We start from the raw sequence: 144,179 nt of genomic DNA on the forward strand, positions 1-144,179 counted from the left end.
TTGCAAGATAGAAAAGATACACAAAAACAGAGATTTGCGTTTACCTTCACTTACAATTCACAGGAAAATGCCATTAGATCTGCAATCTTAAAAAATTGACATCTATTAGCTGCAGATCCACAACTACAGAATACGATGGAAACTAGACCATTAATCTCCTTTAGACGTAGCAAAACGCTGAGGAGTGAATTGGTACATAGCAGATTCCACGATAGAGAGAATACTTGACTCGATCGACATATCCCACATGGTAACTTTAAATGTGGGCAGTGCAATTATTGCAACTTTAATCTGGGCACAAAAAAGGTTACCATGGGAGATATAAACCATACAATAAAACATTTTATAAATTGTAAATCACAATATGTTGTGTATGTAATTACCTGTCCGTGTCGTAGATTCTATATAGGCAAAACAATCCGACACTTACACACTCGTTTTCGTGAACATCTTAGCTCCATAAGAACGGAACATGGCTCACCGAGATTAATTGAACACGTGAGAAGTGTTCACTCGGGTAGTCCTGAGATACTGAGGTTCCCAGGCATTGAAAAGGTTAATATCAACCCAGCAGGAGGAGACAGAAATAAAGAGCTCCTCAGATGCGAAGCCAAATGGATTATGCGCACAAAAGCCATGGGACCGATAGGGTTAAATGATCGCAATGAGTTAAACGTGTTCTTATAAACGATATTGTACTTAGGATAGAACCCCTTTATGTACTAAGTTAAACAACACAATTTGTATTAATGTGCATGCAGTTACTTGTTTTTAAAACATGTGGTGGTAGTTGTGTTCACAGTATCCATAGTTACCGAGCTGGAACCTGCTTATAAGCAGAGGTCCTGCCCACCATATGATGTCACAGACCTGAAAAAGCGCTCTTAGCGCGAAACGGTCCGTCGTTTGTGGCATGTCCGGCACCTCTCTACCTGCTCAAAATGGCTTAAATAAACCTTCACGTATCGGTGAGTGACCCGTCTTTTCTTCTTTATTTGGATTTGTTATAATAGTTATATTCTTGTACATAGGGGGCAGTGTTGTAGTAGTTATATTCTTGTACAAAGGGGGCAGTATTATTACAATTAGCCAATAGCTATCTACATTTATAAAGAGGCAAGAAGAGCTGTACACCTCTGTATGATACAAAGCAATACATTATGTTTATTAGGGTGTGAAGTTGTGCTGCCTCACAGACTCAAGGAAAAGGAAATTTCGGTAAGCAAATTTCCGCCTTCCTTATTGTCCGTTCGGCAGCACACAATGGGACTTATAAAGCCGTACTTAGAGGGTGGGATGCTGTGTCGCCTTGTTTAACACCGCTTTACCAAATGCCATACCCTCTGAGGCTTGGATGTCCAACCTGTAATGTTTTATGAAAGTTGAAGGTGATGCCCACATAGCCGCTTTGCAAATTTGCTGTAATGGGATTTTCCCAAATTCAATTCTGCCCAGGACACCGCGGTGGATCTGGTGGAATGTGCCTTAATCTGTGATGGGACTTATTTGCTTGTCAAGATATAACATTCTATGATGATATCTTTGAGCCATCTTGCCAGCATTGACTTACTGGCTTTGCAACCTTTTGATGGACCTTGAAATTGAAGGAATAGAGCATCATCTTTCCTGAAACCGCTAGTAGTAGAAATATAGTTAATAACCGCTCTCTTTACATCTAATGAATGTAGGGCCTTTTGATTTTCATCTTTTGAATCTGACATATGTCGGCTGATATATTTCTTGATGAATGTTGGTAACAGAGGTAACTTTGGGCACAATACTAGTGTTATAGTACGTAAAATAATACAGTCCGGTAAACACACATAGATAAGGGTCTTTAGAAGACAGTGCCTGAAGCTCGCCTATTCTTTTTGCTGAATCACTGAAACCAGGAATAGGGTTTTTAAGGAAATGCATTTCAAACTTGCTCTCTGCATGGGTTCAAAGGGCGAACCTCTCAACATTAGGAGGACTAGGGGTCAAGTCCCATCACTGGATGAGCTTCTCTAGGGATGGCTTAAGGATGCTGATCCCCTTGAAGAATCATCTCATCAGTGAATTGCTAGAGAACTTGGATTCTAAATGAGCATTGATAGCGTTAAAATGAACTTTCAGGATCTTCTAGGGCAGTGATGGCTAACCTATGGCACTGGTGCCAGAAGTGGCACTCAGAGCCCTTTCTGCGGGCACTCAGGCCTTCACCAGAGATGACTCCAGGTATCTTCCTGCAGTCCCAGACAGCCCAGGACTTGCTGTGGACAGAAGTATTTTAAAGTGACAGTGCTACCTGGGACTATTTTCTGCTTTATTGGTGTCCTCAGGGTGCTTGTATCAATGAAAACTGTGACAGAGAAGGGAGTATAGATCACAAATTAAATTTCTGTGTTGGCACTTTGCAATAAATAAGCGGGTCTTTGTTGTAGTTTGGGCACTCGGCCTCTAAAAGGTTTGCCATCACTGTTCTAGGACAACCCCTTGTTAAACCCTTCCTGTAGAAACTAAAGGATAGAGGGTAAAACATCTATTGGTAACTTAGATGAACAGCAACATTTTTTGTAAATTGTAAATTCTGTTGTATACAGATACAGTAGAAGGTTTTGTGGCTGATAACAGTTTTTACAACCGAGTCAGATAGTCCAGCTTGTGTAAGGTTGTTCCACTCAGCCTCCAGGCCGTAAGATGCAGGTGTTGAAGCTGAGGATGATGAAGACTCCTTTGACGGAGAAGATCTGGATGGATTCAGTAGCCGAATCTTCCTTTTGAAAGGAATAGAAGTAGGGAAAACCATGCCCAATGGGGGCTGTATGGGATAATTGTTATGGCTTCCGCCCTTTCCTCCAATATTTTGCAAAGCACTATCGGAATTATGGATAAGGGTGGAAATACGTAAATCAGACCCGAAGCCCAACTCATTGACAGACCGTCTATCGCCTTGGGATGTCCTAGGGGTGGGAGGGAACAGAATCTGGTTGTCTCTTTGTTGTCTGGAGAGGCTATGACATCCATGAAGGGTTGGCCCATCGTCTGTGTTATTTGACTGAAAACTTCAGGGTTTAACTCCCATTCTCCCGGAAGTATTTGAACATGACTCAATATATCTGCTTTGCAGTTGTCAATGCCACGTATATGGACCACCGATATGTGTAGTAGGTTCGCTTCCGTCCAGGTCATTAGCTTCCGGCACTCCTTGGCTAGCAAGAGGCAGTGGGTGCCACCCTGTTTGTTTAGATAATACACAGAGACTATGTTGTCTGACTGTACTAAAACACTCTGATGTTGTAAAAGCAAATGAAAATGAAGCAGTGCTAGTCTTATAACCCCTGGCACCCCAGTCCCAGGAGGAGGCATCCGTTGTGAAAACTACCTGTTGATGATGAATCAGTGTCCTGCCCATACTTAGCCTGCTGTTCTGGGTCCACCAAACTAGGTCTGCTTTGGAGCTGGGAGAAAGAGACATCAGGGAGTCTAGATGTTGAGGATTCCTGTTCCATGATGAGAGGATATCCCATTGAAGGAATCTAATATGAGCTCTCGCCCAGGGAACTGTTTGCAAAGCCTAGCACTTTCATTGCTTGACGATAGGACACCTTGCGAGCAGACATAAGGGACAAGATTCCTCATTGGGGCAGATTTATCAAGTGTCTGAAAGTCAGAATATTTCCAGTTGCCCATGGCAACCAATCACAGCTCCCCTTTAAAATATTGATGAGCACTAGAAAAATGAAAGCTGAGCTGTGATTGGTTTCCATGGGCAACTGGAAATATTCTGACTTTCAGACACTCGATAAATCTTCCCCATTGAGTATGAATTGATTATAAAGCACAAGAATTGTATCTCCTGTATTGGATATAATTCAGACTTCTTCAAATTCACCATGGATACATGTTCTTCTAGTGTCTCCTGCACCATTTGAAGATGATAACGAAGGATTGGGCTAGAATGAGCCAATCGTCTAGGTATGGCACTATTGTTATTCCTTGAAGAAGCAGGGCTGCTGTCAATATTACTATGACTTTGGTGAACACCCTTGAGGCTGAAGCTATCCCGAATGGAAGGGATTTGAACTGAAAGTGGCGGATTCCTGCATGGAATGCTATTCTGAGGAACTTACTGAGTGACGGCAGAAAGGGAATATGCAGATAAGCGTCCAACAGGTTTACTGACGCCATGAAATGATTCTTCTGTAACAGTGTCGGGAAAGACCGGATAGTTTCCATTTTGAAATGTTTCTTTATTAGAAAGCAATTTAAATATGTTAGATCTATCACTAGTTGTCTGGTTTTGGGACTGAAAAAACATTTGAATAAACTCCTATGTTGTGTTGGAAGGCTGGGACTTCTTCTATCACATTCTTCCTCAGGAAGTCTTGAATATGGGACCAGAGATTCTTGTCGCAATGGTTGCAATGTATCTGTTCCGGGGCAGGGACTTGAATTCCAGGGCGTAGCCCTTTTTAATTGAAGACCGAACCCACATGTCCCAGGAAGTCCTTAACCATGCTACAGAGAATAGACTTAGTCTTTCTCCCACAGGCTGTGACTGTGGTTTAAGATTGACTGGCTTCTTCTTATAGGAACTTTGCCAGCTTTGAAATTTTTAGAGGATTCTATTATAGCTTTCACTGCCTTTGAGAGCTGTTTAAGATCTTCTTTTTTGACGAGATACAGATCCTCAGAATCATCCAACTCTTCGTCTGAGGAAATATATTCTCCCTCAGATAGAGACTCATTGTTGAGACTTTTTCCTGATTTAAGGGGCCTCCAATCTCCTGATTGGCACTGGTTAATCCGACTCGGCCTTATAATTTGGCACCTCCCTTCCTGCCTTGCAGGCCATTGCCTTCAGCATCGTTTCCTGCTAAGTGAAAGCCCTCCTGTGTTTCCAGTGTTCCTCCGTGTTCCTGAGAATCCAGTATTGTGTTTCCTGTGTGTCCTGTGCCTGCTGTGTTTCTGTCATCCGTTCCTGCCTACCCTGTGCCAGTTCCATGTGCCAGTCTGTCCCTGCCTGCCTGTACCGTGTGCCAGCTCCTGTGTTCCTGATGTGAGTTCTAGCGTATCCTCCCAAGCTGTTCTCCAGTTGTCAACCCAGGCTCAGACTGTGTCCTGTATCTCCGTACTACCTTGGCTGCCACAGTGGGCCTAGTCGCTCCTGTGGAACGACCTGGTGGCACCCCGCCACAGCAAGACCATCCCGCTTTGCGGCGGGCTCTGGTGAAGACCAGGTGCCACTTAGACTCCGGTCCCATGTGTCGGCTAGTACCATCATCTCCTGCAGTGGTCTTCCCCAGGAGACTCTGACAGTTCGTTCCTATGAACTGTGACAGTAAGATCCGTCCATGGAACCAGCTGGTGAGTGGCCTCTGGAACGGATCGATCTCCGCAACGTTGTTTCTCGGCCTTCTCAGAAAATTGCTGCTCAAGGAGAACTACTAGGCAAAGTTGCCGCCACACTTCAATAGCTTCTGCATCTACTCCTGCTTCTCCTCCACCCGCCCCCGTGTTTCCTCCGGCAGCAGAGCCAAGACTCAGACATTCTATACCAGATAAATTTGCAGGGTTTCATTACCCAGTGCTCTTTGCACTTTGAACTTATGCCAACTCAGTTTGTCACCAAACACTCCAAGGTGGCATTTATCCACATCCTAATCTCCGGGAAGGCCCTGGCCTGGACTACTCCTTTGTAGGTCAGAAATGACCCAGTGACGGCTTCCCATACCACCTTTCTAGCTGAATTTAGCTCGGTATTTGAAGAACCTGCTCGTGTCTCCTCAGCTGAAACGGTGCTGCTGAACCTGCGCCAAGGAGACTCTTCTGTGGGCGAGTATGTTATCAAGTTCCGCACCCTAGCCTCTGAGCTATCTTGGAATGATGCAGCCTGTCAGCTACCTTCAAGCAAGGACTGTCTCCCCAGGTGAAAGACGCACTGGCTACCCGTGATCTGCGACTCTGAGTGGTCTTATCACCCTGGCCACCCGGATAGACGTGCGATTCATGGAACGTGATGGTGAGTTGTGTCACAAGCAACCTCAAGTCCGGCTTCTATGTCGGCCACACTTGGCTCCGGTTTTCCAAAAGCTGCCTCAGCCTCCAGCCGCACAGACTGAAGAGGAGCCCATGCAGGTCAACAGAGTCCATCTCTCCGTTGAGAAACCTTGCGGATTTCGTCTGGAGGGTCTTTGGCTGTACTGCACTATCCCCGAACACTTCATTGGGGCTTGTCCTGTCCGTTCCCCACGTCCAGCAGACCCCAACACTTTGGGCTTCTGGGAGGTACATTGCTGTGGTGGTGTTAATGCTGTGTCTCCATGTCTGTCGGTTCCTGTGCTCCTCAGTGTCGGTGCTCGCTCTCCTGTAGAAGTCTCAGCGTTCCTGGACTGTGGTTTAATGGGGAATTTTGTGGATGCCGCTCTGGTCTCCCGGGATCATATTCTGGTGGTTCCTCTCAGGAGTCCACTATCCCTGTCTTCCATGGATGGTCAGGTCCTGTCTGAACCTGTCTGCAATTTTTATAATATGTAACTGTGGAATGAAACAAGACCTTTCTAACTTAAATGGATATTAAATTATAAAATACTGTATATCACCTTCTACCATGCTTGTATATACTTACTTACAGTACACAATACAAGCAGTCGGCGGGTTATGTACTAGATAGGTTCTGTAGGTGTGTTCTTGGATTGTCATCCAAGAACCAGGATTAATAATAAAGCTTAATTCCAGACACCTTTACTGTTAGAGCTGTTTATAGCCTAGGCTAGCTTACAGTAAATTACCAATTACCAGAGGTCTGTTTGTAACTAGAGGTCGTCTGTAAGTCGGGTGTTCTTAAGTAGGGAACCTCCGGAACATATATTTAGTACAGTAGATAATTGCTAATAGAACCATTAACCTCTTAACGACACATGATGTACAAGAAAGGACACATGATCTTTAGATCGGAGTATTATACCTAGTACACAATGTACTTCCGGTCAGTACCGGAAGCCATTAGCCGCGAGCTAGCTGCTACACATAGTTGGGTGGCGATACGTGTGGTGTTTTGCAGGTAGTTATTTATGGGTTCTATTAGCCCTGATCGACTTAGATGGTATTCACACACCTTGTCTTATTGTTCTATTCTTTGGGCGACCAGCATTACCACATACAAGGTCCCCCAGGATGGTTATATCTGTCTGTTGTGTTCACAATTTTAGATGGTTTTAACATGTCTGTCTGTGTTGTGGAGTATTTTTTGATACAAATAAAATTCTGATACTTTTTGGTCATATAGCATATGTCTTTGTGACTTTTACATGATGTACAGGGACAACAAGGTGGGAGATGTATTAAGCTTTCTATGCCTGAATATTGGAGAAAGTCTCTTTTTTGCAGTTTTTAACAACACTAAATATAAATTTGACTTTTAAACCGTGATGCATTATCTCTAGCAGATTCTAGGCAAAGAATAGCATCGTGTACAATCAGAAACATAGGTTTTGTACGATAACCCCTGCCTGGAGAGAGTATTAAAACACTGAAAAGCCCTAATACAATCCATTGTTTTCTAGACTGGGATGTTTTAAAGGTAATGTAATCTAGCAGCACTGGTCACCTCAAGTGAACTCATTGTTGTACAGATTGAAGGGGAAAAGAGACTGTCATGAGAAAAATAGCATGCCTACCAGTAGATAAGGAAGGAATTTGCTCTAAAGGCATGAGGTTGAATGTAAAAAGAATAAGTCTGAATAAATTAAAACAATGTACAGTCAGTCCCCAGGTTACGTACATGATAGGTTCTGTAGGGTTGTTATTAAGTTGAATTTGTATGCAAGTCGGAACTGTATATTTTATAATTGAAACTCCAGAAAAAATGTTTTTCGCCTGTATGACAATTGGATTTTAAAACTTTTGGGTTGTCGTAAAAACCAGAAGTAATAATGAAGCTTAATTGCAGACACAGTTGATTACTCTTAATCATTGTTGCCCGAGGCTAAATTACAGTAAATTACCCACATCAAGAGGTTCATTTGTAACTAGGGGTCGTCTGTAAGTAGGGTGTCCTTAAGGTGGGGACTACCTGTACTATGTTACAAAAAATACCTAATTTTACCAAATGTATTGGATAAATTTCAAATGTAGCTATATGTTGTTTACCCTACATATGTGTACTACATTTTCCTGTACCAATTTTGTTTTAAAGAAGAGGCAAAACCCAAAGTGCTTGGTGCTGTACGGAACTATTGCTTTTAATTGATGCATGGTTTTTATGTATTTAAAGAGGACTGTTCACCACCTAATACATGTGTAGAATTTCTCTGTAGCCCCCACAGTTGTGGAGCAGGGGCATAACTAGGAGAAGCTGGACCTCATAGTAAACTTCTGAATGGGGTACTCTTCCCCTTAAAAAAAGTGTACATATATGTACACTCACATATGTTTATACAAACACATTTATACACTCCTATATTCACTCTTTGTTTCATTGTAGCCAATTGGTAATAATTTGTTTGCGTATTAATGTACACTTTGACCAGTTTGCCATGCTTTGTGCAGTGCTGCGTAATCTGTAGGTGCTATATAAAATAAAGAATTATTATTACTTTGCAACCTATCTTGACAGAAAAAAAAATTTCTGCAGCACTTTAGGTTCCTGAGAGCACAGTGGCCTCCATAATTGAAGGAAAGATGAATGCAGCCAAGTACAGAGATATCCTAGATGAAAACTTCTTTCAGAGTGCTCTTCACCTCACAATGGGTTGAAGGTTCACCTTCCATTAAGCCAATGACGCTAATCACACAGTTAAAATAACAAACCAGTGTCAGTGACCATTCCTGACTGGCTCAGCCAGAGCCCTGACCTTAACCAGCCAACCTGAGGGAACTGGAGAGAATCTGAAAGCAAGAATGGCAGAGGATCCCCAAATTCAGGTGTGAAAAACTGAAGAAATCTGACCACCTAATCAACCACAGGTTTTCCTTGTAGTGCAGTCTGGAGATCTTAATGTAGATTATGCTCTGGACCCATCACCACTGATTATACTCGGTTTTTCTTTTGTACTCATCCAAAAGCTTGCCATTAACACACTCTAATGTGAGCTCATCATCTGCATCTAGAGCAGTCACAAGTGTGTCATAGCCTTACTCTACTGTCTCCCAGAAAGCCAAGTTCACACTGCCGTTCAGATTTCCATTTCTAGCTTCCGTTAAAAAAAAAAAAAAAAAAAAAAAAAAGGATAAAAAACGGAAATTGAACAGATCCATTATAAATTCCATTAAAATAAATGCACTTTTTAATGTCATTCATTACTCTTCTGTTTTTGGACAACAAAAATGGCGGAGCTTGTAATAATAAAAGTCAATGGGGATGGATAGTGTCAGTTTTACAGTTTCTTTTTTTTTTTTTTAGATGAAGACAGATATAGGGAGAAATAGTTAATACATAGATATATTTATTTAAAGTTAGTGTTTGTTACTGTAGCAGACACTGTCATCAGTTATGTCCACTTTTATTTCCACTTATTTACCATGCATTATCATTTTGTAATGGAGGTAAATAAACGTAAATCCAGACGGTAGTGTGAGCTCATCCTAACAGTGCAGCACCTTGAAAATCTTTTATTCCTACACCGATCGCATAGTGGAGCATATGCAGGGTATTTCTGATGTAGTCCTGCATATTCTGGCCCTTGCTTACCTTAGAGCTTTTTTCTGAGACTTGTTCTTTCCTGTACTTTTCTCAGCTCCTCCCACATTTCTTTTGCATATACAATTTGCTCATCATGTACACTGAGGGAGATGGTGCCGTGTTCCATGGGATCTTTTTTTATCCAATCCGCTGAAAGTGGATCAGGCTTAGCCTACTGTGTACATTTCCACGTACTGTTCGTGTAAAGCATCTTCACCTTGAATTTCCAGGATTGGTAGTTCTGGTTTGTCAGACTTAGTATGGACAACTTCACAGGATTGTTGCTGGCATTCATCTCTTCTTTTTGTTGCTGTTCACACCTTACTGTTGTACTGGAACCATAACCTGTCAGCAGTAAATCACCATAAACAGTATACCGTATATACTGGGTTATAAGCCGAGGGTGAGAAATGCATTGGTCGCAGCCCCTGTAGTGAAAAGCCTGCGCAGCCCCTCTCCGATGCTGCCTCGGGTCCTTCGGTCCTCTTCGGATTCTTCCGCTCCTCTTCGGGTCTTCGCGCTTGGGCCGGCACATAGAATTTCGTCAGCTGCTTGCCGACGTCATTGTTTGTGAGCTGCCGGCATCGCGAGGGGACCCGAAGAGGAGCAGAAAAACCCGAAGAGGATCCGAAGGACCCACGGTGGCACCTGAGCATTGAAACAAGCACAGGACCTACGGGTGACGTCGGAAAGGTGAGTTTTGCCTATACCGTATTTTTCGGCCTATAAGGCGCACCGGACTATAAGGCACACCTGTAATAAATGCTTGCTAAGACATCTAGGTTCATATATAAGGCGCACTGGAGTATAAGGCGCAGGATCAAATGCAGTACCTAAAAATGACCAGCAGGTGGCACCTGTGCACAGTTCAAGCCAGCTACACTTCCCGGGAAACTTGTCTTCAATGTGTCACAGAGCTCCGATCTCAGAGGTATGGCTGCTGGGGGTTAATGCAGGGTGATGCATCAGGGGTTAAGCGGTCTCCCTCTGCCCCTTCTCCTTCCCTCCTCAGCCAGGGTGTTATTCCTGTGGGGTTCCCTGTGGCTCCTTCTCTTTCCCCTGTTACAGGGCTGTCAGGTATGGGGGATTGGTTACTGATGATGATTGCCTCGTGGTCGGCACTATGGTGGCTCCAGTCTCTCCGTGCCAGGGGAGGGCAGGATGGGCACAATGTTAGTTGTGGTGCCAGGGCACTTCAGGAGCCAGGGACCCGGTGTACTGTGTGGGAAGGTGCAGGACATTTCTGGGGATGGAGCTATTATTAACACTGGTAAATGTACAGTACATCTTGTCTGTAGTACATTTCTGTATAAGTTCATATATAAGGCGCACTGGCCTATAAGGCGCACCTTTGATTTCTGAGAAAATTAAAAGATTTTTGGTGCGCCTTATAGGCCGAAAAATACAGTATTTTTTTTTCTTGACTCGAGTATAAGACGAGTTAGGGGGTTTGAGAACAAATTTTCCTCAAAAAAAAATTGGGGTTGAAAAACTAGGGTTATACTCGAGTATATATGGTAGGTAGAGTTTATTCAGCAACAGAATCAGAATAATCTTTATTTATATAGCACCAAATTCTGTTGCGCTGTACAAATCATAGGGGACATATACAAATATAAAGTTACATTACAGAGTACAAACAAAAGAGCTTACATTCTATGAGGATGAAGGGGGTGACACAAGAGGTAAAAGATAAATGGCATAAATGGTCCAGCCATTCTTTATTAGGGAACAGTATAAAATAATTTAATAAATAAAAATTCTGCAGCTTGAACCAGCCATCTTATTTACAAGGTCCTAGGTGAAAATGACCGCAGAGAAGCCTGGAACTTGGTATATATCTAGTGTAGATAACAGAAGTGAGGAGGACATAGGATGGATTAGTAAAGGGAGAGTTGACATTTCATGCAGTTAGTGAGTGATAGGCTTGCCCAAAGAGATGGGTTTAAGAGCATGTTTGAACCTTTGGTGGTTGGGTGTTATTCTGCGAGTCCAGGGAAGGGAATTCCAGAGAATTGGTGCGACTCAAGTAGTTCTGGAGACGTGCATGAGAGGTTCGATTAAGGTAGAGATTAATCTAATATCACTGGCAGATTGAAAAGCAGGAGTTTTGTGGAGGAGGGTGGTTATTTTAAAGTGAATACGGAAAGAGACAGGCCGCCAGTGCAGCGATTGGCGCAAACTGGAGGCATCTGTGTAGCATTTGGTCTGAAAGAGGAGCATGGCTGCTGCATTAAGAATAGTTTGTAAAGGAGAACGTTTAGTGAGTGGAAGACCAATTAATAGGGAGTTACAGTCGTCTACTTGAGAGTAAATCAGCGCAACTATTAGCATTTTAAAAGTTTCAATTGTCAGAAATGGTTGGATTCTGGAGAGGTTTCTGAGATGCATGCGGCAAGAGTGAGCGAGTGAATATATAGTGAAAGGGAGAGGTCAGAGTCCAGCATAACCCAAAGACAGCGGGCCTGCTGCCTCGGTGCTCTATTGATCCCACAGACTGATATGAAGAAATCATGGTTGGGTCTGTTAGTCTGAGGGTGTGAACTTTAAAAGATGGGAAAGCAAGAGGGTACAGGAGAAATGACCTGCAAAAATGTATTGTGGAGAGTAGTATTCCTTCCCCCTTACCTGCCTATTCTCAGGTCTAGAGCAGTGAGAAAAGTAAGCGGCCATAACACAATGCCGCAACTGAAGCAGAGTCATCCTGTTGGATCCAAGTTTCAGTAATGGCCTGCAGGTAAAATGATTTAGAAAGAGGTCATGAATAGGTTCAAGGGTTACAGGTGGAGGAGGAGATTAGGGGATACACAATCTTTATAAGGTTAGCAGGGTTTCTGTGTGAAGTATTAAAATAAGCAGAAGTTGGGCCTGAGTTAGGAGAGATGTCCCCTGCAGGAAGCCGAAGGAGAAAGAAAAGAGACAAAAGATGCTTCAGAGATTTCTAAGAATGTGGTTACATTAAAGAGAACCCGTCATGCAAAATAACCCTCCTAAACTAAATATATTTTCATAAACTGCCATTAGAGAGCATTGCCTCTATCCCTTCATTGTCCCTCTACATGCCTGTAAACCTAAGCAATGAGGTCCTAAAGCTGTATGCAAATGACCTGTGAAATGTCCAATGAAGCATTAGCATATTCAAGCTGTCCACTCTATTCATGAGTGGGAGGCACAGCCACACCCCCAGTGCATGACTGACAGCCTGTATAATGATGTGAGGCTGTATAATGATGTGCTTCCTGGTGCTGGTGGCCACGCCCCCTGCAGCCTGTGTGTGCATGTGTGTATAGGAGAGATACAGCAGCTCCAGGCAGCCATGTTACAGCAGAACATGTCAGATTCATGTGTAGCTGATGCCTGTGTCTGTCACCTGTGTATTAGGAGGATGCAGCATGTCAGCAGATGCAGCACAGACACCAGCAATACTTTACTATACATTACACACAGACATGAGCAGGGGGGGAGAGGGGAGGGGTAACATCACTGCCTCTGACCATGTGACCAGCCTCATTTACATGATAAAGAATAGATGATTTTACAATGATTAATGTATGAAATAACTAGATAAAGGCTGGGATGGGATCCTTGTGAGCTGCTCCAACAGGTAGAGGTGACAGGACTAGTGACACAGACCTGATGACAGGTGTCCTTTAAGTATAGAGTGTGTGAGTGGTGTACAGATGTGAGAAGAAGTGAGGCATTCATGCAAATAGTTGGTACTGGTGGAATATATGAACAGTAGGCAAGTAAAACAACCATAGCAAACAGAAAATAAATATTTTTAGACAAACATAATTGTTCATTTTTTCTGCCATTTTACCGGTCTCCTGCCCTGAAACTGCAGCAGCATACTTGTCAGATTATATATACTTAGCAGAATATTAAGCTAAGCAAACAAAGAATGCAAGCATCCTATGTCTACATTTATACCCAGAGAAGACAAGAGACCAGGCCCTCATTTAGCTCATAAAACAATTAATCTAGGAGATTTAACACATGTGGATCAAGTTCTAAACAGAGAAAAACTTATTGGGGGACAAAGATGAACATTAAGGGTCAAAATGTTAGAAAGAAACAGACACATACAACACAAAAGGTAATAAACAGAATACCATTACAGAAGGCAAGACTGAAGATCTGGCCACCTATTTTAAAGAAAATTGATTGCGATCTCCAGGAAATAATTGCAAAATCCACTCACCCCACCAATCCCCTTCCCTCCGGTACCTTACCTTGTTCACTCTCTTCCTTCTGAGCCAGTCACATACAGGATATGGGCGAATTCACTCGAACCAAGAATGGCAGGCACAAGGGGGAGGAGAGGGTGAGCACTGCTCACCCCTGCCCCTTTTCATAGAGATATGGCGCACAGCACCGTATTACGGGAAAAGATAGGACATGACACCTACCGTATACGAGTTTTTCAGCACAAAAAAAATGTGCTGAAAAAACGTCCCCTCGGCTTATACACGAGTCTATTACAAAAAAAAAAAAAAAATTACCCACTTAAAAAAAAAAAAGAAACTTAAATACTCACCCTCCGATGTCAGCGCGGCTTACCGATGTCCCCGATGTCAGCGTGTTCCGTCTTCTTTCTTCCGGCATGGACGTGGCCATGTTTTCTTCGTGGCCGCACATACTATGACGTCAGTAGCGTCATAATATGTGCATGCTAGAAGAAAACATGGCCGCATCCATGCCGGAAGAAGAAGAAGAGCCGCGTAGAAGAAAGAAGACGGAACACGCTGACATCGGTAAGCCGCGCCAACATCGGAGGGTGAGTATTTAAGTTTATTTTTTTAAGGGCCGTGGGGGCAGGCTGCTGTATACTACTAGGGGCTTGCTGTATTCCCACCCTCGGCTTATACTCGAGTCAGTAGTTTTTCCCAGGTTTTGGTGGTAAAATTAGGGGGCTCGGCTTATACTCGGGTCGGCTTATACTCAAGTATATACAGTATATAAAATTTGGTATCCTTGTGATTGTACCGACTTGAAGAATAAAGTACATGTGCAATTTGGGGTGCACAGTTAAAGTCCTAAAATCCAAGCCCACGAGAAAATGGGTCAGTGATTATTTGTTACAACCTTTGACAGTGTAAAGGGGCACTTCGCAAATCTCACCCAATAAATCTATATGGTGATTTATGGAATACCTACAGAGCCCTTAGACAACCTGTAGGGAATCCAAAGGTTATTGCATAGCAACTGTGCACATGGTATGGACACCTACCAAGGCTGTGTAGAGAGAATGGTGCTGCCAATTCACATGATTGTTACCAACGTTTACAATAGGCCCAGGTTATTTTTAAATAAATAGACACTTCTGGCTGGGAAAAGGTACGTTTAGCATTGTTTGTCAACTCTGACTATGGCATAGATCACATAAAATACATAAAAACATGAGGTTTCTTTAAATGCTTCACCTTTATTACAATTCACTTTTAAAACCAGTTAAATTTCTAAAAATAGACAAAATCTCAATTTCACTCGTGATTATAAAGTGCATATGTCGTCCCCAATTGTGTACAAAGTAATCTTACTTCTTAAAACACAAGCATGCAGAAATATCTGAACAAGGCACAATGTGGTAAAGATAACAACTCTGCATACTTTCAAAAAAAAAAAAAAAAAAAATCTTGTATATCATTTTTTGGAGTTGGAGGTTTGGACGATTTGCATTGCCCAACAATACAAGTTTCTTTTTGCAAGTTCTTGGGGAACTCATGTTACACACTAATATTTAGACAATGTCCTGTATATGCCCAACTATAACTGTATAGCAAGTGAAACAGACCACCATCTCACAAAGAGGAAAGAAAAGTCTCTGAAAGTAGTGGTGGGTAAAGTTGGTCAGTCATTGGATCATTTTTGGGTTTTATTGATCAGAACAGAACATTAACCCTCAATCATCACAATCTTACCACAAGCTTGGCATCAGAACAGTATTCAGATCTTGTTCATAAAAGACTCGTTTGTTTTAAAGCACAAATTTAAAAACCTCCTCCATCTTTAAGGGGGAAGGGTTATGCACAGGAAGAAATCCTAGTATACTGGAACCCATTACCACATCTTGCATGCTATATATTCCTGCATTTTAGCTATATTGGCTCAAGGCAGAAATTAAGAGGCTCCCCATAAACAAAATTCAATGCCCATCTAATTCTTCATTCAGTTATATGGGATTGAAGCAGTGCTACATTCAGACATCACCAAAAGTCTCACAAAAGTTAATGGAGACTAATTTGCACAGAACCATCACTACGCCTTTAACACAGGAGATACAGGGACCATTGCTCATGTGATGAGGGTAAGGGAGGTTACTAGTCAGATCACAACTGATTAAACACTTACAACCACCCTACAGCCTGATCCTTTTAAACCAGTCCTACTAGTTTCATCTGCATATTGGTCTCAATTTAACAGGATAACACCACACAGAAAAGATGCAATTTTTTCCATATAAACTAAGCAAGTATTCAAGTAGTAATAAAAATAATGTGTCTACACTAGCTGACCTTTATATTAAGTGGACACCGGCATCCACGCAAGTAAAAAAAATAATTCATAAATACATAATGTGCAAGTGTGAACGGGGAAGTTTAAGATGTGAAAGTTGAACATTTAAAAAGGTACAGTGTGACCAGATAAAATATAATATTGATGTGAGAAGAGCTTTGCAGAATTGACAAGTACCCAAATTTTATAGACACACAAGTGGAGATCAAGAATTAAAACCAGGAACCCAAAATATGTATAGCTCTGTTATCCAACCACCACTGGAAGTGTCATAAGAACAGGTGCAGTCTATGCACACAGGGTGGGGTAGTGCAAACATTTGATAACCCAGGTCTAGCAGACTGTAAAATATTTCAACTTGGGAGATATTGGCAATGTTACATGCATATTTGCTCCACATTTAGGATCTACAATAAAGTAAAACCATATTTTAATGAGCACAGGCACTTGATCTACATTACAGGCATTCTAGTGGGAATGCCGCGACAAATGTGAAGAAGACAAAGTATCTTCAATAAGGAATAGCAGCTTCTCAAGGGGTGGGGGTTTTCTCAAGGGGGAAATGATTAGCAGCATTTTCTAGCTTTTACCCCATAACTTTACACAAAAGTTGTCAATTCAGACTTAAGAATGGTAGAGTCATCCTTTACATGAATCCAAAAAATTACATTATAACCTAGTATAGGTTCTGAGTCCTGGCCAGTGCCCTTTAACAGACATGTTCACATTGCATCCCAAATCCACAAAGTCAGGACTGGTTGCAGGACAGTTTTCATTGTGTGTTATATTAGTAGTAAGGTCCTTGTCTGTCAAACCCAGAGTAGCTAGACAACTCTGGAAATATTCCATACGAGCACCTGGGGCTTCCAAACTGATCTAAAGAAAGACTATAAGACTCACAGTGACGGCTCTGAAAGTCTGAACGAATTATTCTGTAATTTTGTCCTTTATTGCTGTCCCAGTAAGTATTCCCATTGCATTCAAAGCAAACTGCAAATTCTATCCTTTCTTGTGGACGGATGTCACCTGGCAGGACAACATCAAAGGAAAACGTGTCCCTATCAGACCCAGCGTATGTATCTTTAACATACTGGCATTCATGATCTGTGAAAGCTCGCCAAGAATTACAGGTCATTCGGATCTTGACACATTTCTGGAAGGCCAGATTTTTTACTTTCACAGTGCCAACAAGCGATCGCTCTTTGATCATACAATTTTCTAGACAAACATAATCAGTCTGCAGACGGTTCCTGAAATCCAAGTAGTCTGCTGCAGGTTGGGCAAAGTCCAAAGTTAGGTGCTCCTTCTCCAAGGTGGTCAGGTTGACTATGTTGTCTATCAACTCAGTTATGTTGAAAGGGATTTCCAAAGGATCATCAAGGTCAGAGTATACCTTTACCATTGTTAGAGCTAAACCTCTGCTATCGGCAAAGGAGACCTTTTTTTTAACTTTGCTTTCCTGGTTGTTTATTTCTGTGAGCAAGGATTTATCGTTTGGCTGGATGCACGGTCTCAGGGGCTTGTTTGGTTTCGGAGTTATCCTGCACTCTAAATGATCACGTTTCAGTGTTGGTGAGCGCAGATAAAACTTCATAGCAATGTCCAGTGCCATGGTTGGCTTGTGTGGAAAGAAGTCCAGAAGACTAAAAAACAAAAAAGGAAATAAAAAAACAACAACAAAAAAGCTGGTTATTTCCAATAGTTCTCAGCGATTTAAGACCAAAAATAATATAATAAATTGGCTGAAATTCAATGTTACCCTCTGTCCACATCAATAGATTAGGGAAGTGGTGACAAACCTATGACTCACGGGCAGCAGCTAAAGTATATAGTATATATGAAGTATTATATACTCAAGTTTGCTGTTAAACCCCTTCACCCCACTACACCCACTTAGCCCCACAAATGCACTGCTAAATAGGACTCACCGATTCCCTCATATTGCCCACGGTTTCTAGACTTTATTTAGCACATGCGAGTTAGTCCTTATTTAAACTGCAAAACAGGTGGTTCCCGACTCAATGATAACCGAGTTACAGACTGCCCGTAGTCATGAGTAAAGTTCTCTGGATGCTTTCCTTTAGTCCCAGGCAGCATTGATCAGGTGTAAGGCGTCTGTAATGAAGCTTTATTGATAATTCTTGTTCCAATTATAGCATTTTTGGTCTGGACTGATAATAATAAAACATACCTGTTCTGACTTGCATACAAATTTAACTTAATAACCAACCTACAGAACCTGGGGACTGCCTGTATGTGGTTCATAACATAAAGACAATGTTGGAGGTTTATCAGGACTTATGCTAGCAGCATAAGAAGTTTATCACAGCCACGGTGTCTGTATGTATGAGAAAGTATCCCCGGTTTATCATTCTTGATTTTGTAGTTTTCATTTATTGCTTCCACTGCTTAGCATAATACATCAGCATGCTGCACTGTATTATTAGTTTATATATTACTGAAAATCTAGAGTGGTTATATAAAATTCATTACCACAAAATTGGGAGCAGATTAACTGAACATTAACCAAAACACAAAACAAAGTGTGGAACCAACTCAGGCTTCCTACGGTCAACTACTACTGCATTAAGATCTGGCAAAGCAGTAAGTGCATAGTCCCCGCCCCTTACACTTTTCTCATCACCAGGGAAGTAAAGAAGGTCACACCTTTGCATCATAGTCATTGGTAGGATGGGGAGCAAATGACACCTTCCTTTCTTTTCCGACATAATTAAAATGAATAAATGCAATTTATTTACAACTCCAATATACTTATTACTTCTCTGGTTCAGTGAAAGGTTAAAATCACAAGGTATTCTAAAAACAAGCTACAAAAAAGTACAGTAATAGTCACTGTAACTAGGGGATAGATTTAGTTATATTTGGAGGACTAGGTACCATTCATTAAATGAGTCTGGTACTTTAATTTTCCAGGTTTTTAAAGATCCAGTTAATATAAATTAAATACATGTCCTACAAATAGTGGTGGGTGAGAGAACCAGTAACCAAGGAAGAGGTAATTTTTTTCTGTTCATTTCTTTGAGTATTTTGGACGACAACTCTAAACACACAGAAAAAAAAAAGTCCTCTATACAAAACCAGAAAGTAGAAGTAACAAAACAAAGTTAAGGATACACAAGTGATAGAAGGATGAAGCCTTATTTTTCATGTTTTACCTGGCTGAGTTCATCTGTGAAACAATCCTGGGCATTTAGCACACATGGAAATTGTTCACAATATACAGAAATTCAAGCCTGGAAGGAGAAGAGAGAAGTGCAGTGGTCCGTTGTCTGTAAAAAGAAAAAGCGGAAATTAAAACAAAACACGTATACAGGAACACACCCACTTATCTAATGCTGTGGGATGAGAGAGAGAGTTCCGTGTTCACATCTAGCCTTCTATGGACTGCCACTACCACCTAGTGGATGCCAGGCTCACCCCAGCCTACGAGGCCTGTTCAGAGAACAATACTACTAAGGCTTAGAGAGTGCTAACAGGAATGTGCATCACTGATCTGTTTTCCATTAGAGGCTTTTACCATATACATTTGGATTATAACTCTTAGTAGACAGCGCAAAAATGAGATAATGAGGTTTAGTGTACCTCTCTAAAAGGAGAAAATACTAAATAGACAACACGTTGTGAAAGCTATGAAAAGTCTTGCCAGATACAGATTATTTTGGTGGGATCTGAAGTAAATTCATTTATTTTACGTGCTAGGGGGAACAAAGTTGCCTTCCAATAACTGTAAAAAACAAAAAAACAAAACACCCTTTCAGATGGAAAGAAGAAGATGAAATTGGGATGGTTTTAATGAAATACCAATTGTAAACAAGAGAATCTCTGCACAATAAGAAACAGTTGTATAAACTGAATGATGAGTAGACCTCTACTATGGAACTATAAGACATTGTCTGGAATATTCAAGTATCAGATTCATTGATGGTAAACGATTAGTCCTCCATTGCTGAAATTAAAAAATGCTTTTCTTCTAAATATTCAAATTATGCCGAGGAGCTCTGCAGAGCATCTCTCGGCTTTGCCGATTAAGTTTGTGCACGTTCCCGGTCGAGTGTTCTTCCGTCTAAAGATCATGCATAACGTCACTGGCGTCAGCATCTCTTGGCAAATCATGTGCATGCGAGACAATAACATTCCTTGCGCAGTCGGCTGGATAGCAGCACGACAAGCTCTATAGGTGAGAAAACACTGAACCAGGGGTGTGCTCTGTCGATCTCAGCCTAATCTGAATATTTTTTAAAAATATACTGCTGTTCCGAGGCACAACAAGCTAAGATAACAAATCTCAAGGTAGATATCCTGGTCATGGTGCGGAAGAGTGTATGAAGAGGGCTCATAAGCTGAGCCCTCATCATACACACTGGGTGCTGGGACTAACCATGGGCGTTAACTATTTAATTTCCCCGGTCACTCACCACTATTTGTAGGACAAGTATTAATTTATATTAAATGGCCCAGATAGTCACCCCAGTGATGTCATCATAGGGCGTCAACATGTGGCTGTGACAGCCAGAAGGCTATGCGAGTAATAAATAGAATCTATCAAAAATCTATAAAAATAGTTATTCATGGTAGTGAACCCCATAAGGGAATATAGACCCAAATTTGAATAAAAAGTATCAAAAGGTCATATACTCCCCAAAATGGTTGTAATGAAAAAGTACACCTTAAAAGCTCCATACACTGATGCATGAAGAAGTTATTGGCCTGAGATTATGACAAAATTAAGATTTCATTTTTATTTTTTTTCAATCTACCAAAACAAAATCTTTATAAAATCTTGGCATCTCCATGATCGCACCAACCCAAAGAATGAATGGGAGGCGTCATTTGGAGCGCACAGTAAAACTTTATTACACACGTACACAGTAAAACTCTCATACCACCAGAAAAGGGGACAGGAAGAGTAGAATTTCCCAATGTGGAGACTACCTTTGCAGGTTTACAGAATCTCAAAGGCCACTGACATCCTTGGAGGAATTTTGGTTACACCTTGCAAATATCCATGATGGCCTCTATCACCACCTATTGGTCGGTAGCATCTATTGCCAAAATTCAGTAACAGTTCATCACAAGATAAACCAAAGAGGGTAGATAGAATTTATCCACAACCACCAGCTACATGGGTGAGATTTGTTCAACATAGGTGCATGACTAGAGAAGAGTGTTATGCCTTCCTTTTCATATACATGTGTATCTTAGTATATTATCATTCATGATGTAGCTCAGTCTAACAGTGTAAAAGACATTTATACATGCATTTATGTTGTATAAAAGAATTACCCGTTCTACAGATAATATTGGGGGGTGACATCTGTCTGTTTTATATCATCTGCTGTTTTATGGATTGAGGAAAAAAATAAATATAAAGATTGTGTATATATTTTCATTCTGGAATCATTGTTTTTTTTGGTTCCAAGTTTTCCTAGTCACAGGATACAATAGGTATCATTCAGGATTTATCCACACCCAAATCCAGTAACGTAAGTGAATGGGATACTTCATGTATACCTGACACATACTACAGCAACCAAAAACTAATAGCATTGAGTATCTCAAATGACTTACAACTAGGTCAATTCATCTACCATCAGATGAAATCCAGGGATCTACCATTGGTTCTCAGAATAATCCATAACCGACCTGCCAGAGGCATACTTGACCCTTCCCCCTTAAGAGCCCTAATCATTCCCATTACACAACATAAAGAGCCTCCAGGGTAAAACAAGGTACTACATCAATCCAGGCAGAGGAGGGTGCAATGGGGGTGAATCCATCCTGCCAAAATCCGACTTCTGGTAAGAAAATTCCAAAGCAAGCGTTCCATGGAAGGACACATAGTAACAGGGAGGATCAACTTCACACTAGTTACAATCTGTGTAATGATATAGGATGAAAGTACAGCTCTCAGTACCACTGCCGAATATCTGACCCCGACCCTATACCAGGCGTGACCTTTCTTTAGAGGTCTAAGGAATAGTCGTCACCTCAACTTTTATCAAACCTCTGGCGCCGTCTTCTGATGGTCCCCTGCCAGCAGGTCAAAGACCTGCACCCCCAGAAGACATGCGATGGACAGTAGGAAGGAGCCCATGCTGCATACCTTACGTGTCCTTCTCAATGCTGCAGCGTATAGTCCCGGGAAGGCATGGAAGGAACAGCGTGGACGGGGCAATATGCTCTAGTCTGAGGACTCCCCGCCCCGTGTAGCCGGCACTGCTCATCCGCTCACCTCCGGCCACTGAGCCGACTCGTCCAGTCCAGCATTGCGCCTTTAGGTTGTTAAAAAAAGCCGGCGTCCCGTCCCACTCCTCGCTTCACGTGAACTAGCGACCTCAGCCAATCATAGATAGGCAGTTAGAAGCCCCCAGCCAATAGGGAGACAGAAGCACAGCATTGGGCTCCACGTGATCGCCTGCTGGGCGCTAGCTGTGAGTACACTGGGTACAGAGGCGCTGCTATGAAAGAGGGGGCTGGGGGGAGGCTGACTGATATAGACATGTGCTGAGGGCACTCAGGTCAGGCTATTAATGCACTATTGCATGAGGTGACATCTCTCCAATGTGTCCGTGTTGTACTGCAGGAGAGGATATGGCAGCGTGGTCTCCTTATGACCAAAAAGGTTCCCAAAGACGCCAGTGCACTTCAGTAACTTTAAAGACTAATGTCAGTGTGTCAGCGAGAGTGTATGGAACCCTAATGCCAAGCAATATTCACAATAGATACATAGAAAATCTATTAGATAAAGCTCACAATAACCCATACCCCGCAGTACAGTTCCCCAATATACAGATCCTCAGCTATAGCATGCTACCACAACCATTGCCCTGCAGTACAGTGCACCCATATACCAGTGCTCTGCTATAGAATACCACCATAACCACTGCCCTGCAGTACAGTGCACCCATATACCAGTGCTCTGCTATAGAATGCTATCACAACCATTGCCCTGCAGTACAGTGCACCCATATACCAGTGCTCTGCTATAGAATGCTACCACAACCATTGCCCTGCAGTACAGTGCACCCATATACCAGTGCTCTGCTATAGAATGCTACCACAACCACTACCCCACAGTACAGTGCACCCATGTACCAGTGCTCTGCTATAGAATGCTACCACAACCATTGCCCTACAGTACAGTGCACCCATATACCAGTGCTCTGCTATAGAATGCTACCACAACCACTGCCCCGCAGTACAGTGCACCCATATAACAGTGCTCTGCTATAGAATGCCACCACAACCACTGCCCCGCAGTACAGTGCACCCATATACCAGTGCTCTGCTATAGAATGCTACCACAACCACTACCCCACAGTACAGTGCACCCATGTACCAGTGCTCTGCTATAGAATGCTACCACAACCATTGCCCTACAGTACAGTGCACCCATATAACAGTGCTCTGCTATAGAATGCCACCACAACCACTGCCCTACAGCACAGTGCACCCATATACCAGTGCTCTGCTATAGAATGCCACCACAACCATTGCCCTGCAGTACAGTGCACCCATATACCAGTGCTCTGCTATAGAATGCCACCACAACGATTGCCCTGCAGTACAGTGCACCCATATAACAGTGCTCTGCTATAGAATGCTACCACAACCATTGCCCTACAGTACAGTGCACCCATATACCAGTGCTCTGCTATAGAATGCTACCACAACCACTACCCCACTGTACAGTGCACCCATGTACCAGTGCTCTGCTATAGAATGCCACCACAACCATTGCCCTACAGTACAGTGCACCCATATACCAGTGCTCTGCTATAGAATGCCACCATAAGTTATAACCACTGCCCCACAGTACAGTGCACCCATATACCAGTGCTCTGCTATAGAATACCACCACAACCACTACCCCACAGTATAGTGCACCCATATACCAATGCTCTGCTATAGAATGCTACCACAACCACTGCCCCGCAGTACAGTGCACCCATATACCAGCGCTTTGCTATAGAATGCTACCACAACCACTGCCCCGGCAGCACAGTGCACCCATATACAGGTGCTTTGCTATAGAATGCCACCATAAGTTAGAACCACTACCCCACAGTACAGTGCACCCATATACCAATGCTCTGCTATAGAATGCCACCACAACCACTACCCCACAGTACACTGCACCCATATACCAGTGCTCTGCTATAGCATGCCACCACAACCACTACCCCACAGTACAGTGCACCCATATACCAGTGCTCTACTATAGAATACCACCACAACCACTGCCCCGCAATACAGTGCACCCATATACCAGTGCTCTGCTATAGCATGCCACCACAACCACTACCCCACAGTACAGTGCACCCATATACCAGTGCTCTACTATAGAATACCACCACAACCACTGCCCCGCAGTACACTGCACCCATATACCAGTGCTCTGCTATAGAATGCTACCACAACCACTGCCCTACAGTACAGTGCACCCATATACCAGTGCTCTGCTATAGAATGCTACCACAACCACTGCCCTACAGTACAGTGCACCCATATACCAGTGCTCTGCTATAGAATGCTACCACAACCACTGCCCTACAGTACAGTGCACCCATATACCAGTGCTCTGCTATAGAATTCTACCACAACCACTGCCCTACAGTACAGTGCACCCATATACCAGTGCTCTGCTATAGAATGCTACCACAACCACTGCCCCGCAGTACAGTGCACCCATGTACCAGTGCTCTGCTATAGAATGCTACCACAACCATTACCCTACAGTACAGTGCACCCATATAACAGTGCTCTGCTATAGAATGCCACCACAACCATTGCCCTGCAGTACAGTGCACCCATATAACAGTGCTCTGCTATAGAATGCTACCACAACCATTGCCCTACAGTACAGTGCACCCATATACCAGTGCTCTGCTATAGAATGCTACCACAACCACTACCCCACTGTACAGTGCACCCATGTACCAGTGCTCTGCTATAGAATGCCACCACAACCATTGCCCTACAGTACAGTGCACCCATATACCAATGCTCTGCTATAGAATGCTACCACAACCATTGCCCTGCAGTACAGTGCACCCATATACCAGTGCTCTGCTATAGAATGCCACCATAAGTTATAACCACTGCCCCACAGTACAGTGCACCCATATACCAGTGCTCTGCTATAGAATACCACCACAACCACTACCCCACAGTATAGTGCACCCATATACCAATGCTCTGCTATAGAATGCTACCACAACCACTGCCCCGCAGTACAGTGCACCCATATACCAGCGCTTTGCTATAGAATGCTACCACAACCACTGCCCCACAGTACAGTGCACCCATATACAGGTGCTTTGCTATAGAATGCCACCATAAGTTAGAACCACTACCCCACAGTACAGTGCACCCATATACCAATGCTCTGCTATAGAATGCCACCACAACCACTACCCCACAGTACACTGCACCCATATACCAGTGCTCTGCTATAGCATGCCACCACAACCACTACCCCACAGTACAGTGCACCCATATACCAGTGCTCTACTATAGAATACCACCACAACCACTGCCCCGCAGTACAGTGCACCCATATACCAGTGCTCTGCTATAGCATGCTACCACAACTACTGCCCCACAGTACAGTGCACCCATATACCAGTGCTCTGCTATAGAATGCTACCACAACCATTGCCCTACAGTACAGTGCACCCATATACCAGTGCTCTGCTATAGAATGCTACCACAATTACTGCCCTACAGTACAGTGCACCCATATACCAGTGCTCTGCTATAGCATGCTACCACAACCACTGCCCCGCAGTACAGTGCACCCATATACCAATGCTCTGCTATAGAATGCTATCACAACCACTGCCCTGCAGTACAGTGCACCCATATACCAGCGCTCTGCTATAGAATGCCACCATAAGTTATAACCACTACCCCACAGTACAGTGTACCCATATACCAGTGCTCTGCTATAGAATACCACCATAAGTTATAACCACTACCCTACAGTACAGTGTACCGATATACCAGTGCTCTGTTATAGAATGCTACCACAACCACTGCCCTACAGTACAGTGCACCCATATACCAGTGCTCTGCTATAGAATGCTACCACAACCACTGCCCTACAGTACAGTGCACCCATATACCAGTGTTCTGCTATAGAATGCCACCACAACCACTGCCCTACAGTACAGTGTACCCATATACCAGTGCTCTGCTATAGAATGCTACCACAACCACTACCCCACAGTACAGTGCACCCATATACCAGTGCTTTGCTGTAGAATGCCACCATAAGTTATAACCACTGCCCCACAGTACAGTGCACCCATATAACTTATGGTGGCATTCCATAGCAGAGCACTGGTATATGGGTGCACTGTACTGTGGGGCAGTGGTTATAACTTATGGTGGCATTCTACAGCAGAGCACTGGTATATGGGTGCACTATACTGTGGGGTAGTGGTTGTGGTAGCATTCTATAGCAGAGGACTGGTATATGGGTGCACTGTACTGCGGGGCAGTGGTTGTGGTAGCATTCTATAGCAGAGCGCTGGTATATGGGTGCACTGTACTGTGGGGTATTGGTTGTGGTGGTATTCTATAGCAGAGCACTGGTATATGGGTGCACTGCACTGCGGGACAGTGGTTGTGGTAGCATTCTATAGCAGAGCACTGGTATATGGGTACACTGTACTGTGGGGCAGTGGTTATAACTTATGGTGGCATTCCATAGCAGAGCACTGGTATAACCACTGCCCCACAGTACAGTGTACCCATATACCAGTGCTCTGCTATATATACCACCACAACCACTGTCCCGCAGTGCAGTGCACCCATATACCAGTGCTCTGCTATAGAATACCACCACAACCAATACCCCACAGTACAGTGCACCCATATACAAGCGCTCTGCTATAGAATGCTACCACAACCACTGCCCCGGCAGCACAGTGCACCCATATACCAGTGCTCTGCTATAGAATACCACCATAACCACTGCAGCGCAGTACAATGCACCCATATACCAGTGCTTTGCTATAGAATGCTATCACAACCACTGCCCCGGCAGCACAGTGTAGCCATATAGAAGTGCTTTGCTATAGAATGCTACCACAACCACTGCCCTACAGTACAGTGCACCCATATACCAGTGCTCTGCTATAGCATGCTACCACAACCACTTCCCCGCAGTATAGTGCACCCATATACCAGTGCTCTGCTATAGAATACCACCACAACCACTGCCCCACAGTACAGTGCACCCATATACCAGTGCTCTGCTATAGAATACCACCACAACCACTGCAGCGCAGTACAGTGCATCCATATACCAGTGCTCTGCTATAGCATGCTACCACAACCACTGCCCCGCAGTACAGTGCACCCATATACCAGTGCTCTGCTATAGAATACCACCACAACCACTGCCCCGCAGTACAGTGCACCCATATACCAGTGCTCTGCTATAGAATGCCACCACAACCACTACCCTTCAGTAAAGTGCACCCATATACAAGTGCTCTGCTATAGAATACCACCACAACCACTGCCCCGTAGTACAGTGCACCCATATACCAGTGCTCTGCTATAGCATGCTACCACAACCTCTGCCCTACAGTACAGTGCACCCATATACCAGTGCTCTGCTATAGCATGCTACCACAAGCACTGCCCCACAGTACAGTGCACCCATATACCAGTGCTCTGCTATAGAATGCTACCACAACCACTGCCCTACAGTACAGTGCACCCATATACCAGTGCTCTGCTATAGAATGCTACTACAACCATTGCCCTACAGTACAGTGCACCCATATACCAGTGTTCTGCTATAGAATGCCACCACAACCACTGCCCTACAGTGCAGTGTACCCATATACCAGTGCTCTGCTATAGAATGCTACCACAACCACTACCCCACAGTACAGTGCACCCATATACCAGTGCTCTGCTATAGAATGCCACCACAACCACTACCCCGCAGCACAGTGCACCCATATACCAGTGCTCTGCTATAGAAAGCGATCACAACCACTACCCCGCAGCACAGTTCACCCATATACCAGTGCTCTGCTATAGAATGCTACCACAACCACTGCCCCATAGTACAGTGCACCCATATACCAGCACTCTGCTATAGCATACCACCATAACCACTGCCCTACAGTACAGTTCACCCATATACCAATGCTCTGCTATAGAATACCACCACAACCACTACCCCATAGTACAGTGCACCCATATACCAGCGCTCTGCTATAGAATGCTACCACAACCACTGCCCCGCAGCACAGTTCACCCATATAGCAGTGCTCTGCTATAGAATACCACCACAACCACCCATATACCAGTGCTCTGCTATAGCGCTAGCGCCTGGGCAGAGCAGCAGGACAGTGGGGCCTGGCGAAGCAGCAGGAATGGGTGGCCTGGGGGAGCAGCAAAACAGGGGGGCCAGGGGTAGCTGCAGGACAGGGGGGCCTGGGCGGTGCAGCAGGACAGGGGGACTTGGCAGAGCAGCAGGACAGGGGGCCTGGGGGAGCAGCAGGACAGGTCGGCCTGGTGGAGCAGCAGGACAGGGGGGCCAGGGGGAGTAGGACAGAGGAGTCTCGGGAGGACAGAGGAGTCTCAGGAGGACAGGCGGCTTGAAGGAGGAGGACAGTGGAGAAAGAGGACAGAGAGGTCTAGAGGAGGACAGGGGGCCTGGAGGAGGAGAACAGAGGAGTCTGGAGGAGAAGGACAAATGGACCTGAAGGAGCAGGACAGAGGAGTCTGGAGGAGTTCAGGGGGTTTGGAGTAGAAGGACAGAGGGGCATGGAGGAGGACAAAGGGTATCTAAAGGAGGACAGATGAATCTGGAAAAGGAGAACAGAGGAATCTGGGTGAGGACAGGGGGCTTGAAGGAGGACCTGAAGGATAAGGACAGATGGAGTCTGAGGTCAGAGGAGTGTGGAGGGGGTCAGGGGAGTGTGGAGGGGGTCAGAGGAGTGTGGAGGGGGTCAGAGGAGTGTGGAGGGGGTCAGAGGAGTGTGGAGGGGGTCAGAGGAGTGTGGAGGGGGTCAGAGGAGTGTGGAGGGGGACAGAGGAGTGTGGAGGGGGACAGAGGAGTGTGGAGGGGGACAGAGGAGTGTGGAGGGGGACAGAGGAGTGTGGAGGGGGACAGAGGAGTGTGGAGGGGGACAGAGGAGTGTGGAGGGGGACAGAGGAATGTGGAGGGGGACAGAGGAGTGTGGAGGAGAAGGACATGGGAGTCTGGATGGAGAAGGTGGATGGAGAAGCCTGGAGGAGGACAGAGGAGTCTGGAGGGGGACAGGGAGATCTGAAGAATGACAGATGTGGCTTGAATAGGTCAGAGCAATCTGAAAGTAAACAAGGGGGGCTGTAGGGGAACCGGGAGTGTCAGTAGATTATAATAGGCCACTATGTATAAAAACAGGGATATTATATATGAAACTATTGATTAAAGGGGCTAAATAAATAACTGCTTCAAGGACACTGAATATAAATAAATAAGGAAAGCATTGTGTATAACAATTAATTAGAATAGAGCAACTTAAGAGCACAGTTTTGAACTATGGTCTTTTTAGTTCACAGTGTTGAGATATGCTGCTCGGTGCTGAAGATTGTGACAACAATACACAACAAGGAGAATAGTTCTGGACCAAAGAAGAAGACATGTCGGCTGTAAGGTACTTACAATTCTGCCTGTGTCTGATTACTACTGCAATCACTGACTAACCATTGAAATGATAGAGCTGTCAGTACAGGTAGGGGCACATTTAGTAAGGGTCACACGCTGCACTTTAGTCAGACTTTGCATATTCTTCATGGCTAAAACAGCTTGCACAGGTATTTAACCCCTTAGCGCTCTGTGGTGGATATATCCGCCACGGAACGCAGTGATTTAGCGCTCAGTTGCGGATATATCCGCCACGGAGCTGATGCCGGCTCGGCTCTGGATCAGAGCCGAACCGACATCGGTAAACACGGGGTGCCGGCTGTAACTGCTATGGAAATGCTGGGGTCCGATCTGGTCCCCAGCACTGCCTGCAGGCACTGCCAGTAAGATGGCGTCTGTGACGTCATCTTACTGGCACAGTGCCAGCCTATGCAAGTGCATAGGCTGATACTGATAATACCCTGCAATACTTGGGTATTGCAGAGTATTATCACGAACAAGCAATCAGATGATTGCTTGTTCATGTCCCATGGTGGAACATGTGAAAAAGTAAAAAAAAAAATGTTATTCAATAAAAAATAAAGTAATAAATCAATAAAAATGCCCATATGCCCCATAACATATAAAGATACATATATCCCCAAAAAAAGTCTAAATCATAACAAAAACCCCAAATATACAGTCCGACGCTGCATAGAATACCAACATTAACATTATGACTTCTATTTAGTACCTCACATAATGAGCTTTTAATAAATCTGACTTCTCAAAGTCCCAAAGCCGCAATTTAAGCAGTAACTTTTTACTTCCTGCTCTGTCACAGGTTTAAATTGTATAGGCACCTGAGGACACCAATAGAGTAGAAAGAATGAGAAGAATTTTGGATCATCATTGTAGCTTCGTTCTAAGGTCCTGGGCTGCCTGGGACAGCAAGATGCCATGAGCCCTGTCTGGGGAACCCTGTCCTGGGGTGACTGCAAGGGTGCCCTTATGGAGGGCTCTGAGTGCCACCACTGGCACCAGGGCCATAAGTTCGCCACCACTGTTATATTTATATTTATATAATTTATAGTTGGTAGTAAAGAAGTGAGAACAGTGGAGAGAAAACTCATCTAAATGAAATGAGTCTCCCTACTGCAGAAAGTGATATGTGAGCAACTAGCCTTCTCACTTTTCTTTCTGTACTCATCTGTGTAAGTAGAGATCATTGATGGGGAGGTATTTCATTGAGTGGAGCTGTCAGTGACTGACATTTCTCTATGGAGACACTTTCTTGTTCCAGTTTCCTGTGTTCTGTATTTTGTATACCAATATTTGGGATTTTTACCTATAAATACTGACCAAAATACTATGCCATATAAAACAGGCCTCATGGAGTTTTTAGTATGGATGAAGGGCTGTTGTTTCCAGGTCTATATGGAATGGTTATAAGTACACTCAGAGGATCTGGTCAGTGGCTTTGGTGGGACTCTGTCCTCTCCCATTTCAGTGAAATAAAATCCAGTCTTAGGGGGACATGTATATTTCTTTAGTTTATTCCTTTCTTTTTACACATTTTTTTGCACCTTCTTGGGAGTATTTGCACATTTTTTGCTCCCACACCAGGGTCTTAGAAAGTTCACCTGTGAGTTTGTTGCAGTGTTCCTAGAGCAGTGATTTTCAACCTTTTTTGAGCCGCGGCACACTTTTTATACTTAGAAAATCCTGGGGCACACCACCAACCAATAGCACAAAACCAATAGCACAAAATGACACTAAAACAGTCATAAAAGGCCTCCCTTTACTAATAAAAACCCCCTAGCGCCCTCCCTTTACTAATAAAAACCTCTAGCGGCCTCCCTTTACTAATTAAAAGACCCTAGCGGCCTTCCTTTACTAATTAAGAGACCCTAGCGGCCTCCCTTTACTAATTAAGAGACCCTAGCGGCCTCACTTTACTAATAAAATGCCCCTAGCAGCCTCCCTTTACTAATAAAAAGTCCCTAGCGGCCTCCCTTTACTAATAAAAAGTCCCTAGCGGCCTCCCTTTACTAATTAAAAGTCCCTAGCGGCCTCCCTTTACTAATAAAAAGTCCCTAGCTGCCTCCCTTTACTAATAAAAACCTCTAGCGGCCTCCCTTTACTAATAAAAAGGCCCTAGCGGCCTCCTTTTACTAATTAAAAGACCCTAGAGGCCTCCCTTTACAAATTAAGAGCCCCTAGAGGCCTCCCTTTACAAATTAAGAGCCCGTAGTGGCCTCCCTTTACTAGTTAAAAGGCCCTAGAGCCCCCCTTTACTAATTAAAAGGCCCTAGCGGCCTCCCTTTACTAATAAAAAGGCCCTAGCGGCCTCCCTTTACTAATTAAAAGGCCCTAGAGGCTCCCCTTTTCTAATTAAAAGGCCCTAAAGGCCCCCCTTAACTAATAAAAAGCCCCAGCCTACCTTTACTAATAAAAAAAAGACCCTATACAAATAATAACCTTATATACTTACCCTTGATGTCTTCTTCCGCGTACCGTCACTCCTAATGGCGATCCGCCCACCTTCTGTAGCTCCTGCACCGCGCGCCTCTGGTCACGTGACTTACGCGACCTGACGTCAGGTCGCGTCAGTCACGTGACATGGGCCGCGCGGTACAGGAGCTACAGAAGACGGGCCGATCGCCGACGCGGGGCTTGGAGGTAAGTATGGGCGCAGAAATACGGGGCAGCTCTACACAGGGGCAGCTCTACACAGGGGCAGCGTAGTTCGGGGAACTTTCCCCGCGGCACACTCAACCTTGTGCACACAGGTTGAAAATCACTGTCCTAGAGTATCTTTGCAAGACAGTTGTTGTCTTTGATTTGTGAGCAACTGTCCCATACATGTACCTAAAAAGTCACAAAATAATTAAAAAATCAGAGACAAAAAAAGAAAAGAGGCATCACAACGGCAAGTGTAAGAAGATAAATAACACTGCTAAAATAATGTGACTTCAGCCAACTGTAAAAAGAAGCAAAAAAAAACGAATGATACATGTGCCCCTAGTCTACCTAACACATGTGCACAAGACAGGCCAGAAACAACACTTCAGCTGAAATGGCAATACAAGCCGCAAACACTTGCAGGAATAAGACTTGTTCGGAGTTTTGTGGCTTGGATAGGTGGTTAGCAGACTGGTCTGTGGCAGCCACTGGCGTATGTGTGTGCTCATAGAAATTAATTTGTTTGTGCTATCTGCTGACAGTTAACAGTTATTTCACGGACCAGCCACATTGCGGAGGATAGGACCCCATGCATTGTATTTATATATGATGCATGGAGTTCCTGCGTTTCCACTGTATAGCTGAATCAAATTATAAAAATTAATTATTTATTATCTACAGTTTTCTTTTCATATTGCCTCACTTGTCTGGACTAGTATGGTTGCAATGCGCTACAACTAAACTTTGTGATTGCTAACAAAAAAAAACAAAGACGGCAGTAATATTTAGCCTCATTATTTGTAATACTAGGGAATACTGACTAAATAAAAGCAAAAATTATTCTAAAATGTAAATATTTGTTGAATCAAGTATAATAAAACACACTTACAATCAGGAGAACATACACACAGAACTAAAGGCATACTCTAAAGTTGACATTTTATTAATGAACATGTATCATAGTGGTAACCTCTTACCGACGTATCTGGACATCACACATCGGCTTCCTTAGTATGGAGTGGGCTCACAGGCTTTTTCTTGCATATTGCAGCAAACGCGCCCCCCCTCCAAATCAACAGGGGTAAGGGGGGTAGAGGTAAGCAAACGGTTACTTTGACAGCCTCGGATCTTACCTCTGTCTGATTTCAACTTGTTCATTACAATGGGGGACGTGTATCTTTAGTTATGCTAGTTAAATTGTCTCATTTTTGTGACTTTTGTAGTTTTTATGACTTTTCACTTCAACTTTTGTTGTTGTTTTTCAAGCACACTTGTCTTAACTTTATGTTACAGATGTTCAGTGTGATTTTTCACTTATGCAACTTGTTTGGCGCAAATCTGCATTTGGTCCAGGGATGGTGCAATGGAAGGATTTTTTTCATGGACCTTGTTTTAACATGTAAATTGGAATTATTTCACATGCTTTGAATGTTTAAATATTTTGCACAGTAACCTGGTTTTTAAAAATAATATTTTTTTTGTATTTACATTTTTTTCAATGTATTGATTACTTCTAAGGGTCTGGTCACATGTTTTGGTTGCGTTTTGAAATGCATTACAACAGCTGAGGAGAGGTGATTTGCCTAAATATATTACTGTTAACATTTGCATTTACAAAACGCAACGTAAATGTGACGCTGACACATGCATTAACATCACATTTACTGTGCATTGTAAATGCAAATGATAACAGTAATGTAATTAGACAAATCACCTCTCCTCAGCTGTTGTAATGTATTTCAAAATGCAATGAAAACGCAATGTGTGACTGCAGCCTCAAATGTCATCTCCCAGCCTGAAAACCAAAATGTACAGTAGTGTTCACTATTCGCCATATATAACAAGTAAAAGGACATGATTATACATAAGGTGCAGAAAATAGGATACATGTCCCCCAATGTGCGATTTCCACATTGTAATAAATGATGTGGTAAATCCCCATATACTGCCATACTGTAGCATGGTAGATGAATCAAACAACCAAGGGATAGAGTACCCTGAGGGTTTGTAAATAAAAATGTAAAAAATATACATAATTAAAAAAACCTAAAAATTTGAATCACCACCCCTTTCCCTAAAACTGCTACAAATAAACAGTAAAAATATAAACATGTTAGGTATCGCCACGTTCCAAAATATCTCATCTATCAAAATATAGTAACGGGTTTTCCCGGCGTTTAACCTCGTAACGCAAAATAGTGACTAAAGTCGATAATGCCACTTTTTTTGAGGAGTGTAAAATAAGAATGCAAAAACAGAAAAGGGCCTGTTTGTGAAGGGGTTAAAGAAATTATTCCATCAAAATCCATCATGATAAACCAAGGCATATACTCACAGATCCATGTACGGAAGGCAAAAAGACACTGGTCCGGCTACCAGGTGTAAATGATCATGAAGAGAAAGGTAATCCTGCAATACTTGGTTATTGTGCTTTTTAATTACATTTGAATAAAATGTAGCTTTTAACTGCTGTTTTTATACTGTTGGTTTCTCACCAATCTGGCAATATGTCTGTGTCGCGTGGGCCTAGGCTGAATGGCAACATCGGTTCAGCTCATCTCTAATGATGATGTAAAATACTTAACAGATATAGCTGGGATAACATACTCATTATTGCATCACATTTACCTTATGTGACATATGATCTCTAACAGGAGAGTGTTACATAAATATGTTATCATTGACATAGTTTTTGCATTTTTAATTCAAAGAGTCTGTTACTTGCACCTTATGTAATAGTTTGGTAGTTTGAGTAACTAAGTAAACTTTTGATTCTATGATGAATAGAATTGTCAAACATGGCTAGACTAGAATCAATTTGGTTTCTGATACTATTCTAGATTCTAGTATCTACTATTCAAACATTGCATATATGTTATGCAACTACCATCTAGCTTAATCATTAATTACACAAAGACTAGATCCCATCAGCCATTAATGTTGTTAGCTTATAGGTGTTAACGATTGGAAATATATGTGGCAGTAAAGAACATAAAACTTTTAGGGTGCATTCACGTGTGGTGTTAAACACATGCTTTTCAAAACACAATGCAACAGAAAGATCTGCCTAATTGAATTGCTGTTAACATTTGGGTTTACAAAATGTGTACGGCGCTCAGCAATCTCCATCAGCTCCATAGAGATGAACGGGGCAGCCTACACATTGGCGACCGGCTACTACAGTAAGTTTGGGGAGTGACGAGGGGTCTGACAGGGGTACATTGGACTCCATTGGAGCCCCATTCTCATGATATGAAGGGGTCCTATCACTCAGACCCCCATGATCCGCAAGTTAGGCCCTATCCTGTGGATAGTGCCTAACTTGTTTCAAGCGACTTATTAGAGAGCAGCAAGGTGTGAAAAATGTATTGAAGTATTGAACAGTTGGGAATGGCATGTAGGTTTGTAGTGGGATCTGCCATTTCCATTCCCTCTAGCCCACACCTTGTTTATGATCCTGACAAAATTCAGGTATCTAGGAATCTCCTCATTAGTGACAAATAAGAAGTCTTCTATCAAAGCACACAAGGACAGATCTTGGCTGGAAAGCCGCAAGAAAACTCAGTATTTCTGTGGACTATTTGCTCATCAATGTGATGGGTAAAGTAACCTTATGTGTAGGTACAGCCCAGACTGCTAGGTATTTTTTTGTACATATTTATGGTGTTGAATTGACTCACCATTAAAAGTTAATGTCATTGCATCTACAGATCCCAACAAGATGTATGTGTGTATATATATACACTCACTGGCCACTTTATTAGGTACACCTGTCCAACTGCTCGTTAACACTTAATTTCTAATCAGCCAATCACATGGCGGCAACTCAGTGCATTTAGGCATGTAGACATGGTCAAGACAATCTCCTGCAGTTCAAACCGAGCATCAGTATGGGGAAGAAAGGTGATTTGAGTGCTTTTGAACGTGGCATGGTTGTTGGTGCCAGAAGGGCTGGTCTGAGTATTTCAGAAACTGCTGATCTACTGGGATTTTCACGCACAACCATCTCTAGGGTTTACAGAGAATGGTCCGAAAAAGAAAAAACATCCAGTGAGCCGCAGTTCTGTGGGCGGAAATGCCTTGTTGATACCAGAGGTCAGAGGAGAATGGGCAGACTGGTTCGAGCTGATAGAAAGGCAACAGTGACTCAAATCGCCACCCGTTACAACCAAGGTAGGCAGAAGAGCATCTCTGAATGCACAGTACGTCGAACTTTGAGGCAGATGGGTTACAGCAGCAGAAGACCACACCAGGTGCCACTCCTTTCAGCTAAGAACAGGAAACTGAGGCTACAATTTGCACAAGCTCATCGAAATTGGACAGTAGAAGATTGGAAAAACGTTGCCTGGTCTGATGAGTCTCGATTTCTGCTGCAACATTGGATCGGATGGTAGGGTCAGAATTTGGCGTCAACAACATGAAAGCATGGATCCATCCTGCCTTGTATCAACGGTTCAGGCTGGTGGTTTCATGGTGTGGGGAATATTTTCTTGGCACTCTTTGGGCCCCTTGGTACCAATTGAGCATCGTTGCAACGCCACAGCCTACCTGAGTATTGTTGCTGACCATGTCCATCCCTTTATGACCACAATGTACCCAACATCTGATGGCTACTTTCAGCAGGATAATGCGCCATGTCATAAAGATGGAATCATCTCAGACTGGTTTCTTGAACATGACAATGAGTTCACTTTACTCAAATGGCCTCCACAGTCACCAGATCTCAATCCAATAGAGCATCTTTGGGATGTGGTGGAACGGGAGATTCGCATCATGGATGTGCAGCCGACAAATCTGCGGCAACTGTGTGATGCCATCATGTCAATATGGACCAAAATCTCTGAGGAATGCTTCCAGCACCTTGTTGAATCTATGCCACGAAGAATTGAGGCAGTTCTGAAGGCAAAAGGGGGTCCAACCCGTTACTAGCATGGTGTACCTAATAAAGTGACCGGTGAGTTGAGTGTATATATAATATATATATACACATTTATATATGATATTATGATGCTGTGAATGGCACGCTAAGACTAGCTGGACAATTAACTGGACAATTTTGTAGTCGCCTTTGTCTTTAGGGTGCTGTCATATGGTGCGTTTTTGGACCGCTCTTGGTGTGTTTTTAAATGCTTCAGTGTCAGCCACAACCAGGCAGCTCAGCGCATGTACTTGGCAAAAGTGGAGCTACGGGCAGTGTCTCTTCTGCCAAACCATACCAATGTTTGCATGCAACCAAAGATCTAGCACCATGAATGCTCATCTAAAAATATTTATGTATTTGTATCATTAGAACTGTCCCTAACTGTGGAACAATTGCCGGAACGCTATCTACAAAATAATTTTCTCCCAAGAATCAAAAAAGTTGTATTGTATTGTTTACCATGTACAACACTCCTGCCAATGTTGTGAATTAGGCCTTCTACCTGTCAGGATCCATCTAATGAGCTTGATCAACTCATCCATTGGATAATGCAGGGAGATCTCATGTAATCTGCAGCTGTAGCCTCTGCCTTGATAGGCAATAGTTAAATAGGTGTATGATGTTATCCAATGAGTTGGCTGTATTGTAAACTGGAGTGTGATTGGAGAGGTGCTACCACCTTACCAGGGGGAACATAAAACCCCTGGGCAGTGGGAGCACAAGCCTCTTTAGCACCAGCTCTCTTGAAGAGGGTCTTGTCGTTGAGCACATGCTCTTTACCACAAGCTCTAGACCTCATGTCTACAGAGCAGCAATCTAATCTGCAGAGACAGAATGAAGAGAGAGACCGTGTTCAGTACACCTTCAGTACCGAAACTTAGTCCAGAGTCAGGAGACTCTAACCAGAGCTGCAGCTTCCCCAGTTCGGACACAGCTCCATCCAAATTTTTGCAGCCTGCATCTAGTACCAGGCTGGTGTACTATTCCTGAGGACCACTCCAGTACCAGAATCTGCTGTTGATCGTTGCTGCCACATGCTGTAGAGCTATGCTCCTGCACCTACGAGGTTAATCCCTGTGTCAGCTCTGCTACAACTGCTGAAAGAGTGCCGCTGCATCATTGAAGGGGTTAACCGCTGCAAAACTCTGTGCTATGCAGCAAGTAATTCCAGCCTGGGAACTCCGTCTATATGGGCTAAGCTCCACCCCCAGCGCATATGGCGCGAATCCTGCCTCAGACCTCTATGGCGCAGGACAAAATTCAACCCGCCATAGCTCCTGCTGAGAAGGACTCAAGCCTCTTCCTCTGGTGCGAAACTCTCCCGCGCTGCAACGCCAGTGAGCCTGCCAACCCTGTGTGCATCAGCCGGAGTGTCCATTTAAGTGTCCTGCATTCGGTAGGGAGAACCGCTTACCTCCGGTCAGTGATGGAGTGTGACACTATACCCGCAATGCATTCCTACGCTGTTGACCTTCTCTGTGCTAGGTCCAACATGGCGACCCTCTCCAACAGCCATCCTCTCCGCCTGGGACTCAGGACCCTCTCCATTATTAGTGCCCTGATCCCAGACCTCCAGAGGACCGCCTCTGATGTGAGTATCATGGCCCCCAGGGCCTATATCACAGTGACTGTTACCATCTCTCCCTTAGACCCGGCTGGGCTGGAGAAAAATCTAAATCTCCTGCAGTCTTCCTCATGTGCTCTACAGCACCCCAGCTACTGAAGGTCAGCCAGAGAAGTGCCTGCCTCCCTTCTTCACTGAGATACCTACTGCTGCAGATGACCTTCCCGCTGTTCCAGCTTCTGGGTGTCAGCAGTTCCAAAGCCCACCAGTATTCCTGCGGTTCCTGCTAAGTCAATCCTGCTAGTCAACAATCTCCAGGTGGTGAGAGTTTCTGGTGCACAGGTTGATCCCCCAGCTGCATCTACTACCAGGCTGGTGCACTATTCCTGAGGACCCCTCTCCACAACCACTCCAATACCAGAATCTGCTGTTGATCGTTTAGACCAGTGGTCCCCAAACTACGGCCCGCGAGCCACATGTGGCCCGTGGACCGTATTTATCCGGCCCCCGCCGCATCCAGCGCTTGGAGCGCCAGCGGCTCCCGCTGAGGCCCCGGCAGTCGGGCAGGAGTCTCCGTCCGTCCGCACAGGAAGCTCCTGGCTGTCACTAAATAGTGCTCGACGCGGCTGATGCGGCCGCCCGAGCGCTATTATTACATGTGGAGCGATGTGGCCGGAAGACAACCCCGGCGCACATAGCTCCTTGAACCTGGATGCGCGGCCGCGTGATGACGTCATCACGCGGCCGCGCACCCCTTCCCGGCCGACAGCAGCCCGAAAAAAGAATACACGGGAGCCGCTGCCAAAGGTGAGTACAGGATTTTTTTTTTAACCAGCAGCAAATATATTTTGCCGGTTGGGGGGCCCATATATAAAAAAATAATTAATGGTGGAGGAGCAGTATAGGGAATAATTAATGATGGAGGGGCAGTACAGGGAATAATTAATAATGGAGGGGCAGTATAGGGAATAATTAATGATGGAGGGGCAGTATAGGGAATAATTAATGATGGAGGGGCAGTATAGGGAATAATTAATGATGGAGGGGCAGTATAGGGAATAATTAATGATGGAGGGGCAGTATAGGGAATAATTAATGATGGAGGGGCAGTATAGGGAATAATTAATGATGGAGGAGCAGTATAGGGAATAATTAATGGTGGAGGGGGCAGTATAGGGAACAATTAATGATGGAGGGGCAGTATAGGGAATAATTAATGATGGAGGAGCAGTATAGGGAATAATTAATGATGGAGGAGCAGTATAGGGAATAATTAATGATGGAGGAGCAGTATAGGGAATAATTAATGATGGAGGAGCAGTATAGGGAATAATTAATGATGAAGGGGCAGTATAGGGAATAATTAATGATGAAGGGGCAGTATAGGGAATAATTAATGATGGAGGAGCAGTGTAGGAAATAATTAATGATGGAGGTGCAGTATAGGAAATAATCAATGATGGAGGAGTAGTATAGGAAATAGGTAATGATGGAGGTGCAGTATAGGAAATAATTAATGACGGGGGTGCAGTATAGGAAATAATCAATGATGGAGGAGCAGTATAGGAAATAAGTAATGATGGAGGTGCAGTATAGGAAATAATTAATGACGGGGGTGCAGTATAGGAAATAATCAATGATGGAGGAGCAGTATAGGATATGTGCAGTGTACAGAGGAATTTCTTCTTATTTTTTTTTTTAACTTTAGTCCGGCCTTTCAACGGTCTGAGAGGGACCGTGAGCGGCCCCCTATGTAAAAAGTTTGGGGACCTGGTTTAGACACTCAGGGGTTGCCCCAGGAAGAACCAGTACATCAGCCTCTTCCTCCATATTTCTTGCACACACCACCTGCCACAATCGCCAGCCACTCCGTTATTCTGGGCCCCGGCTTCCTCCAGGACCCAAGTAAAGGCTAGACCCCTGTGGGGGATGTTGCACATGCCTTTGGCTGGTTTAAATCCATTTCACAGCTGCTTACACTTCCAGAAATGAAGAAAACGGATTAAAAACAGTTTGTTTAAAATCGCACCAAGAATGGTCTAAGAACTGTCAAGAATGCACCGTATGACAGCACCCTCAGGGTGCGTCCACATGTTTAGTTTTTCAGATTCAGCTTCAGTTGGAGCCAAAAGCAGATGTTTGGGCACCGTGCTCCATGCATCGCTATAGAGAGGGGAGGCGTCACCCTCCTCCTCTCCATCGCGGCGAATGTGGGCATATGTTCCTGTGAATGCGGCCTAAGTGTACTTCACACATTCAATTATTCAAATGCAGTTATTGAAGGTAATAGCAGGTGTGGATTATAATCAGTCAGCACATATAACTTAAAGGTGCTATTCCTCATCTTTTTATAAGGTAATCTACCCTCTGGAAACTACTATTTTCAGTAGTTCCAGAGGTAGATAGCCTCTGTGTGCATCATCCCTGGACATATTTTATAATTTCTTAGCAAGTTGCCGATAGTGTAATAAACTTTATTGAGCCTTTATGTGACTTACCTTCAGAGGCCACTCGGGGTATGGAGTAACCTCTGTGAACTCCGGAGGCGAAGGCTACTCTTCTCACTGAGTAGCCTCTGCTGTGGCTTCAGCTAGGGTTGTGGGCCAGAGGGCCAGAGCTTCGGCACATGCTTCGGTTCCCTGGCTGAAGCCACTGCACTTGCACAGTCTGTTCACAGTAAGCATGAACACGCATGGAGGCAGAATTATAGAGGCTATATGGGACCCCTGGAGTTCACAGAGAGTACTCCACGCCGAGTAATATACATAAAAACTCAATAAAGTTTATTACACTTTTATCAGCTGCTTTGTAAGAAAGTAAAAAATATGTTCAGGCATAATGCACATATGGGCTCTCTACCTCTGGAACTACCGTTTCCAGACGCTAGATTTCCTTTAACTCTACTCCTGATTTGAACATCAAAAACTGGATTAGAAAAACTGAACATGGGAACACAGTGTCATCTATCCAATTTTCATACAGAGAAACACAAATTATGACAGCGTGAGTGTTTCTAAATCAGTTATATATAATCTATAGTCCCTGAATATATTTTATATACTTTATCCTTTAATAATTATATGTTGAGCATCTCCCCCATTAATTATATAGTACATGGGGCCACTAGCATACATTTTTTATATAACACTCTCCAAGGAATTATTTTGATATTGTCACAGGTGGTCCCGCAACCCATATTGCGGGTCGCGGGCTCACCCGTGCCTCTCGCTCCCTGCAGGCGCAGCGCCAGCGCGTCATACCTCTCCCCGCTCCCGAGTCCCGGCCTCGCTCCGTGTGCGCGCGTCCCCATACCATAGGGTGCGCGCGGCACCTTTAGAAACTTTCAAGGGCCAGCGCTTCATTAATTGGCGCTGGCCATTTCCCATGAGGCTTTTTATACCTGCCTCTCTCATTCAGAGGTTCCTGGGCTTCGCAAACTACTACCGACAATTTATTCCACATTTTTCTACTCTAGTCGCTCCCATTGTGGCACTCACCAGGAAGGGCGATAATCCACGCCTTTGGCCTCCAGCAGCTGAAGAGGCCTTTGCAAAGTTAAAGTCTGCCTTTGCCAAAGTTCCGGTCCTCTCTAGACCCGATATGGAGAAGCCTTTTATCCTGGAGGTGGACACATCTTCTGTCGTTGCAGGGGCTGTGCTTACCCAGAAGTGGCCCAGGGGCCGAACGCTCATGTGCGGCTTCTTTTCTAAAACTTTTTTTCCTGCGGAGAAGAACTTCTCTATTGGTGATAAGGAACTTTTGGCTATCAAACTTGCCCTGGAAGAATGGCAATATCTTCTGGAGGGGGCTCGCTATCCAGTCTGTGTCTACACAGATCATAAGAACCTCTCGTACCTCCAGACAGCCCTACATCTTAACCCCAGGCAAACCCGTTGGTCACTATTCTTCTCCCGCTTCAACTTGATGATCCACTTCTGACCTGCAGAGAAGAATATCAAGGCTGATGCCCTTTCCTGTGCCTTAGATGTTGTTGGAGAAGAGCCAGTTCCTCAGCAGATCATCTCTCCAGGAACAGTTGGTTGCAGCCGCTCCTGTGGATCTTCGGCAGCTTCTCCCTGGCAAGACGTATATACAACCTTCTCTGCGGAAGAGGATTTTGTTTTGGGGACATTCTTCCCGCCTGGCTGGGCACCCTGGGGTGCAACGCTCCGTGGCCCTCATTTCCCGCTACTACTGGTGGCCTGACTTGGTCAAAGTTGTTTGGGACTTTGTGGGATCCTGCACCTCCTGTGCTCGTAATAAGCCTTCCCGTCTAAAACCGTCTGGTCTCTTGCTTCAGTTGCCGATACCCAGTCGCCCGTGGTCACACATAGCTATGGACTTTGTCACGGACCTTCCATCCTCCTTGGGCAATACCGTCATCTGGGTGGTGACAGACCGGTTTTCGAAGATGTCTCATTTCGTCTCTCTTCCAGGTCTACCCTCTGCTCCACGTCTTGCCAGCCTCTTCTTCCAACATACGTATATTCCGGCTACATGGTTTCCTACTGCACATCGTCTCTGATCGTGGAGTTCAGTTTGTTTCCCGCTTCTGGCACTCTCTCTGCAGCCAACTGCAGGTGAAGTCGGATTTCTCTTCAGCTTACCACCCTCAGTCCAATGGACAAATGGAGAGGGTCAACCAGACTCTGGGATGCTACCTTCGCCATTTTGTCTCTGCCCGTCAGGACGACTGGTCCACTTTGTTGCCCTGGGCAGAGTTCTCCTACAACTCTCTGGATTCAGAATCTGCTGGTGCAGCTCCATTCTTTATTGTCTATGGAAGAATTCCACGCCCACCACTCCCTCTCTCAGTTCACTCTGATGTTCCTGCGGTGGAAGAATTGGTGCAAGACCTCAGTTCTGTCTGGAAACAGACTCGTCTATCTCTACTTCGGGCGTCTGCTCGCACCAAAATCCAGGCTGACAAGAGACGCAGACCTCCTCCCCTCTTCTCTCCAGGTACATCCGGCTGAAGATACCCGGGTACAAGCTCGGTCCTCGATTCTTGGGTCCTTCAGAGGTCCTGGCCCGTATTAATCTAGTATCCTACATGTTGCGCCTTCCTTCCACCATGCACATCCCGAACTCCTTCCATGTCTCCCTGCTCAAGCCTGTCATCCTAAACTGCTTCTTCCGGCAAGTACCTCCTCCTACCCCTGTGGCTGACTCCACCGACACCTATGAGGTAAAGGACATCCTTGATATGAAGACGGTAAGGGGGAAGCTGTTCTTCTTAGTCGACTGGAAGGGGTTCGGTCCGGAAGAGAGGTCTTGGGAGCCGGAGGACAATATCCTGGACTGTGATCTTCTGTGGAGATTTCTCCAGCCCAAGAAGGGGGGGTACTGTCACGGGTGGTCCCGCGACCCATATTGCGGGTCACGGGCTCACCCGTGCCTCTCGCTCCCCGCAGGCGCAGCGCCAGTGCGTCATAGCTCTCCCCGCTCCTGAGTCCCGGCCTCGCTCCGTGTGTGCGCGCCCCTGTGTCTTAGGGCTCGCGCGGCAGCTTTAGAAAATTTAAAGGGCCAGCGCATCATTAATTGGCGCTGGCCATTTCCCATGAGGCTATTTATACCTGCCTCTCCCATCTAACCCTGCCGGATCTTTGTGCCTCACAGCCTTAGAGAAAGCTCTGTTGCGATTTGCCTGCGTTCCAGTGTCTCCTGCGTTCCAGTGTCTCCTGCGTTCCAGTGTCTCCTGCGTTCCTGACTCCCTCCGTGTTCCTGTGTTACCTGACCTCCTCCGTGTTCCCGTGTACCAGAGTTCCTCCGTGCTGCAGTCGTGTGTGCTGTGTTCCCGTACCCTTCTGCTTGGACTTCCTGTTGCTGACCCCGGATTGGACTCTGATGTTGCTTCTCTGCCGCCTGCCCTGACTCTGTGCCTGGACTGTAACCTCGAGTTTGACTGCTGTTTCTGTACCTCAACCTTGGCCGCCACTCCAGACAAGTCACGCCTGAGGAACGACTTGGTGGTAACAAGCTTGGTGAAAACCGGATAGCACTTAGACTCCGGTCCCAGGTAGTGGCTTGAGTCATCGTTTGCAGTGGTCCAGAGGATCCACATCCCATAAACCTGACAGATATACTGTCCTCTGTCCCCAGATTGCTTTAGTACGTTCCCGCCAAATACATTTACATACATAGTGCCACTAATGAGTAGAGACATATATATAGTGCAACTTTATTAGGTACACCTGTCCAACTGCTCGTTAACACTTAATTTCTAATCAGCCAATCACATGGCGGCAACTCAGTGCATTTAGGCATGTAGACATGGTCAAGACAATCTCCTGCAGTTCAAACCCAGCATCAGTATGGGGAAGAAAGGTGATTTGAGTGCTTTTGAATGTGGCATGGTTGTTGGTGCCAGAAGGGCTGGTCTGAGTATTTCAGAAACTGCTGATCTACTGGGATTTTCACGCACAACCATCTCTAGGGTTTACAGAGTATGGTCCGAAAAAGAAAAAACATCCAGTGAGCCGCAGTTCTGTGGGCGAAAATGCCTTGTTGATGCCAGAGGTCAGAGGAGAATGGGCAGACTGGTTCGAGCTGATAGAAAGGCAACAGTGACTCAAATCGCCACCCGTTACAACCAAGGTAGGCAGAAGAGCATCTCTGAACGCACAGTACGTCGAACTTTGAGGCAGATGGGCTACAGCAGCAGAAGACCACACCGGGTGCCACTCCTTTCAGCTAAGAACAGGAAACTGAGGCTACAATTTGTACAAGCTCATCGAAATTGGACAGTAGAAGATTGGAAAAACGTTGCCTGGTCTGATGAGTCTCGCTTTCTGCTGCGACATTCGGATGGTAGGGTCAGAATTTGGCGTCAACAACATGAAAGCATGGATCCATCCTACCTTGTATCAACGGTTCACGCTGGTGGTGGTGGTGTCATGGTGTGGGGAATATTTTCTTGGCACTCTTTGGGCCACCTGGTACCAATTGAGCATCGTTGCAACGCCACAGCCTACCTGAGTATTGTTGCTGACCATGTCCATCCCTTTATGACCACAATGTACCCAACATCTGATGGCTACTTTCAGCAGGATAATGCGCCATGTCATAAAGCTGGAATCATCTCAGACTGGTTTCTTGAACATGACAATGAGTTCACTGTACTCAAATGGCCTCCACAGTCACCAGATCTCAATCCAATAGAGCATCTTTGGGATGTGGTGGAACAGGAGATTCGCATCATGGATGTGCAGCCGACAAATCTGCGGCAACTGTGTGATGCCATCATGTCAATATGGACCAAAATCTCTGAGGAATGCTTCCAGCACCTTGTTGAATCTCGAATCCACGAAGAATTGAGGCAGTTCTGAAGGCAAAAGGGGGTCCAACCCGTTACTAGCATGGTGTACCTAATAAAGTGGCCGGTGAGTGTGTATGTGTTTATATAACAAAAAAATGTAGTAGCGAACCAACACTCTTTAAAAAAGTATTTCTTTATTCCAATATAATAAAGGCATTATCAAGCCGTGATAATGGGGATCATTCACTAAGGGGCATCGGAAAAACCCGAAACACGACCTTATTGAGTCGCCAGAAGACCCGAATCCTCGTCGGAGAAAGCGCCGCTGGATCGTGACAAGACCAGGTAAATAAATGACCCCCAATGTCTTCATAGAGAGGGCGAAACTTTGTTTTTTTGCTATGGTGGAATAAAGAAATACTTTTTTAAAGAGTGCTGGTTCGCTACTAAATTTTTCTGGTGAACTTCTGATGCTTCTGGATCAGCCGCTTTTGAAGACTTGCACCTGTGATTGACTTATACAAGTGCTGCTCCAATTTTATTGCTTTTTTCTATATAAATATATACTGTATTAACCCCTTGAGGAGGGTTTTTTCACTAATTTCTCGCTCTCCACCTTCAAAAATCCATAACTTTTTAATGTTTCCATGTACAGAGCTGTGTAAGGGAGTATGTTTTTCTTAACAAATTTTATTTCTCAGTGACATTATTTATAATTCCATTCCGTGTACTGAGAAGCTGGAAAAAAATTCCAAATTTAGTGAAATTGGCCAAAAAAATGCATTTGCACCACATTCTTGTGAGTTCAGTTTTTACGACTTTCACTGTGCGCTCCATATAACGCATCTGCTTTATTGTTTGGTTCACAGTGATACCAAATCTATTTACATTCTATTGCGTTTTTCATAAAGTAAACTAAAAGATTTCTCCATTGTCTGCGGCTAATGACTTTTTCATACAATGGTGTACGGTGCTGTGCGAGGGGTTTTCATTGCTACCATTTTGAGGACGTTGCAGCAGACGGTCCGATTGTTCGTATCATATACAGGCGGTCCCCTACTTAAGAACACCCGACTTACAGACGACCCCTAGTTACACACGGACCTCTGGATATTAGTCATTTACTGTAATTTAGCCCCAGGCTGCAATGATCAGCTGAAACAGTTATCAAAGGCATCTGCAATTAAACTTTATTGTTCATCCTGGTTTTTATGACAATCCAACATTTTAACATCCAATTGCCACAGAGACCAAAAAAATTCTGTCTGGGGTTACAATGATAAAATATACAGTTCCGACTTACATACAAACTCAACTTAAGAACAAACCTACAGAACCTATCTTGTACGTAACCCATACAGCAATACTACTGTATGGCTGATTGTAATGAATCTGCAGAAACCAGACAGCCTTGGGTCTGCCGAAGATCGCCCACACGCCACCATCTTTTAAATGCCGTTGGTGGTATTGACAGTGTTAATACCCACGATTGGTGCTACAACTATGCAGCAAACCCCACCACTATATGAAGAGGGCTCAGCCCGTGAGCCCTCTTCATACACCCCCCGCACCTCTGCGCCAGACATGTATGGAGCAGAACGTGAAGGGGTTAAGATCCATTACTAATTTTAGCTGCCAAATACTAAGCAGAATACTTGGCAGAATTGTGTCAAGTGAAACTGGCCACATGAAAACTTAAAGGGGTATTCCGTAAATATGAACTTTGAATACAAAAATCCATGATGCTATAAATAAATGAAAAGGTCAAAACTATTTTAAATCACAAAATTTGATGGGCTCTCTAAAATGGCAGAGTTATCTTTAAGATGGCAGACATATACAACTACAACTCCAATGATCCCTCAGTTGTTAGTAGCAGCTCCTTCCTCTCATGCTCTGCTCCCTGTGATGACCTAACAGACTGTGCTGCTCTGTTACCATAATAATGATGTGTGTAACTGCCATCACTGCACATTGCCTTACCGAGATGGCGATTCACCACAACACTGACCATGCTGGATTCACCGCAAGCAACCAACTGCAGCCAAACATAGTGATGATCACATGACCTGCCCAGGAAGGTGCAGGACATGTGATGTAAACATGTCACTAGCAGCCATCCTCTGTCCTGTGTCTTCTCCATCGGGACAAAACAAGTGGACTGATTAAAGGCAACATTTTTCTGCTAATGGGAGGAAAATTTTAAATTACCACTAATAACATACTAGCTTATATTTTGAATATGAATTATGCTTATTCCTGGAATTCCCCTTTGAGTACAAGTTTAAAATGTTTAATAACTATTGAATAAAGGATCCAATTCTTCAGAGCTCTTGATGTAACATTTTTTTTCAGTCAATTTCTTGCCTTCCATGGTTAAAAAAAGAAGTATTGTGCATTCCAGAGCAAAATCATCTAGGTGCATGACCATGCCCCATCTCATGCTGCAAAGATACCTCTGTATCATTTGCTGCTATAAGCATAAAACGAGAGAATCTCATGGTGTGGCCACTATCTTCCCCTGACCTCAACCCTGTAGAGAACCTTTGGAGTATCATCAAGCAAAAGATCTATGAGGGTGGTAGGTCGTTCACATCAAAACAGCAGCTCTGGGAGGTTATTCTGACATCATGCAAAAAACATGTTAACATGCAACTTGGCCTGTTAGGATGTTATGTATTGAAATAGCTTTTGATTTGAATGAATGTGACCTCCTTATGCTGCAAATTCAACAACTTACCTTTTTCAGTTCTTTACAACCTATAAAATGTTTTGAATTCGGTTGTAGTTTGTGCTAAAAATCTGCGTGCACAACATTAATAAAGGGGTTTAAACAGTTTTCACCACTAGCATGACAAAAGTGGTGTGGCCTGAGAAAAGGGGCGTGGCTTCACACCAAAAAGGTCTGTGCGCCAAAAAATCCTGCTGACCTGAAAGCATTTTGACTGATTTTCTCATGTAAAGTAAGCCAACTAATAGGAGGTGCAGAATACGACTAGACAGTCTTATACTAGAACAGATTTATCATCCAGCACCAGACACCTATGTGAATCTGGTGCAGAGTAAGACTTTCTAGTCTAAGTCTGCACTGTCTATCCTTAGGACAGTGTCAGGAGTCGGGGTCAGTGAACTCACTGGATCACCGTGGACGATGACGTAAGCCAACACCTGGGACTGGAATGTAAGTGGAACCCGGTCTTCACCAGAGCCCGCAGCAAAGAAGGATGGTCTTGCTGCGGCGTGGTGCCACCAGGTCGTTCCTCAGGTGCGACTAGTCTGCGGTGGCAGCCAAGGTCAAGGTACAAATTCAGGGCTGGCGGCAGAGGTGCAGAATCAAGGACAAGTCGGGGGTCACAATAGGAGATCAACGCAGAAATAGGAAAGGGAACAAGGACCGGAACAACCAACGCAAGAGAAGCTTTCTCCAAGGCTAAGAGCTCAAAGATCCGACGAGGATAGATGAGAGCGGTGCGCTGGCCTTTTAAATCTTCAAGAGCCGGTGTGCGAACTCCCTAGGGAGCAGGGAGGTAAGTGAGGACCAGGACAGGTGCCGCAAGGGAGAGGGGCACGGGTGTGCCTGCGATCCGAGATGTGGATTGCAGGAACACCCGTGACAGTACCCCCCCCTTCGGCCTCCCCCTCTTCTTGGTCAGAAGAAATCATTGGAGGAGACTTTGGTTCAAAATATTTTCTTCAGGTTCCAAGGATCTCTCCTCAGGCCCAACCACTTCCAGTCTAATAGGAAGAACTGCTTACCTCTCATGATCTTAATGTCCAGTATATATCAGTGGAGTCAGTCTCAGGAGCAGGAGGAGTGAGATTGCTGAGTGAAGCAGTTCAAGATAACAGGTTTCAACAGGGAGACATGGAAGGAGTTTGGGATGCACATAGTGGGAGAAAGGCGGAGTTTGTACGCCACAGGATTGATGCACTGAATTACCTCAAAAGGACCAAGAAAGTGAGGACCAAGCTGGTAACTAGGGATTTTCAGCCGGACGTATCTGGAGGACAAGCACACCTTGTCACCCGGAGATAAGACAGAAGGAGTCCTACGCTTCTTATCAGGCTGGGTCTTGGTGCGGTCTTGATATGGCCCGAAGGAGAGACTGACGGGTCTGTTCTCAGATGGATTTGAGGTCCCGCACGAGTTCCTCTACCGCAGGCACATCCGAAGGAGTGGACAGAGGAAGTGGAGGATGAGGGATACATACATAAACCACAAAGAAAGGAGCTGCCCCAGCAGACCCAGAGTCCAGGGAATTATAGGAGAACTCAGCCCATGGTAGCAGATCGGACCAGTTATCCTGATGGGCACAAATGAAGTGGCAGAGGTAACAGCCCAAAGTCTAATTCACCCTTTCTAATTGACCATTCGACTGAGGGTGGTAGGCAGAAGAAAAGTCCAGATTAACTTGCAGCTGGTTACACAAGGAACGCAAGAACTTGGACACAAACTGGACCCCTTGATCGGACATAATGGGGCTAATTTATCAAGCTGTCTGAAAGTCAGAATATATCTAGCTGCCCATTGCAACCAATCACAGCTCAGCTTTCATTTTACCATTGCTCATGGATATTTTAAAAGGGAGCTGTGATTGATTGCCACGGGCAACTAGAAATATTCTGACTTTCAGACAGCTTGATAAATCTGCCCCAAAGTGTTGCGGAAGTCCATGCAGCCGGAAGATATGGGGGAAGAACAAACAGACAGAAGACCTGGAAGGGGAAAATGGGACATCTTGAAAAACCGGTTAGTCACCACCCAGATGACGGTATTGCCAGAGGAGAGAGGAAGATCAGTGACAAAGTCTATAGCTACATGAGCCACAGGCGACTGGGTATCGGCAACGGAATTGACAGTCCAGCTAGTTTGAGGGGTGACGGCTTGTTGCGGGCACAGGAGGAGCAGGATCCCACAAACTCCCAAACGTCTTTGACCAGATCTGGCCACCAGTAGTAGCGGGAGATGAGGGCCATGGAACGTGGAACCCCTGGGTGCCCAGCCAATCACGAAGAATGTCCCCAAGACAAAATCATCCGGAGTTCAGGTCGAACATATGTCTTGCCGGGAGGTAGCTGCCGAAGATCCACTGGAGCGGCAATCACCAGTTGTCCAGGAGAGCATTTCTCCAATGACATCAGAGAAACGGGAAAGGGCATCAGCCTTGATATTCTTGTCCACAGGATGGAAAGTGGATCAACCGGTTGGAGCGTGAGAAGAACAGCGACCAATGGGCTTGCCTGGGATTAATGCGCTGAGCTGTCTGGAGATACAGAAGGTTCTTGTGGTCTGTATACACACAAATCAGATGGAGAGCTCCCTCCAGTAGATATTGCCACTCATCCAGAGCAAGGTTGATGGCCAATAGTTGTCGGTCTCCAAATTAAATAATAAGAATCATTTCTCTCTGTGGGAGAAAAAGACTTGGAAAAGAAACCGCATGTGAGAGTTCGGCTCTAAGGCCCTTTCTGGGTGAGCACTGCCCCAGCACCTACGGAGGATGAATCCACCTCAAGATGAAAGGGCTTCTCTGGGGCATGCCTAGAGAGAAATGGAGCGGAGGCAAATGCGGACTTAAATCTGGAGAAGGCCTTTTCAGCCGCTGAGGGCCAGGCACAGGAATTGGCACCCTTCTTGGGAAGTGCCATGGTGGGAGACACAAGAGTGGAAAAATGCGGAATAAACTGCCAATAATAGTTCGCAAAACGCAGGAACCTCCGTATAGCTGGTAGACCTTCTGGCCGTGGCCACCATAGAACTGCGGACAGATTAGCAGGATACATCTGGAGACCTCTGTCGGAGATTATATAGCCGAGGAAAGGAAGGCTGCATTGGTGAAACTGACATTTCTCCAGCTTGGCGTAGAGACGATTAGCCTGGAGGCGGCCAAGAACTAGCCGTACGTGGGACTGATGGGTCTCGAGGTATGGGAAGAACACCAAGATGTCGTCTGGGTAGACCATGACACACGTATACAACAGATATCTGAAGATGTCATTCACAAATTCCTGTAAGACAGCTGGAGCAGTCTGAATGGCATCACAAGGTACTCGAAATTTCCATCACAAGTGTTAAACGCTGTCTTTCATTCATCACCCTTGTGTATCCAGATGAGATTGTGTGCCCCAAGAAGATCCTGGTTGGAGAACACCTTGGAACCGACGATCAAAGAGCTCCGTGATCAATGGCAGGGGGTAGCAGTTCTTAACCATGACCTCATTAAGCGCACGATAGTCTATGCAGGGATAAAGGGTGCTGTTCTTCTTTGTCACAAAAAAGAAGCCTGAGCCAGCCAGAGAGGAGGATTTTCATATGAATAAATACCAATCAGATAACCCTATTCCTGCATAGAGCCTAACACCGAAATCACAATAGCAATACCAAAAGAGGCATATAGGACAACAATCTACCCCAACACAGACACAAAGCCATTTGTTGGGAATCAAATAACAACAGTCTTTATTATAGGTTATTTACAGTAATCAAGACACATAACATTAAAACCATGTAAAATATTCCACAAAACACAAAAGAGCGTGGTGGTGGTCCAAAAAGTCAACCAAAATGTAAACGCATCTCCACTAGTGCCCTAAGTACACATGTAAGAGTAACTGTATATTCAAATTACCCACCCGGGCGTGACATGTCGAAAAGTTACAGGAGAGAGGCTTTGACCACCACCACAGCACCCCGACGCACGTTTCGCCGTCGCTTCTTCCTGGGGGTGTGCTGTGGCGTGGTAGGGATCACATACATATACATCAAGTAACACAAACATGTGACCAGATCAAACCAATAAATTACCTGAGAACAAGCTGAATGGCAGGTGTGTACCGAGCGCATTGCCGCGGTCGTCATGTCGGCGTCACGGGGCGGAGTGCCGGAGTTCCGGAAGACGAAAGAGGCGCACGCATGCGCGTCATCGTGAGCCGGAAGTGCGGGACCGCGACCGAGACCCGCGCATGCGCCGAAGCAATGCGCAATCGCCTGGCCATATCAGGTAAGGGCAGTGATGTGGGCAACCTATAATGTAATGTAATTAAATGCTAAAGTGACCTGTGCATACTTCCATCAAATACTATTGAATACTAAAGTAACAAGTGCCACATGTAAAATGCATAATCAGAGTTGCGAACAAATGAATACATAGAAAATTCATTAAGAATTAATAAATAAATATTAATAATTATTAATAAAATGCATGATCAGACTTACAGACTAATAAATAAATGGAGAATTAATTACGTATGTGTATGAGTATATAAAGTGACATGTGCATACAAGGAATATGGTGTAAGCTGGTGGCAGGAAATCCACCAATCAAGGAAATGTGAAGAATGGTGTAAAACTGTGGTGACCTATAGTGATTGGACCTGTTGTGTTAATAAGTAGTATTGTGGACTCATGTGGGGTATCATGAGAACACAAATTGGTGTAAAGGCTGAATTGTGCTAAAAGTGTAGTGTGGTACCTGTGATAAAACAATAGTGCAAAAAACACACAACACAAAACACAAAACTTGACGTGACCAGTGCAATATCATGAATCGTGTCAATAGGCAGTACAATGCCTTACTAAATAGCATTAGTGTGTACTAATGTGCGTAGTAGGTATGTGAAGGTGGATGAATGCATTCATCCATCTTCACATACCTACTACGCACATTAGTACACACTAATGCTATTTAGTAAGGCATTGTACTGCCTATTGACACGATTCATGATATTGCACTGGTCACGTCAAGTTTTGTGTTTTGTGTTGTGTGTTTTTTGCACTATTGTTTTATCACAGGTACCACACTACACTTTTAGCACAATTCAGCCTTTACACCAATTTGTGTTCTCATGATACCCCACATGAGTCCACAATACTACTTATTAACACAACAGGTCCAATCACTATAGGTCACCACAGTTTTACACCATTCTTCACATTTCCTTGATTGGTGGATTTCCTGCCACCAGCTTACACCATATTCCTTGTATGCACATGTCACTTTATATACTCATACACATACGTAATTAATTCTCCATTTATTTATTAGTCTGTAAGTCTGATCATGCATTTTATTAATAATTATTAATATTTATTTATTAATTCTTAATGAATTTTCTATGTATTCATTTGTTCGCAACTCTGATTATGCATTTTACATGTGGCACTTGTTACTTTAGTATTCAATAGTATTTGATGGAAGTATGCACAGGTCACTTTAGCATTTAATTACATTACATTATAGGTTGCCCACATCACTGCCCTTACCTGATATGGCCAGGCGATTGCGCATTGCTTCGGCGCATGCGCGGGTCTCGGTCGCGGTCCCGCACTTCCGGCTCACGATGACGCGCATGCGTGCGCCTCTTTCGTCTTCCGGAACTCCGGCACTCCGCCCCGTGACGCCGACATGACGACCGCGGCAATGCGCTCGGTACACACCTGCCATTCAGCTTGTTCTCAGGTAATTTATTGGTTTGATCTGGTCACATGTTTGTGTTACTTGATGTATATGTATGTGATCCCTACCACGCCACAGCACACCCCCAGGAAGAAGCGACGGCGAAACGTGCGTCGGGGTGCTGTGGTGGTGGTCAAAGCCTCTCTCCTGTAACTTTTCGACATGTCACGCCCGGGTGGGTAATTTGAATATACAGTTACTCTTACATGTGTACTTAGGGCACTAGTGGAGATGCGTTTACATTTTGGTTGACTTTTTGGACCACCACCACGCTCTTTTGTGTTTTGTGGAATATTTTACATGGTTTTAATGTTATGTGTCTTGATTACTGTAAATAACCTATAATAAAGACTGTTGTTATTTGATTCCCAACAAATGGCTTTGTGTCTGTGTTGGGGTAGATTGTTGTCCTATATGCCTCTTTTGGTATTGCGATTTTCATATGAAGCCTCTCTGCAGGTTCTCTTAAATATACTCAGACATAGCAGCAGTCTCTGGAACTGAAAGAGGAGAAACACGAACTCTGGGAAGAGAGGCACCTGGAAGGAGATCCACAGGACAATCATAGGGATGGTGTGGTGTCAAAGTCTCTGCTTGTTTCTTAGAAAAAAACATTGTCAAAGCCCTAGTAACATGTAGGTAGGCCCTCCAAGGGCTTGGAAGTCACGGATGAAGCCAGGACAGGTAGAGCTACCATACACCGGGAATAAGGACAGACTTTCCTTATGAATAGCTCCAATTGCAGAGAGACCGGCACAGTGCTGTACCGGACCTGAACGGACAAGATTTGTCCACTGACTGAGGAGATGATGAGAGGCTTCTCGAGAGGAATCACCGGAATATGATGCTGGGCAGCATCCCGCCGAGTCCAAGAAAGCTGAAACTTGAATCAGAGACCAGGATTCAAGCACAGAGAAGCACAGGAATAGTCAAGCATGGAGAAGCTTGGTTTACACCTAGGAACGCTTCTCTCAAGAACCCTAGATGCTGGCATTTCCCGAAAACTGGGGACGGACCAAACAAGCCCCAATGAAGTTTTTAGGGCTGGCACAGTACAGGCAAAGATTCTCCTGATATCAACTGGAGCGTCCAGGGAGGAGAGTCTGGCTCTGTCCACCTGCATAAGCTCCTCTGCAGACGGTTCAGTAGGAGGCTGGAGCGGCTTTTGGAAAGCAGGAACCAGGCGAGGCAGACGTCAAGAACTTGGGAATGCTTGTGACGAAACTTCTCAGCATGCTCCAAAATCACACGTCAATCCATGTGGCTAAGGTGATGAGACCACTCAGGGTAGACGGCAGGTCACGAACGCCCAATGGGCCCTTAACTTGGGAGGAGAGTCCTTTTTTAATTGTGGTGGACAAGGCCGCTTTATCCCACGGACAAGTCCCCTTGGTGCAGGTTCAACAGTTCAGTTTCAGCTGAGGAAGCTCTTGCGGTTCTTCAAACACGGACCGGAATTCTAACCGACACCTGGGACGGGAATCTAAGTGGCACCCGGTCTTCGCCAGAGCCTGCTGAAAAGCAGGATGGTCTTGCTGCAGCGTGGTGCCACCAGGTTGTTCCGCAGCTGCGACTAGTCCATGGTGGCAGTTAAGGTCGAGGTACAAATTCAGGGTCCAGGCTTGTGGTCGGGGACAGGCAGATGGTCTGGACTGGCGGCAGAGGTGCAGAATCAAGGACAGGTCCGGGGTCACAACAGAAGATCAATACAAAAATTAGAATGTGAACAAGGACAGGAAAAACCAACGCAAAGGAAGCCTTCTCTAAGGCTAAGAGCTCAAAGATCAGGCGAGGATAGATGGGAGTTGCTGGTTTAAATAGCAAACCTGGAAGTGACCAGCGCCAATCAGTGGTGCGCTACCCTTTAAATCTTCGAGAGCCAGAGCACGCGCGCGCCCTGGGGAGCGGGTACACACGAGCGGACAAGCTGACACAAGCTGAATCTCAGGGACACCCGTGACAGTTTTTATAAATATGACCTTTTTATTTTTTTTCATTTTGAAGAATATACTGTTATCATTGGGAGGTTTGTTCAATAAAATTAGATTTATACTCATTCATATTTGTACGGGTGATGTATTTTATAATACTGACTTTCATTTGCATCGACCATTTAGGAAAATCAGAGATAAATATAATTTGGGTAATTCGTTGTGTTGTAAATATGGTGGCACTTATTGATTTCTGTTGAGCCGATTTCGGGTGCAACCACAGTAGGTCTTAACACCAAAAAGACCAGAAGAGAAGAATAGCAATTTTTGTGGATGTGGGCATGCTCAAAAAACGGTTTCAGAAGTGAATAATATATCATTTTAATTTCTGACGAAATGACAGACAATTAATTCTTTTAAAATATAACAAACAGTTAGTAAAAAATTATGGCAAACAATGTAGCATTTTCCACAAATGGATGTTATGTACACCTTAGTGTTTTAAACGTGGGGTACAGGGACTTGGTTGGTCCTTTTTTTCATATATAAAATACCCCTCCTTATAAAAACATATACTGTGTAAACTTATACAAGTCTGAACTTATACAATATAATGTCCCAAATAAGTTCTTAAGCAGAAGGGTGAGGAAGCTTGGTTGATCCTTATCTGTTTAGTTCCTCTGATGGGTATATACCAATATGAAAATGGAAAAATGCATGCATGAAAAATAAAAAATCTGTATCAAAAATACGTTGCTAAAAATGTATAATATTTAAAAGGTTATACTCAAAGTAGATTGGTATCCAGGAGGTTTTGCTATTTAACAGGATGTAGGGCCCTACACCTGTGAGGACTCTTACAGATCGCTTTCAATAATCTTGCTTATAAATATTGTTATATGGAAGTTTGAACACTCACGGTTGGTTGACAGCAACTCATATGGATGCCCCTATGGTTGTATTGCTGCTTTTGGTATGCAGGAATAATCAAACGCGAAATGCTGTGTGGATTGTTTGTTGTCCGTTTTCCACGTGTGATGGCGTCTGTGGGTGCCGTCCAGGAACGCTGTCAGGAGATGTCCACTCACACGTTGAGTACAACACCACCCGTGGCATATGACAGTCGCTCAGTCCGAACTGTGAAAGGAGAGACCACGCGGTGAAGTGGGAACGTGTGAGTGGACATCTCCTGACAGCGTTCCTAAAAACACTAAGGTGTACATAACATCCATTTGTGGAAAATGCTACATTGTTTGTTTGCCATAATTTTTTACTAACTGTTTGTTATATTTTAAAAGAATTAATTGTCTGTCATTTCGTCAGAAATTAAAATGATATATTATTCACTTCAGGATCTAACTGCCCGTCTCCAAATTCAGGAAACTATGCAGGTTCCACAGCAGACACCACTGCAGGATCCGCTGCCACCCCCGCCAGAACCTAAGGTTCCCCTCCCTGACTTGTTTTTTGGTGACCGTAAGAAATTTTTTTCAATTCGAGAGGGCTGTAAACTTTATTTTTCTTTACGCCCTCGTTCATCGGGCACAGAGACACAAAGGGTGGGCGTGGTCATTTCCCTGTTGCGCAGGGAACTGCAAAATTGGGTCTTTTCTCTCCCACCTGACTCTCCATCCCGTTCTTCTCTTGACGCTTTTTTCTGCTGTAGGCCAGAATTATGACGAATCTGACCGCCGAGCACTTGCAGTTTCCCACCTTTGATCTCTGCGTCAGGTCAGATGGACAGCAGAAGATTACTGTGCCCAGTTCAGACAGTATGTGACTGACTCGCAACGACTATGCCTTGAAAGACCAGTTCATGTCCGGACTATCAGACCGAGTACCGGACTTAGTCCTAGCTCATGCCGAGCCTCAGACATTAAATGACGCTATGACTCTGGTCGTCCCAGTTGATCGTTGCCTAAGATCCAGGCGATCACCTCGGGTGTCCCCTGACTGTCAGCCAGCGGCCAGTCTGTCTCCAGGTAGTCCAGAATTGGAATCCATGGAGCTGGATAGCATCTCTCCTGCACAGCGGAAGCAACATCGACTGAGACGTCATCTTTGTTTCTACTGTGGAAGTCCTGATCATCAGATCAACACCTGTTCCAAGAGGCAGCAGCAGGAAAACTTCCGCTCCTAAGCAGTAGTCGGGGGGACTGCTTAGGAGCTCAGGTACTCCCAATTGTGTCTAGAATGTATTTACCTTGTACAGTTAAGTTTCAGTCTGTTTCCTGTACTGGTCGCGCCTTCTTGGATTCAGGTGCTGCATCTAATTTCATTGATTATAATTTTGCCTCTCAGTTATCTGTGTCATTGATTCCTTTGTCCACTCCTATCTAGGTGTCAGGTGCGTATTTGACCCCTCTACAGGCAGGGTTGATAAGGTTCCGAACCCCGCAGATAAAGCTTATGGTAGGAGCTATGCATGAAGAATGGTGTTCTTTCCTAGTTATGGAAAATTTATCTGAAAATGTCATTCTTGGTTTACCTTGGCTCCGGATCCATAATCCGGTAATTAATTGGGAAACTCTGGAGCTGGTTCACTGGGGTCCTCACTGTAAGGATCACCTGACCAGAGTTTCATTATGTACAGTAGTGGCAGAAGGTCAGAGTCTTCCAGGTTTTCTCTCTGATGAGTTGCCCACTGGGGCCGGGTTCTTTTTTTGTTGAGAAAAAAGATGGTGGTTTACAGCCGTGCATGGATTATAGAGAATTAAATAAGATAACGGTAAAAAACTCAGGTCCTCTCCCCTTGATCCCGGATCTCTTAAATCAGGTTTCTAGGGCCCAAGTTTTATCTAAATTAGATCTCAGAGGGGCTTATAACCTGATTCGCATCCGGGAAGGGGATGAGTGGATGACCGCATTTAATACACCTTTGGGACACTTTGAATACCTGGTTATTCCCTTTGGTTTTAGTAATGCCCCAGCGGATTTTCAAGGGTTTATGAACTTCATTTTTCATGATTACATTGGTGTGTTTATGGTGGTGTATCTTGACGATATTTTGATTTTCTCTCCTGATATGGTTTCACACCAGCAACATTTCCGTCAAGTACCAGGTTACGCAAAAACCATCTCTTTGCTAACTGGAAAAGTGTGTTTTTTGTGTCCAGAAAGTTTCCTTCTTAGGTTATGTTGTTACTCCCTCTGATGTACAGATGGATCCAAGTAAGGTTCAGGCGCTCACGGACTGGGTTCGGCCTACCAATCTTAAGGCCTTACAACGTTTTTTGGGTTTCGCTAACTATTATCGGAACTTTATTAAGAACTTTTCCGTGATCGCCAAACCTCTCACGGATTTAACCCGTAAGGGTGCTGATCCGAGTAATTGGTCTCCTGCCACTTGCTCTGCATTTGAAACTCTAAAAACGGCTTTCTCGTCAGCCCCAGTTTTGGTTCAACCTGACCTCTCTCAGCCATTCGTTGTAGAGGTAGATGCCTCCGAGTTTGGAGTAGGTGCAGTGTTGTCTCAGGGGCCCTCCACTCTTACCAGACTCAGACCCTGTGCATATTTCTCTAGAAAGTTTTCTTCTTGTGAGAGGAATTATGATATTGGTAATCGAGAGCTCCTTGCCATTAAGTGGGCATTTGAAGTCTGGCGACACTTTTTGGAGGGAGCTCTTCATCCGATAACTGTGTTCACGGATCATAAGAACTTAGTATATTTGGATACTGCTAAGTATAGCTGACACCCGCCACTAACACCCGCGATCGGAGATTTTTCCAATCGCGGGTGTTAACCCCTAACATGCCGCGGTCGCGCTGACCGCGGCGTGTTAGAGGCATTTAAAGTTTATTTAAGCTGAATCGGACCCCCCCGCAGCGCTTACCGGGGGGGGGGTCCGCTGCTCCGATCGCAGCCCCGGGACTGCCGGTGCCCGGGGCTGCGCGATCCTCCTCCCGGTGCCGGGTCCCTGCCTTCTGACAGGACCCGGCTGTAAGACACTGGGCATGCGCAGCATGCTCAGTGTCTTACATTACACAGTGCAATACATCTGTATTGCACTGTGTAACCTGTAAAAAAGCTTGAACAAGTGATCAGAAGATCACTTGTTCAAGCTTAGATGACAGTAACTGTAAAAAAAGTAAAAATAAATAAATAAAGGTTTTTTACAATTTAAATAAATAATAAAAGAAAGTGAAAGTTCCCCCAAACACCACATTTCCCTTTGCACAAGTAATAAAGTATAAAAAACACTAAATCACGAAAAAGCCCCACTTATTTGGTATCGCTGCGTCCGTAACAATCTGTACAATAAATCCTAATCATAATTGGACCCGCTCGGTGAACGTGGTAAAAAAAAAACCCAAAAACTTGCCAAAAACTGAAACTTTTTATCAAATTGCTTTACAAAAAATGTTCTAAAAAGTGATCCGAAAAAGTTACAAGCACCAAAATGATACCAATAAAAAGAGCAACTTGTCACGCAAAAAATAAGCTTACAACCATCTCCGTAAACCAAAAAATACTATAGTTATGCCGCTATAAAAATTGCAATGATAAAACAAATGCAATTTTTTCTATTCTAGTTTTCCTTCAATAAAATTGGACAAATATAAATAAAACTATATAAATGAGGTATCACCGTAATCGTGGTGATCCGTAGAATAAAGATAATATATTATTGTTATGCTACAGTGAACACCCCCCCCAAAAAAATGCTAAAAATCCAAAACAACAATTGATGATTTTATTTTCCTCCACATGTAAAAAGTTAATAAAATTGCTTCAATAAGCTAAAACCCCACTAAAATAAAGTTTTTTTTACAGTGCATCTCGTCTCGCAAAAAATAAGCCCTTATTTGTCTAAATTGCTTAAAAAATAAATAAAGATTGTATAGCCTATTCCCAACGCACGTTGTTATAGAACGGTGCGGCTGGTAGTGACTTGCCCACACGGTTCAGACACAGTGATCGGGGCAAGATGGCGGCTATTCTTGACAGCTATCCATCCTGCCCCATGGACCAGAAGGGTTACGTCGCCCCCACACCCCCCCAGTTTATGATCGCTGCTATTGGCTCATCAATTCAGACGAGCCAATAGCAGCGAATTTACTTATGACGTCAGTAATACCGGTCACTATGTCTGTAGACACGGTGATCGGGGTAGGGTGGCGGCTGTTCCTGACAGCCACCAATTTTGCCTTGCGGTCCAGAGGGGTTTTGTTGCCCCCCTCTGTCCATGTTTGCTGCTATTGGCTGGTCGATTTGGTCCAGCCAAAGACAGCAATATTTGTCACAATGGGCATCGCTAGGGTGAATAAGAGCAACACTTGGCGATAATTTCCCTACTAAAACGAAGATATGGTACAAAAGTGCTGGCCGTGCACATTGTTCAGATTACGCTGTACAACTCTTACAAGCTGTTCCAATGTGCACGTCCTGCCGTATCATTTCTCCGTTTTTCAAGAGGAAGATATTAGGAAACTAATATTGGGACAAGGAGGACCGGGGCCCCAGTACCTCTGGTTTAGATGTTCTAGGACAGCATTTTCCCAGTGAATTCTGCTGCTTCTAAAGGTAGGACTCAATAAAGAGTCTGTTCCAAAAGAGGGTTTAGGATGGACACTACATACTACTAAGAAACCTGCGACAACTCCAGAGTGACAAAAGTTTAGTTGGTCCCTTGATATATTGTACCTCCTTATACGCAACACATTCACAATTCACGCCCAACCTGTTGTGAATTAATTTCGGTAAAATGAATAATTGTAACAACTGTTATGTCCCGTTGCTCCCTATACCCCTCCATTATTTCATAAGGGGCGCCACATAACGGGCACTGAACTTTCCAGAAATAATTGCAATTTCCATCTTGGACTCCATTGCATATCATATTTGGAAACCACCTGTATGTTCAAAATGCTCATTTCACCACGTGTATTACACTACACCACATATTACATCTTGCTATATTCCCCAAGGGGTGTACATTCAACAATTAGGGTCACTTTTCGGGTTTTCCTCTGTTTTGGTACCACTACGGCTCCCCAAATGTATCCTGACACATGTGAAGGATTTCTTGCAAATTTGGCCTCTAAAAGACAAACATCCCTCTTTTCCTCTACTGTGCGCCCATAAAGCATTTTATATGCACATGTGGGGGACTTCTACACTTGGGAGAAATAGTTTTACACCTTTTTTGAGGTTATTTAATATATTATCCCTTGTGGCTTACATAAATTAGGGGTAAAGTGACATTTATAGGAACATTTTCACCTTTTTAATGATTAGGGCCTAATTGGATCATTCACCTGTAGGGGCAAATACATATATTACACATTGCAAAATTCTCTAAGGGGTGTGCATTCAAAGATTAGGGTCACTTTTCGGATTCTTATCTGTTTTATACCACTAGGGTTCTCCAAATGCATGTCAAACATTTCTGTCAAATTTGGCTTCTAAAAGGCAAACATCCCCCTTTCCTTTTACTGTGCGCCCATACAACATTTTATATACACATGTGGGGTACTTCTACACTTGAGAGAAATAGGTTTACACATTTTGAGGGGGTATTACATTTTTTTATCCCTTGTGGCTATATAAAATTAGGAGTAAAATGACCTTTATAAGAAAATGTTCACCTTTTATCTATTTAAGTCCTAATTAAATCAAAAACCTTTACGGACAAATACTCATATTACACCTTGCTAAATTCTCTAAGGGGTGTGCTTTACAAAATGGTGATACTTGTTGGTGTTCCGCTCTGTTTTAGTACCGCTAGGGCTCTCTAAATACATCCTGACACATGTAAAGGATGTCTGTCAAATTTGGCTTCTAAAAGGCCAACGCTCTTTCCCTTCTGAGCTTCACTGCGTACCCATACAACATTTTATTTGCATGTGTGGGGCAATTTTATACTCGGGAGAAATGCTAGTACACATTTTTTGGGGTTGTTTCATCTTTAATGCCTTATGGGATACAAAAATTAGCCGTAAAAGTGACTTTTTTGGGAAAATGTTCATCTTTTTCCTTTTAGGGACCTAATTCAAGCAAACACCTGTGGGGGAAAATACACATATTACACCTTGCTAAATTCTCCAAAGGGTGCACTTTCCAAAATGGTGACACTTGTTGGGGTTCCCCTCTGTTTTGGTACCACTAGGGCTCTCCAAATGCATCCTGACACATGTAAAGGATGATTGTCAAATCTGGCTTCTAAAAGGTCAAAGCCCCTCTTTCCCTTCTGAGCCCTACTGTGTACCCATACAACACTTTATATGCAAAAGTGGTGCAGTTCTGTGCTTAGGAGATATAGTTTTACACATTTATGGGGTTGTTTCATCTTTTACCCCTTGTGGCTTACAAAAATTTGGGGTAAAAGTGACTTTTTTGAGAAAATTTTCACCTTTTATCCCTTTTGGGGCCTAATTGAATCAAACACCTGTTGGGGAAAATACACAAATTACACGTTGCTAAACTCTCCAAGGGGTGTACTTTCCAAAATGGTGTCTCATGTTCGGGCTTTCCTCTGTTTTGGTACCACTATGGCTCTCCAAATGCATCCTGACACATGTAAACTTTTTCAGCCATATTTGCCCTTCAAAAACGAAACAACGCTCTTTCCATTCCAAGTGCCCCCCCTGTGCCCGTACAGCAGGGTACAGTGACCAAATGGGTATTGGCATACTCAGGAGGAATTGCCCTCAACATTGTAAAATGTATTTTCCTTTTTAACCCATTGTGAAGGTGCAAATTTTAGTGTTCAATGAATCTATAGTAAGATAAAATTACATTTCTGTAATTTCACTTTCATTTATCTTTCACCCTCATGAAACGCTCATAGGGTTAACAAAATTCCCAAAGGTTGTTTTGAATATTTTGAGGGGTGTAGTTTCTAAAATAGTGTCATTTGTGGGGGTTTTCTGTCATGTGGGCCTTATAAAGTCACTTCTAACTAAATTGACCCTCCAAAAGTAGGTTTTGATGATTTTCGTGAAAATCTGAAAAATTGCACCTAAAGTTATAAGCCTCCTAACATCCTAAATAAAGGAAAGGATGTTTGAAAAATGATGCCAAGTTAAAGCAGACATATGGAAAATGTTAGTTATCAAGTTATTTTAGTGATATGACCAACTTTCCAAAAAGTAGAAAATTTTGAATTTGGAAAACATTGTTTTTTTCAAAATTTTTGCCAAATTTCCATTTATTTCATAAATAAATACTAAATAGATTGATTAAATTTCTCAACCAGCATGAAGTACAATGTGTCACGAAAAAACAATCTCAAAATCAACTGGATATGTTAAAGCGTTCCAAAGTTATAACCACTTAAATAGACACATGTCAGATTTTAAAAAATAGGCCGTGTCAGGAAGGTGAAAAGTGGCTTCAGCGTTAAGGGGTTAATAATCACTGTCATTCTTCCACTCAGGTTTCTCCCTTTTTCTGCAATTATGGTTTTCATCCTCGTTTCTCCTTTTCATCTGTGCCTGTCTCTAACATTCCTCGGGTGGAAGCTATTACGTCCAAGTTGCGCACGCTCTGGTCACAAGTTCAGCAAAATATTCAGAGGGCACAAAGTTCTATGGTCCAACAGGCTCAAAGAAGGCGCACTAACTCCGATACGTTTGTGGTGGGGGATAAAGTATGTCGATGGAGGGAGCCACAGCACGCCAAAGTTTCCAAAAGTATAAAGGCTTTATTTAAGGCATAGAATACGCGTATTCTAGGCGTATTCTATGCCTTAAATAAAGCCTTTATACTTTTGGAAACTTTGGCGTGCTGTGGCTCCCTCCATCGATGTTCTGAAGTAAAGATTCATGTACCAGGATCTTCTGCTGCGAGCACCAAACTATATGAACTATCGTGCAGGATTTGGATTGCTGTCCTTCCCTCCCTTCTTCGGGGGATAAAGTTTGGTTATCCACAAAAACCCTTAAATTGAAGGTCCCCTCTTTGAAGTTTGCACCCAGGTTCGTTAGTCCTTTTGTTGTTACTCAAATTGTTAACCTTCAAGGTTACTCTTCCAGCAGGGTGGCGGGTTCATAACACCTTCCATAAGAGTCTTCTGAAGCGCTATGTTGAGCCTGTTTTGCCTCTTCCTGACCCTCCTCCTCCATCTAGTGTGGAGGGGAATCTGGAGTTTTAGGTGGAAAAAGTCATGAATTCCAGCTGGGTAGGTTACTCCCTGCAGTACCTGGTCCACTGGAAAGGTTTTGGTCCTGAGGATAGGTCTTGGGTTCTGGCTAGAGATGTTCATTCTCCGCGGTTACTCAGGTTATTTCATCAGGCCTATCCTCAGAAGCCATCTTTATGATCTAGGGGTCCGAAGGCCCCCCTGTCAGGGGGGGGGGGTACTGTCAGGTTCGCTGGAGAATGCTGGTACTTCTGGTTCTTCTGGTGGTGCTAGCAGCGTTCTCCAACTACCGGCGCGTATCTGCGCAGACTCCTCCTCCCGTCCTGGGCAGCGGCTGCTAAGATCTCGCGCTGTCTAGGAGTTGTGTTCTGAACTGCTGAGACTTGTGGTACCTCTGCATGGTGCCTGCTATTGTGCTTGGTTATTCTGCACCATGCGGGGTTAATTCTCAGTAGTTGTCCAGCTCCTATCAGGTTCTGGAGGTGGGGTTCTGGCTGCATAAATTGCAGCCTCACTAGTCACCTATGCCAGTGTTTGAAATCTCTTCATCACTCGCTCGCTGCATTAGGTTGACTTGCTCTGTATCTGTATCGGAATTGTTGTGACCTCGGCTAGTTTTTGACATTGACTTTTTGCTTTCTGACTTTGTTCTTGACGTACCCTCTCGTTGTGACTCCGGCTAGTTTACCATTCTTTTGTGTTTTATGTTTGTCAGTCTGTTTGTGTTTCCCTTCCCACACTTATCCAGTGTATTTCGAGTCTTCAAGTAGTCGCCCCATGGTTTAGCGTGGGGGGGCTATAGGAAGAGACAGAGTTTGGGGCAAGCTCAGGGCACACTATCCCCTGCCCTCTGTGTTACCCAACCTTAACATTTGATTTACATGAAAGTCATGAAATCTACTGTATGCTCACATCCATTATTATTCTGACATTGGCAAACTTTGAATGAACTCTTTTTACTTTAATAGGGTGTTTTGTGATTCCATTATTTTGGAGAGAAAAAATAGCACTGCGGAATGCTTTTTATGCAGATAATCAAGAAAAGTGGTGGAAACAGAGCATTAAAAGACAAAATAAAAATGATTCTCAAAACATTTTTTAAAAGTAATTTTATTAATAAAGAATATTTTTTACAAAGTATTTAGAATACATTTCAATCAAGATTTTTTTTATTTATTTATATTATCCTACTGTCAAATCAAATCTTATTGAAGATCAATTCATAAGAAAATATCTCTAACTGTATCTATAGATTATTTGGTTATTATTCATTGGACTTGGAAGCTTGGGAAATAAATTACACATGACAAAATACTGCAGTAAAATTCCATAGCCTGAGAATTTCACAATCATGTATTTTCGCTCATACTGGTAAACAGATCGACTTGTAATGATTATAGGAACATTTCTGAGCCAAAAAAACTGTAGGTAAAAAGCCCTGAGGAACATTGAACTTGCCCTTGCTAGTCTTGTACACAGTGGCCCACATTTATTAAAACTAGTGCAGCCTGTACTATGTTCAGTTTGCCTGTAAAGTGTGGAGTGTGCATGACTAAGGGCGGTTATACCGTTTGTAACACGGTGGTGATAAGGAATTACTCTGTGGATGTAAAGATTGATCTGAATAAACTTTGAATACATTTTGAAATCTGGCTGGACCATCGGATTATTTTTTTAAGTTGCTTCGCCTTCTCAAATAAGGTGGGTTCCGTGCCGGTTCCATACATAAAAAAGGCTGGAGGTGGGCTGGAATCCTTTATTTTATTTTTTTTTACTTCTTCAATACCTGTGCAAGTGGTTTTTACCTAAAAAGAAAGTGCAAAGTCCACCAGAAAACTGGTGCACGTCCCTTAGTAAATGTGCCCCGTTGTCTGACCGAGGTGTACATTTTATGTCCAAATTCTGGAGGGAGTTCTTGTGGGTATCTCTCTGTCCTTCTCCTCCACTGTTCATCCGCAGACAAACTGAGAGAATAAAGCAGACTCCCTCTAAGTTTGACTGTTCTATTGTAATTATTGGTTTAAACCCAAAACGTCTAAACGAACCACTTACTACCCTTTGGATCTTAATTTTGCCATTGTTTGCTCCTGCAGTTGCTGACTCGGTTTGTCCACTCTGCTTTTATTGTATTTTTTGTTTTTTTGTCTTGTTCTGTGTGTGCGAGAACTAAGGAGGTATTGGGGGTCATTTACTAAGGGTCCGATTCGCGCATTTTCGTCGTGTTTCCTGTATTTTTCCGATTTCCGCCGTTTTTCCCTGGAACTATTGAGTTGTTTGTGCAGGCAATGTGACATTTGGCCTCCATGTGGGAGTCCTGCGAACCATTTGCAGGCACTGTGACTAGATTAGGTTTTGTGGGTGGCCACAATTAGTATTTTAATGACTGTGGGCACACTGGTACTATATTGGCTACTGTGTGGGGGTACCATTACTATAAGGGCTACTGTGTGGGGGTACCGTTACTTTATTGGCAACTGTGGGGGGAATGTCACTATATTGGTTACTGGGGACATCATAGTGATCTTCAGGGGAACAATAGAACAGTATTACGTTAGTAATAAGAAAATAGAAAAGATGATGATTATGAGAGAAACCTAAAATTTTTGAGTTGCAAAATCTGCAGAGAGGAGTTGTGGTTGGAAGAATCTGAAATGATGACCAGTTAGAAGTGGATTATGAAAGAGACTTTTTTTACAGATTTATTTTCAACATTGAGTTTGGTCCTGTTTTTATTTTTATGCTGTATTTTTTACCTTGTACCCTAAGTAGACAGCCTGTAGTTAAAATTTTGAATTCCGCCCCTGGAGGATATTCTATATCTCACGGGTGCCCCTGCTCAGGTCACAGGTGCACCCATGTGCCTCCGTGCGCATCATGCCAGCTGCAGCCTCCCTAATCTGTCCGCATTCTAGAGACGGCTCCTCTGGTGCGGCGCACGCTTCCCCACCCCCTAGGGGGTGCATGTGCCGGCTCAGTGAGATTTAAAGAGCCAGCGCCAATAAGTAGCCAGCCTCTTCCTGTAACTCCTGCTGGATCTTTGTGCCTCAAAGCCTGAGAGAAAGCTTGATTTTTTTTTTACTGCTGTGATTACCTGTTGTGACCTTTTGTTTGCGTTCCTGACCTTCCGCCTGACCACGACTCTGTTTATGCCTGCTAGTTCTGTACTTCACCTTGGCCACTACCACGTGCAAAGTCGCGTCTGTGGAGCGACCTTGTGGTATCCAGCCGCAGCAAGTCCAACCTCTGCTGAATACCGGGTGCCATTTAGACTAGGTTTCGTCTTGCGGAGGTAAGGATCTGACCACTAAGGCACAAATTTACTGAACAAGATTGTCATGTCCTTCATTGCAGTATTATAGGGGAATCTCAAGAAAACAAGCATGTTTCAATATCTCCGATATGTACTGCAAGTGGCCATTCACTATCAGTTTCTTAAGGACCTGTGTCTGTATTTTGATCATTACCTAACAAGGATAATTATAATACAAAATAACAAATCTTTATATAGCACTATCATATGCTGCAGCACTTTAAAATAGTTATTGAAACAAAATAAATGAATAATGCTGCATGAACAATCTCCAGATGACATTTATATGTACTGAATTTGCTGTGCATCCTCCGGATTTAGGAGAATGCATGGAGAATAGTTTATAGAGAGTGTAATAGGCCTGCCTAAAGATTTTTTTTTAAGGATGGGTTTGAAACGTTGGAAGTTTGGAAGTCTTGGGGTAGAGCACTCCAGAGAATTGGTGCAGCTCAGAGAAGTCCTGGAGATGTGAGTGAGTGATGGATTACAGAAGAGATTGATTTAAGACAACTGTCAGACCAAAACCTCAGGTATAGCGACAGACTGATATTAGGGATGAGAGGTAGGGTGGAGCAACACTGTGGAGCTGCATGACTTTCAGGAAGCCCTAATGACATGATGTGAGATTAAAGCCAAACCAGTAAATCTATTCCAGAAGGAACAGCTTCCCAACTGTAAACAGCACTGTTTAAACATGGTTGCTTCTCTTCAGTACAGTGTAGGGAACTGGTCTGGCTGAGTGAGAGTCTTTTTGCAAATTATGACTGCTCTGTAGGCATGTAGAGATTCATAGATTTCTGGAATAGATATATTGATTTGGCTTTAATCCCACATCATTTCATTAGGCTTCCTGAAAGTTATGCTTGATGGTGAATCCCCCAGTGGAGCCTACAAAGCGGCCTTACTTTGCAAACTCTGTGTCAGCTCATTATGTGAAATTGTTTTCAGTCACTTTATATAGTACATTGTTCTTTGTTAACCATTATAAGCATTACTTTGTTAGTATTGGCTATTTCCCCATGCATAATGTGGACATAGTGTAACTTGATAAAGTCAACGGATTACTTTGTACATAAAGTTATATTAACTTTAACATTCACATCGGACTTATGTGTTCTTGGTTTGTGTTCCCTTGTAGAAGAATATTGTTTATTCCTTTTATATATTGTGAGCACTATTATCTTGTATTTTAAATTTCAGTTGGCAGCAATATTATTTAGAATTACAAGAACAGTGTCTCATTCATTACAATGAAAAACTTATGTTCACAGTTGTTAGAATTTAGCAATCATGAGGTTTTGTTTTATTACATACTGTACACTTCTATATCAAGTTTCCTGCCATTCATACAGGAATAGCAAGCCATTTGAACTACTTGAGAGCATGCAAGCAGAGCATAGGTTTCAGATAAGCAAGTGCATTTTCCATTCATATCTAGATGTTGAAAAAAAATCTTCTGAGGAAAAGTGATGTAAAAAGAGAGGAAGTACTTCAAAAGATAACAAATGTGACTTGGCATTTTAAATGAAGGGTGCTTTGTTTTTTTTTTCTAAATATAAAATGTTTACTAGAGATATAAAGATTAAAACTGCTGTATAAGTTTAAGACTGTATTGTCTAACTTTATATTAAGTGTTAGTTCTCCTAGTTACACTGGAAAAGTGCACCAACATTCTGGTGAATTTACCTAATATATTTTTTCTGTATTCTGTCTATCCATCGGGGATAAGGAAGTAGTTCATTTTACTGGTTTATATACAACATCTATGGTGGCATTTATATTTGTCTAAAATGTGGTTGGAGCATCGTTGGCGATAGGTCCTCAGTATGGATTCTTCTGAACCCTTTAACAATGTATTAGTCACAAGTCCATGAAGGGGGTATGGAGAGTGCTTACAGGTTGAGCCCTCTCCATACAAGCACTTTCCTAGCTTCTCCATACATAGGGCTGAGCCATATGCATACCGCAGCAAACACCCACCTGTAACATTTATGATTGGTGCTGGCACCGGTTGACTTTGACTGTCAGTGGCAGCCAAGAGCCGGTGGTGCATAGGAGCTGCCATATTGGCTTTGTTCATTGCTCCCCATGATGTTATCTGGGAGCAAGATTAGTTGCCATAACAGCTTGGAGTCTTTATAAGACTCTAGGACCTGCCATTGCTGAAAATCTGTAACAGGGGTACTAAAATATAGAAATTTGTTTTTGTAAAAAACGTATAAGCTGTCATCGCATCCCAAAAGTCCTGTTCTATCAAAATATAAAAATGGTTATTACGGGTGTTAAACCTGCAGAAAATAGCACCCAATATGTCCAAAATGCCACTTTTTCAACATTTTGCAATACAAAAAAATTTGTAGAAAAATGGAACAAAAGGTTTTATAGTCCTCAAAATGGTAGCAATGAAAATGTCACCTCATATTGCAAAACACCTCACACAGCTCTCTCCACACAAAAGTATGAAAAAGATATTAGCGTCAAAATTAAGAATTTGTTTCATAGAGAAGGTTTTAGTATTTGAAATGTATTAAAACACAATACAACATGTATAAATTTTGTATCCCTGCTTGCACATGTATTTATGAAGCCTTTGCAACAGTTTTGTGTTGTGGCTGCACTGTAGATGCACTTTTTTTTGTCACGGTGCACAAAGAGGGCATGTACCACTGCAGATACGCATCGGTCACCACATTTATTTCGGAAGTCTTGACATAATTGCAGGGTGTGGCATATTATTGAAGATTTTGCGCTGCTCTTCAATAATCTGGCAAACTGCACATAGTGATAATAAATCTGGACCGTTGTTTATATGGACAGCTACACAGGGCATTTTCTGCCTTAACTTTAAGTTGAATAAATGAATGCATCAATTACTTCCAGAGAAAGAGAGGAAAGCCTCCTGGGAGGCAAGTATTGCAGACCACTTACAGAGGCTCTTGTGTCTGGATATTTAACCATGTCTTTTCACCAAAATTAAAATATATAGAGAGAATGCCAATCACCTTAGAACCAAAATAATTTTTTGTACAAGACCAGCACAAACTTAATAGTAAAACATGGTACAGTGGATTAAAGTGCATTTTGGGAGAGTAAAAATGAGAAAAACGGCTTAACTACGCATTTCAAACTTCACGTTCTTTCTCAAGCAAGCTGTGTTATCCTGGGCTAGAGGCATACTGGATTATGAGCAGTAATACCAGAGGGGAAACAGGATATGGGAAAGTCTCAGTAAGTTATGTAAATTTAAGTGTATTTCTTGTTAGAAAACAACATCTGTCTTAGCTTTTTGTTTTTAATAGCGTGAGCACCTGGCGCACCCCCTCATATTAAAAATCAATTGTGATAGCGGAGATTCTGTTCTAACTAATGGGAAGAGTGGGAGGCCAAGCATGGAATCCACTTTCTATGAGATCAGTCAAAGATTGCCGAGCATTGTGTTTGGCAATCTTCGGCCACTCTCATAGAGCTGAATGCAGTCCCAGGGTGTATACTTGGCCTTTTGCTCCACCGATTAGTAAGAATGGGATCCTTAAAGGGGTTGTCCGAGTTCTTGAAAAAAAGCTAAAAGTGGCCGGGACAGGGCTGCTTAAAAAAAATAAAGATGTACTTACCTTCCGGTGCCCTCCGGTATCCAGCGCTGCTGTCGCTCCGGTCCGGGCGCCATGTAAACAAACATGGCCGCCGGAGCAGCGCTGGATTCAGCTTCCGGCCGGCCGTGGCCGGGCACGCCTATCCGTCCCTATACACAGCATTGTGTATGGGGGCCGAAAGGTTGTCGGGTCCGGCCGGAACGGAGTCCAGTGCTGCTCCAACGGCCATGTTTGTTTACATGGCGCCCGGACCGGAGTGACAGCAGCGCTGGATACCGGAGGGCACCGGAAGGTAAGTACATCTTTATTTTTTTTAAGCAGCCCTGTCGCGGCCACTTTTAGCTTTTTTTCAAGAACTCGGGCAACCCCTTTAAATTCCTAATGGGGGGGTCCCATTCTCATGATCAATGGGGGTGCAAGTTGTTGGGCCTTGAAAGATTAGGTGGTTATCTCCTATCCTGTGCATTGGGGATAACCTTCTAAGTTGGAACAAGACATTTAGCAGTACCCATCACCTTTACCAGTACCCATCAGAATTGAACATCATGGCAAGGGCAGTGGGGAACATACATATTTCCTTGTGCATAATACAGAAACAAACAAATGAACCAGAAAAATACAGGATATATGTCTTGGGAAAAAGCACTCTGTCAAAGGAACCTCCTGGTCAGTTTACTGCAATGAACATAGACATAGGCTACACATCTGCTTTCTGGGGAAGGACTTAGCTGCTTGTGAAGAAGGGAAAGGGCACATACACATCAGATAAAATAATATAAAAGAAAAGGGGAGGGGTATTTCTGCCTGATGGAAAGTTATAAAAGCTTAGGAGAACAATCAAATAAAGCACCTATTCAAGCATTTAGCTCAAAGAATTGGTCAAGTAATGTCCATGTTGATTCCTCTTGGTGTGATTGCCCAAGAGGCATCTGAACTGTGAGAAAAGTAGGCCAAAGAGAAATAGCCCTCACCCCCATGGTATTGACGTCTCTTTTTTTTTTAGACAGATTTCATAGTTTCATAGTTTATACGGTTGAAAAAAGACACTTGTCCATCAAGTTCAACCAAGGAAGGGTAGGGATTGGATGAGGAAGGGATTTAGGGGAAACAATCCTATATAGCATAACAATCAATGTTATTTAGGTGTAAAAAGGCATCTAGGCCCTTCTTGAAGCTCTCCGCTGTCCCTGCTGTGACCAGCTCCTGAGGCAGGCTATTCCACAGATTGACAGTTCTCATAGTAAAAAAGACCTGTCGCCTCCGGTGATTAAACCTTGGTTTCTCCAAACGGAGACAGTACCCTCTCGTCTTTTGATTTGATTTAATCTGGAACAATTTATCACCATATTTTTTGTATGGGCCATTCATATATTTATATAAATTAATCATGCCCCCTCGTAGTCGTCTCTTTTCCAGACTAGATAAATCTAGTTGTTTTAATCTTTCCTCATAACTAAGACCCTCCATAGATTGATGTAAAGCATGTCTTGGTAAATGGAAATTCTAAAATCTTCCAGACAATTTCTCACTTGCCTTCCTAAGTATGACATCCCAGGTGACTTTGTTGGTCAGTCAGCATAATGTCTCTCAGAGAGTCCTTGTCACGGTATTGGTGACATATTGCTGGAATCCAATAGCAGGGACTAGACAGGACACTGGAAGCACCAACGACTTTAGACTGCAGTGTCATATGGATCTGAAGAGTCCACTTTACATCAGATCAGGGAAATTCTGTACACTAAATGTATTGTTGAATAATGCCCCAGATGTGTTGCTTAGGTAACCAGTGGGCTAACTGATTTTTTTTTTTTTTTTTTTACAAATCTTTAACCATTCATGCATTAACCTAGTTTACATTCAGATTGTGCATAAACTGCAAGGGATACAAGAAAAAAATGGAAATTGGAAAAATATTTAATATATTGTAGTATAGTTACTTAAATTGTTGTTTTTTGTTTTATACTTATACTATGTTATTTGTATTGTGGTTAGCTGTCTTTACAGTCTATGTGTAATGTTCCTGTAAGTGAACGGCTTGAATGGACTGAAAGGACACCCTACCTACGTGCCCAGCCTACCCTGAGTGAAAGGTAATAGTTTGTCGATGTTCCCTTTCTGGGGAAAAGTGCAAACATGGAGAACAATACAGACATAGATGAGTAGTCAGTAGATATGGGTCAGAACCAAGTGGACATTGCAGTACAGATTTTATAGACAAAACAGATGGTCACAAAACATGCATCCAAGAAACAGAAGTCAAGATAAACATCAGCCATCTCAAACTAAGACTTAAAGGAAGCAAGGAGGAAATAGCAGGCAAAGCTTTTTATGAGATGTCCGTATCTGAGTCCAGAAGATGATTGCACGATTTCTTTGACATTTGGACAAGGCAGACCAGACGGGGAGGACTCTGAGTAGAGGAAGATTCCGTCCATCACAGCTAACTTAAAGAGAACCCGTCATGCAAAATAACCCCCCTAAACTAAATCTATTTTCATGATCGCGTGACGGGATGACGTAATCAACGTTGCTCCGCCTCCCGCCGTCTCTGTGGCCGCTCGCGATGCTGTGGGACGCCGACTCCATGGAGTGATTGCGGGCGCCCTGTAAGCTGGCTCGGCGGCAGTGGGTCCTTCCTCGGCACTCTGCACGGGACAAAGGTCTGGCCGGCACCGGAGAGATGAGGTCGTACAGGCACGATACAGGTATCATACTCGAGCAGGCGTGGTGAAAGGTAGGGTCCGGGTAGGGCCGGTCCTTATGTGGTGTGGAGAGGTGCAACCCACAACTCCCGGTTTGCGACCTGCCGCCGTCGCCCGACTGGAACGGAGGGACTGCGGTGGGAAGCGAGCAGTGGGGGTGGGGTGGTGCCGGGCACATCCGGGTGGTCTCCTCCCCGGTCCTTACCGGTTAGCCTGATATGTGCCGGCCAATATCTGGATGCTTCAGAAGTACGGCTTGCTTCATTAACCGCTTTCTCTACTAACTGAACTAACCCTGCTTGCCACTGGACAGAGAGAAAACATTTGCTATATTCACCATTTAATATCCTAGCTTTTGATTTCTCTGCTAACTGCGCCTGTGTTGATCTTCGGCTGACTACGTTAGTGTCTACCAGCTGCCAATCGTGTCTGGGTCGATATTGCGTTTATGGGACGGTCTTAACCCTGCTACACCTAACAATATACAGTGAGAATTGTCACCGACTTCTGCACGCACATGTGATATTGCGTTTGAATCAGATACAATAACAGTATATCAACAAAGTTTTGGCAAGAGGATAAGGTGTGAACTGTGTCCTATAGCAACACCTCTGTAATTACTGCATACCTTGGTAGAGGTTAAAGCGTGAACTGTGCCCTATAGTAACACTGCTGAGGAAACGGATTTACCATCTAATATATCAGTTTAACTTCCCCATTAACTGGATTTGTGACTACTAACTACGTCTGTGATTACTCTCTGTTAACGGGGTCTTGTGACTGTGCTGCATCTATGGGACGGTCTCAATTCTGCTATATTAACAACATACAGTGTGATCCGTGATTAACCCCTGCTTGTTCATGGGACAAAGCACTCAAACCGGATATATATATTAATAGTGTACCAACAAAGTCCGGCAGATGACGAGGTGTGAACTGTGTTCTATAGCAACACCTCTGAAAGTATTGTATACCTTGGCAGAGTTTAAAGCGTGAACTGTGTCCTATAGCAACACTATAGAGGAAGCGGACTTATCACTGATTATATCGGCTAAGTTTCTCTGCTAAACCATGCTCGTGATTATACTCTGTTAATTGCGTCTGCGACTATCTTTTGTTAACAGCGTTTGTGATTATATTGCGTTTATGAGATGTTTCCCATCTAGGCTAAATACATAATACATAGGGTGAACTGAGATTAATCCTTGTCCTTTCACGGGACAGAGTAATTAAATTTGTTATACCAAAAATATACCAAGAAAGTTCCGCAAAGGATGAGGTGTGAACTGTGATTTATAGCAACACCCTTGAAATGATGGTATATTGAGGCAGAGGTTAAATTGCTAATTGCGCCACTACTGTTGAGGAAACGGTCTCATCACCCAATATACCTGCTAATCTATATAATTCTTCGCTAATCCCGCTTGTGATAACTCTCTGCTAACCATGTCTGTGATTATTCTCTGCTAACCATGTCTGTGATCACCTTTTGCTAACAGAGTATGTGATTATCTTTTTTTTTTTTTTTTTGCTTTGTCAAATGTACTTCTGACCAGATTGGGCAGGAATCGTAATTCATAATTATATTACTGAAAGCACTACTCAAATTGGAAGAGTAACAAGAGCTACTGTTTGATCTATAGCAATAGTATATGAAGTTAAGGCCTCTATTATTTGGTATCTTAGCCTAAAGGTGAACTGTGATTAACGTATTATACCTATATAACATCTCTTCCCTCCCCTAAGTGTGAACTGTGATTGTCAATGTTGTTTTGAGTACAGTTAATAAGTTCTCCTTAACCTCTAACAGAATTTGTATATAGAGGCCAGTACCTATGGTTTAAACCCACATAAAGAAGAGAATAGTTTATTTGGGGAAAAAGTAGGTTTGAGGGATTGACGGTACAAGTGGGAGTCATGGCACCTAAAAAAAACAGAAAGGAAATCAACTGGACTGGATAAAATGTGGAAAGCTTTGCCATCTAAAACAAGGCAAAACAATAGAGAAGAGGCACAAACTACAGGGCCAAGCAGTGATATGGGGGGAGAAGGAAACACCTACTCTGAAGCAATTCTGGCTCAGATACTAGCTACAACTCAGAAAACACAAGAATCCATATCAGAACTTAAACAAGAGCTAGTTAATGTGAGAGCAGATACCACTTCTATAAAAGACGATCTTAATTTACTGAGGAAAAAATTAAGACAGTAGAGAAGAGCGTAAAGAAAACAGCAGATGAGGTGAAAGGCATACAGGAGGACGTAAAAAGACTGAGGGAAGAAAATGTTAGTATAAGAGAAAAGCTGATTGACCTTGAGAACCGAACCAGGAGATCTAATTTGAGAATAGTGGGTTACCCGGAAGAGACCGGGGATAATATATCCCCAGAGGCTATTCAGAAATGGTTAGTGGGTATATTTGGGTCAGAAGGCCTTTCCACTAATTTTACTATAGAAAGAGCTCATAGAGTCCCCTCACGTAAACCGGTTCCAGGAGCTCCACCGAGAACTATTCTGGCGAAATGTTTAAATTCACACGATAGGGACTATATAATTAGAAATTCAAGAACAAAAGAGAAAGAGTTAATGATAAATGGTAACAAAGTCATAATATTTCCAGACTATGCGAGGGAAACACAGAAGGCTAGAGCAAGCTTCGGGGCAGTAAAGAAAAGACTTTTCGAAGCAAAAATACAATTCTCCCTTTTATTCCCCTCCAAGCTAAGGATTATATTTAACAACAAAACGTGGTTCTTTGATACTCCAGAAGGGGCATCAGATTGGATGGAAGGGAAAGGAATTTGAATAGTGAAAATGTGTAAAGGCGAGGAATAAGATATTAAGTATTCTGTTTTGGGCTGAGCGGCTTGGAGAGGGCGGGAGGGCGATGGTGGAAAGAAGGGATCTGCTTGATGGAAGAAAGAGCGGATCAGGTTGGGGGAGGGGGGGACAGGGAGGGGTACTGGCAGGAGGGTAGGGGTTTTTTGTTTTTTTTTTGTTCTTTTCTTTTTTGATTTTCTGGATTTAACGTAGGATGATAAAAGGAACTAGGATTTTATGCTGGAATGTCAGAGGATTAAGTGAAAGAAGGAAACGGTGTATGATCTTCGATGTGATAAACAAGCACTTACCCTCTATTATAGTCTTACTAGAGACACATTTGACGCGAGAAGTCGAGCACCGTCTAAAGAAACGTTGGGCAGCCTGGGAATATCACTCCTATGGGGATATATATTCAAGAGGGGTGTCAGATTGATAAATGTGGCAGATTTGTCTTTCTGCATTGTATGTTAGGAGATATAGAATGTATCTTGGCGTTTTTGTATGTCCCCCCTCCTTTTTCTTTAGGGGTATTATATGAACTAGTCAGATTTATGGAGAGTAGGGACTGTAGAAAAATTCTAGTCATGGGCGATTTGAATACGGTGTTCGATGCCAAATTAGACCGTTTAAATATTTTAGGAGAACAGAAGTCAAAAGAAAATGAAGGTTTGAAATTTAGCAATTTCTGTGATGACATAGGATTATATGATATCTGGAGGTCCAAATATGGCACAAGGAAGGCCTTTTCCTGTTATAGTAAAACGCACAACACTATGTCCAGGATAGATCATGGTCTGGCTAGTCAAGAAATGCTGGGAGAAGTCACGTTGATGCGATATGAACATATCTTGATTTCAGATCATGCCCCGGTCTTGGTGACACTCGGTAATACCCCAAGGGGTGGGTGCGCTTTTAAACTTAATCCCCACTGGTTAACCATAATAGGGCCAAGAACGGACCTTGAGCAGAAAATAAAGGAATATTGGGAAATAAATGTTAATTCTACAAACAACCTGGTTGTGTGGGACTCTCTTAAATTGTTTATTAGAAGCACTCTCTCACAGATTATTAACTCAGCTAAAAAGGAATATAGAAGGAAAGAAGAATTCCTAAGAAAGGCAGTTGAACGGTCTCTCAAAAATATAGTAGAGCATGAAGGGGGTGTTGGTTATAAGAACAGCTATATAGAAGCTAAAGAAAAATATAAAGGGTTTCTGGTAGAGAAATCTCAACATAAGATCTTCTTCGCAGGACAGTCTAACTTTTCGGAAGGAGGGCAGCCAGGGAAATTGCTGGCTAAAATGATTCAAAATCCTCGAAGTGGAAACAAAACGGTAACAGCTATTAGAGGACGGGACGGGAAACTATACAATGACCAAGACCACATTCAGGTACAGTTCAGAAACTTTTTTAAGGACCTATATGAGTCCACATGTAGTAAAAGAAATGATGAGATCGAGGGGTACTTGGAGAAGATCAACTTTCCAAGTTTATCCCAAGAACAGGTAGAAATGCTTGAGGCACCAATCACCCTTATAGAGTTGGCAGAAACAATTGATACATGCACTAAAGACACAGCCCCAGGACCGGACGGACTTCCGTTTGGGTTCTATAGAAGGTATAAAACGGTATTACTGCCTATGATGTTAGGCATGATAGAAGTAATTTATAAGAGAGGGAGGGTCTCTGAAACCATGGCAGAAGCACGTATAATTTTAATCCCTAAAAAAGAGAAGGATCTGCTCGACATGGGGTCCTACAGAACAATCTCCTTAATTAATACTGACGTCAAGATCTTAGCCAAAGTACTTGCCCGCCGACTCCAGAAGGTTATCACATATATCGTCCATGAGGATCAAAAGGGATTTGTCCCAGGAAGAAGTGTGAACGATTGTCTCAGCAGATTGTTTGCTTTGTCTGGAGGAAGGAGAGGGGGCCCTCCGCTCGATCCTGTCACTGGACGCAGTCAAGGCGTTTGACAGGGTCGAGTGGAGGTTCCTGTGGGAAGCCATGCGAAAATTCGGCTTTGGCCCCATATTTATGAGATGGGTTGAAAGTATGTATAGCCTACCAAAAGCCAGGGTGTCGCGGTAAATGGAATAGAGTCAGAACCCTTTTCTCTGTATAGGGGCACTAGACAGGGCTGCCCCCTCTCCCCTCTCCTCTTTGCGCTTTTTATTGAGCCATTGGCTATTAAGATCAGATCGGACATGGGGGTGAGGGGGGGAGGCAGCCGAGGAGTTGAGGACAAACTGTGCCTGTACGCAGACGACGTACTGTTCTGCGTACAAGAGTCCCCGGAGTCAATACCGAGGATAGTAGAAATCGTTAGGGAGTTCGGTCAGTATTCAGGGTTTGAAATAAATTGGAAAAAAACTTGCCTACTGCCATTAAATGGGTATAGGGGGGAACAGTTGGACACGAGTGAAATTACTCTGTGCAGTGATTCCCTCAAATATCTTGGGGTCAAAATTTCCACGAAGATTGAGGAATATGACATCTTAAATTTAAGACCATTAATTAAAACAATACGAGGAAGAATACAGTTATGGGAAAAGTTGCCACTCTCTTTTGCAGATAGAGTTGCCTTAATTAAAATGGTTCTCTTACCTCAAACCCTTTTTTTCTTGCCAGTTTGTCCCATATGGATAGATAACACCTTTTTCAAGGCTATGGAATCTTTGTTTAATGAGTTAATTTGGGGTAGAAAAAGGGTTAGAATAAAGTTTAGACACTGGCACAAGCCAATCTCAGAAGGAGGAATAGGGATTCCTTTCCTTTTTGGATACTATCTGGCAGCTCAACTATCTAGGATAGTGGGCTGGAAGGGGGAGACGGATCCAGTCAAAGCACTTATAACGAGGGATAATCACGCGAGCTCGGTATTTGAAGCACTGGAAAAGAAGGCAGATCATAAGGGGAATAAGAAAATTAGCATGAAAGGGGCAATGTTTAGGGGATGGAAAAGGTTAAGAAAATTCTACACATTAATGGAATACTAGATTGCACTCCACTATGGCACAATAAAGAATTTCCCGAACTGGGAAGATTGCCAGATCCAACATTTTGGGAAAGGAAGGGCATAAAATATTTTTCACAGATATTAGAAAATGGAAGAGTGGTAAATTTCAATTTTTTTAAGGATAAATATGCATTAAGGGAAAGGGATTTCTTAAGATACTTTCAACTAGTTCACGCTATTAATGCAATTAGAGTGAGGAAAAATATCGAAATAAATTCACATGATTGTTTAGAATATGTGCAAAACACAGAAAGAAAAAGGGGTTTGATTGCGGGTATTTATAAATTTTTGGTTAGGGGGTATTCTGTGGGGGTTTCTCACAAATCACAAGAGAGGTGGGAAAAGCAGGTAGGAGTTATAACGAGGGAGGAATAGGGGGGGGATCTATAGTAATGCTAAGATAGGATCAATAAATGAAAACCATAGAATAATACAGATTAAGATTCTTTATATGCTGTACTACTCCCCTGCTGATCTGCACAGGATGAAAATCAGGGAATCGTCCTTATGCTCCAAATGTGGAAAGGTCGGAGCTGACTTCACTCACGTAATTTGGTCATGTCAGGCAATTCACAAGTTTTGGAGTGAAGTATTTCAGCGTGTGAATAGTATTTTAGAACTATCCCTTACTCCTTCTATTTCGATAGCCATTATTGGGAGATGTAGCTCCGTGGAAAGTAGGTCAACCCATAAAGCAACTATTCTCAAATTGATGATGTTGGCGAAACTGCTCATTGTAAGGGAATGGGGGAGTAACAGTGGTAGGAAAATAACAATTAGGAGGTGGATAAATCTATCTTTGAAGGTAAAAGAATATGAAAGAATACAAGCGGAGAAGAGGGGTACTATGAGGAAATGGGCCAGAATTTGGGACAAATGGAATTAGACAAACCAGCATATGGGAAGGTTAACACTCATAAGAAATCATTCTAAAGTTAAGGGAGGGAAAAAAAAGAAAAGAGAAAAAACTTATTATTGGTTTTTTTTTTTTCTTCCTCCTGCCAGGGGGGGGGGGGTAAGGGAGGGAAAGTGGATAGGGAGATAAAAAGGAAGATGGAAGAGAAAAGGAAAATTGTCTTATATTTATTTAGAGATTCCATGCGTTAGGTTAATGCTTGTATACAGACTGCATTTCAATATTTGGGTCTAGTTCACTCTTGTATAGATTGCAATGTAATGTTAGGATTGAAATGTAAATGAATATGTACAAGAGTATTTTTACTATGCATGGTATTTATTATATGCAAGAAATGTGGGAAACATTGATGCATATATGTATTATGTGTACAATTTATGTAAAAATTAATAAAGCTTTTTTTAAAAGAAAAAAAAATATATTTTTATAAACTGCCATTAGAGAGCATTGCCTCTATCCCTTCATTGTCCCTCTACATGCCTGTAAACCTAAGCAATGAGGTGCTAAAGCTGTATGCAAATGACCTGTGAAATGTCCAATGAAGCATTAGCATATTCAAGCTGTCCACTCTATTCATGAGTGGGAGGCACAGCCACACCCCCAGTGCATGACTGACAGCCTGTATAATGATGTGAGGCTGTATAATGATGTGCTTCCTGGTGCTGGTGGCCACGCCCCCTGCAGCCTGTGTGTGCATGTGTGTGTTTAGGAGAGATACAACAGCTCCAGGCAGCCATGTTACAGCAGAACATGTCAGATTCATGTGTAGCTGATGTCTGTGTCTCTCACCTGTATATTAGGAGGATGCAGCATGTCAGCAGATGCAGCACACACTAGCAATGCTTTACACTACACACAGACATGAGCAGGGAGAGGATAGGGGAGGGTTAACAGGGGTGACATCACTGCCTCTGACCATGTGACCAGCCTCATTCACATGATAAAAAATAGATGATTTTACAATGAATAATGTATGAAATAACTAGATAAAGGCTGGGATGGGATCCTTGTGAGATGCTCCAACAGGTAGTAGTGACAGGACAAGTGACACAGACCTGATGACAGGTGTCCTTTAACTGTTTGCAACCTAGAGCATAATCCACAGGAGACAAACCGGTGTGGCGGATATCAATTAAGACATCCAGGAAAGGAGTAAACCAGTGTTCAGCCTAGTACAAACAGAATGTAACAAAATCCCACTTATTACAGATGTTACACTATGGTTACTCACCCTTTTTTAAAGTTTTATTTTTCTTGTTGAATTTGCACTCTCAGGTCATCACGAGTCTGGTCTTATTCCAGGATTGAGGAGATCATTTGCCTTTTTTGGTCTGTGGTTAGGATTTGAAACAATCCACATTTATTGATTCTACCATTATATCATTTATTTCTGTTGAACTTGTCCTATATTTAACATATTTATCTGCATCACACCTCATCAATTACATTTATCACTTAGACATTTCATTTTAGCTTTGTAAGAATCTAGCAAAGTTGCATCACCATGGAAAAGTGCCATTCATGTCAACTCTCCTCTAACATCAATGCTGATACAGCTGAAACAACATCTATTCTTGGTTTCCCTAACAAAGTATTACACTGCATATTACGAGGTAAATACACTTATGATATAAATGATATTTAATTAAACATTATGAAAATAAATTTCATATAATTTCATAAAATATATTTGCCAACAAAAAGAATTAAACATTGCAAGGTTAAATGCACACATATCAAACTAGTTACATACACTCACCAGCCACTTTATTAGGTACACCATGCTAGTAACGGGTTGGACCCCCTTTTGCCTTCAGAACTGCCTCACTTCTTTGTGGCATTGATTCAACAAGGTGCTGGAAGCATTCCTCAGAGATTTTGGTCCATATTGACATGATGGTATCACACAGTTGCCGCAGATTTGTCGGCTGCACATCCATGATGCGAATCTCCCGTTCCACCACATCCCAAAGATGCTCTATTGGATTGAGATCTGGTGACTGTGGAGGCCATTTGAGTACAGTGAACTCATTGTCATGTTCAAGAAACCAGTCTGAGATGATTCCAGCTTTATGACATGGCGCATTATCCTGCTGAAAGTAGCCATCAGATGTTGGGTACATTGTGGTCATAAAAGGATGGACATGGTCAGCAACAATACTCAGGTAGACTGTGGCATTGCAACGATGCTCAATTGGTACCAAGGGGCCCAAAGAGTGCCAAGAAAATATTCCCCACACCATGACCCCACCACCAGCAGCCTGAACCGTTGATACAAGGTAGGATGGATCCATGCTTTCATGTTGTTGACGCCAAATTCTGACCCTACCATCCGAATGTTGCAGCAGAAATTGAGACTCATCAGACCAGGCAACGTTTTTCCAATCTTCTACTGTCCAATTTCGATGAGCTTGTGCAAATTGTAGCCTCAGTTTCCTGTTCTTAGCTGAAAGGAGTGGCACCCGGTGTGGTCTTCTGCTGCTGTAGCCCATCTGCCTCAAAGTTCGACTTACTGTGCGTTCAGAGGTGCTCTTCTGCCTACCTTGGTTGTAACGGGTGGCGATTTGAGTCACTGTTGCCTTTCTATCAGCTCGAACCAGTCTGCCCATTCTCCTCTGACCTCAACAAGGCATTTCCGCCCACAGAACTGCCGCTCACTGGATGTTTTTTCTTTTTCGGACCATTCTCTGTAAACCCTAGAGATGGTTGTGCGTGAAAATCCCAGTAGATCAGCAGTTTCTGAAATACTGAAATACCAGCCCTTCTGGCACCAACTACCATGCCACGTTCAAAGGCACTCAAATCACCTTTCTTCCCCATACTGATGCTCGGTTTGAACTGCAGGAGATTGTCTTGACCATGTCTACTTGCCTAAATGCACTGAGTTGCCGCCACGTGATTGGCTGATTAGAAATGAAGTGTTTACGAGCAGTTGGACATGTGTACCTAATAAAGTGGCCGGTGAGTGTATATGCACAGAGATTTCATAGATATATGATTACCCTTATTGGTCACTAAACCAACTTTTTACTGAGTCTATATAGCTTTAACATTCTGCTTGCATTATGCAACATATTTACAACATATCCTGTATATAAATGCTCCTCCAAAGGTAGCTAAGTACTGTATATGCTCGAGTATAAGCAGACCCGAGTATAAGCCGAGACCCCTAATTTTGACCAAAAAATTTCGCAAAACCTCTAGAGTTTATTGATTAATTAATTATCAATTGATAATTTATTAAGGTTTACGTGAAAGGTTAAGCTATAGGTACTGCCGTTATTTAATCATTATCTTTTTTACGATAATAATTATATTTATTGTATTCTTCTATGTATTTATTTACTTCGAATATGTTATCTAGCTTATCTATGTATTTATTTTGTATCTATATGTCTTCATGTCCATATGATTGCATTACAAAGGAGAATCATTTCCCGCCATTTCTGTCTCTCTTAGGGTACTAACTACTTAGGTCCATTGTTTGAAAAAGGGTCCTATGTGACCCGAAACGCGTTACAGGATATTTTAGAATTATTTTTTACATATTATAGCTAATAAAATTATTTATTCAGATCTACTTAGGAGTGTTTAATTTTTTACTCCATTCTCCACACTAATTTGGTATAGCGCCCCGTTAGAGCCCCTACTTTTTCCCTTCGTTTTTGCAATTTAAATAATCTGCAAACTTCTTGCACATGTATTTATAAAGTGTCTGTGTCAGTCTTGTGTCAGGGCTGCATTGTATCCAACAAGGCAAAAAAAGTGGCATGTTAGTGCCCCACATTTATTATGTATGCCACAGTTTTGTCTGCATGAACAAAGTGCACCAAATAAAATGGTGCACACTTCCAGAGCAGTGCAGGGTTCCAGATTCATGAAGACCATGCGCCAGTTTTGATTAATCTGGCGCACTCTGCACACTCGACAAACTGACATACCGACAAACTGTACATAGCGCAGTTTGCACTAGTTTTGATAAATGTGGGCCTATGATTTCTATGAACTGGTTGAGAGCATTAAAGGGTATCCATCATCAGATTCACTGATAGTAGATGAGTAGTACTCATCTCCCTTGTGCTGGAATCTTATATTGTTTTCACCTGGAATGGTCACATATTTCAGAAAATCACTTTTGTTTCTTTTAGTTTATTCACTCCCCAAGCCCTACATTGTCCCGCCTACATAGCTAGCAGAGAGTTGGTGTCGTCTCTGGTTCTCAGCAAATCTTGCAAGCACTGCTACTCAGTCTGCTCAGCTTACAAGTAGCAACAGTAGCAACAAGTCGGTGACGTCACCATCTCTCTGCATGATGTGTAGATGGGAAAACGCAGGGCCAGGGAAGTGAATAAATTAAATTTTGACTGTGCAAAGAAATGCTCTGCACTGATGGTAGATGTCCTTTTATTGACAGGCTTGGTTGCCTGAAGGATACACTATATTATACACAAGGGCCAACACACTAATATAAGTTGCAGACCATTTTCAAAAAACACAAAGAAAAGTGTGTATAGGCAAAAGTATTTACAAAACTTTATTTCATATCAATACCACACAACATATACCAGTGGTGGCGAACCTTTTAGAGACCGAGTGCCCAAATTACAACCAAACCCACTTATTTAAATGCAAAGTGCCAACATGGCAGCTTTTAATTTTATCTGTGTGCTCAGGACACCAATACAGTTGAAAGAAATAGGAGAAATTCCGATTATCATTGGAGCTTCCTTTTAGGGGCCCCTGAACAGTAAGAATTGTGGGGCTCAGAGCAGGAGATCCAATAATAACGCAGCCTTGGCTGCACCTCCTTTCTCCTCCTGTAGTCCCAGGCACCTAAGGATGTGTAGCTTTAAAATAGTATTTATCACAGCACATCCTGGGTGGCCAGGGACTGCAGGAGGAGGTTTTGAGACCTTGAAAACTCTGTGCTGGGGTGATGGTCTGGGTGCCCACAGTGAGTGCTCCGAGTGCCACCTCTGGCACCCGTGCCATAGGTTCACCACCACTGATATATACATTTAAAAACACCTAAAATATACATCAGTACATATAACCAAGAACCATGTATATGACCCTGATACGTCAAAAGATGTCCTTTTATTATCACCAACATCAACTGTTGTCTGTAATAACAACAGGGAAACGTGTTAGGTATACATTTTAGAAGTACATTTGATAAAGAACTATTTGGAGCAGTTGTCAATTTTTAGAATTGGGGGGCTTATATCCTAGGTTCCCTGTTCTACACTTTAATAGACGGAGGTGCATCTCCCTTTTGCACAAATTATGTGCAGGTGGTCTTGTAGTACATTTATGTTCGAGTGGCTGTACCTTTTGTGATGCCATACTTGCTGATGCAGGTTTCAGCCTAGGTAGTTGTCAGTTTGACCAGCTGCACACATTTTGGGGTCATCTCCTGTCTAAGCATGTTTTAGAGATAAAGCCTAAGAATTTTAATAGTATCTAAATGTGTACGTTTTAAATGATCCCTTAACAGACAGGATTTGCTTACTGAATTTTTGAATATTGATCGAGGGGACATAAATTAGTTAATTTTTGGGACTTTTACTCCCTGTTGTTTTGTTTTTAAATTATGGATGGAGGAATGGATAGGAACACTTGGCATTTACAACTTAGAATGTCAAAGGCACTCTCCACATACCATCGCATGAGACGGTAGTTAAAGATCTGCTTCCAAGCCACAGTGAGGAAATGTTGAAGCACTTGGGTGGGGGAAGGGGGAGACCAAATCCTTCATAAGCAATAAAAACATAAGGGGCAGGGGGACCCTGTGACCCAGGCAAAAGTCAGGCTGCCGAAGGGCAAGTTGGCTCGAAAGAATCCTCTCACCCATTTTTACGATTCTGCACTGATTCTTCCTGCATTCTAGCTCTCTTTAGTGGCTAGTATGCAGATTGCTTGCTGTCATGATTCTGCATCCTGACTCCCTCTGGTGGCGAATATGTGGATTACTTTCTGAGCTCCCTCTGGTCGTTTATGCTCAGCATTGCAGGCATATCCTGGAACGTCCTCATGTGGTCAGGTGATCTGCTCTGTGGGATGGGCTATAAATTGGCTTCCTGAATTGTTAGTCTTTGCTAGATTATTTGGTCTCCTCCATGTGCTCCATTCCTCTTCTTGCTATGTTTGATGCTGTGTATCCATGACCCCAGTGTTTGAGATCTACTCAGCAATTTGTTACTGATCCAGCATCTGAATCCGAACCATGCTCCGCCATTTGCCTGTCCTTTGCCTTGTACCAGTCACTACCTTTCGAGTTTTCATAATTTTCCGCTTCCCTACTGGCTAAGCCCCTGGTAGCAAAATCCATCCTACTTTGTGTCAGGCTCTGGTGAAGAGGGGGAAGGGAACTGCAGGCTCCGCACGCTGTTACTTATTAGTAACAGGAAGCTGGCGAAGTTGAATTTCATCAGACCTGCGAGGCTAGTGACTGCTGGGACAACCGTTCTAATCCCTGCACCCCACAAAGGGATTGTGGGGTGCAGGGATTACACTCCTTACAATTCTTCCCCTTCTTGACACTTCATTTGTGAATTGAGTCTGCTATGAGTAAAATACATTATATTTGTTTATTGTTGATTTAAACAGTGCTTAGATAATTTGTGGCACATTATAGTTCAAAGGGACATGTAAATAAGTGAGTAGATACAGGGTGGTACAGTATAGAAGAGTCCCTGATGAGTATAATAAGTTTAAGGGTACAATTACACGGCCGTATGCTCTCCCGGCCGCAGGAGGTGACCCCTCCCCCCTCCATAGAGAACAGCGGCGCATAGCTGCACACAGGGAAAGATAGAGAGTGATCTTTTCCCCGTGTACAGCGCGGAGCGGTGCACCGTACCGCTGCTGGGCCGTCTTGCCGTCTATGGGGACGTATATACATCCCCCCCAGACGGCTGTGTGAATGTACCCTAAATTATATACTCTGGTTTCCTCCCACACTCCAAAACATACTGGTAGGTTGATTAGATTGTGACCCCTATTGGAGAAAGGGAAAGACCAAGCAAGCTCTGTGCAGCGCTGCGTAATCTGTGTGCGCTATATAAATAAAGAATTATTATTATTATTATATTTTTTAATGAGTTGGTATTCAGCTCAGTGACTTGCATAGGGCAAGACATTGTGGAGACTTTAGGGGGAAAATAAATAAGTTACAGAACTCATGATGACAGTATATCGGTGCAAGATATTTAATGTAGGATAGATATGTCCCTTCTAGCTTGGTAACATCCTGTCTGGTTGGAAGCTACAGTGGTTGTAAAAGTGCATTGGACAGTTGCCATTAACAGTTGAGGAGCTCTAGTTCAGTTTTTCCACCTAAATGATGCGCATTGTTGCGCCTAATTTATCACAAGTTTGGCAGGGTAGCTGCCACTAAACAACAACCAAGAAAGAAAAGAGAGCCTCATTCGATATTATATGATAACAACTCTCAACCAATTATAATCAACAACCCAAAAGAGAGTCGAAAAGACCATCAGAGATAAAATTAATGATATCTTTTATTATAAATACAATGCACAATATGCAGAAAATGAATCACATAGGGAGAGAAATAGGGGGAAGTACCACGAAAACCTTAAGCGTCCTGCAGACACCCCAGACCTATAGGTAAATGATAGTGTAAAGACCAAAGGGTCTAATATATAATAGAAAATGCAGACGGGAACATAAATAAAAGGATAATTCCTTGGTAGAATCCTATGTGAAGTGGGGGACCGGAGGTACCATCCGGCTCCCACAGTGCACAAAGTCAATTTTAGTCCTTACCCGTAAGCATGATGCTAGGTACAGTGGGGGTCCCCAGGAGACCAATAGGCTACACCCCGACGCGCGTTTCGCTGATGCTTCGTCAGGAGGTGAAGTGTGTGTGTAGCATCTCCTGTTTTATATTTACCATCGGACGTCCGGCTAGAAGATGCGCTCGTCACGTGACGCGACCGCCACGTGGGGATGCGCACCGGAAACGCGTCACCACGACACGCCCACCCGAATCACATGATCGGAGGGGAGTTGCCATGGAAACGCGCCCGAAGCGCGCACCACCACACGCACGGCCGCGGCGCACGCGCACAAGAGCGTCAACCGGACATCGTAGGCAAACACAACCAGGTAGGTGCTCAAAGGGTACAATACAAAAAACAAAAATAAACAGGTGTATAATAAAATCAATTGATAACACCTACAATCCACATAGAAATATATAGAGGGTCCCAAGTCATGACCGAACTATGAGTATCACCAAGATATATATATATATTACAGAAGCCACATTACAAACCCTGCATACAAGATAGTTAATGCTGTGTGATGTTTGGAAAAAGTGCTTTACAATGGACAGTCCATAATTAGTATACATAAAAAAGTGCATTAGTGCCATACATTACAAAGTGTCGATCTTAAGAAATATAAACTATGTTACATATTTAATGCATATAAAAATCTGTATGATATATAAATAAAGTGCTTACAATGGACAATCCATAATTGATATACATAAAAAGGTGCATAGTGCCATACCTTACAAAGTGTCAATATTGAAAAATATGGACTATATTCCATATTTTGTACATATAAACATCTGTATTGGACGTACAAAAAATGACAATTAGTGTAAAAATACAAAATCAAAAAAGTGCATACAGTGAAAAAAGTGCATAAGTGTAAACGACCAATTAGATAAAATGCATACACATATTACAAATCTAAAACCATATTATAACAACCATAATACTAATACCACCAGGCTTAAAAAAATATACAAGGTCTTAGTAGTCACACAACGAAGAGGAAAAGGAAGATTCAGTGTAAAGTGCTAAAGTGCTCAGAATTTCATCACAGAGGGCAACAGGATTGATGTGAGCGTCAGAAGACGAATTCTTTGTGTATCGATATCTTCAGATCTTTAGGGCATCCAACAGGCCACGTACACAATCAACAGCCATAATGACCACTGGAATTCAATATACGTCTATAACGGAATAGGCAAAAATAGACAATTACTAAAAACCACACTACAACAAAAGTTACAATAAAGGGAATTATAAAAAAGGTTTGAAGCTGGTGGCCTCATTGAGGCCTTTCGGTTGCACTGTATCCAGGAGGGTAATCCACCTAAGTTCTTTCTGTAATAGACGTTTCTTTACGTCTCCGCCCCTGGAACCCATAAAGACTCTGTCGATTCCTCGTACCGTGAGTCCTTTCGGGTTACAATTATGTACATCCCGAAAATGTTTTGGAATAGGCTGTAACTTTTTCAAATTCCTCAAAGGGCCCGAGTTGGTCTCATCCCCAGCTGATTTAATGCTCCTAATGTGTTCCAACACCCGTACCTTCAGGGGTCTCGTTGTCATGCCAATGTATATTTTCCTACATGGACAGCGCAAATAGTAAACCACCGCCTCCGTATTACAATTAATGTGGTACACAATTTTATATTGTTTCTTAGATTCGGAGTCGGTGAAGTCATATGTGCGCTCCATGTAGCGGCATGCTTTACACTTCCCACAGCAGAAGGAACCCCACGTTGGGCCCCTATTTCCCAGCCAGCTTTTTTCGATGGGAGGGACATAATGGCTGCGAACCAACATGTCCCGTAAATTACGGGACTTCCGCCATGTAAGGGAGGGATAAGTTTTTAAACTCTGTGCTAAATCACAATCGGTCAAAAGGACAGGCCAATGTCGCTCCACAATTTCCTTAAACTCCCTCCAATGGGAATTGAAGTTTGTGATTAATCGCACCGGTTCGTCCTCTTTTTTCTTTTTTGGCTTACTCACCAGTAATGAACCGCGGGTCTCATTCTTCGCACGATCATAACCCCTTTTGATAGTGGTATCCTTATATCCTCTATTGCGGAATCTCCTGGTGAGATCTCTAGCCTGATGTTCAAAGGAGAGGTCGCTGGAGCAGATGCGTCTCATCCGCAGGAACTGTCCTACGGGAATGGCTTCCTTGGATTTAGGATAGTGGGAGGAGGATGCGTGAAGCAGCGAATTTACAGACGTTTCCTTCCGGCAGACATCAGTTGTGATAAGTCCCAATAGATCCCGTGCAATCAGGATATCCAGAAATTCAATCTGACTCTGACTATATTTCCAAGTCAACCTGATATTCTGTTGATTGGTGTTGAGGCTCTGCAAAAAAATTTCTAAATCAGTATCTGATCCTTGCCAAATAAACAACACATCGTCTATATACCTAGACCACGAGACGACGGCGTCCCAACCCATGGTATTGTCGACCGTCTCTCTCTCCCACAGCCCCAGAAAAAGATTGGCATACGAGGGCGCACAAGTCGCCCCCATAGCCGTTCCCTGGAGCTGTAGGAAGAAACGGTCACGGAAAACAAAGAAATTATGTTTCAAAATGAAATCCAAAAGTAATAGAATGAATTCAACCAAATTGGCGTCTAAATTGGACATAGACAAAAAATATTTGGACGCCCTCATCCCGTGGTCATGGCATATAGACGTATACAGAGCCTCAACATCACATGTGACCAACCACATATCAGGCTCTAAATGCACCCCCTCCAATCTGCGCAACACATCCGTGGTGTCCCTCACAAAGGATGGGAGCGTCTCCACACATCCTTGTAGATAAAAATCGACAAATTGACATATTTTCTCGCAAATGCCCCCCACACCCGACACTATGGGCCTACCTGGTGGTTTTTTCGCATTTTTATGAACTTTAGGCAATAGGTAAAATGTCGGTGTAGTGGGGGATTCCACCGACAGTCCATCTCTCAATTTGACTCCAATGATATGGTTCTCCACACCCATCTGTAAAAGAGAATCCAGTTCTTTTTTAAAATTCAACATAGGATTGGAAGGCAAACGTCTGTAACATTGGATCATGTTTAGTTGTCGGAATGCCTCCTCCTCATACATCTGCGCCGGCCAGATCACAACATTGCCCCCCTTATCTGCAGGTTTAATTACTAGCCACTAAAGCAGATTTTGGGTATGGAATGAATATGTTGCTTGATGGATGTGGGAAAGCTGGGTGTTTTGCCGCTAATGAGGATTAATTTGCATCCAGCTGGAAGTCCTGCATAACTACCTGGTGCAGAACTCCCAGATTGGCTCCACCCTCGGGAAGAGACAGGCTATGTCAAAGGCCTGTGGAGCTGTGGCAGTGAACTGTTCCTGTGAGTTTTGGGGTCCCTTGCAGTAGGCCAGCACTTCAAAGCAAGTTCCTGGATTATAAAGCAGAATGTCCTAAGTGTGCAAGACCTAATGCTAATCTCGTACATTGGGGCAAATTTATCAAGTGTCTAAAAGTCAGAATATTTCCAGTTGCCCATGGCAACCAATCACAGCTCCGGTTTAATTTTGCCAGTGCTCATGAATATTTTAAAGGGGAGCTGTGATTGGTTGCCATGGGCAACTGGAAATATTCTGACTTTCAGACACTTGATAAATCTGCCCCATTGTCTCTGGTTTTGTCAAGAGGCTAAAAAACTATGGGGGTCAGTGAATCAGTTAATTGAATATGTATTAGGAGAAAGAGTAGAGATGGATGTATGGAGAAGTATCTTTCAATATTGTGAGGGAAGGCTCGGAAGGCAGAAAGATGAAATGATAGATTTGCTGATATTGGCTGTTAAGAAGGTACTACTGACAGAATGGTTATCTTCACATCTACCCACACTGCTGCAAATAAGAAGAAAGTGGAGGGAATGTTTGATGTTTCAATAGGTGGAGAGAAATGGTAGATATAAAAAGAACAACGAAGGGAAGTGGAGAGCAGTGTGGGTACCTACAGTTAGCAGGATCTTCTCAAGAGAGGAAATAGACATACTCTATAGTGTATCCTTTGGCTTTCCTCTGATCTGCCCAGCGTCTGTCCACTATGTTTTCGGGTAAGTGTGCAATGGCAATTTGATACTTTTTCAACACTGGACGGTACCTCCAGTGTTGTGCATGGTTTATCCTCACTGCACTATTGCCACTTTTCCCCTATTTATTTGAGTCAAATATTTTGACCACATTACTGTCATTATCTATTACATTATTTGGACTCTGGGCTAAATAGGGGTAGCCATTGGTCTCCTGTGTTGCCCTTTATTTCCATCTTGGGCTACTTGTGTCCCCCATACATTGTATTTATATTCTTTCCCCATTTGAGGGTTATATATGTTGAATTGATGTATTTATTTCTAAATAAAGAATATTACTTTTTTACAGATTAGTGTTTTTTGCCGCTCTGGTTCTTTTGGTATACTCTATAGTGGGACCTAACTAGAAATAAGAAGATAAGGGAAGCTGGAAGCCAGTTGCATCTCAGGGAGGGAGGGCGGGGGGAATAGGGAAATGTATGTAAGTAAATTTGATAATTGTAAAAAGTGTATCTTTTGTAAGAGTTCTGAGTACATGCAAAGCTATGAATATGGTGCCCTGTGAAGGGCCATGGATGTGCAGAATTGTTTTTAAAAAATTTTAAAAACCTAATAAAGATGATATTAAAAAAAAAAAAAAAAACTAGTCAAAAATCCAAATGAAAGTCAATGCTCTACTCCTCATCGTGATGCCGATATAAGGAATCTCACCACCTTCTCACAGGTTGGAAATAGAAGATCGCCCTGGCTCCCTTGTGTCACCAGCTTCCTTCCTTCACTTGGTCCGGGTGTAACCTCCGTACCACTTCCATATCTGTGGGTACACCACTATCCCTGTATCAAGAAGTTATGAACACATAGTGCAGATTGCCAGGGTTCAGGGAAAAGACAAATGTTTTAATGATATATACTCACAAACAACACAGTAAAATCGTGCGTGTCATTAAACATAAAAACGACCAGCGTCTCGCTCACCCTAGGTTTCACCTCTTCAGGCTTCTTCCGGGGCATGGTATCTGACGCTATCTCCGGTGATTAAATGCAATCCGTTTCCATTCATTTACATATATGGTGTTTCTTAAATTTCTTTGCTTAAAATTAATTAAAAAACCTTCCCATTACATTTAATTATGCAATTTTGCATGTGTCCTTTAGTATACCAAATGTATTTGTCTTACTCTTATTACATAAAAACATATAAATTCACATTCTAAGAAAATAAAAACCTATCGCAGCAAAATCAAGTGTTCATATTTTGCCAGATTAGTTATTTCCACACACTTAATTATGCATGATACATTGTTGTTGCTCATCCTAATCCAATGTTAGATCACAATTCTGCCCAATCACAGGCTTCCACTCAAATAGCCACTCACAAACGTAGCTCAGTACACACCCCCGCCCATCCCACTCTTTCCCCAATCACAGAGTTTGTAGAGATGACACTGGCCCTAGTCAGCCGAGATACCTTGGTTCCGGAGCTGTTCGTACCGAACCTAATCCCGGTAACGCATGTTCATAACAAATGTCCATTCTGATTTCTAGTTACTCCCTACATTATAGTACTGTCAGACCAAGTTTTCTTATCTAATTAAAATGCCTTAACTATTTAAAATAGAGCAAGATCGCTCACATTGAGTTTTCTATTCAAATCTGCCCCCCTCCAAATTACCACAACTAATTCAAGTCAAAGGTTTTCTTTTCTCGAAAATGGACAGATAAACTGTGTGTTTTAAAACCCTTTTTTATGTTTCTTACATACTCACCAATCCTAATTTTTAATTTTCTACCTGTTCATCCCACATACCTAAGTCCACATGGGCAGATAATAAGATAAACAACCGCATATGTGTCGCAGCTAATGTAGTTCCTTATTTTGTAGAAGGACGATTCTCCTTTAAATTCTCTAACTGTTCCTTTGTCCGCCCAATCCCAATACTTGCATCCCTGACACTTCTTACAACTGTAAAAACCTTCCATCAATACATTTTTAATGGTTTCCCCACTCACATAGCTTGAAGTGACCATATCCTTAATATTGTGCGCCCTCCTAAAAATTACCGTGGGTTTATCCGCAACCACTTTATTTAAAACTGGATCACTAGTGACAAGATGCACGTGCTTATTTTAAAAAAATTTTGACCTCCAAAGCCTCCTTACAGAAACTGGTGACAAAAGCCGGATTAGCTGCATCCTTTCCATCTATTATTTTTGTGTCTGTGCTCCTGTTCTCACCTAAATCCACAGCTCCATTCTTCAAAACTTCTTCATATGCTCTATCCAGAATATCTTTGGTGTAATTTCTTTCCCTGAACCTGTCTAAAGAGGCTTGTAGAGGGTGAGACGGTTGTTTTTTTGATGTTTCACATGCACATATTTTGTTTGAAGTTGTCTGGTCATACATGTATTTCTCAGATTACTTCATGCTGCACCAGAGAGATCCCCTGGGCCGGGCTTTGTGTTTTTATCCCTGAGAATAGTGGGTGTTCGCAGCACACATTGTGACTGAAGGCTGCCTGATGCAACTTTCCCCCTTCCACATCTCCTGCTGGCTACCTAGGGCTTTAGTGACCTCCACCTCTTCCTCCAAAATATCATTGCCTTTGAACAATTTTGGGTCTAGGACATCATCATCACCACTCTACATAATTATCCTCCAACACAACAATGTTGTTGAGAACTTTATGTCTGCAACTGGGGAGAGGTAGGTGGATGACCCAAAGAGTCCCAGCTAAGATAGTTATCGCAGAGCAGTGACTGATCCATTACCCATGGCTAAGATGTACTTGCTGTTTTGAACAGCAGGGAGATGGTAGGCTTTGCACAAAAGAGGTGGAGCGGGTTGAAGACAATCTGAAAGAAATTGAAGTGCTCTTTGTAAAGGAATTGATCAATGCATTACCTTAATTTGGCTTTTCCATTCCAGAAATACACACGCAGTACTTCACACAATTATTTGAAATTTTTAGCTTTTCCCAAAGTACTTTCGCTAGTCCATTGTGGGCAGAGCAACTACTCTGTTCTTCCCAGCATTGACATTTAGGGGTTTCATGTTCTAATCAAAGTTCGACCCAAACTTAATTTTGTCATGAAATTTAAACTTGTTGAACCTAAATTTTGACCAACCTGTTCATCTCTAAATGTTGCCACTTACAATTACAGGCTTGAGGTTTGCATTCCTTGTTGGTTATATTGAATATTGGACTATTCTTATTATATTAGATGATGAGCACAACACTACAGTCTTCCTAAATTTAAAAACTAGGAACTATAACTTATTTATATACACTTCCCGCTAGAAAACACATCATGGCAGCCTGTATATTAGAACTGTAAGTCAGCATTAACATTTGTTTTGGGAGCACAATATGATTGACTATGAAAAAAAAGTAAAAATCTACAACTTCAAAAAAATATCATACATTTTTTATTAGATAGTACAACAGGCAGATAAGATATTCATGGTGTATACCTTACTGGTTACTTTAACCCTGAACTGAATGTTTCTAGCAAGGGTTTATTATAACCTGGTGAATTATTCATTATCACGTGAAATGCACACTTGTAAGTGAGTACAACTTATTTATAGCATCAACATACTTACGTACATCTATTTTTTTCCGAGCTTTGAGGTCCTCTCTACTGTAGCAGTTTGCTATCTAATTATAGTTGGTTGTTAGGTTGGTATCCTTTAGTTTATTTATATCATGCCTGCTGGGAAATGCTATTAATGACTGGAGGAACTGTATGTGACTTGAACTGTTTGTTCTCTCAATGGCTTTAGCAAACTACTACTACTGTATGTACTACTGTATTTAAACACAGACAGGTTTATTAATGCTTCTTGTTAAGTCTTGAAGTCTTAGCTTGGGAAAGTTCACTTGCACCAGACGAGCTTCACACTCATAAAGCTGTTTTAGACATAAGTCAGGTCAGAAGGAGGATCATACTGTATTACATTACATACAGGGGAAAGGTCATCTAGGAAACTTTGGTATGTTTTCATAATTAAATGATGCAGGTCATCGAGCATGTAGCAAAAGGAACCTAATATACTTCTTTAAAAGCTAAATTACACTTAACTATTATAAACATATTCTTCACACTATTTTTAGTCACCTATTTCTACACAGCTATACTCTGCAAGGGATTATAGTAATACAATATACAGAAAAGTAGATCATTCCGTATCCAAGGTGATAGTTACATACATAACAATCTGGTGCACTTAAAGGGCCATTACATGATTCTTTGGTTAAATGAGTATTTCCATCTGGGCATTCACATTTAATTCATTTGCCATATGATAACATTTCTTTAATTGGATGTTATTAAAAAAAATTTGTGTGAAGATAATTTCTAATAAATATAGCCACGTTGTTCCTTAGAAACAAGATACCTTCCTCAGATACGACCAGCCCGCACTCTGGCAGGGGTGGCCAGACATGCGCTCTGCCTGACCACATGAATTCAGCAATCATTACCACAGGACGGCTGTGGGACATACAGTAACTCCCAGATTTTACATATACAAAAACTTTTTGATTCTTTGTGTAATCACCGCAGCAGAGGTGGACGTGTCTAAGGACACAGTCCGGTTTCTAAGGCACCATAAGACTACATTTATGAGAAATTATCTTCACACAGGTACATTCTTTAACCCCTTAAGGACGCAGCCATTTTGTAGCTTAAGGCTCAGTCCCATTTTTTGGATTCTGACTTGCGTCGCTTTATATGGTTATAACTTTTGAACACTGTTACTTATCAAAACGATTCTGAGATTGTTTTTTCCCCACATGTTGTACTTCATTTTAGTGGTAAATTTTGGCAGATAAGTTTTGCGTTTATTCACAAAAAAAAGAAAATATGATAAATTTTTTGAAAAATTTGCCATTTTCGAAATTCTAAATCATTGCGTTTTCAGGCAGATAGATTTACCACCTAAATAAGTTGCTGAATAACATTTCCCATTTGTCTACTTTACATTTTCATAATTTCTGAAATGTCTGGATAATTTATTTTGATGTTACGTGGCTTACAAATAGAATATCGCTTTTCCGGATTTTCAGAATTGACTATTTTGGGGATAAATACAGTTTTGAATGAAATTTTACATATTTAGCATCAAAACCCCCTATATAACCAACCCATTTTCAAATCTGCACCCCTCAAGCTATCAGAAACAGCTTTTACGAAGATTGTTAACCCCTTGAGATCTTCATAGTAATTGAATCAAAATGGGGGTGAAATTTAGAATGGTCATATTGTTCCCTTATACGTTCATTTAGCCCTAAAATTTACACATTTCCAAAATATAAAAAGAGAAAACCCACCATACAATTTGTTCTTCAATTTCTCCTGAGTACAAAGACCCCCCACATGTGGCTGTGACTTGTTTTATGGGCGCACAGCGAGGTGCAGAAGGGAAGGAGGGCGCTGCAGCTGCCAGGATTTTAGTTTCCTCATTGGCCCCTTTTGAAGGCTATAAAATTTTCGCTTTTTCGTTATTGGGGCCATGTGACGGCATTTTTTTTGCGGGATGAGATGCTTTTTCCATTGTTACCATATTGGGGTTGGTATCACCTATTGTTGAAAATTTAGGAACTTTTTTTGAGGGCAGGAGTAGAAACGCATCAATTCTGTACTGGATTTTTTACTTTTTTTTTTTTTGGTGTTCACCGTATAGACTAATAATCATGTTATCTTTATTCTATGGGTTGATACGATTACGGGGATACCAAACATGAATATATTTTCTTACGTTTTACTAAATTTGTCAAACAAAACCCTAATGTGGGGAAAAATCTATCATTTATGTATTGCCGTCTTCCAAGTGTTACATTGTTACTTTTTTGGCTACGGAGCTGGTTGATGGCTTGTTTTTTGCGGGACATGTTGTACTTTGCACTAGTATCATGTCTGAGTACATACGGTTTTTTGATCGCATTTTATAGCATTTTTTGTGGGATTGAAAAGGTAAAAATCATAATTTTTGGAGGGTTTATACCAGTTTTTTTTTACGGCGTTTATCGTGGGGGTTCAATAATGATTTACTTTTATTCTACGGGTTGTTACGGACGCGGTGATACTATATATGTGGGGTTTGTGTTATGATTTAGACTTTTTTTGAGTTATATGTCTCTTTATATGTTTTGGGAGTTTGGGGCATTTTTAGTGATTTATGACTTTATTTTTTTATTGAATAACTTTTTTTTTTTTACTTTTTCACTTTTATACCATGGGACATGAAGAAGCAATCTTCTGATTGCTTCTTCATGATAATATTCTGCAATACTGATGTATTGCAGAGTATTATCAGTGTCAGCCTATGCACTTGCATAGGCTGGCACTGTGCCAGTAAGATGACGTCACAGACGCCATCTTACTGGCAATTCTTGCAAGTAACTCTGGGGTCCAGATCGGACCCCAGAGTTACTATAGCAACGATCGGCGCCCCCCGAAAACGGTTCGGGGGGGGGGGGGGCGATCGTGGAGGAAAGACCCCCCAGATGCAGGTTAGATGCCGCGGTCGCGCTGACCGCGGCATTTAACGGGTTAAGCACCCGCCATCGGAGACAACTCCGATCGCGGGTGTTACACTGGGTTGCCGGCTATTAGTTACAGCCGGCACCCCGTGTTTCCCGGTGCCGGTTCAGGTCTGATCCAGAGCCGAGCCGGCATAAGCGCCGTGGCGGATATATCCGCCACTGAGCGCTAAGTCACTGCGCTCCGTGGCGGATATATCCGCCACGGAGCGTGAAGGGGTTAAATAAGATCTAATTGAAAAAATGTATATATATGGCAGATTAATTAAATTTAATATGAATGCCCAGACGAGAACACCTTTTGCAGGATAATATTGTGTAAGCTTTATTAAAATATAGTATACGTCATATAATTGGAATATTAATGAGTGCTAAATCTAGTAATAAAATCATGAAAAAATACCCCTTTACCCCTATGAATTAAAAGAGGTGGTAAAGACCTGTAGATGCCCAAAACTTTCTAACCAACTAGATGTTAAAGAGTCACAAACCTGGGGGCATGGCCTGACCATCCATGTGAGGAGCCGCTTGCTCCAGAGCTCCGGCAACCAATATTCCGCCTCTACTGCTTCCTAAATTGGGGAATCACACGGATGACACAACTGTAAGGTGACAAACCAGCCGGTAGTCACATTGCTATGACCTGAGGGGGTAAAAACCAGCAAAAGAAGGATGAAAAGCAGAGCCGCCTCTCCATGCTTAAGAAAAATGCCCTTTGCCACCCAGCTCAAAGCACAGGACATGGTAGCCTGCCTGGAAAGGTATGCCAGGGCAGCTCCTGAACCCCAGGCTGTGGAACATGCTGTGACTCCTTCATAACAACCTCTGGTGAGCAAGGCAGCACAGCGTGGGGATGAAATTCAATCTACTGATATGGACGTTGTGGAGACAGAGCAGGGATGTGGTAGGAAGCACTCACAACTCACGACCCGACTGCATCAGCGGAGCTTCGAGGGGGGGGGGGGCGTCGGTAAGGTGATTACATCATTTATTTTTTTTAATGTGCTGGGCTGGAGACTGGCTGTCTGTACAACTGTGGGGGGTGCAGGCTTGCTGTACACAGGGGGGCAGGCTGGCTATATGCTGTGGGGGTGGGCGCCGTCTGGCTATATACTGGGGGGGCTGGCTATATACTTGGGGGGGGGGGTGGCTAGCTATTTCCGGGGGTGGGGGGGTGGCCATAAACTGGGGGGAGGCTGGCTGGCTGTATACTGGGAGCGGGCTGGCTATATACTGTGTGGGGAGATGGCTGTCTGGCTATATACTGTGGGGGGGGCTGGCTATATACATATAATTAAATTTTTTTTTTAAGATAATGACTTCTGGGTTTCACTTGGCTGTAAGTCATAATCATAAACATTAACATCAATAGACACTTGAAAAAGTTCACTGTTTGTAATGGCCCTCCATAATATATGCGTTTCACTTTTCTGTATTAAATTACTGAAAAAAAAAATAACTTTTTGGGTATATATTCCAATTTGCTTAGATGCACCTGAGAATATACAGGGAGCTATTGGACTGTTTTGCACTAGAAAGAAATTAGAAACTTTGTCGCCCCTGTTGTTTACCCTTGCGGCAGAGCACCTTGCCTACTTAGTGTGGTCTTCTATATAGATAGTGGGATTTCCAGGGGTACTCAAAGAGGAGTACATTTCACTGTGAGGTGTATGGAGAGTTCTTATACAACATTTGGATCATACTGCAGCAAATCCTTAGTGATGCCTCTCACTGAAATCTAAATAGAAGGAATTGCAGTCACACTCGTAGGTTAACATGTTTTCTTTCTTTATTTATTCCAAATATGTGACGTTTCGGTCCTAATAAACAGACCTTCCGTAGACACAGTTTGATATATATGTGGTAAGGGTCGCACTTGCAGTGGCGTCAATCATGTGTTAAAGTAAATATACATATTACAGATGTTGAGTGGCCAATCATATATCTGATATACCGTATTTTCCGGACTATAAGGCGCACTTAAAAGCATTGGATTTCCGTGGAAATCCAAAGTGCGCCTTATAGTCCGGTGCGCCCTATGTATGGCGCTGGGCACAGGGCAGCGGACCATACTTACATAGGTCCCCGCTACCGGAGATCTCCAGCGGGAGATCTGCTGTCTCCGGTAGCGGGGACCTATGTAAGTATGGTCCGCTGCCCTCCTCCACCTCCCCCTCACCTTCCCCGCTCACCTTCCCCGCATTCCCCGTCGCGTCTCGGCGTCGCGTCCCGTCGCTGCGTCCCGTCGCCGCGTCACGTCATGTCGGCTCTCCGCCACGCCTCCGCCAAGCCCCCGCCACGCCCCCGCCACGCCCCCGGCCCCCGGACCCCGCGCCTTATAGTCCGATGCGCCTTATATATGTAATTATTACATATATAAGGCGCATCGGACTAATGCGCCTTATAGTCCGGTGCGCCCTATAGGGCAGAAAATACGGTATAATGTATGGGAAAATGCATATTATCCTATTTCTGGTGAATGTATGTTAATGGTAAATACATAGGAATAGAGATTTCTTTACAAACACGGTATTAATAATCAATACGATACAATATCAATAGATCTCTGGTGAAGGTTAGATGACACTTTGATTAACCCCTTAAGGACGCAGCTATTTTGTAGCTTAAGGCTCAGCCCCATTATTAAGATTCTGACTTGAGTCGCTTTATATGGTTATTACTTTTGAACACTGTTTCTTATCAAAACGAGTCTGAGATTGTTTTTTCCCCACATTTTGTGCTTCATTTTAGTGGTAAATTTTGGCGGATAAGTATTTTCAAAAAAAAAAGAAAAAATGATGATTTTTTTTTTTGAAAAATTTGTCGAAATTAGAAATCATTGCATTTTCAGGCAGATTTACTACCTAAATAAGTTGCTGAATAACATTTCCCATATGTCTACTTTACATTTTCATAATTTTTGAAATGTCTGGATAGTTTATTTTGATGTCACGCGGCTTGCAAATCGAACATCGATTTTCTTTATTTTCAGAATTGACTATTTTGGGGATAAATCCCGCTTTGAAAGAAACTTTACATATTTAGCATCAAAAAAACCCCCCTAAATAAACAACACATTTTCAAATCTGCACCCCTCAAGCTATCAGAAACAGCTTTTAGGAAGATTGTTAACCCCTTGAGATCTTCATAGTAATGAAATCAAAATGGAGGTGAAATTTAGAATGGTCAAATTGTGCAACAATTTGTTCTATAATTTCTCCTGAGTGCAGCGACCCCCCACATGTGCACGTTACTTGTTTTTTGATCGCACAGCGAGGCACAGAAGGGAAGGAGCGCCCTGCAGCTGCCAGGATTTTACTTTCTTCATTGGCCCCTTTTGTAGGCTATAAAATTTTCGCTTTTTTGTTATTGGAGCCATGTGATGGCATTTTTTTTCCGGGATGAGATGCTTTTGACGTCATCGGGGAGCGATCCATCTCCATGGTAGCCTCGGGTCTTACGAAGACCCGAGGCTATTTCGTTTTAACCCCTTCATAAATGAGGAGGAAAATCCCCACATACTGCCATACTGTAGTATGGCAGTATATGATAGGATCGATCAGACAACCTCGGGTTAAAGTACCCTAGGGAGTCTGAAAAATAGTAAAAAGAAAAATAAAGAAAAGTTTAGAAAAAAAATATTATAATAAAAAAACCTAAAATTTCAAATCACCCCCCTTTCCCTAGAACTGACATAAATATAAATAAACAGTAAAAATCATAAACACATTAGGTATCGACGCGTCTGAAAATGCCCGATCTATCAAAATATGATAACTGTTTTTCAATGCATTTAACCCCGTAACAGAAAATAGCGCCCAAAGTCGAAAATGGCACTTTTTTGCCATTTTGAAAAATATAAAAAAATCTATAAAAAGTGATCAAAAGATTGTACAGTCCTAAAAAATGATATCATTGAAAATATTATCAAATTCCGCAAAAACTGACACCACCCACAGCTCCGTACACCAAAGTTTAAAAAAGTTATTAGCGCCAGAAGTTGGCAAAATCAAAAAAAATAATTTTTGTACAGGAGGTTTTAATTTTTGTAAATGTATGAAAACATTATAAAACCTATAGAAATTTGGTATCCCCTTAATCGTACCGTGTTAGTAATATATCTATACTTACGAAACCTGACTTGATAGCTGTAAGAGGTATACATTTCTTATATATGCGAGATTGAAGGAAAGAAGGAAAAAAGGGGAAAATACAATTGAAGTTTATTTTTGTACCCGACAGGTTTCAGTATCAGGATAAGTATGCATCATCGATTCTAAGAAAAATACAATGGTACATGATTATTATTCAACAAAAGTTCTGCAAGGTAAGTCTGTAAGTATGATTCCCATAATTTTAGCAATTTGACTCAATCCCCTCCGCTTCTACAGGTATTGACTTGTTCGACGAACCTGAAATTTCAGTTGGTTGATTGAATGTTGAGCTTCCTGAAAATGTACGGGTATAGGAAGAAGTAAATTTCTTACTTGAAGAACACATTGTCAATGAAACGTTTCCAGACAGTACAATGTTTCTTGAAAAGGTCATTGCAGTATATGAACTTGTCTTCAAAATAGGACATGTATTTGTTCTCAGATGGGGGGGCAACATGTGACCCAATGGCCGTTCCTTGCTTGGGAACATAAAATGTATCTTGAAACAGGAAAATGTTTTTTGTAAAAAAGTTTCCTAAATGAAATATCACAGCTACAAGTAGTTAGAATTTTTTGGAGGTTTACATAAACGACAACCTAGATTTACTAACAGGTTGTTTTACTGCCTACACATGGTGCAAACTCCCTATGTTCCCGGTAGGAAGTGGTAACCTGCAAAAAATTATTTTCATGCCTTAGGTATTGTATATCCTACATATTAGCCCCATTTGGATACCACAACTATATTTCTTATAATTTTTTTGGTCCCTAGTGTCGAAATCAAAACAGAAAAGTATGACAACCTACAAAGAAATAAATGCTCCGGTGGCCAGATACTACCAAACCCATGGCTATACTTTATAACTTTTCAACTGCAACACTTTAAAGAATAGGGGGAGGTGGGGGTGGTACAGCTGGGGTACAGTAGGTAGCTTAGTTTGCTCCTGGTGCAATCCCAGATTGCCAGAAACTTTCAGCCTGGAAGGCTTTCCCCCCATGTGACAGAAAGGGGTGGAAATTCTTTCGCAGGTTATACAAGACAACCGTCTTGAACCAGTTGCAAACAACTTGTGGAAGATTTTGATCTACTCAGCAAAAATTTTATAATTCAGAATATCTTTCAATATTTGCAACTCCGACATTCCTTGCTGTCAGAATTTGGAGAATAGCATGACTTTTGGGTCAAATATTTTATTAAAATATAGCGGAAAGAGCAGATTCGTTCAGTCATGATTTTGTTTCTTTACTCTTGGTTGCTTGGTAAATACTTGAAATACTATGAGGCACATTAACTTACCTGTCCCGTTGACGCCGCCGACCCGGAATATCCGGCGAGGATTCGGAGCTGCCCCGATTCAATAAGATCATGCTTCCAATTTCCTGCATGTGTTGCTTACCTGCTGAGGTCCGCCGGAGTTCACCATCTTCTTCCCAGTGCATGTGAGTGCTGATCTTGCGACACAATTTCATTTTTAAATTCCGCGTTTTGTCCGAATCAGTTGGGTTGTCCGACGGCCAAGCCCCCCCGATTTGTTTCTCATGAAAGCCGGTGCCGATGCGCCAAAATCCGATGGCGTGCGCCAAAAACCCGGGCCAATTCATTGCAAAACGAAAAATATCGGGAAACCTGACGGAAATGTGTCTCTATGTCTTTAGTTCACTTGACTTATATAATGAAGACTATAGATCTTGAAGTCTCTCTAGAGTAGGTATTATTGATTGTTTCTAATGATTAAATAGGGTTTATTCTGGGTAAATTCATTTTCGGCAATATCCATATGCCTGTCAATTAACCTGAATCCTTTGGGGGCATTTTTATCCCTGGATGCCAGTAAATGTTTTGATTTCAGAATATCACAAATTAACCCCTTATCAACGACACTAGTTTTCAGCTCAATGACCAGACTCCATTTTTCAAATCTGCCCTGTGTCACGATAATTGGTTATAACTTTGGAACATTTTAACATATCCCAGTGATTTTGAGAACGTTTTCTCGTGACACATTGTACTTCATGTTAGTTGTAAAATTTAAGTGATAAGTTTTGTGTTCAGGTCTGAAAAAAAGTGAAAATTTGGCAAAAGTTCGTGAAAATTCTTCATTTTCCAAGTTTGAAATGTTCTGCTTTCCAGACAGGAAGTAAAACTACCCAAAAAGCTTGATAATTAACATTTACGGAATGTCTGCTTTATGTTGAGATGATATTTTATGCATCCTCTCACTTTTCTAGGACGTTATGAGGTGCAGAACTTTAGGTGTGATTTTTCTCATTTTCATGAAAATCCCCGAAACTCACATGATGAGGGACAACTCAGCTTCCAAGTGACTTTGAAAGGCCTAAATAATAGTAACACCCCATAAATTACCCCACTATAGAAACTTCACCCCTCAACATTTGTAAAACAACTTCTATTAAGTCCATTAACCCTTTAAGTGTTTCACATGGGTTAAAACAATATGGACCTGCGATTTAGAAACTTTTGAATTTTTTTGGAAAATAAATTAATTTAGGCCAAAACTGATGGTTTCATAATGAATTAAATGATGAAACGCACTGCAACGCTTGATGCCCAATTTCTCCCGAGTGAACTGATACCCCATATGTGGTGGTAAACTGCTTTATGGTAGCACGGCCGGGCATAGCATCAAAGCAGCGCTATTCAGCAGATTTGTATTGTCACATTATACAAGCTATAAAATTTAATTTTTTTGTAATGCGAACATATCAGGGCTTATTATTTGCGTGGTGAGATACAATGTGTAGATAATTCATTTTGGGGGGTCTCAAGCTTATTAGTGATATTTTATTAACTATTTCAAGGGGGACACAAACAAAATCATCCATTTTTATTGTGGATTTTTAGCACTTTTTCCCCCTGCTCACCATAACGTAAAAATAATATTTTATCTTTATTCTCTGGTTCACTACGATTGCGGTGATACCTCATTTATATTGTTTTTCTTTGCTCAATTTTACTGAGCAGAACCAATATTGGAGGAAATCACATTTTTTTACTATCGACAAATTTTCAGAGCCATAACTTCTGTATTTTTCTGTTGACAGATATCGTTGAGGGCTTATTGTTTGCGTAAAGAGTTGTTCTTTTCAGTTGTATTATAGTAGGGAGTGTAACTTTTTTTGATGACTTTTTAGAACATTTTTTTTTTAGAACATGGTGTTTGATGAAAAATTGTATATTACGGGAAGTTTTTCATGTTTTTTTTTACGTCGTTCTTCGAGCAGGTTCAATATTGATTTAGATTTATTGTACAGGTTAATAAGGACGCTGTGATACCAAATATGTACCTTTTTTTGTGTATTTGTGTTTTATATACTTTATTTGCATTTTATTTGTAACTGAGGAGATTATGGGAATTTAATTTCAATTATTTATATAATTATAAAATGACTTGACTTGAACAGACGGCGCGCGCTCCCTAGCATCGAGAGCGCGGCAACACGAGACAGGCATGTGGCCTGGCCGAAGACTACAGCCTAGAGCCCAGAGAGGTACGTATCGGAGCGGGGACAGCGGGAACAGACAGGGGAGCACGGGTGCACCCACGATCTGCAACATGGATCGCGGGGGCACACGTGCCATAGGTGCAGACCGGGGGGGTCACCTGTGACACTCAGTTACATACAGCCAGGTCCTGCCAGAAGCCGGAAGTCGTCAGTCTCGGATCACTCGCAAGAACCCGGGGCTGAGGCAGGAGAGATCGGACCCCCGGTAAGCACACCATGGGTCCGATCCACGGTGGGGACACTTACACGCATGTAATGTATCTCAGGTGCATTACTGTAACAATACTGTGGTGCATATCTCTAGTACATTACTATGAAATCACTATGTTGCATATTCCAGGTACATTACTGTGACATCACTACGGTGCATCTCCCAGGCACATTACTGTGACATCACTAAAGTGCATCTCCAAGGTAAATTACTGTGAGATCACTATGGTGCATCTCCCAGGTACTTTACTGTTACATCACTATGGTACATCTCCCAGGTACATTACTGTGACATCACTATGGTGCATCTCCCAGGCACATTACTGTGACATCACTATGGTGTATCTTCCAGGTACATTACTGTGACATCAGTATGGTGCATCTCCCAGGTACAATACAGTGACATCACTATGCTGCACCTCCCAGGTACATTGCTGTGACATCAATATGGTGAATCTCCCAGGTACATTACTGTGACATCACTATGGTGCATCCCCCAGGTACATTACTGTGACATCACTATGGTGCATCCCCCAGGTACATTACTGTGACATCACTATAGTGCATCTCCCAGGTACATTACTGTGACATCACTATGGTGCATCTCCCAGGTACATTACTGTGACATCACTATGGTGCATCTCCCAGGTACATTACTGTGACATCACTATGGTGCATCTCCCATGTACATTACTGTGACATCACTATGGTGCATCTCCCAGGTACCTTACTGTGACATCACTATGGTGCATCTCCCAGGTACATTACTATGACATCACTATGGTGCATCTCTTAGGTACATTACTGTGACATCACTATGGTGCATCTCCCAGGTACATTACTGTGACATCACTATGGTGTATCTTCCAGGTACATTACTGTGACATCACTATGGTGCATCTCCCAGGTACATTACTGTGACATCACTATGGTGCATCTCCCAGGTACATTACTGTGACATCACTATGGTGCATCTCCCAGGTACATTACTGTGACATCACTATGGTGAATCTCCCAGGTATATTACTGTGACATCACTATGGTGCATCTCCCAGGTACATTACTGTGACATCACTATGGTGCATCTCCCAGGCACATTACTGTGACATCACTATGGTGTATCTTCCAGGTACATTACTGTGACATCAGTATGGTGCATCTCCCAGGTACATTACAGTGACATCACTATGCTGCACCTCCCAGGTACATTGCTGTGACATCACTATGGTGAATCTCCCAGGTACATTACTGTGACATCACTATGGTGCATCTCCCAGGTACATTACTGTGACATCACTATGGTGCATCCCCCAGGTACATTACTGTGACATCACTATAGTGCATCTCCCAGGTACATTACTGTGACATCACTATGGTGCATCTCCCAGGTACATTACTGTGACATCACTATGGTGCATCTCCCATGTACATTACTGTGACATCACTATGGTGCATCTCCCAGGTACCTTACTGTGACATCACTATGGTGCATCTCCCAGGTACATTACTATGACATCACTATGGTGCATCTCTTAGGTACATTACTGTGACATCACTATGGTGCATCTCCCAGGTACATTACTGTGACATCACTATGGTGTATCTTCCAGGTACATTACTGTTACATCACTATGGTGCATCTCCCAGGTACATTACTGTGACATCACTATGGTGCATCTCCCAGGTACATTACTGTGACATCACTATGGTGAATCTCCCAGGTATATTACTGTGACATCACTATGGTGCATCTCCCAGGCACATTACTGTGACATCACTATGGTGCATCTCCCAGGCACATTACTGTGACATCACTAAGGTGCATCTCCCAGGCACATTACTGTGACATCACTATGGTGTATCTTCCAGGTACATTACTGTGACATTGGTATGGTGCATCTCCCAGGCACATTACTGTGACATCACTATGGTGCATCTCCCAGGCACATTACTGTGACATCACTATGGTGTATCTTCCAGGTACATTACTGTGACATCGGTATGGTGCATCTCCCAGGTACATTACAGTGACATCACTATGCTGCACCTCCCAGGTACATTGCTGTGACATCACTATGGTGCATCTCCCAGGTTGATTACTGTAACATCACTATGGTGCATCTCCCAGGTACATTACTGTGACATCAGTATGGTGCATCTCCCAGGTACATTACTGTGACATCACTATGCCGCATCTCCCAGGTACGTTACTGTGACATCACTATGGTGCATCTCCCAGGTAAATTACTGTGATATCACTATGCTGCATCTCCCAGGTACATTACTGTGACATCACTATGGTGCATCTCCCAGGTACATTACTGTTACATCACTATGGTGCATCTCCCAGGTACATTACTGTGACATCAGTATGGTGCATCTCCTATGTACATTACTGTGACATCAGTATGGTGCATCTCCTATGTACATTACTGTTACATCACTATGCTGCATCTCCCAGGTATGTTACTGTGACATCACTATGCTGCATCTCCCAGGTACATTACTGTGACATCACTATGGTGCATCTTCCAGGTACATTACTGTAACATCACTATGGTGCATCTCCCAGGTATATTACTGTGACATCACTATGCTGCATCTCCCAGGTACATAACTGTAACATCACTATGGTGCATCTCCCAGGTACATAACTGTGACATTACTATGGTGCATCTCCCAGGTACATTACTGTGAAAACACTATGCTGCATCTCCCAGGTACATTACTGTGACATCACTATGCTGCATCTCCCAGGTACGTTACTGTGACATCACTATGGTGCATCTCCCAGGTATGTTACTGTGACATCACTATCCTGCATCTCCCAGGTACATTACTGTGACATCACTATGGTGCATCTCCCAGGTACATTACTGTAACATCACTATGGTGCATCTCCCAGGTATATTACTGTGACATCACTATGCTGCATCTCCCAGGTACATAACTGTGACATCACTATGGTGCATCTCCCAGGTACATAACTGTGACATTACTATGGTGCATCTCCCAGGTTCATTACTTTGACATCACTATGGTGCATCTCCCAGGTACTTTACTGTGACATCACTATGGTGCATCTCCCAGGTACGTTACTGTGACATCACCATGCTGCATCTCCCAGGTACGTTACTGTGACATCACTATGTTGCATCTCCCAGGTACATTACTGTGACATCACTATGGTGCATCTCCCAGGTACATTACTGTGACATCACTATGGTGCATCTCCCAGGTACATTACTGTGACATCACTATAGTGCATCTCCCAGGTACATTACTGTGACATCAGTATGGTGCATCTCCCAGGTACATTACTGTGACATCACTATGCTGCATCTCCCAGGTACGTTACTGTGACATCACTATGGTGCATCTCCCAGGTAAATTACTGTGATATCACTATGCTGCATCTCCCAGGTACATTACTGTGACATCACTATGGTGCATCTCCCAAGTACATTACTGTTACATCACTATGGTGCATCTCCCAGGTACATTACTGTGACATCAGTATGGTGCATCTCCTATGTACATTACTGTGACATCAGTATGGTGCATCTCCTATGTACATTACTGTTACATCACTATGCTACATCTCCCAGGTATGTTACTGTGACATCACTATGCTGCATCTCCCAGGTACATTACTGTGACATCACTATGGTGCATCTTCCAGGTACATTACTGTAACATCACTATGGTGCATCTCCCAGGTATATTACTGTGACATCACTATGCTGCATCTCCCAGGTACATAACTGTGACATCACTATGGTGCATCTCCCAGGTACATAACTGTGACATCACTATGGTGCATCTCCCAGGTACATTACTGTGACATCACTATGCTGCATCTCCCAGGTACGTTACTGTGACATCACTATGGTGCATCTCCCAGGTATGTTACTGTGACATCACTATGCTGCATCTCCCAGGTACATTACTGTGACATCACTATGGTGCATCTCCCAGGTACATTACTGTAACATCACTATGGTGCATCTCCCAGGTATATTACTGTGACATCACTATGCTGCATCTCCCAGGTACATAACTGTGACATTACTTTGGTGCATCTCCCAGGTTCATTACTTTGACATCACTATGGTGCATCTCCCAGGTACTTTACTGTGACATCACTATGGTGCATCTCCCAGGTACGTTACTGTGACATCACCATGCTGCATCTCCCAGGTACGTTACTGTGACATCACTATGTTGCATCTCCCAGGTACATTACTGTGACATCACTATAGTGCATCTCCCAGGTACATTACTGTGACATCACTATGGTGCATCTCCCATGTAAATTACTGTGACATCACTATGGTGCATCTCCCAGGTATATTACTGTGACATCACTATGGTGCATCTCCCAGGTACATTAAAGTGAAATCACTATGCTACATCTCCCAGGTACATTACTGTGACATCACTATGGTGCATCTCCCAGGTACATTACTGTGACATCATTATGGTGCATCTCCCAGGTACATTGCTGTGACATCACTATGGTGCATCTCCCAGGATTACTGTGGCATCACTATGGTGCATCTCCCAGGTACATTGCTGTGAGATCAGTATGGTGCATCTCCCACGATTACTGTGACATCACTATGGTGCATCTCCCAGGTACATTACTGTGACATCACTATGGTGCATCTCCCAGGTACATTACTGTGACATCACTATTGTCCATCTTCCAGGTACATTACTGTTACATCACTTTGGTGCATCCCCCAGTTACATTACTGTGACATCACTATCGTGCATCTCCCAGGTACATTACTGTGACATCACTATGGTGCATCTCCCAGGTACATTACTGTGACATCACTATGGTGCATCTCCCAGGTACATTACTGTGACATCACTATGGTGCATCTCACAGGTACATTGCTGTGAAATCACTATGGTGCATCTCCCAGGATTACTGTGACATCATCATGGTGCATCTCCCAGGTACATTACTGTGACATCACTATGGTGCATCTCCCAGGTACATTACTGTGACATCACTATTGTCCATCTTCCAGGTACATTACTGTTACATCACTTTGGTGCATCCCCCAGTTACATTACTGTGACATCACTATGGTGCATCTCCCAGGTACATTACTGTGACATCACTATGGTGCATCTCCCAGGTTCATTACTGTGACATCACTATGGTGCATCTCCCAGGTACTTTACTGTGACATCACTATGGTGCATCTCCCAGGTACGTTACTGTGACATCACCATGCTGCATCTCCCAGGTACGTTACTGTGACATCACTATGTTGCATCTCCCAGGTACATTACTGTGACATCACTATAGTGCATCTCCCAGGTACATTACTGTGACATCACTATGGTGCATCTCCCATGTACATTTTCTGTGACATCACTATGGTGCATCTCCCAGGTATATTACTGTGACATCACGATGGTGCATCTCCCAGGTACATTACTGTTACATCACTATGGTCCATATTCCTGGTACATTACTGTGACATCACTATGCCGCATCACCCAGGTACATTACTGTGACATCACTTTGGTACATCTTCCAGGTACATTACTGTGACATCACTATGGAGCATCTCTCAGGTCCTTTACTGTGACACCACTATGGTGCATCTCCCAGGTTCATTACTGTTACATCACTATGGTGCATCCCCCAGGTACATGTCTGTTACATCACTATGGTACATCTCCCAGGTACATTACTGTGACATCACTATGGTGCATCTCCCAGGTACATTTTTGTATTATCACTATGGTGCATCACCTATGTACAATACTGTGACATCACTGTGGTGAACCTTCCAGGGAGATTACTGTGACATCACTATAGTGCATCGCCCATGTACAATACTGTGATATTACTATAGTGCATCACCTAGGTACATTACTGTGACATCACTATGGTGCATCTCCCAGGTACATTACTGTGACATCACTATGGTGCATCTCCCAGGTACATTACTGTGACATCACTATGGTGCATCTCCCAGGTACATTACTGTGACATCACTATGGTGCATCTCCCAGGTACATTGCTGTGACATCACTATGGTGCATCTCCCAGGTACATTATTGTATTATCACTATGGTGCATCACCTATGTACAATACTGTGACATCACTGTGGTGAACCTTCCAGGGAGATTACTGTGACATCACTATGGTGCACCCCCCAGGTACATTACTGTTACATGACTATGGTGCATCTTCCAGGTACATTACTGTTACATCACTATGGTGCATCTTCCAGATACATTACTGTGACATCACTATGGTGCATCTCCCAGGTACATTACTGTGACATCACTATGGTGCATTTCCCAGGTACATTACTGTTACATCTCTATGGTCCATATTCCAGGTACATTACTGTTACTTCACTATGGTGCATCTTCCAGATACATTACTGTGACATCACTATGGTGCATCTCCCAGGTATATTACTGTGACATCACTATGGTGCATCTCCCAGGCACATTACTGTGACATCACTATGGTGCATCTCCCAGGCACATTACTGTGACATCACTATGGTGCATCTCCCAGGCACATTACTGTGACATCATTATGGTGCATCTCCCAGGCACATTACTGTGACATCACTATGGTGCATCTCCCAGGCACATTACTGTTACATCACTATGGTGTATCTCTCAGGTACATTACTGTGACATCACTATGGTGAACCTTCCAGGGAGATTACTGTGACATCACTATAGTGCATCGCCCATGTACAATACTGTGATATTACTATAGTGCATCACCTAGGTACATTACTGTGACATCACTATGGTGCATCTCCCAGGTACATTACTGTGACATCACTATGGTGCATCTCCCAGGTAAATTACTGTGACATCACTATGGTGCATCTCCCAGGTACATTACTGTGACATCACTATGGTGCATCTCCCAGGTACATTGCTGTGACATCACTATGGTGCATCTCCCAGGTACATTACTGTGACATCACTATGGTGAATCTCCCAGGTATATTACTGTGACATCACTATGGTGCATCTCCCAGGCACATTACTGTGACATCACTATGGTGCATCTCCCAGGCACATTACTGTGACATCACTATTGTGCATCTCCCAGGCACATTACTGTTACATCACTATGGTGTATCTCTCAGGTACATTACTGTGACATCACTATGGTACATCTCCCAGGTACATTACTGTGACATCACTATGGTGCATCTCCCAGGTACATTACAGTGACATCACTATGCTGCACCTCCCGGGTAAATTGCTGTGACATCACTATGGTTCATCTCCCAGGTCCATTACTGTGACATCACTATGGTGCATCTCCCAGGTCCATTACTGTGACATCACTATGGTGCATCTCCCAGGTACAGTACTGTGACATCACTATGGTGCATCTCCCAGGTACATTACTGTGACATCACTATGGTGCATCTCCTATGTACATTCCTATGACATCACTATGTTGCATCTCCTAGGTATATTACTGTGACATCACTATAGTGCATCTCCTAGGTACATTACTGTGACATCACTATGGTGCATCTCCCAGGTACATTACTGTCACATCACTATGGTGCATCTCCCAGGTACATTACTGTGACATCACTATGGTGCACCTCCCAGGTACATTACTGCGACATCACTATGCTACATCTCCCAGGTACATTACTGTGACATCACTATGGTGAATCTCCCAGGTATATTACTGTAACATCACTATGGTGCATCTCCCAGGCACATTACTGTGACATCATTATGGTGCATCTCCCAGGTACATTACTGTGACATCACTATGGTGCATCTCCCAGGTACATTACTGTGACATCACTATGGTGCATCTCCCAGGTACATTACTGTGACATCACTATGGTGAATCTCCCAGGTATATTACTGTGACATTACTATGGTGCATCTCCCAGGCACATTACTGTGACATCAGTATGGTGCATCTCCCAGGCACATTACTGTGACATCAGTATGGTGCATCTCCCAGGCACATTACTGTGACATCATTATGGTGCATCTCCCAGGCACATTACTGTGACATCACTATTGTGCATCTCCCAGGCACATTACTGTTACATCACTATGGTGTATCTCTCAGGTACATTACTGTGACATCACTATGGTACATCTCCCAGGTACATTACTGTGACATCACTATGGTGCATCTCCCAGGTACATTACAGTGACATCACTATGCTGCACCTCCCGGGTACATTGCTGTGACATCACTATGGTGCATCTCCCAGGTACATTACTGTGACATCACTATGGTGCATCTCCCAGGTACAGTACTGTGACATCACTATGGTGCATCTCCCAGGTACTTTACTGTGACATCACTATGGTGCATCTCCCATGTACATTACTGTTACATCACTATGGTGCATCTCCCAGGTACATTACTGTGACATCGCTATGGTGCATCTCCCAGGTACATTACTGTGACATCGCTATGGTGCATCTCTCAGGTACATAACTTTGACATCGCTATGGTGCATATCCCAGGTACATAACTGTGACATTACTATGGTGCATCTCCTAGGTACATTACTGTGACATCACTATGGTGCATCTCCCAGGTACATTACTGTGACATCACTATGGTACATCTCCCAGGCACATTACTGTGACATCACTATGGTGCATCTCCCAGGTACATTACTGTTACATCACTATGCTGCATCTCCCACGCACATTACTGTGACATTACTATGCTGCATCACCCAGGTACATTACTGTTACATCACTGTGGTGCATCTTCCGGGTACATTACTGTGACATCACTATGGTCCATATTCCGGGTACATTACTGTGACATCACTATGGAGCATCTCCCAGGTACATTACTGTGACATCACTATGGTGCATCCCCCAGGTACATTGCTGTGACATCACTATGGTGCATCTCCCAGGTACATTACTGTGACATCACTATGGTGCATCCCGCAGGTACATTACTGTTACATCACTATGGTTCATCTCCCTGGTACATTACTGTGAAATCACTATGGTGCATCTCCCAGGCATATTACTGTGACATCACATTGCTGCATCTTCCAGGTACATTACTGTGACATCACTATGGTGCATCTTCCAGGTACATTACTGTGACATCACTATGGTGCATCTCCCAGGTACATTACTGTGACATCACTATGGTGCATCTTCCAGGTACATTACTGTGACTTCACTATGGTGCATTTCCCAGGTACATTACTGTTACATCTCTATGGTCCATATTCCAGGTACATTACTGTTAAATCACTATGAGCATCTCCCAGGTACATTACTGTGACATCACTATGGTGCATCTCCCAGGTACATTACTGTTACATCACTATGGTCCATATTCCTGGTACATTACTGTGACATCACTATGCCGCATCACCCAGGTACATTACTGTGACATCACTTTGGTACATCTTCCAGGTACATTACTGTGACATCACTTTGGTACATCTTCCAGGTACATTACTGTGACATCACTATGGAGCATCTCTCAGGTCCTTTACTGTGATACCACTATGGTGCATCTCCCAGGTTCATTACTGTTACATCACTATGGTGCATCCCCCAGGTACATGTCTGTTACATCACTATGGTACATCTCCCAGGTACATTACTGTGACATCACTATGGTGCATCTCCCAGGTACATTTTTGTATTATCACTATGGTGCATCACCTATGTACAATACTGTGACATCACTGTGGTGAACCTTCCAGGGAGATTACTGTGACATCACTATAGTGCATCGCCCATGTACAATACTGTGATATTACTATAGTGCATCACCTAGGTACATTACTGTGCCATCACTATGGTGCATCTCCCAGGTACATTACTGTGACATCACTATGGTGCATCTCCCAGGTACATTACTGTGACATCACTATGGTGCATCTCCCAGGTACATTACTGTGACATCACTATGGTGCATCTCCCAGGTACATTACTGTGACATCACTATGGTGCATCTCCCAGGTACATTGCTGTGACATCACTATGGTGCATCTCCCAGGTACATTATTGTATTATCACTATGGTGCATCACCTATGTACAATACTGTGACATCACTATGGTGCACCCCCCAGGTACATTACTGTTACATCACTATGGTGCATCTTCCAGGTACATTACTGTTACATCACTATGATGCATCTTCCAGATACATTACTGTGACATCACTATGGTGCATCTCCCAGGTACATTACTGTGACATAACTATGGTGCATTTCCCATGTACATTACTGTTACATCTCTATGGTCCATATTCCAGGTACATTACTGTTACTTCACTATGGTGCATCTTCCAGATACATTACTGTGACATCACTATGAGCATCTCCCAGGTACATTACTGTGACATCACTATGGTGCATCTCCCAGGTACATTACTGTTACATCACTATGGTCCATATTCCAGGTACATTACTGTGACATCACTATGCCGCATCACCCAGGTACATTACTGTGACATCACTTTGGTACATCTTCCAGGTACATTACTGTGACATCACTATGGAGCATCTCTCAGGTCCTTTACTGTTACATCACTATGGTGCATCCCCCAGGTACATGTCTGTTACATCACTATGGTACATCACCTATGTACAATACTGTGACATCACTGTGGTGAACCTTCCAGGGAGATTACTGTGACATCACTATAGTGCATAGCCCATGTACAATACTGTGATATTACTATAGTGCATCACCTAGGTACATTACTGTGACATCACTATGGTGCATCTCCCAGGTACATTACTGTGACATCACTATGGTGCATCTCCCAGGTACATTACTGTGACATCACTATGGTGCATCTCCCAGGTACATTACTGTGACATCACTATGGTGCATCTCCCAGGTACATTGCTGTGACATCACTATGGTGCATCTCCCAGGTACATTACTGTGACATCACTATGGTGAATCTCCCAGGTATATTACTGTGACATCACTATGGTGCATCTCCCAGGCACATTACTGTGACATCACTATGGTGCATCTCCCAGGCACATAACTGTGACATCACTATGGTGCATCTCCCAGGCACATTACTGTGACATCATTATGGTGCATCTCCCAGGCACATTACTGTGACATCACTATGGTGCATCTCCCAGGCACATTACTGTTACATCACTATGGTGTATCTCTCAGGTACATTACTGTGACATCACTATGGTACATCTCCCAGGTACATTACTGTGACATCACTATGGTGCATCTCCCAGGTACATTACAGTGACATCACTATGCTGCACCTCCCGGGTAAATTGCTGTGACATCACTATGGTTCATCTCCCAGGTCCATTACTGTGACATCACTATGGTGCATCTCCCAGGTCCATTACTGTGTCATCACTATGGTGCATCTTCCAGGTACAGTACTGTGACATCACTATGGTGCATCTCCCAGGTACATTACTGTGACATCACTATGGTGCATCTCCTATGTACATTCCTGTGACGTCACTATGTTGCATCTCCTAGGTATATTACTGTGACATCACTATGGTGCATCCCCCAGGTACATTACTGTGACATCACTATGGTGCATCTCCTAGGTACATTACTGTGACATCACTATGGTGCATCTCCCAGGTACATTACTGTGACATCACTATGGTGCATCTCCCAGGTACATTACTGTGACATCACTATGGTGCATCTCCCAGGTACATTACTGTGACATCACTATGGTGCATCTCCCAGGCACATTACTGTGACATCACTATGGTGCATCTCCCAGGCACATTAATGTGACATCACTATGGTGCATCTCCCAGGTACATTACTGTGACATCACTATGGTGCATCTCCCAGGCACATTACTGTGACATCACTATGGTGCATCTCCCAGGCACATTACTGTGACATCACTATGGTGCACCTCCCAGGCACATTACTGTGACATCACTATGGTGCATCTCCCAGGAACATTACTGTGACATCACTATGGTGCATTTCCCAGGTACATTACTGTGACATAACTATGGTGCATCTCCCAGGTACATTACTGTGACATCACTATGGAGCATCTCCCAGGTACATTTCTGTTACATCACTATGGTACTTCTCCCAGGTACATTACTGTGACATCACTATGGTGCATCTCCCAGGTACATTACTGTGACATTACTATGCTGCAGGTACATTACTGTTACATCACTATGGTACATTTCCCAGTAACATTACTGTCACATCACTATGGTGCATCTCCCAGGTACATTACTGTGACATCACTATGGTCCATATTCCAGGTACATTACTGTAACATCACTATGGTGCATCCCCCAGGTACATTTCTGTTACATCACTATGTTACATCTCCCAGGTACATTACTGTGACATCACTATGGTGCATCTCCCAGGAACATTACTGTGACATCACTACGGTGCATCTCCCAGGTACATTACTGTGACATCACTATGGTGCATCTCCCAGGTACATTACTGTGACATCACTATGGTGCATCTCCCAGGTACATTACTGTGACATCACTATGGTGTATCTCTCAGGTACATTACTGTGACATCACTATGGTGCATCTCCCAGGTACATTACTGTGACATCACTATGGTACATCTCCCAGGTACTTTACTGTGACATCACTATGGTGCATCTCCCAGGTACATTACTGTGACATTACTATGGTCCATCTTCCAGGTACATTACTGTTACATCACTATGGTGCATCTCCCAGGTATATTACTGTGACATCACTATGGTACATCTCTAAGGCACATTACTGTGACATCACTATGGTTCATCTCCCAGGTACATTACTGTGACATCACCATGCTGCATCACTCAGGTACATTACTGTGACATCACTATGGTACATCTTCCAGTTACATTACTGTGACATCACTATGGAGCATCTCTCAGGTCCTTTACTTTGACACCACTATGCTGCATCACTCAGGTACATTACTGTGACATCACTATGGTACATCTTCAAGGTACATTACTGTGACATCACTATGGTACATCTTCCAGGTACATTACTGTGACACCACTATGGTGCATCTCCCAGGTACATTACTGTGACATCACTATGGTCCATATTCCAGGTACATTACTGTGACATCACTATGGTGCATCTCCCAGGTACATTACTGTGACATCACTATGGTCCATATTCCAGGTACATTACTGTTACATCACTATGAGCATCTCCCAGGCATGTTACTGTGACATCACTATGCTGCATCTTCCAGGTACATCACTGTGACATCACTATGGTGCACCCCCCAGGTACATTACTGTTACATTACTATGGTTCATCTCCCAGGTACATTACTGTGACATCACTATGGTGCATCTCCCAGATACTTTACTGTGACATCACTATGGTCCATCTCCCAGGTACATTACTGTGACATTACTATGGTCCATATTCCAGGTACATTACTGTTACATCACTATGGTGCATCTCCCAGGTACATTACTGTGACATCACTATGGTCCATATTCCAGGTACATTACTGTTACATCACTATGAGCATCTCCCAGGTACATTACTGTGACATCACTATGGTGCATCTCCCAGGCATGTTACTGTGACATCACTATGCTGCATCTTCCAGGTACATCACTGTGACATCACTATGGTGCACCCCCCAGGTACATTACTGTCACATTATTATGGTTCATCTCCCAGGTACATTACTGTGACATCACTATGGTGCATCTCCCAGATACTTTACTGTGACATCACTATGGTCCATCTTCCAGGTACATTACTGTTACATCACTATCGTGCATCTCCCAGGTACATTACTGTGACATCACTATGGTACATTTTCCAGGTACATTACTGTGACATCACTATGGTACATCTCCCAGGTACTTTACTGTGACATCACTATGGTCCATCTTCCAGGTACATTACTGTGACATCACTATGGATCATCTCCCAGGTACATTGCTGTGACATCACTATGGTTCATCTCCCTGGTACATTACTGTGACATCACTATGGTGCATCCCCCAGGCACATTACTGTGACATCACTATGGTGCATATCTCAGGTACATTACTGTGACATCACTATAGTGCATCTCCCAGGTACATTACTGCTACATCACTGTGGTGCATCTTCCGGGTACATTACTGTGACATCCCTATGGTGCATCTCCCAGGTACATTACTGTTATATCACTATGGTCCATATTCCTGGCACATTACTGTGACATCACTATGGTGCGTCCCCCAGGTACATTACTGTTACATCACTATGGTCCATATTCCAGGTACATTACTGTGACCTCACTATGGAGCATCTCCCAGCTACATTACTGTGACATCACTATGTTGCATCTCCCAGGTACATTACTGTTACATCACTATGGTCCATATTCCAGGCACATTACTGTGACATCACTATGGTGCATCCCCCAGGTACATTACTGTGACAGCACTATGGTGCATCTCCCAGCTATATTACTGTGACATCACTATGGCGCATCTCTCAGGTACATTATTGTTACATCACTATGGTGCATCTCCCAGGTACATTACTGTGACATCACTATGGTGCATCTCCCAGGTACATTACTGTGACATCACTATGGTGCATATTGCAAGTACATTACTGTGACATCACTATGGTGCATTTCCCAGGTACATTCCTGTTACATCACTATGGTCCATATTCCAGGTACATTACTGTTACATCACTATGAGCATCTCCCAGGTACATTACTGTGACATCACTATGGTGCATCTCCCAGGTACATTACTGTTACATCACTGTGGTGCATATCCCAGGTATATTACTTTGACATCACTATGGTACATCTCTCAGGCACATTACTGTGACATCACTATGCTGCATCACTCAGGTACATTACTGTGACATCACTATGGTACATCTTCCAGGTACATTACTGTGACTTCACTATGGTGCACCCCCCAGGTACATTACTGTTACATCACAATGGTTCATCTCCCTGGTAGATTACTGTGACATTACTATGGTGCATCTCCCAGGCACATTAATGTGACATCACTATGCTGCATCAACCAGGTACATTACTGTTACATCACTATGGTGCATCTCCCAGGTCCTTTACTGTGACAACACCATGCTGCATCACTCAGGTACATTACTGTGACATCACTTTGGTACATCTTCCAGGTACATTACTGTGACATCACTATGGTACATCTTCCAGGTACATTACTGTGACATCACTATGGTGCATCTCCCAGGTACATTACTGTGACATCACTATGGTCCATATTCCAGGTACATTACTGTTATATCACTATGGTGCATCTCCCAGGTACATTACTGTGACATCACTATGCTGCATCACCCAGGTACATTACTGTTACATTACTATGGTCCATATTCCAGGTACATTACTGTTACATCACTATGAGCATCTCCCAGGTACATTACTGTGACATCACTATGCTGCATCTTCCAGGTACATCACTGTGACATCACTATGGTGCACCCCCCAGGTACATTACTGTTACATTACTATGGTTCATCTCCCAGGTACATTACTGTGACATCACTATGGTGCATCTCCCAGGTACTTTACTGTGACATCACTATGGTCCATCTTCCAGGTACATTACTGTTACATCACTATGGTGCATCTCCCAGGTACATTACTGTGACATCACTATGGTACATCTCCCAGGTACATTACTGTAACATCACTATGGTACATCTCCCAGGTACTTTACTGTGACATCACTATGGTCCATCTTCCAGGTACATTACTGTTACATCACTATGGTCCATATTCCAGGTACATTACTGTTACATCGATATGAGCATCTCCCAGGTACATTACTCTGACATCACTATGGTGCATCTCCCAGGAACATAACTGTGACATCACTATGGAGCATCTCCCAGGTACATTACTGTTACATCACTGTGGTGCATATCCCAGGTATATTACTGTGACATCACTATGGTACATCTCTCAGGCACATTACTGTGACATCAATATGCTGCATCACTCAGGTACATTACTGTGACATCACTATGGTACATCTTCCAAGTACATTACTGTGACTTCACTATGGTGCACCCCCAGGTACAATACTGTTACATCACAATGGTTCATCTCCCTGGTACATTACTGTGACATCACTATGGTGCATCTCCCAGGCACATTACTGTGACATCACTATGCTGCAACAACCAGGTACATTACTGTTACATCACTATGGTGCATCTCCCAGGAACATTACTGTGACATCACTATGGTGCATCTCCCAGGTACATTACTGTGACATCACTATGGTGCATCTTCCAGGTACATTACTGTGACATCTCTATGGTGCATCTCCCAGGTACATTACTGTGACATCACTATGGTCCATATTCCAGTTACATTACTGTTACATCACTATGAGCATCTCCCAGGTACATTACTGTGACTTCACTATGGTGCATCTCTCAGGTACATTACTGTGACATCACTATGGTACATCTCCCAGGTACATTACTGCGACATCACTATGGTGCATCTCCCTGGTACATTACTGTGACATCACTATGGTGCATCTCCCAGGTACATTACTGTGACATCACTATGGTGCATCTCCCAGGTACATTACTGTGACTTCACTATGGTGTATCTTTCAGGTACATTACTGTGACATCACTATGTTGAATCTTTCAAGTGCATTACTGTGACATCTATAAAGTGCACCTCCCAGGTACATTACTGTGACTTCACTATGGTGCATCTCTCAGGTACATTACTGTGACATCACTATGGTACATCTCCCAGGTACATTACTGTGACATCACTATGGTGCATCTCCCAGGTATATTACTGTGACATCACTTTGGTACATCTCCCAGGCACATTACTGTGACATCACTATGCTGCATCACCCAGGTACATTACTGTGACATCACTATGCTGCATCACCCAGGTACATTACTGTGACATCACTATGGAGCATCTCTCAGGTCCTTTACTGTGACATCACTATGGTGCATCTCCCAGGTACATTACTGTGACATCACTATGGTGCATCTCTTAGGTACATTACTGTGACATCACTATGGTCCTTCTTCCAGGTACATTTCTGTTACATCACTTTGGTACATCTCCCAGGTACATTACTGTGACATCACTATGGTACATCTCCCAGGTACATTACTGTGACATCACTATGGTGCATCTCCCAGGTACATTACTGTGACATCACTATGGTCCATATTCCAGGTACATTACTGTAACATCACTATGGTGCATCCCCCAGGTACATTTCTGTTACATCACTATGGTGCATCTCCCAGGTACATTACTGTGACATCACTATGGTCCATATTCCAGGTACATTACTTTAACATCACTATGGTGCATCCCCCAGGTACATTTTTTGTTACATCACTATGGTACATCTCCCAGGTACATTACTGTGACATCACTATGGTGCATCTCCCAGGAACATTACTGTGACATCACTATGGTGCAGCTCCAGGTACATTACTGTGACATCACTATTGTGCATCTCCCAGGTACATTTCTGTGACATCACTATGGAGAATCTCCCAGGTACTTTAATGTGACATCACTATAGTGCATCTCCCAGGTACATTACTGTGACATCACTATGGTGCATCTCCCAGGTACTTTACTGTGACATCACTATGGTGCATCTCCCAGGCACATTACTGTGACATCACTATGCTGCATCACCCAGGTACATTACTGTGACATCACTATGCTGCATCACCCAGGTACATTACTGTGACATCACTATGGAGCATCTCTCAGGTACATTACTGTGACATTACTATGGTCCATCTTCCAGGTACATTACTGTTATTTCACTATGGTGCATCTCCCACGCACATTACTGTGACATCGCTATGCTGTATTACCCAGGTACATTACTTTTACATCACTGTGGTGCATCTTCCGGGTACATTACTACGACATCACTATGTTGCATCTCCCAGGTACATTACTGTGACATCACTATGGTGCATCTCCCAGGTACATTACTATTACATCACTATGGTGCATCTCCCAGGAACATTACTGTGACATCACTATGGTGCAGCTCCCAGGTACATTACTGTGACATCACTATTGTGCATCTCCCAGGTACATTACTGTGAAATCACTATGGAGAATCTCCCAGGTACATTTCTCTTACATCACTATGGTACATCTCCCAGGTACATTACTGTGAAATCACTATGGTGCATCTTCCAGGTACATTACTGTGACATCACTATGCGGCATCACCCAGGTACATTACTGTTACATCACTATGGTGCATCTCCCAGGTACATTACTGTGACATCACTATGGTGCATCTCCCAGGTACTTTACTGTGACATCACTATAGTGCATCTCCCAGGTACATTACTGTGACATCACTATGGTGCATCTCCCAGGTACTTTACTGTGACATCACTATAGTGCATCTCCAAGGTACATTACTGTGACATTACTATGGTCCATCTTCCAGGTACATTACTGTTATATCACTATGGTGCATCTCCCACGCACATTACTGTGACATCACTATGCTGTATTACCCAGGTACATTACTTTTACATCACTGTGGTGCATCTTCCGGGTACATTACTACGACATCTCTATGTTGCATCTCCCAGGTACATTACTGTGACATCACTATGGTGCATCTCCCAGGTACATTACTATTACATCACTATGGTCCATATTCCAGGTACATTACTGTGACATCACTATGGTGCATCTCCCAGGTACATTACTCTTACATCACGAGGGTCCATATTCCACGCAAATTACTGTGACATCACTATGGTGCATCCCCCAGGTACATTACTGTGAGATCACTATGGTGCATCTCCCAGGTACATTACTGTGACATCACTATGGTGCATCTCCCAGGTACATTACTGTGACATTACTATGGTGCATCACCCAGGTACATTGCTGTGACGTCACTATGGTGCATCTCCCAGGCACATTACTGTGACATCACTATGGTGCATCTCCCAGGCACATTACTGTGACATTACTATGCTGCATCACCCTGGTACATTACTGTTACATCACTGTGGTGCATCTTCCGGGTACATTACTGTGACATCCCTATGGTGCATCTCCCAGGTACATTACTGTTACATCACTATGGTCCATATTCCAGGCACATTACTGTGACATCACTATGGTGCATCCCCCAGGTACATTACTGTTAAATCACTATGGTCCATATTCCAGGTACATTACTGTGACATCACTATGCTGCATCACCCAGGTACATTACTGTTAAATCACTGTGGTGCATCATCCGGATACTTTACTGTGACATCACTATGGTGCATCTCCCAGGTACATTACTGTTACATCACTATGGTCCATATTCCAGGCACATTACTGTGACATCACTATGGTGCATCCCCCAGGTACATTACTGTGACATCACTATGGTGCATCCCGCAGGTACATTACTGTTACATCACTATGGTTCATCTCCCTGGTACATTACTGTGACATCACTATGGTGCATCCCCCAGGTACATTACTGTGACAGCACTATGGTGCATCTCCCAGGTATATTACTGTGACATCACTATGCTGCATCTTCCAGGTACATTTCTGTGACATCACTATGGTGCACCCCCCAGGTACATTACTGTAACATCAGTATGGTTCATCTCCCTGGTACATTACTTTGACATCACTATGGTACATCTCCCAGGTACATTCATGTTACATCACTATGGTGCATCTCCCAGGTACATTACTGTGACATCACTATGGTGCAGCTCCCAGGTACATTACTGTGACATCACTATGGTGCATCTCTCAGGTACATTACTGTGACATCATTATGGTGCATTTCCCAAGTACATTCCTGTTACATCACTATGGTCCATATTCCAGGTACATTACTGTTACATCACTATGAGCATCTCCCAGGTACATTACTGTGACATCACTATGGTGCATCTACCAGGTACATTACTGTTACATCACTATGGTGCATCTCCCAGGTATATTACTGTGACATCACTATGCTGCATCACTTAGTTACATTACTGTGACATCACTATGGTACATCTTCCAGGTAGATTACTGTGACATCACTATGGTGCATCACCCAGGTACATTGCTGTGACATCACTATGGTGCATCTCCCAGGCACATTACTGTGACATCACTATGGTGCATCTCCCAGGCACATTACTGTGACATTACTATGCTGCATCACCCAGGTACATTACTGTGACATCACTATGGTGCATCTTCCAGGTACATTACTGTGACATCACTATGCGGCATCACCCAGGTACATTACTGTTACATCACTATGGTGCATCTCCCAGGTACATTACTGTGACATCACTATGGTGCATCTCCCAGGTACTTTACTGTGACATCACTATAGTGCATCTCCCAGGTACATTACTGTGACATCACTATGGTGCATCTCCCAGGTACTTTACTGTGACATCACTATAGTGCATCTCCAAGGTACATTACTGTGACATTACTATGGTCCATCTTCCAGGTACATTACTGTTATATCACTATGGTGCATCTCCCACGCACATTACTGTGACATCACTATGCTGTATTACCCAGGTACATTACTTTTACATCACTGTGGTGCATCTTCCGGGTACATTACTACGACATCTCTATGTTGCATCTCCCAGGTACATTACTGTGACATCACTATGGTGCATCTCCCAGGTACATTACTATTACATCACTATGGTCCATATTCCAGGTACATTACTGTGACATCACTATGGTGCATCTCCCAGGTACATTACTCTTACATCACGAGGGTCCATATTCCACGCAAATTACTGTGACATCACTATGGTGCATCCCCCAGGTACATTACTGTGAGATCACTATGGTGCATCTCCCAGGTACATTACTGTGACATCACTATGGTGCATCTCCCAGGTACATTACTGTGACATTACTATGGTGCATCACCCAGGTACATTGCTGTGACGTCACTATGGTGCATCTCCCAGGCACATTACTGTGACATCACTATGGTGCATCACCCAGGTACATTACTGTGACATCACTATGGTGCATCTCCCAGGCATATTACTGTGACATCACTATGCTGCATCTTCCAGGTACATTACTGTGACATCACTATGGTGCACCCCCCAGGTACATTACTGTTACATTACTATGGTTCATCTCCCAGGTACATTACTGTGACATCACTATGGTGCATCTCCCAGGTACTTTACTGTGACATAACTATGGTCCATCTTCCAGGTACATTACTGTTACATCACTATGGTGCATCTCCCAGGTACATTACTGTGACATCACTATGGTACATCTCCCAGGTACATTACTGTGACATCACTATGGTGCATCTTCCAGGTACATTATTGTAATGTCACTATGGTGCATCACCTATGTACAATACTGTGACATCACTGTGGCGAACCTTCCAGGGAAATTACTGTGACATCACTATAGTGCATTGCCCATATACAATACTGTGATATCACTATAGTGCATCTCCTAGGTACATTACTGTGACATCACTATGGTGCAGCTCCCAGGTATATTATTGTGACATCACTATGGAGCATCTCCCAGGTACATTTCTGTTACATCACTATGGTACATCTCCCAGGTACATTACTATGAAATCACTATGGTGCATCTCCCAGGTACATTACTGTGACATCACTATGCTGCATCACCCAGGTACATTACTGTTACATCACTATGGTGCATCTCCCAGGTACATTACTGTGACATCACTATGGTACATCTCCCAGGTACTTTACTGTGACATCACTATGGTGCATCTCTCAGGTATATTACTGTGACATCACTATGGTGCATCTCCCAGGTATATTACTGTGACATCACTATGGTGCATCTCCCAGGTATATTACTGTGACATCACTATGGTGCATCTTACAGGTAAAATACTGTGACATCACTATGGTACATCTTCCATGTACATTATTGTAATATCACTATGGTGCATCACCTATGTACAATACTGTGACATCACTGTGGTGAACCTTTCAGGGAGATTACTGTGACATCACTATACTGCATCTCCTAGTTACATTACTGTGACATCACTATGGTGCATCTCCCAGGTACATTACTGTGACATCACTATGGTGCATCTCCCAGGTACATTACTGTGACATCACTATGGTGCATCTCCCAGGTACATTACTGTGACATCACTATGGTGCATCTCCCAGGTACATTACTGTGACATCACTATGGTGCATCTCCCAGGCACATTACTGTGACATCACTATGGTGTATCTCTCAGGTACATTACTGTGACATCACTATGGTGTATGTCTCAGGTACATTACTGTGACATCTCTATGGTGCATCCCCCAGGTACATTACTGTGACATCGCTGTGGTGCATCTCCCAGGTACATTACTGTCACATCACTATGGTCCATCTCCCAGTTACTTTACTATGACATCACTATGGTCCATCTTCCAGGTACATTACTGTTAGATCACTATGGTCCATCTTCCAGGTACATTACTGTGACATCACTACGGTGCATCTCCCAGGTACATTACTGTGTCATCACTATGGTGCATCTCCCAGGTACATTACTGTGACATCACTATTGTGCATCTCCCAGGTACATTTCTCTTACATCACTATGGTACATCTCCCAGGTACATTACTGTGAAATCACTGGTGCATCTTCCAGGTACATTACTGTGACATCACTATGCGGCATCACCCAGGTACATTACTGTTACATCACTATGGTGCATCTCCCAGGTACATTACTGTGACATCACTTTGGTGCATCTCCCAGGTACTTTACTGTGACATCACTATAGTGCATCTCCCAGGTACATTACTGTGACATCACTATGGTGCATCTCCCAGGTACTTTACTGTGACATCACTATAGTGCATCTCCAAGGTACATTACTGTGACATTACTTTGGTCCATCTTCCAGGTACATCACTGTTATATCACTATGGTGCATCTCCCACGCACATTACTGTGACATCACTATGGTACATCTCCCAGGTACATTACTGTGACATCACTATGCTGTATTACCCAGGTACATTACTTTTACATCACTGTGGTGCATCTTCCGGGTACATTACTACGACATCACTATGTTTTATCTCCCAGGTACATTACTGTGACATCACTATGGTGCATCTCCCAGGTACATTACTATTACATCACTATGGTCCATATTCCAGGTACATTACTGTGACATCACTATGGTGCATCTCCCAGGTACATTACTCTTACATCACGAGGGTCCATATTCCACGCACATTACTGTGACATCACTATGGTCCATATTCCAGGTACATTACTGTTACATCACTTTGGGCATATCCCAGGTACATTACTGTGACATCACTATGGTACATCTCCCAGGTACATTACTGTGACATCACTATGGTGCATCTCCCAGGAACATTACTGTGACATCACTATGCTGCATCACCCAGGTACATTACTGTGACATCACTATGGAGCATCTCTCAGGTCCTTTACTGTGACATCACTATGGTGCATCAACCAGGTACATTACTGTGACATCACTATGGAGCATCTCTCAGGTCCTTTACTGTGACATCACTATGGTGCATCTCCCAGGTATATTACTGTGACATCACTATGGTGCATCTCCCAGGTACATTACTGTGACATCACTATGCTGCATCACCCCGGTACATTACTGTGACATCACTATGCTGCATCACCCAGGTACATTACTGTGACATCACTATGGTGCATCTCCCAGGTACATTACTGTGACATCACTATGGTGCATCTCCCAGGTAAATTTCTGTTACATCACTGTGGTACATCTCCCAGGTACATTACTGTGACATCACTGTGGTGTATCTCTCAGGTACATTACTGTGACATCACTATGGTCCTTCTTCCAGGTACATTTCTGTTACATCACTATGGTACATCTCCCAGGTACATTACTGTGACATCACTATGGTACATCTCCCAGGTACATTACTGTAACATCACTATGGTGCATCTCCCAGGTACATTACTGTGACATCACTATGGTCCATATTCCAGGTACATTACTGTAACATCACTATGGTACATCTCCCAGGTACATTACTGTGACATCACTATGGTGCCTCTCCCAGGAACATTACTGTGACATCACTATGCCGCATCACCCAGGTACATTACTGTTACATCACTTTGAGCATATCCCAGGTACATTACTGTGACATCACTATGGTGCATCTCCCAGGTACATTACTGTGACATCACTGTGGTGCATCTCCCAGGTATATTACTGTGACATCACTTTGGTACATCTCCCAGGCACATTACTGTGACATCACTATGCTGCATCACCCAGGTACATTACTGTGACATCACTATGCTGCATCACCCAGGTACATTACTGTGACATCACTATGCTGCATCTCCCAGGTACATTACTGTGACATCACTATGGAGCATCTCTCAGGTCCTTTACTGTGACATCACTATGGTGCATCTCCCAGGTATATTACTGTGACATCACTATGGTGCATCTCCCAGGTACATTACTGTGACATCACTATGGTGCATCTCACAGGTACATTACTGTGACATCACTATGGTGCATCTCCCAGGTACATTACTGTAACATCACTATGGTACATCTCTCAGGTACATTACTGTTACATCACTATGGTACCTCTCCCAGGTACATTACTGTGACATCACTATAGGGCATCTCCCAGGTACATTACTGTGACATCACTATGATGCATCTTTTAGGAACATTACTGTGACATCACTATGGTGCAGCTCCCAGGTACATTACTGTTACATCACTATGGTGCATCTCCCAGGTACATTACTGTGACATCACTATGGAGCATCTCCCAGATACATTACTGTAACATCACTATGGTGCATCTCCCAGGTACATTACTGTGACATCACTATGGAGAATCTCCCAGGTACATTTCTCTTACATCACTATGGTACATCTCCCAGGTACATTTCTCTTACATCACTATGGAACATCTCCCAGGTACATTTCTGTGACATCACTATGGAGCATCTCCCAGGTACATTTCTGTGACATCACTATGGTGCATCTCCCAGGTACATTACTGTGACATCACTATGGTGCATCTCCCAGGTACATTACTGTGACATCACTATGGTGCATCTCCCAGGTACTTTACTGTGACATCACTATGGTGCATCTCCCAGGTACTTTACTGTGATATCACTATAGTGCATTTCCCAGGTACATTACTGTGACATTACTATGGTCCATCTTCCAGGTACATTACTGTGACATCACTATGCTGCATCTCCCAGGTATATTACTGTGACATCACTATGGTGCATCTCCCAGGCACATTACTGTGACATCACTATGGTGCATCTCCCAGGCACATTACTGTGACATCACTATGGTGCATCTCCCAGGCACATTACTGTGACATCATTATGGTGCATCTCCCAGGCACATTACTGTGACATCACTATGGTGCATCTCCCAGGCACATTACTGTTACATCACTATGGTGTATCTCTCAGGTACATTACTGTGACATCACTATGGTGAACCTTCCAGGGATATTACTGTGACATCACTATAGTGCATCGCCCATGTACAATACTGTGATATTACTATAGTGCATCACCTAGGTACATTACTGTGACATCACTATGGTGCATCTCCCAGGTACATTACTGTGACATCACTATGGTGCATCTCCCAGGTACATTGCTGTGACATCACTATGGTGCATCTCCCAGGTACATTACTGTGACATCACTATGGTGCATCTCCCAGGTACATTGCTGTGACATCACTATGGTGCATCTCCCAGGTACATTACTGTGACATCACTATGGTGAATCTCCCAGGTATATTACTGTGACATCACTATGGTGCATCTCCCAGGCACATTACTGTGACATCACTATGGTGCATCTCCCAGGCACATTACTGTGACATCACTATGGTGCATCTCCCAGGCACATTACTGTGACATCACTATGGTGCATCTCCCAGGCACATTACTGTTACATCACTATGGTGTATCTCTCAGGTACATTACTGTGACATCACTATGGTACATCTCCCAGGTACATTACTGTGACATCACTATGGTGCATCTCCCAGGTACATTACAGTGACATCACTATGCTGCACCTCCCGGGTAAATTGCTGTGACATCACTATGGTTCATCTCCCAGGTCCATTACTGTGACATCACTATGGTGCATCTCCCAGGTCCATTACTGTGACATCACTATGGTGCATCTCCCTGGTACAGTACTGTGACATCACTATGGTGCATCTCCCAGGTACATTCCTGTGACATCACTATGTTGCATCTCCTAGGTATATTACTGTGACATCACTATAGTGCATCTCCTAGGTACATTACTGTGACATCACTATGGTGCATCTCCCAGGTACATTACTGTGACATCACTATGGTGCATCTCCCAGGTACATTACTGTGACATCACTATGGTGCACCTCCCAGGTACATTACTGTGACATCACTATGCTGCATCTCCCAGGTACATTACTGTGACATCACTATGGTGAATCTCCCAGGTATATTACTGTAACATCACTATGGTGCATCTCCCAGGCACATTACTGTGACATCACTATGGTGAATCTCCCAGGTACATTACTGTGACATCACTATGGTGCATCTCCCAGGTACATTACTGTGACATCACTATGGTGAATCTCCCAGGTATATTACTGTGACATTACTATGGTGCATCTCCCAGGCACATTACTGTGACATCAGTATGGTGCATCTCCCAGGCACATTACTGTGACATCAGTATGGTGCATCTCCCAGGCACATTACTGTGACATCATTATGGTGCATCTCCCAGGCACATTACTGTGACATCACTATTGTGCATCTCCCAGGCACATTACTGTGACTTTACTATGCTGCATCACCCAGGTACATTACTGTTACATCACTGTGGTAAATCTCCCAGGTACATTACTGTTACATCTCTATGGTCTATATTCCAGGCACATTACTGTGACATCACTATGGTGCATCCCCCAGGTACATTACTGTTACATCACCATGGTCCATATTCCAGTTACATTACTGTGACATCACTATGAAGCATCTCCCAGGTACATTACTGTGACATCACTATGGTGCATCCCTTAGGTACATTACTGTGACATCACTATGGTATATCTCCCAGGTACATTACTGAGACATCACTATGGCGCATCTCCTAGGTACATTACTGTGACATCACTATGGTTCATCTCCCTGGTACATTACTGTGACATCACTATGGTGCATCTCCCAGGCATATTACGGTGACATCACTATGCTGCATCTTCCAGGTACATTACTGTGACATCACTATGGTGCACCCCCCAGGTACATTACTGTTACATCACTATGGTTCATCTCCCTGGTACATTACTGTGACATCACTATGGTGCATCTCCCAGGCACATTACTGTGACATCACTATGCTGCATCACCCAGGTACATTACTGTTACATCACTATAGTGCATCTCCCAGGTACATTACTGTGACATCACTGTGGTGCATCTCCCAGGTACATTACTGTGACATCACTATGGAGCTTCTTCTAGGTACATTACTGTGACATCACTATGGTGCATTTCCCAGGTACATTCCTGTTACATCACTATGGTCCATATTCCAGGTACATTACTGTTACATCACTATGAGCATCTCCCAGGTACATTACTGTGACATCACTATGGGGCATCTCCCAGGTACATTACTGTTACATCACTATGGTCCAAATTCCAGGTACATTACTGTTACATCACTATGAGCATCTTCCAGGAACATTACTGTGACATCACTATGCTGCATCACCCAGGTACATTAGTGTGACATCACTATGCTACATCTTCCAGGTACATTACTGTGACATCACTATGGAGCATCTCTCAGGTTCTTTAATGTGACACCACTATGGTGCATCTCCCAGGTACATTACTGTGACATTACCATGGTCCATCTTCCATTTACATTACTGTTACATCACTATGGTGCATCTCCCACGCACATTACTGTGACATCACTATGCTGCATCACCCAGGTACATTACTGTTACATCACTGTGGTGCATCTTCCGGGTACATTACTGTGACATCACTATGGTGCAGCTCCCAGGTACATTACTGTGACATCACTATGGTGCATCTCCCAGGTACATTACTGTTACATCACTATGGTGCATCTCCCAGGTACATTACTGTGACATCACTATGGTGCATCTCCCAGGTACATTACTGTGACATCACTATGGTACATCTCCCAGGTACTTTACTGTGACATCCCTATGGTGCATCTCCCAGGTACATTACTGTGACATTACTATGGTCCATCTTCCAGGTACATTACTGTTACATCACTATGGTGCATCTTCCACGCACATTACTGTGACATCACTATGCTGCATCACCCAGGTACATTACTGTTACATCACTGTGGTGCATTTTCCGGGTACATTACTGTGACATCACTATGGTGCATCTCCTAGGTACATTAATTACTATTACATCACTATGGTCCATATTCCAGGTACATTACTGTGACATCACTATGGTGCATCTCCCAGGTACATTTCTCTTACATCACTATGGTCCATATTCCAGGCACATTACTGTGACATCACTATGGTGCATCCCCCAGGTACATTACTGTGACATCAGTAAGGTGCATCTGCCAGGTACATTACTGTGACTTCACTATGGTGCATCTCCCAGGTACATTACTGTGACATCACTATGGTGCATCTCCCAGGTACATTACTGTGACATCACTATGGTGCATCTCCCAGGTACATTACTGTGACATCACCATGGTGCATCTCCCAGGCACATTACTGTGACATCACTATGGTGCATCTCCCAGGAACATTACTGTGACATCACTATGGTGCACCTCCCAGGTACATTACTGTGACATAACTATGGTGCATCTCCCAGGTACATTACTGTGACATCACTATAGAGCATCTCCCAGGTACATTTCTTTTACATCACTATGGTACCTCTCCCAGGTACATTACTGTGACATCACTATGGTGCATCTCCCAGGTACAATACGGTGACATTACTGTGCTGCATCACCCAGGTACATTACTGTTACATCACTATGGTGCATCTCCCAGTTACATTACTGTGACATCACTATGGTGCATCTCCCAGGTACATTACTGTGACATCACTATGGTCCATATTCCAGGTACATTACTGTAACATCACTATGGTGCATCCCCCAGGTACATTTCTGTTACATCACTATGGTACATCTCCCAGGTACATTACTGTGACATCACTATGGTGCATCTCCCAGGAACATTACTGTGACATCACTATGGTGCATCTCCCAGGTACATTACTGTGACATCACTATGGTGCATCTCCCAGGTACATTACTGTGACATCACTATGGAGCATCTCACAGGTACATTTCTGTTACATCACTATGGTACATCTCCCAGGTACATTACTGTGACATCACTATGGTGCATCTCCCAGGAACATTACTGTGACATCACTATGGTGCAGCTCCTAGGTACATTACTGTGACATCACTATGGTGCATCTCCCAGGTACATTACTGTTACATCACTATGGTGCATCTCCCAGGTACATTACTGTGACATCACTATGGTGCATCTCCCAGGTACATTACTGTGACATTACTATGGTCCATCTTCCAGGTACATTACTGTTACATCACTATGGTGCATCTCCCACACACATTACTGTGACATCACTATGCTGCATCACCCAGGTACATTACTGTTACATCACTGTGGTGCATCTTCCGGGTACATTACTGTGATATCACTATGGTGCATCTCCCAGGTACATTACTGTGACATCACTATGGTACATCTCCCAGGTACTTTACTGTGACATTACTATGGTCCATCTTCCAGGTACATTACTGTTACATCACTATGGTGCATCTCCCACGCACATTACTGTGACATCCCCATGCTGCATCACCCAGGTACATTACTGTTACATTACTGTGGTGCATCTTCCGGGTACATTACTGTGACATCACTATGGTGCATCTCCTAGTTACATTACTGTGACATCACTATGGTGCATCTCCCAGGAACATTACTTTGACATCACTATGGTGCATCTCCCAGGTACATTATTATTACATCACTATGGTCCATATTCCAGGTACATTACTGTGACATCACTATGGTGCATCTCCCAGGTACATTACTCTTACATCACTATGGTCCATATTCCAGGCACATTACTGTGACATCACTGTGGTGCATCTTCCGGGAACATTACTGTGACATCACTATGGTGCATCACCCAGGTAAATTACTGTGACATCACTATGGTATATCTCCCAGGTACATTACTGAGACATCACTATGGCGCATCTCCTAGGTACATTACTGTGACATCACTATGGTGCATTCCCCAGGTACATTACTGTTACATCACTATGGTTCATCTCCCTGGTACATTACTGTGACATCACTATGGTGCATCTCCCAGGCATATTACTGTGACATCACTATGGTGCATCTTCCAGGTACATTACTGTGACATCACTATGGTGCACCCCCCAGGTACATTACTGTTACATCACTATGGTTCATCTCCCTGGTACATTACTGTGACATCACTATGGTGCATCTCCCAGGCACATTACTGTGACATCACTATGCTGCATCACCCAGGTACATTACTGTTACATCACTATGGTGCATCTCCCAGATACATTACTGTGACATCACTATGGTGCATCTCCCAGGTACATTACTGTGACATCACTATGGTGCATCTCCCAGGCACATTACTGTGACATCACTATGGTGCATCTCCCAGGCACATTACTGTGACATCACTATGGTGCACCTCCCAGGCACATTACTGTGACATCACTATGGTGCATCTCCCAGGAACATCACTGTGACATCACTATGGTGCATCTCCCAGGTACATTACTGTGACATCACTATGGAGCATCACCCAGGTACATTTCTGTTACATCACTATGGTACTTCTCCCAGGTACATTACTGTGACATCACTATGGTGCATCTCCCAGGTACATTACTGTGACATTACTATGCTGCATCACCCAGGTACATTACTGTTACATCACTATGGTGCATCTCCCAGTTACATTACTGTCACATCACTATGGTGCATCTGCCAGGTAAATTACTGTGACATCACTATGGTGCATCTCCTAGGTACATTACTGTGACATCACTATGGTGCATCTCCCAGGTACATTACTGTGACATCACTATGGTGCATCTCCCAGGTACATTACTGTGACATCACTATGATGCATCTCCCAAGAACATTACTGTGACATTACTATACTGCATCACCCAGGTACATTACTGTGACATCACTATGGTGCATCCCCCAGATAAATTACTGTGACATCACTATGGTATATCTCCCAGGTACATTACTGAGACATCACTATGGCGCATCTCCTAGGTACATTACTGTGACATCACTATGGTGCATCCCCCAGGTACATTACTGTTACATCACTATGGTTCATCTCCCTGGTACATTACTGTGACATCACTATGATGCATCTCCCAGGCATATTACTGTGACATCACTATGGTGCATCTTCCAGGTACAGTACTGTGACATCACTATGGTGCACCCCCCAGGTACATTACTGTTACATCACTATGGTTCATCTCCCTGGTACATTACTGTGACATCACTATGGTGCATCTCCCAGGCACATTACTGTGACATCACTATGCTGCATCACCCAGGTACATTACTGTTACATAACTATGGTGCATCTCCCAGATACATTACTGTGACATCACTATGGTGCATCTCCCAGGTACATTACTGTGACATCACTATGGAGCATCTTCTAGGTACATTACTGTGACATCACTATGGTGCATTTCCCAGGTGCATTCCTGTTACATCACTATGGTCCATATTCCAGGTACATTACTGTTACATCACTATGAGCATCTCCCAGGTACATTACTGTGACATCACTATGGTGCATCTCCCAGGTACATTACTGTTACATCACTATGATCCAAATTCCAGGTACATTACTGTTACATCACTATGAGCATCTCCCAGGAACATTACTGTGACATCACTATGCTGCATCACCCAGGTACATTAGTGTGACATCACTATGCTACATCTTCCAGGTACATTACTGTGACATCACTATGGAGCATCTCCCAAGTACAATACTGTGACATAACTATGGTGCATCCCCCAGGTACATTTCTGTGACCTCACTATGGTTTATCTCTCACGTACATTACTGTGACATCAGTTTGGTGCATATCTCAGGTACATTACTGTGACATCACTATGGTGAATCTCCCAAGTACAATACTGTGACATAACTATGGTGCATCTTCCGGGTATATTACTGTGACATCACTATGGTTTATCTCTCACGTACATTACTGTGACATCAGTTTGGTGCATATCTCAGGTACATTACTGTGACATCACTATGGTGCATCTCCCAGGTACATTACTCTTACATCACTATGGTCCATATTCCAGGCACATTACTGTGACATCACTATGGTGCATCCCCCAGGTACATTACTGTGACATCAGTATGGTGCATCTGCCAGGTACATTACTGTGACATCACTATGGTGCATCTCCTAGGTACATTACTGTGACATCACTATGGTGCATCTCCCAGGTACATTACTGTGACATCACTATGGTGCATCTCCCAGGTACATTACTGTGACATCACTATGGTGCATCTCCCAGGCACATTACTGTGACATCACTATGGTGCACCTCCCAGGCACATTACTGTGACATTACTATGCTGCATCACCCAGGTACATTACTGTGACATCACTATGGTATATCTCCCAGGTACATTACTGAGACATCACTATGGCGCATCTCCTAGGTACATTACTGTGACATCACTATGGTGCATCCCCCAGGTACATTACTGTTACATCACTATGGTTCATCTCCCTGGTACATTACTGTGACATCACTATGGTGCATCTCCCAGGCACATTACTGTGACATCACTGTGGTGCATCTTCCGGGAACATTACTGTGACATCACTATGGTGCATCCCCCAGGTACATTACTGTGACATCACTATGGTATATCTCCCAGGTACATTACTGAGACATCACTATGGCGCATCTCCTAGGTACATTACTGTGACATCACTATGGTGCATCCCCCAGGTACATTACTGTTACATCACTATGGTTCATCTCCCTGGTACATTACTGTGACATCACTATGGTGCATCTCCCAGGCATATTACTGTGACATCACTATGGTGCATCTTCCAGGTACATTACTGTGACATCACTATGGTGCACCCCCCAGGTACATTACTGTTACATCACTATGGTTCATCTCCCTGGTACATTACTGTGACATCACTATGGTGCATCTACCAGGCACATTACTGTGACATCACTATGCTGCATCACCCAGGTACATTACTGTTACATCACTATGGTGCATCTCCCAGATACATTACTGTGACATCACTATGGTGCATCTCCCAGGTACATTACTGTGACATCACTATGGAGCATCTTCTAGGTACATTACTGTGACATCACTATGGTGCATTTCCCAGGTGCATTCCTGTTACATCACTATGGTCCATATTCCAGGTACATTACTGTGACATCACTATGGTGCATCTCCCAGGTACATTACTGTGGCATCACTATGGTGCATCTCCCAGGTACATTACTGTGACATCACTATGGTCCATCTTCCAGGTACATTACTGTGACATCACTATGGTCCATCTTCCAGGTACATTACTGTGACATCACTATGGTACATCTCCCAGGTACATTACTGTGACATCACTATGGTGCATCTCCCTGGTACATTACTGTGACATCACTATGGTGAATCTCCCAAGTACAATACTGTGACATAACTATGGTGCATCCCCCAGGTACATTTCTGTGACCTCACTATGGTTTATCTCTCACGTACATTACTGTGACATCAGTTTGGTGCATATCTCAGGTACATTACTGTGACATCACTATTGTGCATCTCCCATGTACATTACTTTGACATCACTATGGTGCATCTCCCAGGTACATTACTGTGACATCACTATGGTGCATCTCCCAGGTACATTACTGTGACATCACTATGGTGCATCTCCCAGTTACATTTCTGTTACATCACTGTGGTACATCTCCCAGGTACATTACTGTTACATCACTGTGGTACATCTCCCAGGAACATTACTGTGACATCACTATGGTGCATCTCCCAGGTACATTACTGTGACATCACTATGGTCCATCTTCCAGGTACATTTCTGTTACATCACTCTGGTACATCTCCCAGGTACATTACTGTGACATCACTATGGTACATCTCCCAGGTACATTACTGTGACATCACTATGGTGCATCTCCCAGGCACATTACTGTGACATCACTATGCTGCATCACCCAGGTACATTACTGTGACATCACTATGGTGCATCTCCCAGGTACATTACTGTGACATCACTATGGAGCAACTCCCAGGCACATTACTGTTACATCACTATGGTGCATCTCCCAGGTACATTACTGTGACATCACTATGGTGCATCTCCCAGGTACATTACTGTGACATCACTATGGAGCATCTCCCAGGCACATTACTGTTACATCACTATGGTGCATCTCCCAGGTACATTACTGTGACATCACTATGGTGCATCTCTCATGTACATTACTGTGACATCACTATGGAGCATCTTCTAGGTACATTACTGTGACATCACTATGGTGCATTTCCCAGGTACATTCCTGTTACATCCCTATGGTCCATATTCCAGGTACATTACTGTTACATCACTATGAGCATCTCCCAGGTACATTACTGTGACATCAGTATGGTGCATCTCCCAGGTACATTACTGTTACATCACTATGGTCCATATTCCAGGTACATTACTGTTACATCACTATGAGCATCTCCCAGGAACATGTACCATAGTGATGTCACAGTAATCTCCCAGGTACATTTCTGTTACATCACTATGGTACTTCTCCCAGGTACATTTCTGTTACATCACTATGGTACTTCTCCCAGGTACATTACTGTGACATCACTATGGTGCATCTCCCAGGTACATTACTGTGACATTACTATGCTGCATCACCCAGGTACATTACTGTTACATCACTATGGTGCATCTCCCAGGTACATTACTGTGACATCACTATGGTGCATCTCCCAGGTACATTACTGTGACATCACTATGGTCCATATTCCAGGTACATTACTGTAACATCACTATGGTGCATCCCCCAGGTACATTTCTGTTACATCACTATGGTACATCTCCCAGGTACATTACTGTGACATCACTATGGTGCATCTCCCAGGAACATTACTGTGACATCACTATGGTCCATATTCCAGGTACATTACTGTAACATCACTATGGAGCATCTCACAGGTTCATTTCTGTTACATCACTATGGTGCATCCCCCAGGTACATTACTGTGACATCACTATGGTGCATCTCCCAGGAACATTACTGTGACATCACTATGGTGCAGCTCCCAGGTACATTACTGTGACATCACTATGGTGCATCTCCCAGGTACATTACTGTTACATCACTATGGTGCATCTCCCAGGTACATTACTGTGACATCACTATGGTGCATGTCCCAGGTACATTACTGTGACATCAATATGGTACTTCTCCCAGGTACATTACTG

General features: G+C 43.1%; 1 protein-coding gene and 1 long non-coding RNA gene across 3 annotated transcripts; one reads left to right on the plus strand and one right to left on the minus strand.

Moving 5' to 3' along the window:
* Nucleotides 1-15,069: 15,069 nt before the first annotated feature.
* On the minus strand, nucleotides 15,070-22,630 carry PPP1R3B (protein phosphatase 1 regulatory subunit 3B). Of its 2 annotated transcripts, none has more exons than XM_072113994.1 (3): nucleotides 22,434-22,630; nucleotides 19,357-19,470; nucleotides 15,070-17,823 (listed from the first exon to the last, which is right to left on the minus strand). In XM_072113994.1, the coding sequence occupies exons 2-3, from the start codon at nucleotides 19,389-19,391 to the stop codon at nucleotides 16,968-16,970; spliced, it is 891 nt and encodes a 296-aa protein (XP_071970095.1). In that variant the 5' UTR covers nucleotides 19,392-19,470; nucleotides 22,434-22,630; the 3' UTR covers nucleotides 15,070-16,967. The 2 variants fall into 2 exon arrangements, with proteins under 2 accessions (XP_071970095.1, XP_071970094.1); XM_072113993.1 differs by having other exon boundaries at nucleotides 22,305-22,630.
* LOC140068381 (uncharacterized) lies at nucleotides 22,568-105,280 on the plus strand. Its single transcript, XR_011848508.1, has 4 exons — nucleotides 22,568-22,632; nucleotides 29,770-29,871; nucleotides 104,755-104,839; nucleotides 104,904-105,280. It is a non-coding gene; the product is annotated as an uncharacterized lncRNA (long non-coding RNA).
* The last annotated feature ends 38,899 nt before the right edge of the window (nucleotides 105,281-144,179 follow it).

Source organism: Engystomops pustulosus, chromosome 1 (assembly GCF_040894005.1).
Source record: "Engystomops pustulosus chromosome 1, aEngPut4.maternal, whole genome shotgun sequence".
Lineage (NCBI taxonomy): Eukaryota > Metazoa > Chordata > Amphibia > Anura > Leptodactylidae > Engystomops > Engystomops pustulosus.

Excerpts from the sequence above, each read along its gene's own strand:
- PPP1R3B (XM_072113994.1), bottom strand. The coding sequence starts at position 19,391 with ATGCCCAGGATTGTTTCACAGATGAACTCAGCCAG. Across the intron at positions 17,824-19,356 it reads TCACAGATGAACTCAGCCAG|TCTTCTGGACTTCTTTCCAC; the intron begins GTAAAACATGAA and ends TTTGTTTTTTAG.